Raw genomic sequence first — 121,896 nt, forward strand, 5'->3', positions numbered from 1 at the left:
CTTTTCTTTTCGCCGAAAATGATGCCTTCAACAACTATATTAACCGAGCACTACAACCAAAACACAAAAAAATCTCCCGAAAAACCGTTCGATCTGCTGCCATGAAGACTTATCTAGAGTACAAATTGAAATTAGTAAATGAATTAGCTAATCTTCCTAGTAGAGTTTCTTTAACCGCCGATGCATGGGATAGTGGGTACGGACTTCACTATTTATGTGTTACTTGTCATTGGTTAGATAATGAGTGGATGTTACAAAAACGCATCATTCATTTCAAAATGCTTGAATACCCTCATACCGGTCTTAACATTTCACATCATTTAATGGAAGCCATTGATGCATATAGTCTTAGGGATAAAACTTTCTCTGACTTTCGATAATGCAACTTCTATGACATATAGTGCGAATTTGGTCAAATCCCAATTGAACGATGTTATATTAGATGGAGATGCACTTCATGTTAGATGCATTTGTCATGTTCTTAACTTGTGTGTGAAGGATGGAACAGAAGCAATTGGTCCATTTTATCACAAAATAAGGAATGCTATTATGTCTATTAATAGCTCTAACATGAGATATCAAGAATGGAAAGGTTTTTGCAGGCAACAATGGATAAAAACCATAAAAATAGCACCGGATTGTCCAACTAGGTGGAACTCCACATATGAAATGTTGAGTCGGGCAATCGAGTACAAGGTTCATTTAACACTTTTTTATAATATGAAATTTCCACAAAATGCTTTACTAGAAGATGATTGGGCTAATTGTGAAAAATATATGCAGTTTTTACAATTACTATATGGTATGACATATTGTTTTTCTTCTGTATATAATCCTTGTGCTCATTCTTTTCTTAGCAATGCATGTTTACTTGCACAACTTTTTACGGAACACCGATCACAACATGTTTATCGTGGATATCTTCCATCCATGGAGGATAAATGGCGTAAATATTACACCAATATTCCTATGATTTATATTTTTGCTTCTATTTTAGATCCTAGACAAAAATATGATGGCACCTTTTTATTAATTGATATTTATTATAGTAACATGAATTTTAAAGATGATGTTGAAACTTTTAAGAATAAGGTGACGGATGAGTTTTTTAATTTATATAGAGTTTATGAAAGTAAATATGGAACCGTGTCTCGATTTGCCCCTTCTCAAACATCCAAAAATGTAAGTAAACGGGCCAAAGGTTTATTTGCACAAGCTGCTAACTTGATGTCTAAGTATTCAGGTACAGAATCATCATCATCTAGGAGAACACAAAGTGATGTTTCGGAGTTTCAAATGTACTTAAGTTACGACTTCATGAAAGGCATGGACAATGAAGAGAAGTTTGGCCTCGACATCCTCAATTGGTAGAAATCACAAGCCGTGAAACATCCAATTTTGTCGGCAATGGCTCGTGATATTTTTGCTATCCAAGTCTCCTCCGTTGCTTCCGAAAGAGCTTTTAGTGCGTCGGGAAGAGTTCTAAACGATAGAAGAACTTGACTAAAACCCGAAACACTTGAAATGTGTGTTTGCTTCAAGGATTGGTTGGATGCCGAAACTCGTTCTCAAGATCGTACTTATGCACAAAACGACGACGATGAAGGAACGTCGACTTCTTTTAGTTCTCATACTTCTCAATCCACTCAATTGGCGGATGAACTTGAACCTCTAGGAGACGAAGACGAAGATGAAGACGAAGGCGAAGACGAAGACGACCAATAATAATTACATGATTACATATTTACATTATACACTATTGTATTCCTTTTGTATTATCGAACTTCGTATTCCGTATAATAAATGAAGTTATTCAATATTCATACACTATTGTACGATTTTTAATTATCATTACTTATTTTGTAATTTTGTATTATTGAATTATCGTACATTCGTACCGGCTACCGTCATATAATAAAATAAGTTATTCTTCAATTTTTTGTGTTTTCGGATTATCGCACTCGTATTTTTTTTTATTATATGCATTGTTGTTTTTAATTCGTTTTTTTTTTATCATTTATTTAAAAAAAAAAAAAAAAAAAAAAAAAAAAAAAAAAAAAAAATTGAAGGATGGCACGGTTTGGCCCGCGGCCCGGCACGGCACGGCCCGCTAGGCACGTGGGCCATGCCGTGCCGTGGGCTGGGGTGTGCCAATTTCAGGCACGGCACGGCCCCCACCCCGGCACGGCCAGGCACGGCCCGCGGCGGCACGGGCGCGGCCCGCGGCGGCACGGGCACGGCCCGTGCCCATGTTTAGTAATGGGGACACCCTGGTGTATGGGCTTGCCATCCACCACAAAAGAAGTACTGGCAATCTCTCCTTATCAGGTACTCCTTAGCATGGTTAAGTAAGATGTTGATCAAATTTGCTGATGACCCCTCATCATTATGAGAAAGTCTTACAATGTCAAAACCAGCATGGAGCGAGAACAAGATAATGTCACGCGCAGAATCATCATCGATCGGTTTCCCAAGGATATCCATTTGATTGATCATATCAACAAATTCATTGACATGGTTCCTTACTGACTGACCAGGTAAGAGTTTCTTTGCCATTATCTTACCATGAATCCTGTAAGTCTCATACCTTAAACTGTCAGCCCAGGAATAGTAAATCTGAGGGATCGAGTTAACGATCTCTCTTACATTTGGATCGTTGACACCTCCACTACCCAATGCCCCCATGCCACCTCTACAGATAGCACGAAGACATTGATACAAGTTGGTCACCTCATACCGTCTGAACCTATTATACCAACAGTTTGGAATAGATTCCAGTATTAGGTACTTGACCCTTTGTGCATCCAAAACTAATTTTGCATGCATTTCAGGATCCTGACCAGGAGAAATTCGCCCTCCCACTGTCTGTAGTTTCTGAGATTTAGCCTTAAATTGAGTTTCATTGGTAAATCTGTGTTGGTCATATAAGTTATTCATCTACAAACAAAAACAAAACGAGGCAAAATTCAATAATTATGTTTAACAAATTTAAAGTACCACAAACAATATTAGTAATTATTGGTAACTTTAAAGCACTTTATTCAATTTTAAATGATCCCTATTGAATAAAATGATTCCAAGATCCTTTATTTGTGCAATAATTAACCGAACTGAGGCCCTGCCATCAACCATTACATTTTCAAGGTGAGTAAACTCTTTACTGATTACAACTCTTGTAATTCTTGGTTGAATAATTAACCATCACATGTTTAATTATTACCCTTAGCTTCAAGGTTCTAAACTGATCTTTAGGTAACCTTATTGAATATAACCAATTAAAAGTGTAGAACGTGATCTACCCCCACTTCCCCAAGATATATTATGACGCTCTGCTGAGGCCGACCCATCACAAACGATCAAGGTTTTCGTCGGGTTTTTAATTGGAAAAGCTGCATCAATATTACTGGGATCTAGATTTATTATGTTGTGATTATATAGTGAACTCTAGCGCATCATCAAGCAACATAAATAAACCTAAACATGCATAATCTACTAATGCAATAAAACATGACATAGTATGGCCCCTTAATCCTTAGAAAACTAATAAAGCAAAATGCTCCCACTTGAACCTTCATGGATATCATCCATCTTGCTCCATTGGGCCTTCACTTCATTGGCTTTTGGATCAACTGCAACCTGTAATATTATTCTATTCTATCTACTACTTAAATAAAATAAAATAAATTACAAAAATACTTAACGGTACGCAAACCGTATTTAGATTACAAAAATACATCACGATGCGCAGATCGTATTTAGAATCTATGGCCATACTAGTCTATATATAGCAATAAACAATATCATATATTATAAAGTACCATATAATAAATCACTCATCATGCTTTCCTAAACTATAACATCAAATGATCATAATAAAGGAAACATGGCTATAAATATCTCATATTTTAATTAATTAATTACTGTAATTAGATAATATCATATATTATTCATGACCAACCATAAAATATCATATATTTTAATTTAGGTATGAGATAGAATCAAATCTTATTTGAATTATGGAAGATAAATCATATTTATTTTCAATGATTATCCTAACTAATTTAGGAAATTCTATCCTAATTACTAACCAATCACATATTTTAAATCAATTATTATTATCCATAAATAATCATGGGATAATCACATTATTTAATCAACTATTATCCAAATAGAATCTTTTGCTCCATAATTATCCAAACTTAACAAAAATAACAACTTTAATTTTGTTAATTATCTTTTCAAAATTTAAACTTATCCTTTTTTTTTTTTTTAAATTTGAAATCTGATTTTATCTAAAATAAAATTAAAAAAATTTTTTTTTTTAAAAAAACCGCGTCAACCACCGTGGTGTGGCCAGCCAAAGCCAGCCACGGTGGTCGCACACCTTGCGGTGTGCGCTGCCCCTGCAGTAACGCAGGAACAGCAGCAGCAGCACACGCAACGGGGTGGTGCACTGCTGCGCTGCCCCTTTGCTGTCTGATCCCAGCCCCGCCCCTCCTTCCTGGACCACCAGCAGCAGCAGCGCCACCCAGCCGCGGTGGTTGCTGCTGTAATTTCACCCCTTTCCTTTTATTTATTTTTTTTTATTTTAATTAATTAAAACAAAACAGATTTTTGTAAAAATAAATTAAACTTTATGTGGTCCAATTAATTCCAAAACTAAATCATATTCAATTTTGAAATTAGGGTTCTTGATGAAATTAATCCCCAATTTAATTTAACACTTAAATTAAATAATTTGATCATGAAAAATTCATAATTTTAACATGTAATCAAATAGATTAAATTCCTTAAACATATTACCATCGAAATAAATCAAAATTAAACACAAAATTTCACAAATTAGGGTTTAAAATTTCGAAATTTTCGAAATTAGGGTTTAGGGGTTCGAGTTTTTCGATTTTTATGGGGCAAAACGGATCAATTCTAGGCTAATATGGAGCAAATTAAACACCTTTAATGATTCTATATTGTTAAATTGCATTTAAAATAACAATTGACCCATAATTAAATATTCTCCCTCCTAATTGAATTAAAATTGTGGATTATCAAATAATTATTACTCAATATATGTAAATGCAAGAGGCTAACTGATACCACTGCAGGAGATTATAGGTACTAAATGCGGAAATAACATGAATCATATTCACATAGCACCAAACTAAGGATCTCATGCATAACACATAAAGAAGTAAGAATTATACCTTTGAAGCGTGATTCCACGGTGATCGAGCAAGAACAATGGGGAGATAAAGAACCTCAAACGTGATTCCTCTACTTGGTCCACGGGCACAGATTAAGACCTCCACTAATGCTAGTTAGTCGCGAAAGAACCCTTCTATCGACCTTCTACGGAGATGAACGAACGATCAACTAGCCAAGAACCACCACGCAACACCACGTGGCCACTAGGGGTGGCCGGCCGTGGGTGAGAGGGGAGAGTGAGGGGCGTGCGTGTGAGAGAGAAAGGGTGAGGGCTTTTGGATGGTGGTTGGTAGATTCACAATTCACTGTATGTTAATTGTGTCTTAATCATCAACCCTAGGCATGACTATTATTTATAGATCATATCTCTAAATAATAGTCCAAGTCCAAATCCAAGCCCAATTCCTAATCCCACTCAAACTATACTTAGCCCAATCATACTTATGACTAATTAATTGCTCATGAAGCCCATTAATGGGCCTCTAACTTGCTTAACCCATTACCCTTGTGTGTGACCAATATAGGATCCATTTTAAAGGGCTTTGGACTATTTGACTAGCCCAAAGATCATCTCTCATAGTCTAGTAACAGAGGATGACGCCCCAATAGAATGAACTTATTATCTCCATAATAGTGATCCTTGATATATCTAGTAATTGCACTTATCGAAGACACAATTCCTTCATTTGAGGTATTGATGTTTCACAGAAGATTGTTCCTCTCGAAAAATCCTTGAGGTTAGGCTCAAGAATCACCCAATTCGGAGTTATATTGAAGGAGTTATGACCTCTGCAAGTTCTGCCTATTCTTTCCTACGAAAATTCAATTTTCTTTAATCCTAATCCTTTATCTTCTTCATGGTTAGTTTTCTAAAATACAAATACCTATTTCAAAGCTATAATTTTATATTAAAGTATTATTTTAAAAGAGTTTTATAATCCATGCACATTAGATTTGAGTTTATGTTGTGATAACCTTATGGTTATGTTATTTGCAAGGTGTATTCGTGATTGAACTTTGAAAGTGCGAAGTATTGATTGATATTCGGAATCAAGGTTCTTGAGGTTCTTTTTGTGTGGTTTTTTTAGCAAGGATCAAGGTACGTTAGGTGGTTAGATACCTTGAAAAAGATTGATTTGAATTAGCATGTTTGAATGATTTTTGATGATTGAATTAAATTAAATTGAATTATGATTTATGAAATAAAAGTATGTTTGAATAATTGGTTTTAATAATTAAATTTGAGTATTGATTTTATATCATGTTTTAAATAATTGAAATTATTATTCATGTTTAAAAGGTTTGATTTTGAAAGCATGTGGAATTAAATAAAAAGGAGTTTGAATTATTATTATTATTATTAAAAGTTGGAATTATTGGATTTAAAGAGGATTTATTGAATTATTATTATTAATGCTTTACAAGCATGTTGGTAATCCCACTATGCGGATTTGGTTTATTGATAAGGCCTTGGACTTTGTATGACCGGGTCTTTCCTCGAGAATAGTCTTGTAATATAAGGAGAATAGCTTGGGGGGTGTGCACAGTTGGGTGGGGAATTGGATTAAAAGAAATTGGTTCTTAATAAAGGAATTGGTTTTATTAACTATTATTTTGAATATTGAATCATTGGAATCGATTTTGGAATAATGAGTTTGAAATTTATTGGATTAATTATTAGAATTGATTTTTAAAGCATGTTTGCAAATAAATTGAGTTTACATTATCTTGCACTTATCGTACTTAGCATATTTTGCTAATCTGTATTTCTTATTTGTTTTGGTTCGCCCTGTTTACCGTAATGGTAAGCAGTGTTGACTATTTTCAGTTGGAGTCATGAATGAGCATATGAGAGTCCCGGGATTTGCTTCACCTAGTTTAGGAATGTTGGTTTTGTCTTTATTTTGAGTACTCATAATAATATTACTATTTTTATAAGTATTAATAAAAGAAAGTTGAGTTTCCGCTGCAAGTTTGTTATTGAGTTAAGTATTTTGAGTAGCCTTGCGTAATCACGCGGCGGTAATACGCCCAAGTCTATCTCTACGGTATAATTATACGTATTTTACTAGTATTTCCGTAGAGGGAGATTTGGGGGTGTTACAATTAGGTTTGTGGGTTGGTCATTGGGGTTGTTTTGGGGGTGGTTACAAAGAGATTTTCATGGCTGCGAGTGGTTCAAGGATGGTCGGAGAAAAAGGGAGGGGTGACAAGGGTGGTTATGGCTGGCAGGTTGTGATGAAGGGGGTCGGCGTTGGGTGGCTGTGGTGGGCGACAGGTGGCTGACGAGCTGGGGGAGAGAGAGAATTCTTTTTTTAAAAAAAATAAATCAGATTTTATTAATTTAATTATTTTTAAGTTTTTTTTTAATTATTTTTTTTTATTTTTTCAACCAATCACATAGTGCCACATGTTCCTTAACCTGATACAATAGATTTGATGACCGGTTAGGACTGTTTAAAGCGGATGACCGCCAAAGTTCAAATTATTTAAAAATACAATTCATAATTAGGATTATTTTGAGCAAGCAGACAAAATTTGAAATTATTTTTACCAATTTATCCTTTTCTTTTAAGGCAAAATATTGCATATTAGAAATTTAAACTAACAATATGCCTATGATATAAACTCAATCAAACCATAAAATTTACTTCCCCACCCACTATTATGTGTAATATATACTATAAATAGATGCTTCCTATTTTGTACAACAAATGTTTTTCATCCATATTTAGTAACTTTATTCTAGCAAATTGACAAAAATACCCTTACTTAAAAAATAATAACCTCAATTACATACTTGATAAAATTAATTAAAAACTAATTATACATAATAATTAATCTCATATACTACCTCCGGAACATATTAGATGCAACTTTGGAGCTCTCACGGACTCCTAGGCAAAATTTGAGTAAGATAGTCTTTGTATATTTAATTGCATGTGATTAAGGAAATTGGAGAAAGAAAATCTGGAGGGAAAAGGTGGGAACCTGTTTTGGAGAGATAAATTTTTTTTTTTTGGTGGGTTTGTCGTGGGGCCCAAATTTGGGTGGGAGTATATTTTGTGGGAATTGTTGGCTGAATTTTGGAGGGATTTACATTTCCCTCCTAAATTTCAGCCATGTTTCCCCACAAAAATTTTCCCCAAATTTAAAATTTTCAACAACTTGAATTTTTCAAGCAAAATTCAAAATTTTAACCCAACTTCATTTACCCTCCATTGTACCACATTTACTATCAAATGTCACTATAAATTCAGTCAACTACCAACAACTTCATCATAAATTTTCAGCAGTACCCAAACATAATGTCCTAATTAATACACTTTAAATTAAGTGAGTCCTCCAAAAAAAAAAAAAAAAAGAAAAAAAAAAGAAGTTTCTCCATTAACATCAGCAACATCAGAGATTTACAGTAAGTGAGCCAGCATCAAAAGGGTGATCTTCTTCCAGCCTTTTTCTTCATCAACAACCTGTCAACAACAAAGAAAAAGCATGGACAGTTCTGATTTTTTTAGCATTGATCAGATTTTAATGGAGGAAGAAATGGGGCAATCCAACAATGATCTGCACATACATTTCAGCAACGAGTATGAAGACAATAATCGAAGGAATAGACTAAAACTAGAAATAAATTTGGACACAATGGGGATCTCCCTAGAAGTGCAAAAGCCAAACTAGCAAGAGATTACGGTGTGCACAAGTCAACCATCACAAGAATTTATGCAGATTTATGCAAACAAAGAGAACAAGGGGGAGTGGTTGATGTCAGAACAAAGAAGCTTGGGAAAACAGGCCCAAAGCCAAGAGAATACTCAGCAGAATGGCTTCAATCAGTGCCTCTTCGTTTGAGGACAACTGAAAGAAGTTATGCTGGAGCTCTTAAAGTCAGCAAATCAACTGTGCATCGACTGAAAAAGAAGGGAATTCTAATAACACACACTAGCAACAATCATCCAAGACTAACAGACAACCACAAAATAGCAAGGGTCAAATGACACTGTCACACATTTTGCCCAGAGGACCATCAACATATCCAACATTCAACGATATGGATAATGTCATCCATATCGATGAGAAATGGTTTTTTTTAAACCCCGAAACGAGGAGGTTTTATCTTCTTCCTAATGAAGATAATCCCTACAGATGTGAACAATTCAGAAGGTTCAAATTGAAAGCCGTGTTCATGGCTCTTATTTGAAGGCCACATTCAAACACAAGCAGCTTTATCACTTTTGATGGAAAATACGGCATTTTCCCATTTATTATCCACCAAACAGCAAAAATAAACAGCAAAAACAGAAGTGTAGGAACTCTGGAAATCAAAGTTGTCCAGAATGTCAACAAGGATGAGATTAGGAAAATGCTACCCAAAAGGTGATTCCAACAATCATTGCAAAATGGCTAGCAAACATAAGCAAAAAATTCCAAGAGATGAAGAGTTCATGGCAACCACTACACAAAATGGGTTCAACATACAAATGGTGTACCAACCCGCTCAATCCCCCTAATCTGAATGTGTTGGATTTAGGATTATTTAACTGCATTCAGTCAATTCAATATCATTCATTTCCAAAAAACTTGAAGGAATTAATTGAAACGGTTGAGGAAGCTTATGAATCTTTTGAGCCAAAGGTTAATAAGTCGGTTTGGTTGACATTGCAAAGAACAATGGTTGAAATTCTTAAGCGTCAAGGTGGCAACAATTTCACACCACCCCACATGGCAAAAGACAGACTTGAGAATCTTGGTTTGTTACCAGATAATCTGAAGGTAAGCCCAGCTATTATAGAACATGCTAGACATTTTATCAATGACAGAATCATCACAATGGCAAGAAAGGGAGGGGCTGAAGGTGATCAGCAAGAAGTAGATGCTGACTAAGTGCAGAAAAAGGAGCAAGAAACACAGGGGCAGACTGCCACACATAACCTCATAAAGGACTTAGATAGAAGGCAAGTTTAGTAGGTTATGTGTATTTTGTTTTTTTTTTTTAGTTTAACTTTTGTGGTTTTTCAGTAAACAAGCTTCATCAAGTGGGGTGAGATTCGCCATTTTCAGTCAATAAGGAGGTGGAGAGAGAAGATGAAGGTACGATATTTCCGTCCTACAATGGCAGGAGAGAGAAAGTGGAGGTGGAGAGAGAAGATGAAGGTGGAGATGAGCAAGATGAATGAAGAACATGAACTAGATCTAGGGTTTTAATCCCAGAAAAAAAAAACTGGGGTTTGATTTTTTCTTTTTCTTTTTTTTTTTTTTTTTTTTTTTTTTTTTTTTTTTTAAGTTGGGTGATTTTAATGAGTTAGGTGTGGGAATGAATTAATTTTGGTGGGAGTACTTAAAATAAGCTACTTAGATTATGTCTTCTAATATCTTTAGTTTAGTTGTCTAAGTAATTTTTAAAGACATTTAGTAAGGGTACCATTGTAATTTCAATAAAAAGAAAGAAAGGCAAAGTTGCATCTAATGTGAACTTTTCGTTTTTGGCAAAAGTTGCATCTAATATGTTCCGGAGGTAGTAAATTTTAAAAATCCTCAAAATTTTCCACTCATCATCTACATCTCCTCAATTACGTACTTGATTTCCTCCTCCATCATCAAATTTCTTCATCTGATTCATCTTCCTATTATCTTTCTCTCTCCTTGTTCAACATATTCTCATGAATTAAAGAAAAAGACCACCCTTTAGTGTTTCAATTCCAGATAAGGTTTCGTGCACTGGATTTGTTGGTTTGTGGGTTTCGGTGGTTTGGGTTTGTGGGGGTGGTGGTTTCTTGGGAGTTACGTACATGGGCGTGGGTGTTGGTGGTTCGTGAGGTGGCGTGGGTTCGTGGCGTGGCATGGTAGGGGCTTGTGGTCTTGTGGGTAATGGTTCTGCGTCCACGGGTAGTGGTGCTTCTCCTTTGTTTAATTGTGATACTTTTTTAGTTTTTATATTGGATTATTATCCACTCTCCTGCATATACCCCCTTTATTGCACATAATAATGGGCAGAGGAAGTATAACAAATCCACCCAAATACAAACAAGGCAACATAATAATTTATCAACACTAAATTTATTGCAAATGTGCTCCTACAGTCCAGTATTTAACATATGTGCTGCTAGTCCTACAGTCCAGTATTTTTTGGGCTTTGGCACTTCACAATTATAGAATAAATAAAAATGCTCTCCTAATTCCAAAATTTTCAAAAAAATAAAAAAACCGGGAACCAATTCTAAAACTCCCAAAATTTCCCGCGAAAATCACCCCCAAAATTCAACCTTTTATCCCCCAAAATCAACCCCATAAACCATTTCACACCCCAATTCAATCAATCCCCATTTCTGATTCAGAGAGTTTTAAAGAGAGAAAATCCAAGATGAAGGTGAAACCAGTTAAGCTTAGAGAATCCCACAAAAATACCAACAACAATGGCAAACCTTCATTTTGCTCAGTTTTGTGGGACATGTATTCTACCCACATTGTTACTTCTTCCTCTTCAGATTCATCCATTTCTATCTATGAATCTCTCCTCCTTTCGAATCCGATGAAGAATCTCCGCCACCATCGAGACGGCGTCACCGCTTTAGCTCTTAGCCCTAATTCCACCTGCCTTGCTTCTGGATCTATCGATCGCACCGTCAAATTATACAAATTCCCAAGTCTGTTTTCTCTCTCCTCTTTACCTTTCTATTCTTGAATTTTTCATTTCTCTATGTTTTTGCATCTGGGTATGTTTTATTTACTTTTTTCTGGGCTCAAATTTATCTGGGTTGTTTTTATTTTTGTACTTCACTTTTTTTTTTTTTTTTTTTTTTTTTTTTTTTTTTTGTTATGCTGATTTGCAATTTGTTTTGAACTTGGACTTGGGTTGAATGGTTGATTAATAAAGGATTAGGAAGATTATTAGCTATCTTGGGTATAAGTAACATAGATCTGATGTTTTTAATTAAAAATGTGATAATTTATAAGTTATTAATTAGTGTTTCAAACACTATTCCCAAATTTGTGAGCAATTTTAGATTCATCTGATAGAGTGCATGTTGCAATTCTCACATTGGAGCTGTTTGTGATGATGTAGGCTGAATATGTCGAATCGACATTGACTAAGATTTGATTTATATTGGTTAAGGTTTACTGTTGCTTAATGAAGTAGGACAAGTGCATAAGAATTAGTATTCTTCTGTTTATGATAATAAATGATGTATTTTGAAGAAGTATAATGCAATGATGTTCAACTAGTTGGACATGACTGCATTATTACGAGGTTTCAAATTTTTTTGCATACTTGCATTAAGTTCAAAGTAAAACCAAGTTTTTTGTCTCACTGTATGGTCATCCATAGGTGTAAGTAACACATCGCCATGGTATATAATTAACTAAAATTTGTGACATACTAAGGCTATAGTAGTTTGAAAAGGTGAAAATGATTAGTTTGAATGTTTGTGTGGAAGAGGACATGATTTAAAACTAAAACTGAAACCTTATGATATTCCATATAGGTGTCTTGAGTAATTGATCCTAAAGATGTAACTGTAGTGTAGTCTAATTGTAACAGGTGTTTGCTTCCAAGTTTGCTTAATTTGTCAGGCCTTTTAACTCTTAAATAGCTTGAGAACCACTATTATTGAATTAGTTAAGCTGTATGTAAAGCATCAAGCTTCTTAATTCAGAATGTGAGCCATTTGTATAGAAATTAAATGTAGAGTTAATTACTTCTAATCTGAGTTTTATTCTAATGTCAGGTGGGGAGTTTCAGAACAATATTACTAGATTCACGTTGCCTATTCGGACACTTGCTTTTAACAAATCAGGAAGCTTGCTAGCAGCTGCTGGTGATGATGAGGGAATCAAACTAATCAACACAGTTGATGCTACAATTGCGAGAGTTCTTAAAGGGCATAAAGGACCTGTCATTAGCTTGGCTTTTGATCCTAATAATGAATACCTTGCTTCTCTTGATACAAAGGGGACGGTAATATTTTGGGAACTTCTTTCAGGAAATATGCTACATACTCTGAAAGGAGTAGCTCCTGATACAGGTTCAGATATGTCCATTACGAATGGACTTAGCTGGAGTCCTGATGGTGAATTGCTAGCTGTTCCAGGGCTCAAAAATGATGTGGTAATGTTTGATAGAGACACAGCTGAAAAGGTATCTTCGTTGAGAGGTGATCATGTGAAACCTATTTGTTTCTTGTCTTGGTCACCTAATGGAAAATATCTGGCTACATCTGGTTTAGATAACCAAGTGCTGATATGGGATTTTGCAAAGAAACAAGACATTGACAGACAGAAGTTTGATGAGAGGATTTGCCATATGGCATGGAAACCAACTGGCAATTCATTAGCTGTTATTGATGTCATGGGAAAATATGGTGTTTGGGAGTCCGTAATTCCTTCATCAATGAAATCTCCAACAGAAGATGTTCCCAACTTACAGTCGAAGAACAACAATGGAATCCTCTTTTTTGATGAGGAGGAGCAAGAGCCAAGTACATCTGCCAGTCTAAGTGATTTGGGTGAAGATGATTTTGGGGAATCAGTGCCTCAGACCAGGAAAAGATTGCGAAAATCTTCTATGTTGGAAGAAAATTTGGAAGAAGAGATTGATGAGGAATTAAATACATCTTCAAAATTTGAATCAAATAAAAGGCCTGCTAAGGCTCACGAGGAATGTTTGGATGGTGGTGATAGGAGGCCAAAATCCATGATTGCTCAAAATGGTTCAAAAATACAAGAGCCATTTCAGCCCGGTGCAACTCCTGTGCAGCCAGGAACCAAAAGCTTTCTCTGTTACAATATGCTTGGAAGCATAACTACTATGCAACATGATGGATACTCACATATAGAGGTTAAACAATCAACTATATTTTGTTTTTCTTCTCTGGTGTCTTTGTTGCTGTATGACTCACAAACTTGTACCTTTCTTTGCAGATCGATTTTCATGACACAAGTCAAGGTCCAAGAGTTCCAGCAATGACTGATTATTTTGGATTTACCATGGCTTCTCTAAATGAGAATGGAAGTGTTCTTGCAAATCCAAGGAAGGGCGACAAGAATATGAGCACTCTCATGTATCGTCCTTTTAGCAGCTGGGCAAATAATAGTGAGGTTAGCCCATTAGCTCTTTAACAATAAACAAATTAGTCATCTTTCGTTTTGATTGCCATGATTGGTAACTGCGTATTTAGTATGCTAACATTTGTTATGAAGTTTTACTTAATGCTCATCTTTGTACTTGATGGCATTAGTGGTCCATGCGGTTTGAAGATGAAGAAGTGAAAGCTGTGGCACTTGGTACTGGGTGGGTGGCTGCTGCAACTAGTGCTAATTTTCTCCGCATCTTCACTGAGGGTGGCTTGCAGGTTGGTCTATAAAACTTATCATATAAGAATCTCTTCTTAATTCACTTGTATATATAAATCAGGAATAACATAAAACATCACGGCATAAAGGATGTTTGAAGATACAACATCAAATAACTTAAATGTAATACTCAAAGCCACATAACATTTGTGCCACTCTTTGTAACATAACATGTGTGCTACTCTTTGTAATTCAGTGTATGCTTAAATTAAAAGCTGCTGAAAAGATATACTCCATTTATGCAACTAACTTAGTTCTACCTTGCTTTAGAGTTTTAGCATAAATATAATGCTATGTGCTTACTTAATGCTTTGATGATTCTTGCAGAGACACATTCTCTCCCTTGATGGTCCAGTTGTGACAGCAGCAGGCTTTAAGGACAAACTTGCCGTTGTCACTCATTCCTCTCAACCTCTTCCTTTGAATCATCAGGTAATTTATTCATACTCCAAACTATATTACTTAGCATCACAACTGTACCAAATGACACCTAACCTTTAATGCTGATTTGGTACTTCCTTTAACAGCTTATTCAAGATATATTAACTCATGTGTATGATGACATCTTGCCGCATAAATTAATGTCTATCTGATTCCTAAAATTTGTGCTTTTTTCAGATGTTAGAGTTCAGAGTATTTAACATTTGCAATGGAACCCAACCTCTTAAAGGATGCCTGCCTTTGTCACCTGGTTCAAGCTTAACATGGATTGGATTTAGTGAGGAAGGCCACCTAGCTTCTTATGATTCTAAGGTAACTCCTCTAAAGCTAGAGTTTTCTAGTGATAATTTGCTCTTTGGTGATGGTTTACTAAATTTCATAGTTATTAATGTCTAGGGCATGCTGAGAGTGTACTCTGATCAATTTGGTGGGAATTGGCTTCCTCTATTCAGGTTAATATCTTTAAGACTTTTGTTTGATTATTTGTTCTCGCTGTCCATCATAACCTAAATTTTAACAATAGTAATCTGATTTGGCAGTGCCAGCAAAGTTAAGAAGCCAGATGAAAATCACTGGGTGGTTGGTTTGAGTGCTGAGAAGTTGTTTTGCATTATTTGCAAGTCTCCTGATTTATATCCTAAGGTAAAGCTGAATTATCCCTTACAACTTAAGACACTCTAGTTCCTCTTTCTATAGCTTATGGAAATTTGTATCATTTTTTAGGTATCATCCAAACCAGTTCTCTCGCTTCTTGATCTTTCATATCCTCTTGCATCTTCTGATCTTGGAGCAGAGGCTCTTGAAAAAGAATTCATCTTCAGGAACACACGATTATTACAGGTTTGGCCTTTTCCTCCTTCATTGGTCATCCAAAGCAATGCATTGCTAGTGTTACGTGACACAGCTTTCTATTTGTTTTAGTGCAATTATCATAGGCACTTCTAATTTTTTTTTACTTGTTTCAGATTCAAAAATCAATTGAAGAAACAGAAGCTGCTGGTATGGATTGCTCACTACTTGATGATGAAGCTTTTGATATGGAAGCAGCACTTGATAGGTGCATTTTGAGGCTTATTGCATCTTGCTGCAACGGTATGATGATCTGAAGTTGATGCTTGATGAAATCCTCTCCTTTGAATGTATGCATCTTTTAAAGCAACATTATTAAACTGCCACTGTTCTCAATTTCAGGTGATAAGCTAGTACGTGCTACTGAACTTGTGAAGCTCCTGTCAATGGAAAAATCAGTTAGGGGAGCCATAAAGCTGGTTACAACTTTAAAGCTTCCGAGCTTAGCAGAAAGGTTCAATGGCATCTTGGAGGTATGCAGTGACTATTTACACTTCTCTAATTTGTGCTAAGATTTTTTTTGGAAACAAGGTTTTTTTTTTTTTTTTTCCTTTTCTTGGATATAGATCTAAATCACTAACATAAATTTGAACTGTCTTGCTTATTTCAGGAGCGATTGCTGAATGATACAACCAAAAATGTGGCGCTATCTCATACTAACTCCCATGCTGATGCCTCTACTAGAACAGACACCATTGATAAGACAAACATTACTCCAAAAAATTTAACTGAAAAGTTCATTAGCAGAAATAACACCTTGAGTAGTAGCTTGCATTCAAACTCAATAAACGAGCCATCAGAGCCCATCACTCCCTCACCCACACCTAAATTTACAGCTCCTGTATTCCCTAAGAAAGCAAAGATCCAGGAAGGAAGCAGTTTCATGATGGAACAGAAGAAGTCAGATGGTCTAACTACTGTACAGAAAGCTACAAACATTACCAAGGATATTGATAGTTTAAAAAAGCAAGAAAATGCTGAAGAGGCAACAAAGAAAGTAAGATTTTCTGGTGCCTCTAATCCATTTGCTAAATCAGGAAATGACTCTGATGTACGACCGAAAAACCCATTTGCAAAGTCATCAAGCATTCAAGAGAAATCCTCACTGTTTGATTCGATCAAGAAGATGAAGACAGTCAGCTAGGACATAGCTGCTCTGAACTTTTGTTTAAGGATATTGTATAATGTACATAAATTCAACTCTTATTGCTTGATTTGTGATCCTTTTTCGAGTTTAATAGAATATGATAATGCAAATTTCACATTGATCTCAGTAACTCAGTTGCAGAGTCTCTCTCGTGAGAGCGATGGAACAGCTGAAATTAGTTGAGTTATGCCTGTTTAATGATTTTTATCAATCATCACAAGGCTCAATAATTTGTCAAGGTACTTGTCTGAAAAAATTTGACAACCCAACCTTAATTGTTTTAGACCTACATGTACCTTCAAGGCTCAAGCATGTTAGTGGCCAATTCATGAGCCCCCCTTCACACATTTATGGGTATAATAAAGTAGAGGCTAGTCTTTAGAAGGCCACCCTAAGATCTCCTTTTGGATGATCAAAGTAAGGATAGCATATTATTACAAGTTTTGAACCAATAGAGAATCATAACGTTGTTATGCTCTATGCCTTTATATTAACCATGAAGTCATTAACATAGGTAATATTTAAAAGATAATAGAACATAAATGGATATTCAATTTGCAATGTAGGAACTAGGAAGAAATAATTGAGGATATGAAGGCTAATTAGTCTAAAATATTGTTGTTGAAATATTTAGGATGCTCTTGATTTTTGATATATATATATATATATATATATATATATATATATATATATATATATATATATATATATATATATATATATTTAAAGGATGCTTTGATTACTTTCTATTCATTTACAGAGTAATATTAACTTATTTCCTGTCAATATAAACTTGTTTAATTTTTCCTTAAAAAAAATGACACAAATTTCATTTTACTTTAATTTAAAATTAGATTTGGTTCTCTATTATTTTTCATCAACTTTTTTTTTTCTTTGACGATAACTTATCTAAACCTATCAACTCTTTAATAGAGTCAAACCTTGTTCACATTTACCGAACTGAGATGAACTGAATTGAACTGATTGGAGCTGAACTGAATTGAACTGATTGGAGCTGAACTGAATTGAATAGAGCTGAAATGAATATTTTATGATAGAAGGAAATTAGGAGCTGAATTGAATTGAACTGAACTGAACTGAACTGAATTGAACTGATTGGAACTAAACTAACTGAATTGAAATTAAGCTGAAGTGAACAAGCCCTCATTTTCCTAAAACAAGTTGAAATTTAATTAGTGAAGAGAGCATCTCAAGAAATATGCTGTACCACAATTTTAATTCTTTCTATTATTTTAATAAAGTTAATTTAAGTCTCGTTTCACTTCATCTTTAAAAATATAATATTATATAAACAAAATTTTTGTTCAATAAAAATAAATCCAGCACTGTAAAGAATAATTTCATTTCGATAAAACAATTTATAATTTTTTTTTGGTTACTGTAACAAAATTAATTTCAGTTAAGCAAATATAATTTTAGTTTAAAAAAAATATTTTCAGTTTTACAAAAAAAAAAAAAAAAAGGAAAAATGAACAAGTACTTAATATTTGCAACACTTTAATCGCAACAGGAACTACTGTCTCTGTTTTGTATTAATCGCAACACTTTCCTTTTACATCCGTTTCATATTTGCAATACTTCTATACTTCGAAAGGACCCCACCATTATTTTATATATTTTTTCTCCCATTAGTTTCACAATTATTTTATTATTTCTCTTTCTTACCAATCTCACTTACACTACTTTTTTATTATTTCTCTCTCCTACTAACAATACTTTATATTATAAAAAATAAACTTTTTGCGATTAATACAAAACGGAAGGACTATAAGATAGTATAAGATAAAAAATAAATAAAAAAAAATAAAAAAACATGTAAAATTTTAACCACACAAATCCTTAAAATACATTAAATTATGATTCCATATATTTTGTAAAGCAACCAAGTATTTTCCATATCTTTAATTTGAAATGAAGAAAATAATATTTTTTTTCAAAAATTAAAAAAAAAAATAAATAAAAAGGGAGGCTAGAATTAAAAGTCAAAATGCTGGCATACTCCAAAGCAAGAAAGATCCGGGGAACCTGCCAAACACCCCCTCCTTCAAAACTCATCCTTTTTCCATTTTTCGTAACTCTCTTTACACAATTACAGAATTACTCTCTTCCTCTCTCCTTTTCCCTCTTTCAGAGATCTCAATTCCTTCTTCAATGGCGGAAGTTTCTTTCCTCCATTTCCCTGAAGATGACCACGATTTGTTCGTTGAACACGACGTTTTCTTTGAAGAATTCTCCACCCTCGATTCCTTCCCCTATTCCTTCTCTCCTCGCCGACACGGCGGCAGCCATGAAAGAGACGATTTCTTCGCACCCAGTTCTTCCAATCGGAGTGTCGGACAATCGGGTGTTGTTGAGGGTATCATGGGAGATAGGAAAAATCAGGTAAATTTTGTTATTGATTTGTTACATGAACAAGTTGAGCAATCTCATATTGTGGGGTGTGATGATTTTGTTTCTGATGTTGTAAATGATTTGAATTTTGGAATTATTGAGGAGAATTATGATGTGGGTGTTGATGCTTTGGATTTGGAATTGCGATTAGGGTTAGGGTTAGGGTTAGAAGATGATGATGGGGATGATTGTAATTGTGGTGGGTTTGTTGTTTCTGAATGTGGGGATGAGTTTTATATTGCTAGGAGAGAGACTGGGACTAGTACTGTGAATTGGAATGATTTTGAGAATGAGAATGGTAATGATAATGATGATGAAGATGAGATTCCGAGTGGTTTGGCGAGGATTGGTGGATTAATGATGGTTGGTGTCGATTCCGATTCCGAAGAGGAGGGGAATGGAGTGTGGAGGGTTCATGTGCATTCAGAGGAAGAAGATTATGAGGTTGATGATGTGAATGATGATGAAAGTATACCACTATGTTGGGACTCACTCAATTTGGAGGAGGTTGATCAAGGTGGGGTTGCTGTCGATTTCGAGTGGGAAGAGGTGGATGATAGAGTTGATGAGAGGGAAATCTTGAGTGTTGCTGCTGATGCTGAAGAAGAAGGGTCGGGGTCTATATCAGTTTGGGCCTATTCGGGGCCTGAGGAAGACGGGGTTGGTGAAAGAGAAAGAGGGAGAGGGTTGAGGAATTCGGAATGGGAGGTGTTGCTCAATGCTAACCATATTGGGAGGAATTCTGAGATGATTGAAAATGATAATGATGCTTACTTTGATGATCATGATAACATTTTTCATGCTGCGGAGTATGAGATGATGTTCGGGCAGTTTCCAGAGAGTGAGAACGCTTACTTGAGTCGCCCCTCTGCTTCAAAGGCTGTTGTTGAGAAGCTCCCCTCGGTGATCACAACTAAAGAGGATGTGCTGAATGAGAAAGCACTTTGTGCTGTTTGTAAGGATCAGATTGAGGTTGGGGAGGAGGGAAAGCAGTTGCCTTGTTCACATCGGTATCATGGTGATTGCATCCTCCCTTGGCTTGGGATTCGAAACACTTGTCCTTTATGTCGGTATGAATTGCCTACAGATGACCCTGATTACGAGCAGAGGAGGGTCCGGAGAGCAGCTCGTGTCCAGTAAGTTTTCTAAACAAGGTGAGAAAGAACTCAATATTATAGGTTCTGCACAATGTAGATAGAAGATTTTCCTGAAAGACTGATATGTTTTGGGTATCTATAGCTGAAATTCGATTTAATTTGTATATGTTTCGTTGAAGGATTCTTTGTCGTTAGATTGTAGTATCTTGATTTTGTATGTTTATATGTGAGGTGTGAACCCCATTCATACAATTTCGATTTTACAGTGTTTGGTGTATAATTTTATCTTTGAGACTTTGAAACGGTCTCATTGAGCAATACTGTCATCCACTGACAAATTATACTACTTTTAATAAAGATATTGGAATTTTTAAAAATGCTTTCATTGATTAATTTTCTGAATTTGTGTCATTTTCCTTGTTCATAGTTCTAGCTTCTAGGACTTGTTCAAGTTTTTGAAACTATCAACCTGCGAATATTTTGCCGATCTACCTCCTAAAATACGTCATTTTCCTTGTATAAATAGAACGAAACATATCAAGCTAACTTCTTGTCACAGCCCAAGATTTATAATTCCTTATTGATTCATGCATAATGGTATTACATCTCCCGTGTGATTGTGTTGTCATTCCTCTGTTCCCTGATCTCGTCTCCTTTTCTTCTCTGCTTTGTTCCCTGCATCCCCGTCCCTCTTTCTATGTTCCATCTTCTACCCTCTTCGTTGCCATGGCTGGATTTCCTTGAAAGGGTTTAGGCCTTCAAATTTAAAAGCGGATAGGAGAATTTCAGTTGTCAAATGCCACTGCAACGACATTGCAAGCTTGCAAACCAATGAACCATTAGGCAAGCCTGCCGTGAAAGGGTTCCATGGATATGCCCCCCATAGTTCTGGGCTAATTTTGGATAAATAAAACCAACCCAGTTCATCTGGAGCTACACTTCTCAAGATTTAGGTATACTAACCCTCTCTGTTGCCTTCTGAACATTCCTGTATAACAAAACTTTAAGGTAGCATCATCCATTATCAAGTACCTTAATAAACCTAATGTAACTTCAAATTGATCACTAAACAAGCTCAATTATACTGTAATAAGTAATTTGTTGTTTGATTTTAATTATTTGTTTGACAAATTACCAACAATTCAAATTAATCACACAACCAATTCAGGACAATTTAATCACCGGAATCGCATGCAAAGATCCAAACTTTATTAATATAAAAAGATAATTTAGATAGCAAAATCAGAAAGGTTTTTAGTTTCAATTTACTACCTTCGTTTCATATTACGTGCAACATTTACCAACTAATAATAAAAATTACGTTAAAACATTACAAAATAAGTAAACTAAACTAATAAAACAAAAGCAAGGCACAGACTACAAATCAATGCCAACCTAGAGAGGTTTCTTAGAGAGATGGAGTACGCGCTGTCAAAAATGTTTAACCGTTGAGCGAAGTGTCCAGAGATCATCTTCCAATGTCAATGTAGCGTACGTTCTTCAGTTTCTCTTGCTTTGTCCTCGAAATTTCTTGATTATAGATATAAATTAGACACTATCAATTAAATTACTACAAAACGCATGAAATGGGTGAAATGGGTCACAAAACTTTATTTTACACAAGGTTTTGCCCAGAAACAACTTTGGTAATTACTCAAGGTAATCGCAAATTATAACATGCACCCTTGTGCATGTAGTTCTGTGTGAACCATTAATTAAACGATGCGTTTAATTGGGTAATTCACAAAACTTCAATGTTCTTCTTTTCCTTTCTATTTTGCGCGTCTTCCTAGCTCATCTATTTCTTTAATTAAATCTGTCCAATTTTCTGATTCTCTGTCTTCTCTTCTTCTTAATTTCCTCCATTTTCTCTCTCCTCTATTTTTCTCTCTCTCCTTTGATTGAATTCCTTCACCACTTTGTAACTCAATAAGTTAATCACTCTGCTTGTATGAATTTGTTCATCGCCATTAAAATACTGAGCACCATGGAAGGCATTCTTATACATACTTGACGAGATCAGCAATATAATGTATGTCAGATTTTTTATTACAATTGATATTAATTTCGAATTAGGTCATATTTTCTTAATGCATTTTAATGATTTTGCAATTGAAATGGATTTGATTGAGGTTTTGATGGTTTGGCAATCTAAACTACGTGTTCTTTCAATTATTAGTTGTAATTTGGTCAACTTTCTTATAATTCATTTTTACAATCAATTAAGCTTTGATCTAAGAATTGATGAGTTTTGTTTATTTTTAGTATGATTATGAATGTTCTGTTCATAATTTGGTACTTTGAACATTTTTGTTAAAATTATTAACATTTTATTCAAAGAAGAAATCTATTCTAACTCTATGAAGAAACAAGTCATAAATCAGAACTAATAAAGAAGACTTTTGAGCTATAATGATTATTCTTTTATTTTAATTGCTTAATTTTTTATGATTTTCAGTTTCATTTATAATTTAATTGTTGATTTGATGCTTTAATTTGTATTTTATGAATATAATTTGTTTATATCATGTTTTTGAACATTTTGTTCATATAATTCGCACTTTCCATTTTATTTATTATCAAAATTGTTATTAGAAGTATCGTATTATGAACACTGTTTCTATTTTTATGAACATTTAGGTTACTTTAATGAACCTTTGCATTTTACATAATTCTTTGTGTATGTATATTTGCTTTTTAAAATATAATTGTACACATAATTATGAACACTTATTTCCCGTATTTGAATTTTGTTGTTTTATTTTTGAACTCCAGTAATGGTAATTATAAACTGTGTTTGTTTATTGCAGTTAGAACGTATGAAGTTGTTTATAAGAAAAGTCTGAAGGCTGAGCAGTGTCTTCAGGTGCAGAAGTTTATGAAGGGTGTTCAGTGGTTTGTGGTTGGGGTTCAGAAGTTTTTGTAGGGTGTTCAGTGGTTTATGGTAGGGGTTCAGAAGTTTTTGTAAGGGGGTTCAGAGTTTTTTGTAGGGTGTTCAGTGGTTTGGGTTGGAGTTCAGAAGTTTGTGTAGGGTGTTCAGTGGTTTGTGGTAGGGGTTCAGAAGTTTTTGTAGGGGGTTCAGAGTTTTTTGTAGGATGTTCAGTGGTTTGTGGTTGGAGTTCAGAAGTTTTTGTAGGTTGTTCAGTGGTTTGTGGTAGGGGTTCAGAAGTTTTTGTAGGGGGTTCAAAGTTTTTGTAGGGTGTTCAGTGGTTTGTCATTGTTGTTCAGAATTTTTTGTAGGGTGTTCAGTGGTTTGTGGTTGGGGTTCAAAAGTTTTTGTAGGGTATTTAGTGGTTTGTAGTTGGGGTTTAGAGGTTTTTGTAGGGGGTTCAAAGGTTTTTGTAGGGTGTTAGTGGTTCTTGGTTGGGGTTCAGAAGTTTTTGTAGAGGGTTTAAAGGTTTTTATAGGGTGTTCAGTGGTTCGTGGTTGGGGTTCAAAAGTATTTTTAGGGTGTTCAATGGTTTGTGGTTGGGGTTCAGAATTTTTTGTAAGGAGTCTGTAGGTTGTTCAGTGGTTTGTCGTTGGGGTTCGGAAGTTTTTGTATGGGGTTCAGAGGTTTTTGTAAGGTGTTTAGTGGCTAGTGGTTGGGTTTAGAGGTTTTTGTAGGGGTTCAGAGGTTTTTGTAGGGGTTCAAAGGTTTTTGTAGGGTGTTTAGTGGTTCGTGGTTGGGATTCAAAAGTATTTTTAGGGTGTTTAGTGGTTTGTGGTTGGGGTTCAAAAGCTTTTGTAGGGGGTTTAGGTGTTTTGGTAGGGTGTTTGTGGTTGGGGTTCTGAGGTAAGGTGGTTAAAATTTTTTTGAAGGGTGTTCTGTGGTTTGTAATTGGATTTAAAAGTTTTTGTAGGGGGTTTAGAGGTTTTTGAAGGTGGTTAAAATATTTTTGAAAGGTGTTTAGTGGTTTGTAATTGGGGTTCAAAAGTTTTTGTAGGGGTTTAGAGGTTTTTGAGGTTGGTTTAGTGTTTTCTGGTGGCTTATCATAAAATTCTTGGGGCTAATCAGAAGTTTATAGGGGCTTTTGTGTTGTTTCTAGTGTTTTATAAGAAGTTTCTGGGGATGTTCAGAATTTTCTTAAAGGTATTCAGTAGTTGGTTTATAATTAAATATTAAACAACAAAAGAAGGAAATACACAACATCCAAATAAATTATTTCATACCAAAATACTTGATAAATTTATACACAAATTATTGCTTCATACAACACATATATATGGACATAAAAGACAACGTATATGAACATCAAACAGAAAATATATGAAAAAATTATGAAGGTAATGAATATGGAACGATTAACATTAGATTTGCTAATTTTATTGCACAATCCATCAAAATTGGTCAAAAAGCTCAAAAAAAAAAAAAAACACACACACACACACACAGAGCAAATATCCATTTTTTATTTTACAAAATACAAGAAACTTTATATTAAAGTGGATAGAGAAAGTAGGGTTCAATTGTTGAAAATTTTAGAGCTTCTAGTAATTTAGAGGTAAAAAAAAAAAAAAAAAAAAAAAAAAAAAAAAAAAAAAAAAAAAAAAAAAAAAGGAGAGAACCAAAATTGTCAATGAGGGAAACAAAAAATAATCTATTAAAAAAAAAAGGTTATTTGAAAGTTTTAATTTAGATTTTCTAATAAAAAGATAATATCAGAATTCAATGTGAAAAAAAAGGCTGGGCTTCTTACTAATAGGCGTGGCCTTCCTTATGTTGGGCGCGGATCCTTGTAATGGGCTGGGCGCGTATTGGGCCTGGTGCACCTATTTCTAGGTGCACCATGGTGTATGTAATACCAATTGCAAGGTAATAAGCAATACAGAGAGCATCAAGGCCGGCTAGGAGAGCTCATTGAGCGATTGCTCAGGGCCCCTTTTTGTGGGGCCTATATATCTTTTTTAATATTTTTTTTAAGAAAAAAACATTTTCTTTGATAAAACTAGTTAGATCGACACGTGCTACGCACGCGTCAACCAACTTTTAAAGTAAATAAAATTAATTTATTCTATTTTTATTGACTGAATTTGTAATTGTGTGTACAAAATTAAGATTATTTTCTTTTCATCTTCTTCAAATAAGAATATGTAAAAATAATTTATATTCCGTAAAATTAATTTTAGCTTAGTAAACAAAAGTTAATTCTATATATAAAAAAAAAGTTCAATTTAGTTAAAGTAAATTTTTAATCAGTAACAATCAATGTAGAATATTAGTAAAAATAATTTAGTTAACTAAATATTATTTCAGCTCACCATATACAGAGTATTAAGTTAAGATAATAGAGCCTTAGTAGCTATTTTTTAAAAAAATATTATAATATATTTTAATCAACTTTTTACCTTTTCCTTGTATAGTAATCCTCTATTTCCCAAATCTTTGTGTCATTACATACATGCCTTCTTTTCTTAACCATTTCCATAAAAATTACCCTAATTTCAAATAAATCATACTCTCTTCGCTTTACTTTGTTAGTCCCATATACTATTTTGGGCGTTTCAAAATGATATACCCCTATTGAATATATCCTAACATTATTATAGGGTGAATAATTTTCATAATCTGTAATAGTTAATCTAATTGGGTATTTCTTGTCAAAAATCTAATCGGGTATTTAAAGAGTCAAACAATTCTGATTGGTTAATATATGTGCTAGTAAATTGCTGACATGGCAAATTTTCCAATCAAAATTTATTATATGAGATTTAATTATAGTCAATTCCCATATATATAACAAGAAAAAACAAAACATTAATTACAAAGTTGCAATCAAAATTTTAAATTATAAGGATTCCTCTTTTTCTTATTTTTAGTGATAGATCAACAAAGTGAAGAGAGTATTCATTACGAACGTCAAGATTTTTTTGTCATTTTCCATGTAATTAATAATTTCTCTACTCTTAAGAATATTACATCTTCTTTCACTACCCTTAATTCCCCTAATATATATAAGGAATGATCACTTGTGTTGATGGGATGAAAAGAGTATGTACTCATAGAGTAATACACTTTTTTTATATATTAAGCTAACACATTACGAGTATTTTTTTAATTTTTTTTTACAATATTATGAATTAATAAAAAATTATAAAAAATTGACACACATTAAAACTAAGCTAACATAAGACAATACAACTAAGAGGATTGTAAGAAAAGCATTAAAGGTAAAAATTTGTAAATTAAAAACAGATATAGTAGCTAAAGTAGTGGCATATATTGTAAAATCGAAGGTTTTTAGACTAATATAGTTTACATACTTTACTAATACAATCTAAATAATGATTTGATTCCAAAATAAAGAAAATTAAGTATTTGATAGATGAGATGAAGAAATAATCAATGTAGGCCGGTAAAAATTATTGCATCTGTAATTGTTTTCTCAAACATTCCCTCAATTTGTGGAAAGTCACAAAGATTATAAATATTAGAAAAAAAAAAGTTGAGGGCCAAAAATACATTCCAAATATCTATGTTCCTTAATTTTCTAAAGTTGTATTCACTTTTATTATATTTTAACATAATATGCTTTTTTTTGTTTTTAATTATCTACTTCCTCATTTTGTAAGGCCATGCCACCCAAGTAAATGCTTGTACTTTTTATCTTTTCTATCTGATCTATAAAGTAAATCTACAAACATGAGTGATGTATCTCATTTTCACCTTTCCTTATTTTGATAATTTATAATAGCAATAGCTAATCTAGTATAAGCATATTCATCGTGACACACAAAATGTTAAATATTTACAAAATACTATGTATATTGTATAGTTGCCTCACACTCGTAAAATCGTATTGATTTGATTTGATAAATTAACTTGGTCAAGAGCACTTTGAAAAAGCTTCCTTTGTGTCCCTTTTTTTTCCATATAATTTTGTATAACCAACATCTTATATATATGTAGTCGAAAATTGCTATCATTACTATTGTTTATATATCTAATTAAATTATGCTTAAATTTAACATGTTTTTTAACCTTAATATATAAATATTCGTGCAATAACTGTTATTTGTTCTTTTTTGATACATGTGTTATTATATATAAAGGTTTATATAATATAGAAAATCTCTAAACAATCATGGATTTATGTATTAGCATATGTAATATTAAATTTATATATTAATTTGACTATAAAATTAATATATAAATATTAAATTTATATGTCATATATATATGTACATATACATATATATATATATATATATATATATATATATATATATATATATATATATATATATATATACATATATAAATTTATATTTATATATATGTATATGTATATATACTTCGTTGTTTTAGTTGACACGTTTTGACTTTTGCACTATTCTCATCTCACATTCTCCTTTGACTAAGTTTTGTGATTTATATGAAATGAGATTATACTCATGTAGGATCTTGTAAGATTCGTCATGATTTATATTTTTTAAATATCAACTTTTTATGATTTTTTCTTATCAGTAATTAAGAATATTATTGATTGAATTTGTGCATTGACAAACATGACTTAAAATTTAAAAAAATGTACTTCCTCCGTTTCTTTTTAGTTGACACGTTTCTTTAGTCACGTTTGCCAATGCACTTATTCAATCATTTATATCTTTGATTATTGATAAGCAAAAATTATGAAAAGTTGATATTTTGAAAGTATATAAAATGACGAATCTAAGAACATCCCACATGACTATATTTTTCATCACGTATAAAGCACAAAACACGGTCAAAGAGAGGTGTGGAATAGTGCTAAAGTCAAAACGTGTCAACTAAATAAAAACGGAGGTAGTATTAACTAAAAAGAAACGGGGGAAGTATTAATACTACCCTCTATGATTTTTTATTTGTCCTTTTTTTTAGGAAAAATTAGAAAAAATAATTCCAACTTTCATCAATTTTGGTAGAATAATCCCAACTTTGGATTATTCTGGAATAATCCGAACTTTAAGGGGTCTTATTTTTCTTCAATCCCAAATCGGTCAACCAAAGTCAATTACCTATTATATCTCCTGATTGGTACAAAAACTTTTAAAAAGAAAAACAAAACAAAAGAAAAAAAAATCAGAAAACCACCTACCATCCCCTTTCCCCACCGATGACCTAACCACCACCACAGCCTAGCCCGCCACCCCCATCGATCCACCTTAACCTCCACCACCACAGCCTAGGCCGTCGCGTCTCCCCCACCCTTTGAGTCTCCGTGTTCCCCTCCCGAAACCCCAGACAACCACCGAAATCACCAACCCCAAAACCACGCAACCCCTGTAACCCTAAACTCCGCAGCCACGAAACCCCAAAACACTCCTCCCCCACCCCGAAACCCTAGCGTCTAGGGTTTTTTATGGTGGGGGAGGAGTGTTTTGGTAGTTTTCGGGAGTGGGCTGTTGGCTATGAGGGATTTTCGAGAGTGGGGCTGGTGGCTTTTGGGGTTTTCAAGAGTATGGTCTGGTGGTTTTTGGGGTTTGACCGGTGGCGTGGGAGTTTCGGGGAGGGGATGGTGGTTTGGCTCGGAGTGGCGACTCTAGGGGTGGGGGAAGGCTGGAGGTATGGCAAGGGAGTTGGCTGGCCTGGGTAGGTTGCTGGATTGGCTGGTGGTTGGGGCTTTGGCTGCTGGTTGTTTTTTTATTTTGTTTTTAATTTGTTTTTTTTATAAATATTTTTAGCCAATTAATTTGTGACACGTGTCACTTTAACATAAAAAAAAAATCTATTCAACCGGTAACCGATATTTGGGATTGAAGAAAAAGAAGACCCCCCAAAGTTCGGATTATTTCAGAATAATTCAAAATTGGGATTATTATACCAAAATTGATGAAAGTTGGGATTATTTTTCTAATTTTTCCTTTTTTTAATGGTCATAAATTTATTACAGTTTATATAAATAAATATGATCGCCTTGTGTGGTTGACCACACACAAAACTTGTTTATAAGTCATTGCTCCCTCGGTTTCTTGGTGAGCCGTGAATGGGTCCAAAAATTAACTCGTATCTCAAAGTCTCAAATTATGATAATACGTATTTATCTAATAGAAACCTTGTTGAACAGAGAAGATTAATATCACAAGTTCTACATCATTTGCGGTCATCACTATCTACACAATTATATAAATACGCCCACACCTTACTAACAATTAAAAAAAAAGGGACACAAAAGGAATTATATCAAAAGATGCTGCTGTGCAAATGCCCTTTTCACCCAAAGCTACAATTCTCTTTTTAGTATTGTATAGATTATGTATTGTAGTACTAATCACAAGTGTAATTGCTTCTTCTTAATCTAAAGATGAATCAAAACATTAATTTAGTTAGATTAAATGATTTTTTTGGAATTCAAATGGAGGAAATGAAGAAGCACTAAAGCAGGGGTTTGGTTTATTTGCTTAATTTTCCTTTTGTTTTGTATTTTTAGATTTTCATTTTTCCTTTAATGTGAGCTTTCATTTTTCTTTTTCCTTTTCTACTTTCTCTTTTAGTTTATTTGTTTGCTTTAATTACCTAATTTCTTTTATGCTAGCTTTAATTACTTAATTTCTCTCTTTTTTTTAATTGGGTTTAAATTCTTGATTTTTTTTTAAATAAAAAATGAGGTATTGGATAATTAGCTTGTGAGGGTTTGATGGATGAATTGGCTTTAAAAAATGCTCATAGGATTGACTGTAATGAATAATTTTGGTGAACTTTATAATATAAAAATTTATGAAATACGTTTTCATAATTTAGGAGCCTTTTTTAAGATTTCGTTCCGGGCCCCCAAAATGTCCAAGACGACACTGAGAGCATCTGAGCGTGTATGTTAGGTAACACATTTTTTTCCCAAAAGGTTAAACATTTTTGCTACATTTGCATTGTGTAGTGTGTGTACAACCTTCTCAAGAGCCGGGGTGAAGGTTTGGTGTATGGTTTGAATTGAGGCCTAAACCAAATCCAAACTAAAATAATTTTTTTAAATCATAATCCAAATTAAAATAGGATCTAATCCAGTTCAAACCAATCCGAAGCTTTAAAACTCTAAAAGCTAAGGGGTTGTTAAACACTGCCATCGAATCACCAATTAATGCCCACAAATAAAATTTACTCATGAGAAGGTTTTGCGTAAAACAGACTCATGTGAGACTGGGCTCAGCAACAAAAAGGCGCAGGTATGAGAAACCCAATCAAAGCCCGCGCACCAACATTTTATAAAATCGATAATATCTAATAAAAATTATCTTATTCCCGATTAAAATAGTCTTAATGCTGATAAAAATTATCTTATTCCTGACTAACATCTTTATTTTCGTGCACAAAATAACCTTGTGATTTCGAATAATATATCATAATATTGTTTTGTTTATGATATTCTTGACAAAAATAATCGTGACTAAAATTTTCTAATTCCTGACAAATATTAAACCAATTAATATTAATCTAATACCTGACAATAAACATTTAATACCAAACAATAACATCTAATACCTGATATTTTCTCCTTCACCACTAACCCTCTTCTTCTTCCATGACTACAATATTGTCTCTCTCCTCAACCCTCAGATTTCACATCATCTCTAACAAACTCTTACATTTCATCATCAATTGACAATTCCACAATCAAATTTCCCAAAATCAAATTAATCAAATTCACCCAAAACCGCCGCGACAAAGCTGCCTCACCAAAATCCTCCTTATCTCGACCATTATCAATAGAGTTCGACCTCCCCAAACTCAACAGAGTAGCAGCACAGATCTGGTCATTCTCCAGATCATCTCGAAACTCCGTATTCGAAGCACTGATTGCCAAAGCAAATTGCATATGATCATTCTTCATCGCCGGCAAGTTGGGAGGTACAAGAGAGGAGGCGAAGAGTGGTGGAGGATCTGGCCGCCATTGATGGGCGGAAGGAGAGAGACAGTGGAAGAAGGAGAATGAAGATGGTGGACTTACGTGAATCCGTCTCACCCAAAACTTTACCTTTAGTCATATAAACAAAAATTCACTAAACAATGCACAAACATAATATCTAACCCACCCTCACTCCTCTCTAAATCACCACCACCAATCCACCACCTCCTCCTTTTACCACCCATCGCCACCTCCTTTTACCATCACCACTACCTGATTTTCGCGCAGAAATGTTGAAGAGGGATAAGTGAAAGGTCGTCGTCGATAACATCGCTAGAGGCAAGGTTTTTTTTTGTTTTAAAAAATTTTCCGATATGGGTTGAAACGCCCATTTTTTAATAACCACCTTGGCGGAAACGCCTAGATATTTCGAACCACCACTGGATGTTCGAATTTTCTAGGCGTTTGGGGTGAATCTTATTCGTGTTTTCTTCAAATGCATATAATTTGTTTTCAAAAACTGGCAACCGTGTCTCCATATACTCGACCTTTTGTATGATTCATGCCTTATTAGCTTCGATTTTCATCATCAACTACATTAATCATTTAAAATAGGAGATTTTAAAGCAACATTAGCTTCAATTACCAACAAATTAATTAATGCAATGGTATTGTAACTATCATCAAGCACTTACTTCAGGAGTCTTGTAATCTATGGGATAGGAGACAACTATATCATGTAGTCTTTTGGTGTTGTTATCATTCCAGTCATCAATCCTAGGAAGGTTGTACTTCCGAAGATCGTCTGGACCAGATTTGGAAGAGTACTCACAAAATACGGCCTGCAAATTTAAGATTATATCGATGCAATTTAGTTATACTGATTCTGTATAGACAAACCAAACAGGGATTTGATCATTGCTAATGTATCAACAGATGCACACACAAGCATTAAACACATTAATTTATGGCCAACGGAACATTATTTCAATGTCATTACTATTGGGAACTTTCTAGTAAACAAGGGTCACAAAGAAATGGAAATGAAATTATTGGAAAAATTGAGGCGTGAACGGGATCACTTTTTCAAAAGTATAATTCCGACCCTATACTATAACCGGGTATCACGGAAATTACTCAGGAGATACAACGAAGAACGATTACAATAACCGGTAGGATTATTGCAATTGGATGTATAAAAGTGTTTGTGATGTTGTGAAAATGAACAACGAATAATAATTCTCTATGCCAAATTGATAAGATAGAAATTATATTTCATCTCTCAACCTTTATTCATCATATCATATGAGGAGTTTCTCATATATATATATATATATACATGGAGTAAGATTTTTTTTTTTTTGATGGGCTCATATATATATATAAGATAGTAGTATGTAAACAATGTATTGAGTATTTTAACCGAAACAATGCATTCACTAAACAACGCATTAAGTATTGAAACTTAAACAATACATTTACTAAAGGTATAAAACTGAAACAATGCATTAAGACATGTCTTAAACAATGAATTAAGACATGCATTAAACAATGCATTTAGTCATCAACTAATACATTAAGTTATAATGTATTAAGAACTGTCATACTAATGCAAGAGAAATCGAAACTGAAATCTTATGTAGCGGTTGCAACATAATTAGTGACGAATCAACCACTTTCTTTCTTTCTCTTGATTAGTTGTATACTATTACCTTAATCATATGTTGTCTAAGTCATGACTACACCTTAATCAAATGATTCAAACTTAACATAACATGAATAATTATCAACTAAATACTCTAAATTCTCCAACAATCCTCCCCCAATTAGAGTATTTAAAAAGATTGATTGCATAAACATATCATCATCACAAAAACAATATAATGCATACATAAAAGTGTACAAAGACTTGAACTCTCACTTAATGCAATATGCAACCTAAGAATCCGTACCCATTCGATATCGTAAAACTAAAGGTGAGCATAGCAGGGTACCCTGTAAAAATCTCAGGATCCAGAACCGAAACCTATTGCAACAGGTTCCTAAAAATAGGAACCGAAACCTGTTCAACAGGTTCCTAAAAATTGGGAACCGGAACCTGCAGGTTCCGGTTCCGGAACATGGTACCCTTTCTATCAAAGTAAGCTTAATAGTTACTTGATTGTCTAGAATATTTAATACAAAATTACAAATACTTATACTACCATTAATTAAACCATTAAGAATAAGATGAAAAATGAATAAGAGGAGGGAGAGAGGTAGGTGACGGCTTTTATACAATTTTGATATAAGGCTTTTATACTTGGGCTTAAATGATAGGTTCCGGTTTCATGTACCCTATAGGAAACCTTTACTAACAGGGTACCCTATAGGTTCCGGATCCAAAATTTTATTACCCGAAACTGGAACCTGTTGCAACAGGTTCCCATTTTTATTACCCGGAACCTGATCTACAGATTCCAGTTCCGGTACCTATGGATCCAAGCAGGTTCCGGTTCCAGGTCAAGGTACCCTGAATTTTTACTCACCCCTACGTAAAACGTTTGAACCAAAAGCAATACATTTTAGATACTTGAAGATATTACACACACAAGATTAATTACTTAAACACATATTAACTTGACACTTAAGCCATGTGTCCATATCTATTCATAAATATATCGAAAGCTATGCCCATAATAACTTCTTGAAGCGGCTAAACCTCATTATTATTATTATTATTATTATTATTATTATTATTATTATTAGAACTTTTACTCTTTTTATAACATTAGAAAATGTGTTAAATAATATAAAATATTAATTTTTTACCATTAAATATTATTATTATTATCAATTAATATAATATATTAATTTTTATTATTATAACTATAAAATATTAATTATTATTATTATTATTAAATATTAATTATTATTATCTATAAATATTAGTCATTATTAATCAAAATTAATCATTTTTATTTTTATCAAATTTTAATTATTCTAATTATTAATAATTATTAGTTTTAAGCAAAGTAGAGCTGAGCAGATGAGCAGCTTTAAAAAACAGGGCCTAAGAAGATGGGAGTAAATAATTGTATTGTTTTCTTATTACGCAAAGGTAGAATTGTTTTGAATAGAATTGACAAATGTAAGATTATTCTTTTTAATTTTTCCTTAATAATACTGTATTAAAATACAATCGGCAAACTAATAGTATTGTACGATTTGGGGGTGTTTGGTATGACCGTATGACTAAGGAAAATGAAATGGAAAGAAAACAAATAAATGGGAGGAAAGGAATCATTTAACTCTACCTTTGCATTTATTTGGTTTAATCATGGAAAGAGATCACTTAAATCTATCTTCCTTTATATTTGTTTGAGGAGAGTAAGGATAGTTGTTACCTTAGGTTTTTGAAAGGTAACAAATGGATGGAAAACATTACCTTTGAGTAATGGTAATTGTTACCCAAACCTTCCAACTAAACACTTGATAACAGTAATGGTTTATTTGAATGTGTTTCCATTCAAAAAACACTCCAACCAAACATGCTATGTGTATAGGACTATGTTTTTATTCGTTAACAACCTGACATACCAAATTATTGATTCCTTCTCGGATTTTAAGTGGTACTCCGTACATTATTTCTACTTGCAAACAAATGAAATACTCGATCCAAATTGTCAATATGTAATATTTTGTAGGTGATACCCCATATTATAAAATTATCAATAATACCCCCATATTATCAATGATACCCCAGATTATCAAATTAACAAAAAATTATCAATTTTTCTAGACTTTATGTATGTACAATATCAAGTTGCTATACACCAAAGTAGCAGATTAACAAAAATTTATCGAATTTTCTAGGCTTTATATACAATATCATAGTTGCTGCAATGAATTATAATTATAACTGTGTAATTGCATGTAATGTCATGTTTGCATTAAAAGGACAACAAATTAACAATAACAAGTACTTCGCCAAAATTACTCAAAAAATTAATTGGGCATTGAAATATTTATACTATTGTCATATTTTTTTAATTGAATTGTGAGGCCTTCTGCTATTAGACTATTTGCACAGCCTAATAACCGGCCATACATGATACAAGAATTATTATACATGAGAGTGATAAGACATAATTTAAGCAAAATTTACTAGCTACTAGCAAACAAAACTATTAAAGGCATTCATGTTTCATTTTCTATTCACTGTAAATCCAAAGATTTATGTGAAGATCAAACGAGAAAGATAAAAAGCTCACACCATGCAAAATACCGGATTGAAAACCTCTATGAGCAATACTATCGTCTCATAGGGTGCTATACTGCTATCTTATTAATATAGCTAAACAAAATATTGCATGTTAGACATATGAAAAAAAGAATACAAGCTATGTACTAGGAAACACAACTATTAAAACACACATTATACAGTAACAAAGGAAAAAGCCTAGATAAAATGAAGTAATAAGACTTTGCTCTTAGAACAGATCGATATGAAGCCCTGCATCTGCAACCTTTTCAATTTCTCCCAAGCCTTTGTGCTGACCTCTTCACTCTTGTTTTCTTCCTCAATCTCCTTCCAAAAGTCTTCATAAACCAATCATGATGTCGATCAGCCACATATATCTTCCCAATGACATAGTCGATTATAAATCCACTTACACACCCCGATGATCTAATGATCCAATCAACCAGCACAATATCCTCTTCATCATTTGTTGCTTTTTGTGGTGGTGATGATGGAATGGAGTCTTTCTTGCATTTTTTAGACAATGGAGCTCCACATAATGCCAAGTTCCCAACAAAAGAGCTATTGTCAAAAGCATTAAATTGTTCTCCTTCGGGTATTGGTCCAACTAGAAGATTGTGTGAAACATTGAAGACCTCAAGAAAGTTTAACACTGTCAAGTCCCTAGGGATCACTCCTGAAAGCATGTTTTGAGAAAGGTCTAAGGACTCAAGGTCTGTAATGTTGGCTAGAGAAGATGGGATATCACCAACAAGGTTGTTGTTTGATAAATTAAGTGCCTGAAGTCCTCTAAGATTCCCAATGTCTTTAAGGATTCTACCCGTGAACTTATTGCTTGAAAAATCAATTACTCGCAATACGGTCAATATCTTTGGGTAAAAAATTTCAGTCCCCTTATTTGACAAAGTGACAACATAGTTATATATCTCATCGTATGACCATAAGTTGGAATCCGTATTATGTATTTGAAAAATAGAATTTGATGAGTTTGTTGAGTTTTCAGTTGTGACCGTCATTGCAACCCAATTTTGAACATATCTAAATGGTATGTTACCAGTAAGATGATTATAAGACAAATCAATTACACGCAAGCAATGAAAATCATGAGCAATCGAACCAGAAAATGGGGTTATCCTCTCGTGTATGTTGTTATGCCTTAAGATAAGAACTTGGAACTTGGGAAGACTTCCCAACCATGATGGAAAAGTGTCATTCAGTCGATTTCTTCCAACATCAAGTACCTCAAGAAACATACAATTGACTAAGGACTTTGGGAGCTTGCCCTCAAATTGATTTTGGCTCAAATTAATCATTTTCAATTTACATGATTTTGAGAATGTTTGAGGAATGGCACCACCAAATTTATTGCCTCGGGCATTTAAAACTTGCAAAGAACCACTAAGCTGGTGACCTATGCAGCTTGGAATCTTGCCCATAAGATTGTTTTCAGATATGTCAAGGTAGACTAAAGAAGTTGCACGACACATATGATAGATTATTTGATTATTTGAGACTTGGTAGATTAGCATTGAACTTGAAGGAGTTGGAAGTGGCCCTCGCAACTTGTTATCACTGAGATCTAGCATTTTTAAATTATTTCATGGGAGAAAATTCAAAGGTTGCTCAAAACCTGTTAAAAGGTTGTTATAAAGGTTTAAGAACAATAGATTTTCCCTAGTTGTGCTCACAAACCATTGTGGGATATTGCCCATGGTTTTGTTTCCCCGGAGAGATAGTTCTCTTAACCCGTCTTGATAACGTAAGAATTTTGGAAACTCGGTCAAGTTGCATGATTCAAGACCTAATGTGTGCAACTTCAAAGGAGATGAATTGGTGCATATATTTTGAGGAAATGTGAGGCTAACACCGCTTAAAAATAAAGTGCAACTTCAAAGGAGATGAATTGGTGCATATATTTTGAGGAAATGTGAGGCTAACACCGCTTAAAAATAAAGAAAGAAGATTTGGGAGCATGAAAAATGGGTCAAGCTTGCCAACTGTGCCCTTGAAGGACAAAGTCAATGTTTGAAGATTTATAAGGTTTGAAATCCATGGTGGGATTGGACCTTGGAATTGATTACCTTTTAGGTCTAAGATTTTCAAATGGGTTAGATTCATGAACCAACTAGGAAGTGGGCCTGTTAACAAGTTGTTTTCAAGACGCAAAATATTGAGTCTAGTAAAGTTAGAAAGAGTAGGCAGAATTTCATTTCCTAAATTCATATGGGGAAGGAGTAGTTTAGTGAGTGAATTTAGCTTAGGTAGCCAAGATTTCAATATTCCAGCAGTCCTAACATCCATCATGTTTGAAAAAGATAAACGAGTAAGGCTCGTTAGGTTCGTGATAGAGTGAGGGAGTTCACTAAAATAATTGTGAGCAAGGCCTAGTACAATGAGGTCTGTCAAGTTACCAATTGAGGAAGGAATTTTTCCTGAGAATTCACATTTATGTAGATTCAAAACAGTCAAGAAAATGAGATTTCCAAGTGAATCTGGCAACTCTCCATAAAATTGTGTTCCCCATAGATCTAAAATACGAAGAGGACTATTAGAATGAAATTCAAGAAGATATCCTCCTAATTACTTGGAGTTTTGGTAGCCGAAAAAGACTTGTTGGGAATTCACCCAATAGATTGCAGAAACCGAGGGAGAGAGCTTTTAGAGAAGTTCTGTTGCTTAAGATATGAGGTGGTAACTTGGACGATATGTCAACATGGGAAAGGTAAAGATGGGTTAAACAACTTAAATTATTAACCAACTTTTCTAGACTCAAATCATCAAATTTCAAGTTTAACCTCTCATTGACACCTGTAGGATCTCCATTACAGGAAAGATCAAGAAGAGATAAGCTTGATAGTTTTGAAATTTCTGGTGGAATTTGACCACTTAAAACTGACTCGGAAAGGTTGAGATGTTTGAGCTTGTATAGACGACCAATATGAGAGGGGATTTCAGAATAATTAAAGTTATTATAAGAAAGATCAAGCTTACGGAGATGATTAAGGCTGAAGAGTGTGCTGTTACGAGGGAAGGTGCCATAGAGGCAGCTGCTACTAAGGTTGAGACCAATCACATGACCTGTCTCCTCATTGCACTTGACACCATCCCACCTACAGCAATCACCGCTTACTGTGGTATTTTCTGAATGATGAATGTCTAATTCACCATGCCATGATTTCACCTTTGGATATCCAAAATTGACATGAGATGACTTCGAGCAATTAACAAGGAAGCTTTGCTTAAAATGAAGCAATGCAATCCTCTCTTCATCATGGCACAGTGGCTTCGATTGCTGCAAGGAAGGCTGGTTAGCATTAGCAACTACTAGAAAATAGAAGCATGTACGTAAAGCATTCAAAATCCATGGTGATATTAAGTGAGTATATATTTTGTAAATGAGTTTTTTTTTTTTTTTTTTTTTTTTTTTTTTTTTTTGAACTGGAAAATAACAGAAGAGATGAAAGTTTCTTTTATAACCAATAGATGATCACTAAGTTGAATGAATAATGGTAATGATACTTGAATCTAAGAATTACAATTGACAAGTCTAGTCAACTAACGGGGAAGATGGGGCATAGCATTTGTCACAAAAAATTGAAAACGAAACCACGTTTAGGAGAAAAGGAAAGAGCAAAACAGAAATAGACTTGGAGATGAGAATAGTAGTAGTACAAGTTGGAGCAACACAAACCAAACGTTTATTTACAAAGAATCTAGAAATGTAATCCTCTAATCTTACTTTAATCCCAACTAATATTAATATATGCAAAGAAAATAACAGCATTATCTAGGCTCTATCATTAGCTACTTTTGTAAAACATGCTTGTACTTCTCTCAGATTTAAAAATTTAATTACCTTAATCTTTGTGAAACAGTTTTTTTCTATCCATATTTAAGGTGATAAATTTCTTGTATATATTTAACAGCTTAAAAAAGTTATGGAGTCAGTTGATTAGACCCTTATGAACCTCAATGTAGAATTGTAGATCATCCCCTGCTACTCCGCTAGCTAGAGAGCAAAGAGGATAGATATTTTCTTTTTTTTTTTTTTGACGGGAAGATAGATATTGATATTAGGCATCTTTTGCTCTAAAATTAGAGCTGTCAAAAGCTGACGTGATCCAAAATATTAATCCAAACCCGATTATTAACCGATCTGTTTGAATTCGGAAAAATGGCGACCCGATATGATCCGACCTGAAACCAACCCTAGACCTGAGTTAACCTGAGTATTTGAGACCCAAACCCGAACATGAACCGACTTGGAGATAACCCGACCTGAGTATAACTCATAAATTATTGACCTGAACCGAACTCGTAACCCAAATCCGTTTTAACCCATCAAAACCCGAATTTAACCCAACTTGTTACTATCCTGACCCAAATTTAACCCGACCTGTTATTAAACCGACCCAAATTTAACCCAACTTGTTACTAACCCGACCCAAATTTTACCCGACCTATTACTAACTCGACCCGAAATTCAACTTGATCCGAAATCAACACGACTTGTTATTGACCCGACCCAAATTCAACCCGAATTGTTCCTGACCCATTTGAACTCAACCTAAACTATTATTGACTGACCCGATTTCAAATCACCTTAAATTTAATTTAGATCACCTTATTAATATTGATCAAAGTATAGTTATATAGTTATGTTGTCACTTAGCTTATTATATATATCTTATCTAAACTTAGTTGAACTAATTAGGTCGAATTTAAACTAATCTAAAATTATTTTTCTTACAATAAATGAAGAAATTGATAATGATTAAACGTGAACGTCATTACATGAATTGTTAACAAACCAACCAAAAAAAGTACCCGAACCCGATATATATGACCCGACTTGAATTCAACCCGAAACCTAGATTAATCTAATATTTGAGACCCAAACCCAAACATGACCCGACTTGGAAATGACCCAACTTAATTGTAACCCGCAATTTATTGACTTAAACCGAACCCGACACGAACCCAAGAATGGACCTGATTATAACCAGCAAATTATTGACTTGAACCGAACCAGATTCGAACCCGAAAATGACCATAACTCATTTTAACCCGTGAAAACCCGACCTATTATTCACCTGATCCAAACATAACTAGACCTTTATTGACCTGACCTAAATCTGACCCAAACCCGATAAGATGTATGACCCGACTCGAGCATGATCACCCAACCCAAACTCGATCCGCATAGGTTACGACATTAACCCAAATTAACCCGCCCCAACCCGAGTTGACCCGACCCACACTTACCCGACCCAAACCCGAAATATTTACCGAATTGACAGCTCTATCTAAAATTAGTCAACATTGTTTCCTTATAGAAATCTATGATAATAGTTTTCCACTGGCCAAAAATTTCCACAATCCTTAGCACTAATAACGCCTTCTATTCATCAAAAGAGACAAACGTTTAGAACGGGGCAAAGAATTTTCTAACAATGTGCAATCCTTGTCGATAGACAAATAGTGTTGGTTTAAATAAAATTTATGTCAAAAGATTCTATTAACAATAAATAAATAAATAAAATTTATGTTTTTATTCATCAACGTACCAAAATATTTCAAGCCTGCTAGCTGAATCGAAATTCATGAAATTTTTAATCAAGAAAGCTTTAGTAGTCATAACACTCTCATTAGTGTAGCCAGCTACTCAGCTTGTTTAATAATCAAGTCTCTATTGCAAAATTAAACTTGATTTTTGAGCATTGCATCATAGCTAAGCTAATAGTAAGAACTCCAAACCCCTTCAGTAAAATAGAGAGCGATCTTAGAAGACTACTTTGCCAAAATTATTGGGATTCAATTCTTATAGAAATCTAGGCAATTAATTAATACCGAATTTTTGCTAATGGTACATATTGAAGACACATATGTAAATAGAAACAGAATAGATAACACAAGGAGTACTTTATTTTAATTATTTGAATGTAGATAACAAAAGTACTACTCCGTAAAATAATGCTTGGAATAAGTCCAGATAAAACGTCACAGCCTCACAGGTCACAGGCCTTGCAGCACGCAGGTAATCTAGTGCAGCTGCAGCAGCTATAAACACTAGGAAACAGCAGCAATCTCATCTTATAGAATTGATAACAACTCAAACCATAGCTTTACTCACTAGAGTTAGGTGTTGATAACATAGTGCATCTCAGCGCATAGCTGCTATCATTTACAAAACATATAAGAGAGCAAAAATGTAAATTTGGCAAGCATCTGGAAAAAAGCTGACTCTATAGTGGTACATTATAATGTACCATTATGCATGTACAATGTACCATTAAAGTACAAGTTGTCTTAATAGTACTTTTTGTGTACTATTATGCATGCAATGGTACTTTTTACCATCTTATAGGTTGAATATTTTCAACTAAAATACTTACCACCTGTCACCAATTATGCATGTAGTAGTACATTTTTCCATCCTATATGTTTGTTAATAAATAGCGGCTATGCGCTAAGGAGTTAAGGTAAAATACTTACCACCTGTCACCATTGAGAATGTACCATTGAGAATGTTTGGGGAATGACACCACCAAATTTATTGGCTCGTGCATTTAAAACTTGAAAAGAACCACTAAGTTGACGACCAATGCAGCTTGGAATCTCGCCCATAAGATTGTTTTCAGATAAGTCAAGATAGACTAATTAAAGAAGTTGCACGACATATATGATTGGGAAGAACTTCATAGTATTGATTATTTGAGACTTGATAGATTAGCATGGAACTTGAAGGAGTTGGAAGTGGCCCTTGCAACTTGTTATCACTAAGATCTAGCATTTTCAAATTATTCCACGGGAGAAAATTCAAAGGTTGTGCAAAACCTTCTAAAAGGTTATTACTACCTCCGTTTCATATTATTTGCAACGATTTGACATAAAGTAGAGAGAAAAAATGTCTAATCGTTGCAAATAATATGAAACGGAGGTAGTAGAATGGTTTAGGAACAATAGATTTTCCCTAATTGTGCTCACAAACCATTGTGGGATATTGCCTATGATGTTGTTTCCTGGAAGAGATAGTTCTCTTAACTCATCTTAATAACATAAGAATTTTGGGAACTCGGTCAAGTAGCATGATTCAAGACGCAAACTTTGCAACTTCAAAAGAGATGAATTGGTAATAATAAAAATTTGGGAGCATGAAAATGGATCTAGCTTGCCAACTGTGCCCTTGAAATTCAAATTCAATAATTGAATATTAACATGTTTAGAAATCCAAGGTGGGATTGGACCTTGCAACTGATTACCTTGTAGGTCTAAGATTTCTAATTGGGTTAGATTCATGAACCAACTTGGAAGTAGGCCTTTTAACAAGTTGTTTCAAAGATTCAAAAAATCGAGTCTAGTAAAGTTAGAAAGAGTAGGCAGAATGTCATTTCTTAAATACATTTGGGGAAGGTTCAGTTTAGTAAGTGAAGTCGGCTTAGGCAGCCAAGATTTCAATATTCCAACAGTCCTAACATCCATCATGTTTGAAATGTATAAACTAGTAAGGCGTGTTAGGTTCATGATGGAGTGAGGGAGTTCTCTTAAATAATTATTAGCAAGGGCTAGTTGAGTGAGGTTTGTCAAGTTACCTATTCTGGATGGTATTTTTTCGAAGAATTTACAATTATTATATACAAAACTCTTAAGAAAACAAGATTTCCTATTCCTAGTGAATCTGGCAACTCTCCTGAAAATTTTATACCCTGTAGAACTAGATCACGAAGAGATCTATTAGAATAAAATTCAGGAAGATGTCCTTTTAAATGATTGTTAACCAATAAAATTACTTCAAGTTTTGGTAGCTGGAAAACACTTGTTGGAAATTCACCCAGTAGATTAGAAAATCCGAGAGAGATAGCTTTTAGGGAAGTTTGGTTGCTTAAGATAGGAGGTACATCAAACGATAAAGACGGATTAAACGACTTAAATTATTTACCAACTTCTCTAGACTCAAATCATTAAGTTTCACATTTAACTTCTCATTGAAAACTATAGGATCTCCATTATACGAAAGAGCAAGAAGAGATAGGCTTGACAATTTTGAAATTTTTGGTGGAATTTCATCAATTAAAACTGAATTAGAGAGATTGAGATGTGTGAGCTTGTATAGACAACCAATGTCAGAGGGGATTTGAGAATAATTAAAGTCGTTAAATGAAAGATCAAGCTCACGGAGATGACTAAGGCTGAAAAGTGTGTTGTTTTGAGGGAAGGTGCCGTAAAGGCAGCTGCTACTGAGGTCGAGACCTATCACATGACCTGTCTCCTCGTTGCACTTTACACCATCCCACCTACAACAATCACCACTTACAGTTGTATTTTTCCAATGATGAAAGTCTGAATCATCATGCCATGATTTCAACTTTGGATATCCAGAAGATGATGTAGAACAATCAAGAAGAAGGCTTCGCTTAAAATGAAGCAATGCTATCTTCTCTTGATCATGGCACAGTAGCTTCGAATGCTGCAAGGAAGGCCGGTTAGAATTAGCAAGCACGAAGAAATTGAAAACAAGTATTGAAAAAGAAAACACTAAAAGAAGCATGTATGTAAAGCATCCCAAACCCATTGTGATTTAAGTGGGTATATCTTTTTTTTATTTTTTATGGAAAAGTGTATATTTGAATTTCTGATTTCGTGAAAGAGGGCTTTTTTTTACTGGCACATAACAAAAGAGATGAGAGTGGCTTTTATAGCCATAGACGGTCACTTGGTTGAATGTATATGTGGTGATGATACTTGAAGCTAAGGATCACAAAATTCACAATCCACAAGTCTACCAACAGGGAAGACAGGGCACAACATTTGTCTTTGGAGATGACAATAGTAGCACAAGTTGGAGCAACACAAATCTCATACGTTTATCTACAAAGAATCTAGTAATGTAAAACCTCTTTATCTTTTTTTAATTTCCACTAATATAAGCAAAGAAAGTAAAGTATTATCTAGGCGTTATTATTAGCTACTTTAATACTTGTGTATGTTTCTTCATGACTTTCTTGTCATTCATGGTCTAGAAAGAACGAAAGCCAATTCATAATGCACTTTTTTTAGTTCACATCACCATCTTTTGCTTTTAGAGATCAAGTGAATGGAGAAAACTAAAGAAGAGGATTTTTAAAATAAGACCACCTTGCCATCAAAAGTGCCCCACTTTTTTAAAAATATTACTCGTAAAACATTGCTTATACAAATTTTTATTAAGAATGCCTTGTGATTGTAAGACCACCTAGTTGGTGGGTTTGGATAAAGGGTAAAGACAAACCCCAGGATAGGATCATATATTAGCTATAGCGGTCTTATAATGGTAAGATGATCTTACACAAATATTTCTTTTTAAACAAGATAGACCTCATAAAACTGCCTTATAGGTGTCTTAATTTCACCTATTTTACCTATTTCTATTAACTTCTAAAATGGTAAGTTGGTAACTTGAAGATGAGTTCCAAAAAGTTCATACTTGTGTAAGATAAGTTTTACTATCGAGCTATTCCTATCATATGGTGATACATACATCTTAGAGTAATACTTGCTTCCTTTGGTAGATATTCTTCTAAAACTTACTATTTTGGCCTATTTCCACTTCACCAAGACAAAAAAGTTCAGTTATAATAGGTCTTGTCAATTACCCACTCAATTTTTTCCCTATATTTTTTTAATTGGTCAGTCACCCTAAATGTTTTAACATGAATACATATAAAATTAATCCAAATTGAGGGATTATATAAAAAAAACAATTATATGTGAATAGTGCATATAACAATGACATTTTTTTTTTTTTTGGCAAAGTATAGGCTATTTTGGCATTGCAAGGAACAGTAAGGAGTCAAGTTTTAGGAAGTACTTTTCTACTAAATAATTTTTTTTAAAAGGAAAAAAAGAAGCCAAGTTTTATGCACTATTTACCATATTATGATTATTTTTTCAGCATTTCTCAAATTCAAATGCTGTAGATTTGCTAAAAAGTAAAAACAAACATCATCAGCTACTCTTCTTAACTGGAGTTATGCTGCCATTTGCAATGTTTGGAGACGGTTCAGCCCCTGGAGCGGGTAGTTCTACTTCAGAAGCCAAAACATGGCCAGGGTCTACAACACTCTGCGCAGGTTCTGCAAATGATCGAGTAGGAGACGACCTGCATCATGAAAAGCCATAACAAAACTATGTCATCTGTATTGAACTTCAACTTTGAATGTTGTAAATTCAAAAGAGTAGGCTTTGTGTGCACCTGCTAGCTTTTATCGTTTCATTGCCTACTTTGACTGTAAGGTCATATATGTCACCTGTACACACAAATCCACAGATAGTATATAGAATTAATAAGTTAATTGTGTTAATACTTATGTGCTTTACTAATCCTCAGCATCGTCATACATAGAAAATGTACTGTACTGATAACAAAAACCAAACAATTGTGCAATACAGAATAGAAGATGTGCCCTGCGGTCCCAGGATGTCTTGTTTTTCAACAATTAGATCCTTTCCACTTAGTCATGTATAAATGTAATCAAGTGATACTAGATTGTCTCAAATAATCTATAATACTCCTTAAGTCAAATTCACAGAATGAGATATAGACTTTCTTATCCAAAGTAACTAATAGGACCTTCACTATTAGATTCCAATTTTAAGCACCCAGAAAGCTATAAGAACATTTGAACATTCCAAGTGTATGCTTGGTATGCACCTCATGATTGATGCCAACTGAATCACAGTGCTTCCCCATGTCAATAATAAGTTAATAACAACACAATGCTATAGCAATGTCAAAAGAATGCCGAATAACAACATTTATAAAAAAAAAAAAAACTCACACAAAAGCCTATTTTACAAGTCACTTCATTGGAAATTTGGAACCTAAAATTCTAAATCCCCTGTTCCAACTTTTCCATACCATGAATGCCACTACTTTTTACGGAGTATCATATAATCTTTACTGCTAACTAATGTATTGGCTTGAACCTATACAAATGAATGGCCAATTGGCACACACACACAAGAAGTGGGAGCATGAAGATTTGGATACTTTACTGTACTCTAAAGAAAACTAAACTCCTTTCAAGATGATGTTCATGAAGCTCATGGTGCCAACACCATAACATGAAATCTCCTGTATAAGCTTTATGTGACTCAAGATGTGACTCAAGGCAGCTACAGTTGCTGGCTTGTTGCCACCGCATAGGGAAGCAGACACTATCATTGACCTCTTCTCTTCTGATTGATGGGTGGGGTAAAAAGTCTCTACACTAGAATTTCTATTTAAAAAAAAAAGCATGAAAAAGCTAGAATATCTAAAAACAACATGACCTAAATGCAACGCGATCTGAAATAAGTTAGAAAGGAAAATTTTGAGACAGAATTTACACCTTTCAGGCTTTCAAAAGAAAAATGGAGTGGCACCCTTATGGGTGATATTATGGTAGCGAATACAAAGATGCCAACTAAGATAAGCTTGCAATGGGATAGGAAGTGGAGAAGTGATAAGTAAACTAAGGCACCCACATTAAAAACTCAAATGTGAATGTAAAGAGGACTACAGAGTGGAAAATCGGGGGCAGATGAAGCAAAAAGGGAGTCAAGTGTGAAATATGTAGCATTGTCTTAGTTCAGCACTCATTAACGAAGACCCATTGCTTAATAGCATTTGGAAGCATGTAACACAAGGTAAGTCCAAATCAGATTTTACCTCTCCGTTAGGGGTCATAATGCCTTTTGGAGTAGGCTTGGAATGGTGGTTTCAAAGGATTTTCTAGATAGCACAAGTACAAAAAAATCAAATTCAATTTCTGATTCATTTGGTATTCCTAGTATAGGCTAAGCATCACAGAAAAAAAGGACTTAAGCTTACAGGAACATGTATGAAAGAGTCAGCATAGCAATTTACCTCCGTAGACATCCTTGTCGGAGAAGTATTTTGCCCTCAGGTAACTAGCATAATCTGCTTCATACTTATTATACTTTGCGATTTCATCAGCAGTGAAGCACCTGTCAATCACCCCAAACATTGATAGACTCGAGTTAATCAATGCTATAAGTATTATGCCTACCAAATACCTGATAACAGTATAACATAGAGGTTGTTGCACTACGCAATTTTATTGCCTAACTTTACACAACAGCTTAAGCAATCTAAATGAGCCGAGCTTCAACAGATTATTGCCTAACTTTACACAACAGCTTAAGCAATTTTGTTGCTACTCGTTTATTTATATTCATAAATTATTTATTTATTCACAATTGTTAATTTAATTTTGAAGTTTTTTAATAATTAAGATTTAATTCTAAGGTTTATAAATAGGATTTACTTATTATGCTAATTTAAAGATTTTCAAATGTCAAAATTACAAAGCTCATTTATTAGAGAAGCTCGTTCATGAAACGCTCGTTTATCAACTCGTTTAATAAACGAGTCGTTCACGAACCGTTCGCGAACATATAGTAATCTAAATGAGCCGAGCTTGAACAGAGTTTTGTGCTCGTTTAAAAGCTCGAGATCATGCTTGGACTCGTCTAAGTTAAATGAAGTTGAACATGAATTAGGTAGTATTCGACTCGGCTCGGCTCAATTACACCTCTATTGCTACTAAACTAATCTTACCATCACCGTGATGGTGCAACAAATACAATTTAATATCAACCAACATTATTAGAGTCAAAAAGACTAAAGCAATTAAAGATTGAGAAATTTTCGTAATGAGAGTTATCAATATCACGTCGGATTGAATCTATTTTAAATTTAAATTATACGGAGTACTAACTTTATTATATCCATACAAATTGAAATTTAAATCAGGTTATTTGAGTCGAGTTACTTTTTGACATCTGTACTCGTATAACACACCAAAAAAATCTTGCGTGGACCTTATGGTCTCACGTGCAAGCATACAACATAGGCAGCCCATTTTATTTTTCTCAGTTCACATACAAACAGCCCAGCCTCTTCCCAACAAAAAAAATAAACCCCTGTACGAAAAACTAGCAACGCTTGAGCAGCAAATTGATCAATGGAAGAAATCAATCTCAACAAATCAACTACAAATTGTTGAATTCATCAGTGGAACAACAATGCTGTCGATCTCAAAAAATTAATTCATTAATTTGATCAAACACAAATAACAATGAAGGTATCAATTAAATAATCGAATATACAATTGTATTAAAACCCTTTTTCCGACCCATTACCTCCAAATAAACTTAACAATTCAATAAAATAACCAAATAAATAAAATTTAAAAAAAAAAAAGAGAGAGAGAGAGAAATTAACTGGTGGCTGTGGGTAATGTTGGAGTTATCCTGAGATGGAGCAGTAGCACCGGTATCCATGGCTGGCGTAGTATCTTCTTTATCCTTCTGACAAAATTTCAAATAAAAAAATTAAATTAAAAAGAGGGAAAATGGGTATAAAAAAGAAGGAGAGAGAAAGAGAGTGACCTGGGGAAAAGAAGATAAAGTGGAAGAAGGAGAGAGAGAAGGATTATGATTAGGAGGATGAGTTGAAGAGCCTTGGGAGTTGGATGGAGAAATTTCAATTTCTGCTGCCATCGATTTTTGTAATTCGGTTCAATGTTTTTCGATTTTATTTAAAAAAAAATAATAATAATAATAATAATAATAATAAATGGGTTTGATCTGATGTTTTATGGGACAATTCACAGAAGTAATACTGTACCAGTTATGTAACTCGAGTCAGAGACTCAGAGGTGGAGGAAAGTGAGAAGACAGAAGGGAATACAACTTACGCAAGTACAGTCTTGCATCCCCTAAAAACAAATGTACAGTCTTAAAGTGAGTTAACAATTGAAAAACTTAATTAAAGTGAAAAACAAAATAATAAAAAATCACAATCACAGTTTAAAGTTAACTCCTGAATAGAAAAAATAAAAACAAAATTAGGCTGGTTCTTATTGACTGAATTAAACTGAACTGAACTGAACTTATTAGAATTAAACTGAACTGAACTTATTAGAATTGAAGTGAACTGAAAATAATCTGATGAGAATAGGGCCTTAGTGTATGAAAAAAATAATAACACAACACGGAAACAGCCAAATTTATCACCTTGATAATCATTGATTGTTATATTAAGTGACAAAGTATATTATATTAGGGTAAAACATGTATGGTTAGCAATTTTTGTATCATCAAAACGAACCATAACTAGGCCATGTTTAATTACCTTATTTCGTTTTATGTGTGACTTTTTAATATACACATTCAAAACAGGCCCTTAAATTTCGTAATGTAAAAAATAATGAACATAACATTTAGAAAAAGAATTTTTCACAAATTGTACAAAAAAGACGTTCGTAGGGAACTTATATATAGTACTTTATAAAGAGAAAAGGCCTTTTGGTTGATAAATTTATCTTTCCCCAAAATGTCCTATTCAATTTGCAAAAATACTATTCACTAATTTTTTTTTTTCAAATAAAAGTTCATAACTGCTATAAAAAAATAGATTAAATTATCTATTCCTTAAGGAAAAAAGGAAAAAAAAACTAAGGGCTTGTTCACTTCAGCTTAATTTCAGTTCAGTTAAACTCCAATCAATTCAGGTCAGTTCAGTTCAACTCCTAATTTCTTTCTCTCATAAAATATTCATTTCATCTCAGTTCAGCTCCTAATTTCCTTCTCTCATTAAATATTCATTTCATTTCATTTCACTTCAGCTCCAATCAGTTCACTTCAGTTCAGTAAATGTGAACAGACCCTAACTCACAAACTAAAATTATTATAAAAAAAAAATTAAATTAAAATTATCTACTTTTCATAAAGAAATAAAAAAAAATAACTACCCACAAACTATGTTTACCCTTTATTGAAAAGAACCGCGTTTAATGGTTTAATAAGTGTTTAACTTTGCTAAAAGATAACCATACATATTTTTTAGTAAAAAAGAAAAATTAATACCAATATAGTTCTCTACAAAATTTCCAATATAGTAGCATATACCACGTTCGATCATCTCTGAGTCTGTTACATAGAAGAGAAGGGAAAAAAAAATACTACCTCCGTTACAGGTTATGTGCAACGATTTGACATAAAGCAGAGAGGAAAAATGTCTATTCGTTGCACATAACTTGTAACGGAGGTAGTAAAAAAAAAATAAAAACTTAACATGTATTAACAAGAAAAAAAAAAAGAAAAAAAAAATACACCTATCTAATCTATATACGTAGTACGTACTCCATATTACGGCAAATATTTACTCTATAGTCTTGAATCTTGTATACCACTACAAAAAAAACTCAACAAGCATCGAATGTTTTTTAAGGCTAAGGTACATGAAGTGGAGTAAAATTGTTATTATTGATTTTTTTTTTTTAAAAAAAAACCAACAATAACAATATTATGAGTAAAATAGTATATATCAATCAATAACTAAGGCCTTGTTTGGTTCGCCTTAATTTTGCTTATATGAACTTATCTGATCTGGTCTGGTTTGCTCTGATCTGAATGTTAGATTTGACCAAGCTTTGACCTTAAATATACGATAATCTATATGGAAAAAATATATCAAGTGGGGTCTTGTTAGATTCGTAATAATGTGTATTTTATTAATATGTGATTTTCATAATTTTTTTCATTACGAAATTAAAGATATTTAGCGATAAAAAATTGCACATAAAACGATGATCTGATTTAGGGCCTATTCACATTTACTTAATTTCAGTTCAATTCAGTTCAACTCCAATCAGTTCAGTTCAATTCAGCTCTTAATTTCCCTCTCTCATAAAATATTCATTTCAGCTCAGTTCAGTTCAGTTCAGCTCCAATCAGTTCAGTTCAGTTCAGGTCGGCTCCAATCAGTTCAGTTCAGTTCAGGTCGGCTCCAATCAGTTCAGTTCAGCTCAGTTCAATAAATGTGAACAGACACTTAAACTTATTTTTTCTGATCTGATCTAATCTGAACTTTTTTTTTATCTGATCTGATGTGAACTTATTTTTTCTAAAATAAGTAAAAATAAGGTGAACTAAACAAGGCCTAAGACACACCAGTAATGATACGTGTCATCTCTTGGTGCGTCCTTAGGTTTTTATTTATACATTTTTTGAAAAAAAAATCTAAACAAATATACATATCCTATATATAAAGTGAAAGGGCCTTTTGGGTGAAATTTCATTATCCCCAATTTACCCCTCTCATTTCTTCTTTTTTTATTCATCCTTTTAAAGAAAATTTATTTTATTATTATTATTATTTTAAATTACCATTTTTTTTTAAAAAAGAAGTCATATGCTATTATTTGGCCTCCATCAACATAAATTTATTAATAACAATATATCCTATCCTATATATAAAATGAAAGGGCCTTTTGGGTGATAAATTTTATTATCCCCAAATTACCCCTCTTATTTCTTTTTTCTTTTTTTTTTTTTTTTTTTTTTATTAAAAAATAACTATCATCCTTTTAAAGAAAATTTATTATTATTATCATTTGGAAATTTTGTGTAGACTACCCTAAAGATAGGGTCATTTGTGAACAATTACCCATTTTTTTTATTTGTTTAGAACTACACGCAAGTTTGGAAACGTTTGGGTAACATTATCCAATAACGTTTTTAGTCCAATTAAAACGTTACTTTGGCCCAATTTTTCACTTTTGTCAATTACAATGGCCAATTAATGCTAAAAATAAGCAAAAATCCGAATTCAATTAAACCCCCAAACTTTAGAAATCAAAATCCCCAAATAATACTAAACTCATGAACCCTAAAATGAATCCTAATTAAAACCCTAATTAGGTTAATTAGGATAAATTAAAACCTTTAAACAAATTGGGGGAGTTAATTGGGTGGCAAAAGTGAAAAAAGTGGGCTTCAATAACGTCTTAAGTGGACGGAAAATATTAGTGGGTAGTGCTATCCAAACGTTTTTAAACTTGTGGATAATTATAAATAAATAAATAAATAAATGGATAGTTGTTCACAAATGACCCTATCTTTAGGGTAGTTCTACACAAAATTTCCTTATTATTTTTTTAAGTTACCATCTTTTTTTTAAAAAAAAGAAGTCATATCCTATTATTTGGCCTACATGACTTCATCAACATAAATTTATTTATAACATATACTAACTAATATATATATATATATATATATATATATATATATATATATATATATATATATATATATATATATATATATATATTATCAACAATTTTTAACTATATATTTTTTATTTTATTAGAATAAGGAGGATAACATTTTGGGGGGGGGGGGGAAAAAAAATAGAATCGAGCATGATAGATTTTATATTGTTCACGCACACATCGCGTGTGTCTCTTAGCTTGTAATAATAATGAGATAGAGTATAAGAGAAGATTTGATAATGTTTCTTTCCCAAATATTCTTAACATAATTTGTGACATACGGAGTTTTTTAAAGAAAGACACAAGATTATATATTTTTTTTCTTGATTTTTTTTAATATGTAAACATTAAAATGCAACATTTTTTTTTTAATAATATTTATGTATTTTTTCTTACAACATTATGGAACGGAGGGAGTATTTGTGTTGAGTTTATTTTGTTTTAATCAATCGACTTCGTTTTTTTTCCGTGGAATTTCGTTTTTCTTCCAATTGCTCAATTTTGTCCTTTTTTTTTTCTTTTTTTCTTCTCTTTTCAATTTGCTGAATTACTTAATTTTATATGATTCCATTTTTATATCTTTTTCTTTGTGTAATGTCGTTAATTTTTTTTTATATGTTTCGTTCTTTATTGATTATATGTTTCGTTTACATTGGTTGTGTTTGATAATCCAATCTGTGATTTTGAATGCATCAAAGGTTTCATATTGTTCTTGGTTAGTTATTTATTGCATAAGATGCAGAAGCACTTGATTAATCAGTTTGAGATTTATTGATTATATGTTTCGTTTACTATTCGTTGCTAATGTAGGATGTAACACATACTTCGTATTTGGTGGTTTTTTATGTCTAAATTGTCTATACATACTTCGTATTTGTACTTCGTAGATAATCGGTGTTGCATTATGTTTGTTAATATCCGTATACTTCGGCCTTTGTTATCTTCTGTATTGACACTCTAGTGTACAGGTGAAAAGAGTTTGCCGCTGTTAGTAATACGATCAAACTGTTAGTATATGAGCAAATTAAACGAAAAAATACTTATCTCAATGTTGTGTAGACCAATTGAAAATTGCCGCGTCGTGGTAAACCACTGACCTAAAAGACGATTCCGCGCTACCCCGGTGCAGTAGACATCAAGCGGTCGCCCTCCAGGATAAGCACGGCGCCGGAATTTGTGTGCACTCACAAACCCGACTGGAATTCAGAATACTTGCCCAAAAACCGAAGGGATATATTTTAAGAGAAGGTAAGAAGTTAAAGATGGATGGTTTTGTTGTCATATCTTTCGGAGGTGAATAAGGTTGATTTATAAGGCAATGGAGGGAGTAAAAACAACCAGCAATTAAGGGGAAAATGGTCATCAATCAAGTGGTGTAACATCCACCCATTAATCCCCAATAAGAGCTAGCTTTAATCAACATTAAAAGGGTAACGGCTAGTTTTAAGTAACAACATTAATCAGCAATAATGCCCATTAAATTAGCAATAAGAGGAAGCTAAAATTAAGGGATTCCAACAGCCATTAAATCCCAACAGTCAAAACAATAAACACCGTAACTTTCTTGGTTTTACTTCAAGAACTTCCAACACAAACTTACCCTCAAAACATGAAGGAGAAATAGATTCATATTAATTGCATTGATATTGTTCTTTTTATAATTGTGTTTTCTGTGTATGAATTAGCCACTGACAAATGAACCTTATCAATACTGAATTCCTGAATCAATTGTTGTTGTTATTCACCATTAACTATTTTTGGAGGTCCTTAATCTTAACAACTTACACACTGACAATGGAAGCTTCGAAGAGGTCAAAGCTAACAGCAGATGCCCTTAAGCAATTTCAACAAGGGGTTTCACTTGTATTCTCAGGTTGGGTTGCTCTCCAAGATGCTGTGAATGGAGGGTGGGGAGGCCTTTATTCGCGTGAAAAAGCAGTCTCTATTGAGTACTCTGTTCTCAGTTTCTTCTGCCAACCTAAGAACAATGGTAAAGATGCTATTTCATCTCATGCAATATCTCTATAATTATCTTATCTTCGATGATGATGCCATGTTTCACATTTATGTGCTTTAGCCATCATACTGAAAATCATAGCAAAGATGTTTTTTAGGTTATTTTCAGTTATAGTTGTACAAATATGTGAGTATATATGTAGTCAATAAAAGCTTTTAGAGGATATAAAAGTTCTTGATTTTGGCTTTAGTTCTAATGTAAATGCTCCTCTTTCTCAGAACCTCTATGCATTTTCGATTCAGAAGATTTGCTTTGTGATGGCATGGATTCCTTGAGTTTGATGGACTATGAAGTGGAATGTGAGGAGGTTATTTCTTGTATCAATTTGATTGTGAAGTATAACTTATATCGAACTTAAAGTTATAAGTTTATTGCTTTATGTGGTACTGGAAATAATGGCAAAGTTATAAATTATTTACTTTTTGATTTTTGATGTACCACATTTGTGATTTTATGTGCAATAGTAATGCTTAAATGGAGTACAACATTTGGTTGAGAAAAAAATAAATTTCTCCTTGAATATTTAGCATCTCTCTTTGGAAGCTCTGTTAACAAATCTACCAAATTACCATCAAATTTTCAGCAAATTTACCAAAATATTGCGTGATATACCTTTGCTCGTTTATATCGATGATCTCTTTTGTGTAGTGAATTATTAATGGAGATATGCTGTGATGTTACAGCTTTTAAAATGTTGTCTTGTTAACATATAAATACCGATTGAAAGTTGCTTATATGGTCTTAGGGTGCTTTTCCCATAACATTCACATGTAAGGCTGTATCACTGATTAAAGATAGAACTACAGCATGAATAATGAACATAGCAGTACAATTCACATGACGGTCGCACTAACCCAAAGATTGGTAAAATATCTGATTACACATACATATAGCCTCTTGCTATAAAAACGAGTACATGCAAGTTCCACTAAAATTTTGTGTCACCAGAGTAATTTTCGAATGCTTTGATGATTTACACTTTCATTTTTCATATAACTGAGTTTATGTAAGACTTTTGTTTAAAGGAGAGATGGCTGATCCTAGAGCTCATTCTGTATCGAGCTATATAATGAAGGTATTTATCTTCAACGAGAGCCTAAACAGTCCTTCAGTATACATATGGTAGGATTGCAGTTAGATGCTTCACCCAGTCATAAAGAAGATCCCATCCATCCTTGCCTGGATTCCCTCAACAGATGTTAACTTCTGAAGTAGCGCTTTTAGAGTTGTCCACCCCAACGAGAGTAACCCCTATGCCACTCGAGCTCAGCAAACTTTTCCCTTGATATGATCTCGTTGTTAAACTCAATCTTTTCATACAGCTTCCCCAAATTGAACTTCCCTATGGTCAAACACAACTGCATTATTAGGTGCAATTTATATTACAGCTAAGGAACTCGGGTCAGAGTTCAATCAGATGAGGTCACTGGTCCAGTATCAACAGTTTCATTTTACCCATAAGAAATTTTTCCAGTAAATTCTGCTGTGAAACAATCTTACAAATCAAAAGAGCTCAGAAGAAAAAATCCCAGAAATGCATTGCAGTTAGCATTCAGTTTAGGAGTATATATGTAGAGTTTAAAGCTCATCCTAAAGTAACTTCAGAAATAGAGAAAAATAAGCATGAAGAACTTAATGCAGAACATTTATTAGTCATTCACAACCTTAGCCAAAAACGAACAGCATCAAAAGTTTACAGTAGTAGCAAACATATTGAGTTGGCACTTCAATTGCTATATACAAGCACTAAAGAAACATCATGTCACCACTGATTTTCACAGTAGCTAATGCCCATGATTTAGCACTATAGTACAAGGATCACATTTGAACCCCCAACTGTATCTCTAACTTTTCAAGAACAACATTCACCATACCAGTGTCTTCAATCTTGCCAATTTGTCTTGTTTGTTAAAGCATTTAATGTTGAATGTCACGACTTATGAGAAAAAGCATAGCAGGATCAGGCAATATGTTAAGAATGGTTCACCACAACCATTTATTAGGCAATATATTAAGAAAGGTTCATCACAACCTCTTGCATCACTGTAAAAATTGCAGAAAAAGCATAGCATGAGGGCATTTGCTAACTAGTCAAAAAAGAAAACAATATGAAAGGTATGACAGATTGACAGAGAAAAAACTTTATTTCAATCTTCTGGAAAGCTACCTATATCCAATTTATGCAACGTCACAAAACTTTTTCATTAAAAAAGCCAATAATGTATATTAGATGCAGATAAACAAGCCAGACAAAGAAAACAAGACATACCTCTTACACTACGTACCTTCTCGATTAGCTGTTCTGCAGCCGTGCCTGGTACATAATTCTCTGGTACAGCCAGTCAGTCACCAATATTTATAAGCAATGCTGATAAATTGAGATAAGCAGAATAGTTTAGGTGAAATACTGAAAGGCCATTAATTATGTTCAGATGCACTTCAGCGCATTATAACAGTTTAACATACCACTTTAATTTCATATAGAAAATTAGAAATAATAGAGTACGGTACCATTCTTGTCAATTATACCAGTTCTCTGTTGTAATAATGTAGAAAAAAGATCATTATAAGGCTGCAAATAAGCTTTTGCAAACTCTGAAGTTATATCATCAGAATCTCACAGACATGATATTATGAAAGGATGAAGTTGATGCTAGGGCTGAGGTTGTTGAAACTGAGGAAGCTTACATTAGCCTTTTGAGGCAGAAGAGAGAGGCAAACTGGTTAATAGATGGTGATATAAATACTGCATATTTTGATAAATGCATTAACACTAATAACAAAATAAGATTTTGCAATGAAAGATCTTGCTGGACAGAAGCCTGATCAAATAATGATGCAAATAAAAGAATTTGATGATTTTGCCATCTATGGCTTGGGGTAACATATAAATGGATTATGCTACTTGATATGGAGAGCTTATTGAATGTGGAGCTAAACATACAATGTCTGACCACAAAAGAGAGAGGAAGCCCTTCTATTTTGTCCTCAAAAAGTTCAAGCAATGCATACTTGCATTCCAAATTGGGAAAATTTCCAGAACTTCAGAGCATCTGAAAAACATTAATATAGTAAGAATACTTGCACTATATACACCAGGTTTACAATTAATGGAATCCCATTTAATCATAATATTTGAGTGCATCATAATCTGCAGAAGACCAGATTCAGCATTTAGTAACAGCGATGAGTAGTATCTTTAAAACTCAGCATGATATTCAAACAATCAAACATAGACTTCAAATAAAGAGGGGTGAGGTACTGAGGTGGGCAGTTACCAGTTTAAGCTAAAGCAGAGCAGGAAAGCAAAGAAAATGGCGAAGTGGCTGAGGTTTGCAATGGATATTATGCCGCCGTATGATTATTTAAATCTCCATTTTTCTTCCTTTATATCTTCTTCCAAGATCTGTAGTGCATGGGAATATTGGGGTAGTAGTAGAGCTTTAAACTGGGCTAATTTAGACCAGGCCAATTTTATCAACTGTTTTTTAGCATTCCTACATATCAAACCTCGTTGACTGATTAGTGATTACCCATAAAAAGTCATTAACTACTCTAAACATGACAAAATTATTTACAAATGAGATTCTTTCAAAATTTCAGTACTCCCTCTTCTTAGCAAAATTTATGCAAGAACATCAGTCTATTTAATATCTCCATATGATAAAAATAATTACCAGAGCTGCTTGTTGTCTGTGTTTGCTTTGCTTTTGTAAAGGTGTCTAAAGATTTCCATCAAAGATGTAGCTTGCTACCCTCACTTGTCACATGGAATACGGGAACTGCAAAGAAACAAGACAATGATATAAAAAGGGTAATGAGATAAGATAATTGACAAGCTGTATGAATAAATTTTTGAGCACCTACTTGATGAGTAAAATTAACACATGGTCGAAAGATTAAATTTCAGGCCAAAGAGCATTAGTGGAGCTGAACAAACTTTCTCACAATTATGGGTCTATATGAGCCTAGCTGAGAGCCAATCATATTATTTTGTTCATGTCAAGCTCATTTTATTTAGTCACCTGAACTTAGCTTTTATTTGAGCTAATAAATCTGTCCGAAAGCCAAGTTCATTTAAGATTTAACAATTTTGAGTTAGGATCGTTTCTCTTTCATGTTAAGATCACAAAAAAAGCTTACTTTTTTCTAATGACTCTTTATGTAGCCGAACACAAACTAGTCACTGAAGAACCTGAGATTGAGCTGAGTCTTAATTCAAAACAATCCTGCTCACAAGGAAAAGATTATGTCTTTGGCTTCAAATGTGAAAGGTTTGCATACGACTATTTTACCAATAATCTCCACATGAACAACACCCATCCTTAAAATGGTGAAACCGCTTGTTATCTCTCACAACTATCTCCCTGTTAACAACCTTGGATACCAGTTTAATCGCATTATGGCAGTCACAACATATACGCAGATTCTTGCAAATTCTCACGGTCATACCATCTGCAGTTTTTAACAAGCCAAAGGAGACTGCAAGCTTCTCACTATGTCCCCTTAGAATTTGTAATTTCTCTTCTTGTCCCACATCATGCAGCACTGAACTAGTATCAGGAATGTAACCAAATTTTCTGATCTTCATCTCTAATTCAGTCCAAAATTTTTGAATCTCTTTTGATTTAGAAAGCATGTGATGACCAACGACGAAATTATAAATCTTCCCTCCAATTTCCACCCAACTACAGCCAGCATCTTTCAGAAGTCTTTTTTCTTTCATTTTCGCTCTGACACTTCTCACATCATCCCACTTGCCTGATTGTGCTAGTAAATTTGATACTAAAACATAGTTCTCTACCCTATTTGGATCAAGTTGTAGCAGTTTCTCAGCTGCTATTCTTCCTAAAACCATATCACCATGAGTTCTACAAGAACTAATCAAAGAAGTCCAAATTTTAGCATCAGCTTCCATGGGCATATTTTTCACAAGCTCCATTGCATCATACAGTTTCCCAGCACGTGCTAGCATGTCCACCACGCAAGTGTAATGCTCCAATCCGGGAATTAATCCATATAAACGATGCATTTCATAGAAATATTCCAGACCTTCTTCAATAAGCCCAGCATGGCTGCATGCCATAAGTATACTGACAAACGTTAAATGATCAGGCATGAATCCCTGTATCCGCATCTGTTCAAACAGCAGCAATGCCTCCTTTCCATGTCCATGAACTGCATATCCTGAAATCATGGCTGTCCACGATGCTGAAATTTTCTTAGTCATGGTAGCAAAGAACCTCTGAGAGAGTTCTAAGCATCCACATTTAGCATACATATCTATGATGGAACAGTTAACAAACACATCTTCTGTCAGATTGCCCTTCAAGGTAAAACAGTGTATTTCCTTTGCCAGCCTCAAGCACGAGAGCTGTGAGCATGCCCCAAGAAGACTTGTTATTGCAATCACATTGGGCCTAATTCCTTGTTTAAGCATGTGACGGAATGTGTCAAGAGCTTGCTCTGGGCATCCAGACTGTTCATATCCAGAAATCATTGCATTCCAGGAAACGGGGATTTTACTCATCATTCCATCAAATAAAGCCCTAGAAAATTGTGGTTTATTACACCGGAAGTAAAAAGAAAGCAGTGAAACACTTATAAACGGATCAGTATTTAGTCCGTTTCGAAGCACAAAGCCATGGATTTCTTTGCCAGCTGGCAAAAGACGAAGTTTGGAACAGGCTAAAAGGAGGCTAGTTAAGCTAAACCGGTCAGGATGTAAGCCTAAAGATCTCATTTCAAGGTAAAAGTCTAAAGCCTTTCTCGGATCTCCATATTGTGCATTACCATCAATTACTGCATTCCAAGAGTTCAACATCTTGGTCTCTATTTCATGAAAGACAAACTCAGCAGAACTTAAAGACTCACATTTTGCATAGGCCACAATGAACGCATTAGCCACCAACTCATCACCAAAAAATTCGCGTCTTAATGAGTAACCATGAAGTTCCTTTAAGCTCATTATCTGCGACTTGTGGGAGAATGCTGGCAACACATTCAAAATAGTGACTTCATTGACTCTAACTTCATCTCCTTCCATATGAAGTTCCCTAAGGAGATCAAATGCCTTTGAAGCATCATAATTTCTAGAAAAATTCCAGATGAGCGAATTCCATGAAACCGTGTTCTTATTTTTGTTCTCCTCAAAAAGCATTTGAGCAGCATTTGAGAGCTCACACTTGGCATACATGTCAACAAAAGCATTATTCACAGTAACCTCATGAATGAGACTCAGTTTTATAGTCAAACCATGAAGCATCTTTCCCATTTCAATATCCCCTTCCCCTGCACAACTCGGCAATACTGTCACCAACGTAGCAACATCAGGTACTAAACCGCACTCATCTTGAAGCATTCTCACAAAGACAACAATACTCTCCTTATATAACCCATTCTCTGAATAAACACGAATCAACGAATTCCACGAAACCAAATTTCTCTGGGACATATTATCAAACACCTTAACTGCATCTCCAACTAACCCAAACTTACCATACATCATAATCAATGCATTGCCCACAAACACATCCGAATCCAACCCCGATTTCGCCGCCAGCCCATGAATCGCCTCTCCAAGACCAATCCTAAAACCCAAAGCACAAGATTTAATAACACAAGGAAAAGTAAAATTATCAGGTTTCAAATCAGTGCTCGAAACCAATTCACAGAACATTAAAATAGAATCATCAAAAAGTTCATTCTTTGTATAAGCACTAATCACTGCATTCCACAAAAACAAGTTCTTCACTCTTAATTCATCAAAAACCAAACGACAATTCAAAGGAGATCCACAAACAGAATACATTGTAATAAGCCGATTGTAAAGAACAAGATCATCACTAAAATAAGATGAAACAATTCCATGAACTTTTCGCCCGATTTCAAGGTTTCTTTGTTGCCCACATGAATGAATCAATAACCCAACAACCTCAGCTAATTGAATTGGATTAAAATTGGGGTTTGTTAATTGTTCTTGTATCACACATAATGCTTGATTAAGGTTTTGGGATTGACAAAGATTGTTTACAAGTAGGGAAAAGGGGATTCTAGGGTTTGAAAATTGGGGGTTTTTGAGGGGTTTTGAGGAGGAGAGAGAAAGAGAAGCAACTGGGTTTTTGATTGAATGAAGACTGAAATTGTTTTTGTATAATTTATGGGTAATTGAATTGAAGGAAAATGGGGAATAGTAATGGTGGGATGAAGAAACAGCCATTTTTAAAGAGCTCTGTAAATGAGTAATGAAAATAGTGGTTTGCCTGTTATTTCAGTTATAGTTGGCGCGCAACCAGACAAGAAAGATAAGTTAACCAAGTTTAGTGACTGGATAGAATTTGATCTCAAGAGGTGTAGTGACTAAAGTGTACTCCTTTCGTTTCACAATAATTGATAAATTAATCGACTTGTTAAAAAATAGAGGGATCGAGGAAGTATGATCCTAATAAGTCTCAAGAAATAGGGTGTGTTAATTTCACTTTTACTTACTGTAATAACAATATTGGATTATTCATCACATCTGCATTTCCCTAAAATGATTTTATTGTCTTAAAGCATCACTACACGGCTATACCCCTGATTAAAATTCAAATGATGGGATTCCTAATTATCGTATTCTTATAATTTATTTTTCAAAGAGATTTTGACAATATTTGAAAGCTCGCATTTTGTAGATATAAGAAACACAATCACAAGGGCAATTGTATGGGATGATATCCGGGCATGACCGATATCTTGCGAAAGCACGTGACCAGATCACAAGAAGACGCCGATATGTTACAGAAAGAGGACATGTCGGCCTGCCGCAATTTAACACGTGGCAACAGAAACTCGACACTTGGCACGAAAGGTTGTGCATGGGTGAAAGCCACCTGTCAAGGTAGATTACTATAAATAAGTAGGTAAGACCTCATTAATGGGGACAATTAATGACTCTCTCTCTCTCTAATCTCTCTCTACTTTCTTTCTCTTACTTATCTTCTCTTCTCAAATACTTTCTGACTTTATCATCGGAGTGGTTATCCCCGGATCACCCCGGGGTTAGCTAACTTCTTCTCATTGTGTAGGTTCTCAGCTTGCCGATAGGGGTATCAGAATCTCAGGTCCGAGTTCCTGGAGGAGTTGGGATCAGACAGAAACAATTTGGCGCTAGAAGGAGGGAGCAGTTGATCACTTCTATTGCCTAAGAACCTCACACAAAATATATATACAACAACAATAATCATGGCCGGAAACAATTTAAACAATGGAATACCAGAAGGACAACCCCAGGTGGAGATAGTAGATGAAACCCATACCCTAGAGGGTAATCAGTTCCATATGCCGATAACCCCCCCTGCAGGAGGAAGGGAGGCAGAGGATCCTATGGCAGCATTTACTCCAGATGAATTGGAAACAGCCGCAAGGGTGATGAGTGCAATGAGCAAGAAGAGAAAGGAGGCTGAGGCAGCACGGGCTGAAAGAGAAGCTGCCCAGGCCGATAGAGGAACATCGCACCATCATCAGGAGGAACAACACAATTAGCTGGAGAACTCGTCAAGGAGACCCCGACATGAGTCGTCAGTAAGGACGCATACAACATCACGGCAAGATGAGCAATCCTCGAGCCGTGTTGCGAGTACCAGAACTCAGCAGCAAAGAAGCTCACAAGTGGCAGGTCAAGCAGTACGCACGGTAGTGCAGTTAAGGGCATCCCCATTTGCCCAGCACATCTTAGAACAACCAATGGAGAAAGTGAAAATGCCGACTTGCAGATATGATGGAAGAGGGGATCCGGCAAGATTTATAACGTCTTATGAGGGACACATGATGCTGTACACAAACTCAGATGCAGTTTGGTGTAAGGTCTTTCCGACAACTTTGATTGGGGCTGCAGCCGATTGGTTTAACAACCTTGAAGTTGGATCAGTAGATAGCTTTGAAAGACTGACTGAGATGTTTGTAGGGCAATATGTCAGTAACAGCGTGAGGCAGAAAACTTCTGGAGAATTGATGGCTGTGGAGCAGAAATCAGATGAATCTTTGAGGGATTACATCAGGAGATTTAATAATGAAGCAAACACTATTCCGAAGTTACAACAGGAGATAGCTGTGATGGCTTTGATGAATGGATTAGTTGATTCGGATTTCAAAAGGTATCTTACAAGGAAGAGTCTGCCGACATTGGCGGCAGCGTTCAGCAAAGCTCACGATTACATAAAGAGTGAGGAGCTGTTGAAGACGAGTAGCAGGCATATGGTGGTAGGAAAGGGGCAAAGTCAAAATGAGGGGACCTCGTCTGGAGGGAGCAGGCCGAGAACTCCTGCCCCGGGAAGGGGAGGAGGAAGTCGGCAAGATACCAGACCGACAAGGCTGCCAATGAGATACAGCACCTACACCCCCCTGAATACACCAAGGGCTGCAATCTACTCAGTGAATCAGAACAGAGAAGATTGGTCAAGGCCGATTCCCATGAAAGCAAGGTCGAGGGACATGAAGAAGTACTGTATGTTCCATAGGGATGTGGGGCATTATACAGAAGAGTGTACCCAATTGAAGGACAACATCGAGGAGTTGATCAGGAGAGGGCACCTAACACAATACCGGTTGAATACCGGTAGAAATCAACAACCGGCACAGGCCGTTGAGAGGCAACAGATAGAAGCAAGGCCTGAAAGAGCTCAAGGAAGAATAGTCCGACAAGGGGACGCAGGAATACCACCGTTATCTACTGGAAGAGTAGATGTGATAACGGGAGGACCGATTCACGGAGGAACGATTAGTGGGGCAAAGAAGCATTTAGCGGAGCACCGGCATCTGGTTTGTGCTTTGGATGTAGATAATCGTCCTCGGCCGGCATCAATACCACAAGTTGTGTTTACGGAAGAAGATGCACGAGGTGTAGTGTTCCCACATGACGATCCGTTAGTCTTGATAATCAAGATAAATGGTGCCGACATCAAAAGGGTGCTGGTAGATGGGGGCAGTTCAGCAAATGTTTTGTTTGTTCAAGCTTTTAATGAGATGAATATCGGGAGGCAATACCTGAAATCGGTGTCGTATCCAGTAATCGGGTTTAATGGATCAACTGTCAGGCCGGAGGGGAGCATTGTGTTGCCTGTAAGGATGGGTGATGGACCACAAGCAAGAGATGTGATGGCAGAGTTTCTGGTGGTGGATGTCAAGTCGGCGTATAACGCAATTATCGGCAGACCGATAATTCATGACATGCAGGCTGTTGTATCAACCTACCACTTGGCAATAGCCTATGTGTCAAACTTGGGAGCTGTGGAGAAGGTGTATGGAGGCCAGGTTATGTCAAAAGCCTGTTATGTCACAGCTTTAAAGAACCCCGTTGGTAGTGCCACAGTTCCATGCAACCCAACAAGGGAAGGTGAACCGACAGTGCAAGATTTGAAAATGAAAAACTTTGATGCAAGACCTGAAGAAACACCAAGGCCGTTGCCGGGCGGAGAAACCGTCCAAGTTGAATTGCAGCCAGGCGACCCCAGTAGAACAGTGAAAGTTGGGGCAGATATGGATGTGGAGACCAGATGTAACCTGATAAGTTTATTGCGCGAGAACGCCGACGTCTTTGCGTTCTCGGCCAGTGAGATGCCAGGCATACATCCTGAGGTAATGGAACATAAGCTGAATGTTGATAGAAAGTTTAGGCCGATAAGGCAGAAGAAGCGTAATTTCTCGACTGAGAAGATAGAAGCAATCCAGGCCGAGGTGAATAAGCTCTTAGCAGCAGGGTTTATAGAACCCTGTACATATCCCGAATGGTTGGCAAATGTAGTAATGGTGAGGAAGCCGACAGGGAAATGGCGAATGTGTGTGGATTTTACAGATTTGAATAAAGCTTGCCCTAAGGATTGCTACCCATTACCTCGGATAGATAGGCTGGTAGATTCGAACTCTGGTCATGCCATGCTTAGTTTTCTGGATGCATTCTCAGGATATCACCAGGTCAGCATGCATAAGGCCGACAGAAATAAAACGGCCTTTATAACGGATGTAGGTGTGTACTGTTATAAGGCAATGCCCTTTGGGCTGAAAAATGCAGGGGCAACCTATCAGAAGTTGGTGGATAAGATTTTTGAGAAACAGAAAGGGCGGAATGTTGAGGTGTATGTGGATGATACGATAGTAAAGAGTAAGAACAAAGAAGACCATATAGCCGATCTGAGGGAGACATTCGAAACCCTGAGAAAATATCAAATGAAGTTGAATCCAGAGAAGTGTGTTTTTGGGGTGAGATCAGGGAAGTTTTTAGGTTTTATGGTTAGTGAACGGGGGATAGATGCAAATCCCGATAAGGTGAATGCGGTGCTTCAAATGAAACAACCAAGAACCATCCGTGATATACAGAGGTTAACGGGCAGGATGGCAGGGCTAACAAGATTTATCAGCAAATCAGCTGATAAAGCACTCCCGTTTTTTATGGTGCTGAGAAAGAATAAGGCATTCGAGTGGGGAAAAGAACAAAGTGATGCCTTAGAAGTAGTGAGGAATCATCTTAAATCTCTTCCCACAATTGCCAGGCCTGAGAAGGGAGAAGTGTTACAATTATACATCTCAGCATCACCAAAAACAATAGCGGCCGTTTTGTTGGTAGAAAGGAAGAGACAACAACAGCCGATTTACTTTGTCAGCCATGTCTTGAATGCGGCAGAACGCAGATACCCAGTTATAGAGAAAATGGCTTTAGCTGTACTGGTAGCAGCCAGGAAGTTAAGACCTTACTTTGATGCACATCCGATAGAAGTACTCACCAATCATCCCCTAGAGAAGTCACTGCGAAAAATGGATACGTCTGGTAGACTACTGACATGGGCAGTAGAGTTATCGGAGTATGAAATAAGTTACAAGCCTAGGACGTCAATTAAGGCTCAAGCGTTATCAGATTTTATTGTTGAAACCACATACACGGATGAAGAAGAGGAGTTGGGAACATGGCAGGTATCAGTTGATGGATCAGCCGCAGCAACGGGGGCAGGGGCCGGAGTTGTGATAACGGCTCCAGATGGAAAAATATTTGAATACGCCATGAAATTTAAATTCAAGGCAACAAACAATGAGGCCGAGTATGAAGCTGCGGTAGCTGGAATGCAGCTGTCGATAGCGGCAGAGGCAAAACGGTTAGTTTTGACAACTGATTCCCAGCTGGTATCAAGCCAGTTTAGTGGGGAGTACGAAACTCGAGAGCCAGCAATGGTAAAGTATTTAGAGAAGATGAAGCAATTGGCAGCTCAGTTGCAATACTTTGAGATCAAACTGGTTCCGAGATTAAAAAATGCTCAAGCAGATGCACTGGCAAGATTGGCAAGTTCAAGCTTCAATGACTTGGAAAGAACGGTTATGGTTGAGATTTTAAAGCAGAGAAGCATAGATGAGATACCGGCGGATGTCAATTGTGTTGAAGTGGAGGATCATTGGTACGATAAAATACTGGCATACATCGTTCATGGTGTAGGGCCAACAGATAAAGGGGAGCTGAGAAGGTTACAGAAGGACAGTGTGTGGTTCGTTATGTACCAAGGGCAGTTATACAAAAGGGGGTTCTAACTGCCGTTGCAAAGGTGCATAGCGGATCTTGAATCCGCAAGATTAATAGAAGAATTGCATGAGGGAAGTTGTGGTAATCACCTTGGAGCAAGAGCTTTGTCCAGAGAGGCAATGAGAAGGGGATACTACTGGCCGACAATGATTGCAGATGCGACGGCTTATGTTAAAAAATGCGAAAAGTGTCAAAAGTTTGCTCCAATTATCAACTTGCCCCCAAATGATCTGACTCCGATGTTGAATCCAGTCCCCTTTGCCCAATGGGGAATGGATATAGTAGGCCCGTTCCCATCAGCCACAGGTGGAAGAAAATATCTGATAGTGGGAATTGATTACTTCACCAAGTGGATAGAGGCAGAACCAGTAGCGAAGATAACGGCATCGGAAGTGAAAAAGTTTATATGGAAAAGCATTTTCACGAGGTTCGGGCTGCCGATGGCGATGGTTTTTGATCATGGAACTCAATTTGACTGTAAGCCAGTCAAAGATCTCTTAATGATGTATAAGGTAAAATTTGCTTATGCAGCAGTATGCCACCCACAGTCTAACGGCCAAGCAGAAGCAGCAAATAAGCAGATAATAACGGCAATTAAGAAAAAGATCGAAGACGCAAAAGGTTTATGGGCAGATTTGATACCAGAAATATTATGGGCCAACAGGACAACAATGAGAGAAGCCACAGGTGAATCCCCTTATACTCTAGTTTTTGGAACGGAGGCAGTCATACCAGCAGAAGTCGGGTTGCCGACATTCCGAATTCAGCATTACTGTGCAGATCAAAATGATTTACTCCTACGGCAACAGTTAGATTTCTTGCCAGAGCTAAGAGAAAAAGCAGCAGTTAAGTCAGCTGTCTTTAAAGAAAGAATGTCACGGGCCTACAACAGAAAAGTATCATATAGGCCGTTAAGCAAAGGAGATCTAGTCTTACGAAGAACCGCAGCAACCGGTAAGGGAAATGAAGACGGGAAGCTGACTGCAAACTGGGAAGGGCCTTACCGAATAAGAGATGTCGTCATCCAAGGGTCATTTTATCTGGAAACCCCGGATGGGACACCTCTAAAAAATGTATGGAACTCCGCTGTATTGAAAAAATACTATGTGTAATGAACAAATCCTTATTTTTTGAAACTGATATCAAAAAAGATATCGGTAATGAATGAAGAGGTATTCAGACAATACGCATTGAAATAGGCATCCTCCATTTAACAGAACATCGTTAAGTGGGATGGACAGCTAAAAACCGCTTCCATGAAGATAACAGTTATACAACCTGATCAGTTGTATATGTTAACTCATGAGGTTGCTGGTTCAAAATATAAATACCGGCCAAATCAATTCGAGTATACGCCGACATGAGGCGTAGCTCAGAAAATGATCGCCGAGAGGGTACCTAACTGGCTAAAACAACACAGCAGTAGGTGACCAGTGTTATAATCTGAACCAGCAACAACCGTTCGCTTTCATGTTCGCAGCTCAGTGTGCATAGCTCTAGCGTGAACTATGTACACTGGGGGGCACAAGGAATGATATGGCGTTCAAATGCGTTGTGATATCCATAGTATGCTGATAAGTTCATATGCGTTGTGATATCCATAGTATGCTGATAAGTTTTTAAAATATGCTGGTAATTTTTATATGCAATTTCTCGAGCCAGGTTTTAGATCTGGTATCTTCGGAAGCTGGCGTCTTTAAAAGGTTTCTAACTGAAAGTTTTCGGATTTCAGACAAAGCATTAGGTAAGTAACTATTTTTTGCAATTTTTTATGCGTTGAAAACTAGCAAGGCGAGGCAACATGATTATCATAACCTTGTTTAAAAACAGGCAAACTAGAAAATGATAACTAAAGAGTAACACAGTTATGATAAAAGTATAGAATTTTGAAGGCAAACGGCAGACGGTAAAAATAAAAATAAGTTTACACAACAGATAAAATTAACAGCCGACAGGCATCACCACAAAAGAGGGGTATATGCCGATAAAACAGCACTGCCAAAACATGTTCATACATACAAAAACAATAAAAGAGTTACGGCTGGTAAGGCCCAATGATACAAGACCCACAAGAGGATGTCGGTGATAACTGCCCGCCCCTTTAAGATTGAGCATTCTCAGGCACTGGGGAATCCAAAATGCTGGGATTGCTGGGGCCGTCATCAACAGTTGGCGCCAGGTTATACAAGTCCTCATCAGAAAATTGCTGCGCCTCAAAGCCAGAAGGGATCTTGTAGGCTTCCTCACCGAAAGCCTTTTCAATTTTTGCCCAATCATCCTTCTTCCAACCGGCGGCGTGAGCAATACATCTCTGAGCAGCGGTCCAACCTCCATCAAAACGATCTTGGAGCTTGGAGCAGAACTCATCAGAGGCTAGATAACGGCCGACCGCTCTCCGACGGATACCAGGTTTGTCGGCTTCCATTTTTTGAACCTTTTCTTCAAGGCTCTTAATTTTAATCCTGGCATCCCGGAGATCTTTTTCAACTGAGGGAAGCCGCTCAACGACCTTGTTTTTCTCAGTGATCTAAGTCTTCAAACTTTGCACCTCTAGCTCGAGGTTGGCAACCCTCTCAGCCTTGACCTTCAGCTCCGACATCTCTTTGTCGTCTTTCTCTTTTATTTTCCTTAAGTCGTCCAAAGCTTTTTCAGCATTTTTGATGACTTCCTGCATAGCACTTTCACTGGCGGAGGCTTGATGATGCTTCTCCTGATAGTAACGATACATCTCAACCAGCTCTGTGCCAGACATGACGGCCTACAGAAATGTATATATAAGTAAAAATAGGGAAGCCGAGAACACTACATAAAAATATATATATAAAGAAATAAAGTAATAACATATATACGTACCTTCATCATGTTGTGCATGTGAATAGCAGCAAGGGGGGCAATTGGACCAGCAGGTCTGTCCATTGGCAGTGTCAAATTGCTCAACAACCGATAACCGAGATTCCCACCTTGCATTGGGTCATTGGTTATCATAGATTCGTTCCGGTCGACATCCATAGCAGGTTGCCAACGGTCGCCGGAATGGCCGGGAGGGACAGCAAACCCCTTCAGAACTTCATCTGGAAACCTTCCAGAAACACGTTCAATCCATTGATTGGACCGATAAGTCAAGGCTGGGATGCTAGAATCCGACCCAACCGTTGTAGGAGCAATTACGGTGGTTGCCTGAGGTAGACGGGGAGATTCAGCAGAAGTGAGATCTTCGACCTCAATACCCTGAATAACCTTCTTCACAACGGCCTCAGGGCTTTTAGCTTTGTTAGCAGTCGGGGTCTTTTCAGACACCGACTGGTCTTTCTTCTTCTCGGGCGCCGATTGCTCCCTTTTCTTTTCGGCTCGCCCTTCAGGTTGCCTGGGGCTGGAGATCACAATGCCGCCTCGCCGGTTGGCTAGAGGTGTTAGTTTTCTTTTCTTGGTATTTTCATCGGCCATGATCTCAGCTCTTCTCTTGGCACTAATGGCTGGAGCACGCCCGCAAACGGAAGCAAGAGTATCGTAGGGGTCGGAAGCTTTGGGGCAGCGCCTGATAACCCTTGTCCCGTCAGAAGATAGGCCGAGTTGTCTGTTATCCAACTTATCAATACCTGGTGAAAAGGAATGTAAATTCAATCAGTTAAATGCGAATATATATAAAAAAATAATAATAATAAAAGGGAAAGGAAGGTAGCACCAAACAAGTAAGCTACGCCGTTTTCATTATGAAAAAAGAAAATGAATAATTAGTGAATAAGAATAATAAAACCAAGAAGGATAAGCTATACCATGCTGGTCAGTCCAACAAAGACCGACACGAGAAAGCGGCGCGTTGCCCAGAATGTAACTCACATTCGGCACCCACACCGCAGGAATTAGACGAACCTTGCCGTCACCTTCATCATGTTCAGAGATGTCAAAGTAATTGACAGCCCTCTCTTCATGTTTCCCGAGATCTCTCTCGGGGATTGAATCAAAGTGGGGATGAGGCTTGAAAAAAGTTCTCCTCAAAGGAAAATCCTCTGGGACTGACATGAAGAAAAACTTATCCTTCCAACCTTTGCAGCTAGATAATTTAGGATGGACGGTATATTTATGAGGTAGGGTATATAAAGACCACCACCCATCTGATTGACCATCTCTCTTTAGGGTAATAAGCCGCCTGAATACATTAAGGGTTAGAGGGAAGTTCCGATATAGCATAACCCAAACTGTAGCGATAACGGCACGAATGGTTTGAGGGGTTAACTGGACCAGGCAAACGTTCCAAGCCTTTAAGATTTTAGCAACAAAGGGATGTAGAGGAAAGCGGAGGCCGAAATCCAAGTGCTTCATGTAAACAGCAACGGAACCAGCTGGACAATCCAACACTGAAGCTCCAGATGGAGGGAGAGACAACTCATACCCATCAGGTAAGTTAAAGAACTTTTTCGCACGACGACAATAGTCCTTTGTAATTGCCGTTTTCCTAAAAGCTTCACTTATCTTTTCCTTTGCTACTTTTCCGTCGCTGGCAAGAACCATAGGTTGTCGGAACTCAGCCCTATCAGTCTCAGAACTATACCCCTCGTCCAGATTCTCTTCCTGGATAACCTCAGCCGTTAAATCAACAATGTTATCCCTACTCTCATTATTTACACTGTCTTCCTGAGCGTCGTCATCTCTTAAAACTGAGTTGACGGCAGAATCATGAACAGGAGATGACGGACCTTCTTCAGGTGTCAAAGGGATATCATCCTCAAGTTCTTCTTCAGAAGAACTTACAACCTGACCTTGTCCAGGTCTTTTGCTAGATTCCGCTGCCTTGGCGGCCTCAGCTGCTTTGGCTGCTTTGGCGGCCTCAGCGGCTTCACGGGCGGCGGCTCGGGGTTGATAACTTGTACTCTTTACCCTTGGCATAGTGTTTATACCTATATTGCCAACGTTAGTGTCGTATTGATTAAAATATCGTCTCCCAGTAAAGCTGCGTAAGTGATAACGGACATTAACAGGCTCAACGTCAAGAATTTCAGTATCGGCAGGGATATCAGGGTTAGTAGGGTGAAGGGCACTTTCACGGTGGGCAATGGTCCTATGTATCATAAAAGCGCGTTTTTCTTCTTCAGAAGATAACGTCTCAAAAGGATAGTCAATATTATCAGAAAGGGAAGACGAATTACCCTGATTACTACCGGTTTCTTTGCCTAAAGATTGCCTAATTAAACGACGCCTAGCAGTACTAAGGTTAGGAAAATTCTCTTCAACACTATCTTCAGACATTTAATTGAATATAAGAAAATAAAAAAAAAGCATGAAAAATCAGGGATTAGGGTACAAAAATACCTTCGATGAAAATCGCGGATTTTACGCCTCTAACTGATAAAGAAACGACGAAGAAAGAGAAGATACGCCCGAGGAGACGGAATGCACAAACCGAACGCGAAGAAGATAAGAAAGGAAAGAACTTTGGTCGGTAACTTAAACTTTTTCGAGAAAAAAAAAACTAGGAAAAAATGCGAAGTAACGAGGAAATGGCGGAATTTTGATCTAAAGAGAAGAAACTGAAAGGCCAATTGAAGTGAAAGGCGGTTCAGAGATCTGACGGCTGTTAATTGACAAACTTTTTCAAAAAGCAGCGGCAGGATTTGTGACACGTGTAAAAATTTTCCCGCCCAAACAAACAAAAAAAAAGAGAGGAGAAGAAAAACGGTTACACTACCATAACGTCCACTTTGCACTGAGTAGACCTTGTATGTTATCAGCATACAAGGTCACTTGGGGAGGAAAACGGAGTTTTTCGCTCCCAGGTTTTTTATAATGAGTTGACCTTGTATGTTATCAGCATACAAGGTCACTTGGGGAGGAAAACGGAGTTTTTCGCTCCCAGGTTTTTAATAATAAGTTGACCTTGTATGTTATCAGCATACAAGGTCACTTGGGGAGGAAAACGGAGTTTTTCGCTCCCAAGTTTTTTATAATGAGTTGACCTTGTATGTTATCAGCATACAAGGTCACTTGGGGAGGAAAACGGAGTTTTTCGCTCCCAGGTTTTTAATAATAAGTTGACCTTGTATGTTATCAGCATACAAGGTCACTTGGGGAGGAAAACGGAGTTTTTCGCTCCCAGGTTTTTTTATAATGAGTTGATCTTGTATGTTATCAGCATACGAGGTCACTTGGGGAGGAAAACGGAGTTTTTCGCTCCCAGGTTTTTTATAATGAGTTGACCTTGTATGTTATCAGTATACAAGGTCACTTGGGGAGGAAAACGGAGTTTTTCGCTCCCAGGTTTTTTACATACAAGGTCACTTGGGGAGGAAAACGGAGTTTACAAAAGTTACCCTTTTGCGAATAATAATAACAAAGAGTACTGAAAGTAGCAAATTAAAATGACACTTCTTAGCAAAAGAACATAGAGCTTGAACATATATGAATGTGTAGAAACTAGTTTGCCTAGATACAGGCCAAGCGATTACAATGAATTTTGACAAACGACAACATTAGTAATGAAACTTTGTTAGTACACAGTACTTAACAGAGTGCAAGAAACGTTGTTGCAATAAAAATTCCAATTTAGGGAAGAGTCTGAAGAATGAGATGCGGAACCCAAAGTTTGTTTTGTTAGGTTCAGCATGCCTCCCATGATAAACTGAGCACGATGATGAATGATCATACGTCCTCACTTGGGGGGCTAATTGTATGGGATGATATCCGGGCATGACCGATATCTTGCGAAAGCACGTGACCAGATCACAAGAAGACGCCGATATGTTACAGAAAGAGGACATGTCGGCCTGCCGCAATTTAACACGTGGCAACAGAAACTCGACACTTGGCACGAAAGGTTGTGCATGGGTGAAAGCCACCTGTCAAGGTAGATTACTATAAATAAGTAGGTAAGACCTCATTAATGGGGACAATTAATGACTCTCTCTAATCTCTCTCTACTTTCTTTCTCTTACTTATCTTCTCTTCTCAAATACTTTCTGACTTTATCATCGGAGTGGTTATCCCCGGATCACCCCGGGGTTAGCTAACTTCTTCTCATTGTGTAGGTTCTCAGCTTGCCGATAGGGGTATCAGAATCTCAGGTCCGAGTTCCTGGAGGAGTTGGGATCAGACAGAAACAACAATTAAGGAATGATTTAATGTAGATTAGGAGGGTTCAATTAGATCCACAAAAATCTTATGAAAAAAAAAGAAAAGAAAATTGGAATAATATACACTGGAATAAATTTTTTGTGTAAACTACCTACACGACCAATTGGCTTGAATAGCAAAACAGGTATATTGAAATTTGAAATGGCTGAAAGGTGTAATTGACAATGTTTACGGTTCTAAACAAGATGTCATTTGTTTCGATATTCATTGTCTATTGATACTACTTCCTATGGTGGAGCACAATGTCAAATGACTTGCGAAAATGCTAAATGCTAGGTTTTGGACTTTGTCACTTTGAATAGGGCCATGGTAATAATTTTGAATGTCACAAAGCTAATTTTTTTCCCTCAAATCCACGAAAACCTTTAATCAACAAATAAAAACCTCAAATATGTATAAAACTGTTGTAAGACAATGATCTAATCTTCAAAATTTAATTTCTTTTAAATTATATATGTCAAACACATTATTGTAACCGTTTTATAACTCTATTGGGCAAATCAATGGAAATTGGACTAATACAAAACACGTTACAAATCATAATTTCAATTGTTAAATTAAAAGCCGAATTCACGACAATTAAATCCTAAACCCACCATTATCACATGAGTGTGCGTAAGCCCCAATTTTAACAACCAAACCATAAATTACTTTTTTCTCATAATCAATGCATTTCCCACAAACACATATATAGTATAAACACAAACTAATCAAACACATGCCCCCTAAGTACAAGCATTAAGTATCTCAATCAACTCTTCCTTGTTCATATCAAATCAGATCAATGCTATATTATAAATACTTGGTACCAAAGTTATTCATTTTGAATTCACAGAAATAAAAAATTTAGAGAGAGAAAATCTTGGAAAATGGGTACTCGAATGGCTGCGTTACAAGATAGCTTCGTTAATTACACACTCAATTTGATAAATCAGGTACTTATTACTCTAACTTTCTTAAAACAAACCCTTTCTCTCTCTAATTAAATCAATTAATCTCTCTTTCTCTCTCTAATTAACTTTCATAATCTCTGTTTTTTCTTGTTCTAAAAACAGGGGATTCTGAATTATGAGTTTAATAATCTACTTTTACTGCAAAATCATACAAACCCAGGATTTGTTGCTAACAAATTCAATGAATTCTGTCAATCTACTCAAGAACATCTCGATAACTTGGCTCAAATTCTGTTAGTTTTCTCTCTTTTTCGTATTAATCATTTTTAGTCTAATTAATTAATTTAATTGTTCGTTAATTAATTAACTAATTATCTTGTTTTGTTAATAATGTAGGGAACAAGAAAATGTAGACTTCTCGAATCTTGATCGAATTCTTCATGGGTTTAAGGACAGCAATTCTACGTAATTAATCTCTCTTTCTCATTTTTAATTAAAAAATGGGTTTTTAATTAATCAAGATTATGGTTGATATTCATAGTGTAATTGTTTGGTAACAAGAAATATTAATTTATTATACATTATGATCGATTTTTGTTAATGTTAACCTACACAATTCTTGAATTTAATAATTTTAGTCTTAAATACTCTGAATGTATACCATTGGTGAAAAATTCTACATTAGAGGTTATTTTGTACGTCAAGAGAGTTGTAACGATAGTGAGGTATAGTCGGGATTCAATTTCAGGTCTCATTATTTACGAAAAAGCTAACATTTTTTGTAATGCAGCATCGGTGCAGAACGTATTCTTAGTGAATGTGTTCAATTTCGAATTAATTCTCATGCGAAGGACAAAGAAGGGTATTGTTCTGCATTTTAATTACTTGGTATATTAATTAATTTTGATGAAATTAATTAAATTGTTGAATATACGATTTATTGTACGTATACAGTTGCTTAAGGTGCTTGGAACGAACGAGAATGTCATACAGCCAGTTGAAGTCCAATCTGGAAACCTTATTAGGGGTGAGTAGACCAAATTTTTCATAATCGATCACTATCATGTAATGTAATATGGTTAGACTCGAGGGGTCGGGACTATGTGACAACTAATGTTGGGTCTATGTGATAACATGACTACTATAGGTGAACTTACTTCTAATCTTGTGTTTGTAACGATTTTAAATTGTAGATGGAGAATCGAATTGTACAAGCTGGTGGGTCAATTCCTAAGCTACCAATCAATGAGGTTAAATGTATTTCCTTATATATAGTCATAATATTGGACTAATAATGTGTAAACAAATTCGCGATTTATTTAATAAAAAAGACTAATACGGAGTATATGTTTGATTAATGCTTGCAGAAAACGGGTACCAAAGTTGCTCAATATCAATTTGAATATGTTGATTACACTAGCACCTTGATGGATGAGGTATTAATTAATTACTCTAGTTCTTTCTTTCTCTAATTAAGATTTTTCTCTCTAATTAAGCTTCATAATCTTGTGTTATGTTTGTATGCAATGGAAAACAGCATATTCTGATAACGGAAATCAATCCAAAATATGAAGCTCATAATCTGAATGTTGCACTGAGAGATGTCACGAGACGACTCGATAATTTGGCTGAATTTGTGTAATGTTTCTCTCATTAATTTTATTATATAATTATCTCTTCTTTCAATACTAAATATTTCAGACTAATAACTTATTCTTCTGCTTTGAATTGATGCAGACAAGAACTAAATGACAATATGAATTTTGATTTTCATATTGACCCGGAAGTTGCAAGAACTATGAGGTTTATAAATACTACACTTGATAGTTCCAGGTGATTAAAAAGTCTTGCTCACTCTCTCTTTTGTTTTTTTAATTTGATAAAGTTGATTTTGTGTATTTGATCGTTAAATGTTTATTGTACCCAATTGACAATGTTTAAAGGATTATTAGTGAAGAACATGATCAAATTGCTAGATCAAGTTTATTATACAAAGGATTTGATTTCAAGTCTCGAGTGTCATTCCACATGTTATAGTTTGTCAAGTAGGTCGAGATTTACGGGCATAAAGGAAAACTTGTACACAAATTATACTATTTACTTAGGTTGTCAAATAATGGAAATATAGAATTAACAAATAAGTGATTAGTATAAACTAAAAATTGCTAATGATTAATTTTCTTCTTATTCTAATTTATTATATGACTAACATATATATTGTGGTTCAAATGATGCAGTGTTGGTGCAGTAGGCTGTATAACTGTACGTGGTGCATTAAAAAAAGTACGAGATTATTACAAGGAGAGGAATATGGAAAAGTATGCTTTATATGATTTTCTGCATATCAATATTAATTTGTATGTTATGTTATGTAATTCGTAGTATCAACAAATAAATTATGACGATTTGATGTACAATGTTGATCAAAAGTTATACAATTTATTATTTATAGGTGTTTAGAAAGCATGAATAAAGCAAAGAATGAATTCAACTTACTGAAGAGCAGATTGGAACCCATAATGGAGGTGAGCACAATTATTCATAATTTTCAAGTTTAGTTAAATTTGTATGTTGATTTTGTGATCAAGTCATAATTCGATAATTATTAAAATTGGTTGGGACAATGTAACAACTACGAGCTTAGTTAATGTGGTGTTTATTTTGTAGATGGAGAAAAAGATCGCAGATGCTGGTGGATCGATTCCTAAGCCTGTTGTGAAGGATACAAGAAGAATTGGAGCGTTGCATCCTAGTCATGTTTTTATCATCGGCGTTGATGTTTCGTGGAATGTTGGAGACTAAAAAGATTAGTTCATATGATTATTTGTAGTTTGTAGCTTTAATTTCGGTTACTAGGTTGTTTTTTGTTTTATTTTTGACAAATTCTAGCTTGTTACATGTATAGTCATTTGATACTTTGCTCTGTAACTAGATTTCGATCATAAAAATGTTGTTTACATATCCTTTTGGTAATGAAACAATTTGGATTTTGAATTAATCTATTTGTAAAAGGGAACCCGTGTTCAAAGATATGTAACTGGTTCTTTTTTTTTTTTTTTTTTTTTTTTGATTAGAAACTGGTTTATAATTGAACTAAGATTGTAATTTTTTTAGGTATGGTTGAAGGGTGACTAAGTTTAAGGAAAATAATGGTGATGATGAGAATGCTAATGCCATTTTTAATAGATGCTTTGCCTGCTTTTAAGCTTAGTATAAGTATAATTTTGATATAACATACTCCCTCCGTTTCAATATAATAGTCCAATATGGAATCAATCATATAAAATAAGAAAAAAAGAATATTTGTAATCTAACATTAAAGTAAAAAACAATTCATAAATAGTTTTGCAAAATATAATTTTTTTTGATTTTTTTAGAAAACCGTCAAACATAATTGCATAATTCAAGGGAATAATTTCTTTACTTAGAGTCATGTCATCAATTCACAATTAATTAATTTAACCAATCAGAATTTAATATGTATAAAATAGGAAAAAAAAAAAACTAAGTTAAAAGTGGAATACATTTAATATGAGTAGATCTTTTTAAAACGCCTAAAATATTATATGGGACTAACAAATTGAAACAGAGAGAGTAATAATTTTGATATAAGAGTATAAGTATGAGCTATATGGCAAGTTTTTTTTTCTTTGAAAGGCGAGCTATATGGCAAGTTAAATGTGTTGATTCCAACAAATAATGAAAATTTTGTAGTTATCCATTGAAATATATGTGATTGACCTAAAAAAATAATATTAAGTAAAAATAATTTCAGTTCGGTAAAAATAAGTTCAGTTCAGTAAAATTAATTGCAGTTCAGTAAAAATAATTTCAGTTCAGTAAAAATAAGTTCAGTTCAGTAAAATTCAGTTTTCTTAAAGAAGAATTATAATAGAAAATCAGTAAATTTCAGTTCAGCAAAAATAATTTCATTTCAGTAAAATTAATTTAAGTTCAGTAAAAATAATTTAAGTTCAACAAATATAATTTTGTTTCAGTAAAAATAATTTCAGTTTAGCAAAAATAAGGTGAAGAGAACGGGGCCTAAAAGTATAATTTTGATATAATATAGTAATCTTGATATAAGAGTATAACTCTAGACAAGAAACCTAATACTACTATAATTAGGGTTTCAGAACGTGTTAGTTAAACGTAAAGCTCTCTATATATTTTAATACACGGTATATTAACTATAGGTTATACACTTATACACAACACAAAACCCTTTGATTTAATTTATCACCATCAAATTCTTAATCAATGGCGGAAGAATTAGTGGATTTACCGATGGATTTGTGGACGGAGATCTTAGCAAGGCTGCCGGCGAAAAGCCTAATGAGATTCAGATGTGTTTGTAAAAGCTGGTGTTCATTGATTGATTCCTCCGATTTCATTGTTACGCATCTTCACATTTACAACAACAAACGCAAGTCTTTGATAGCCAAAAAGGGGACTGAATTTACCCTTTATAGTATCGACGCATTCAAGAAAATTGATGAAGTTTTCAACACTCAAAAGAATCATTGCAATTCATACAACACCTGTTGTGGACTGATTTTGTTACAAGAAACCAAAGATGAGTTCGTATTTTATAATCCTTGTATTCGAAAGTCGTTGGTAATTCCACCTTGTCCATTTATTTCGATGGGATATACCATATACTTTATTACCCCGGTTTCGCTTCGTCTACTAATGATCATAAGATAGTTGCTTTTGGGTATCGAAGGATTTCCGAGGTTTCGATTGCGGTTTATTAATTAAATGATCACCTTTGGAGGATCAAAGATAGGTTATTTGATGAAGCTCACATTCGAAGATATGGGTGTACTTATAATTCCAGGAGTGCTACCCACTGGTTAGGATTTGATCAGGATTATTCTAAACCACCCGAATCACGGATTCATCTTGAATCGTTCGATTATGATTCCGAGGAATTTAGCATTACGGATTTCCCTGATGCTCTTAAACAAAAAGATAGCCATAAATTTCTGTTCATCCTCGGTGAGTCAATTGCTGTTTTTAGTGCGTGTTCAATGCGAATCTGCATATGGGTTTTGGTCAAGGATGGCGGAGATAGATCATGGCGATTGTGGTATACCGGAGATTCAAATCTAGAGGCTTATCGGTTTCTTACAAGTAGTTTTTTTATGGAGATTTTCAATGCTGAGAAGAATACATTTTTGGTACTTAAAAAGGGTAAAATGTATTCATATAATTTTAGAAGTCATCAGATACAACCTTTGGAAAATTATACTGATCATAACAGTAAATCTTTTGAAGTTTATGTGGAGAGCTTAGTATTGCACAAACGAAGCCAAGGGAAGATTTGGACATCCTAACCGTGAGACTGATGAATGTAGAAAAGTACAATTATTATACATTAATTCCGGGTGTATATGAAAGGTGTCCGTGAATTTATTTATTTATTTTTTTTCCCTTTTCCTACGTACTCTGTCTCAGTTTTAATTTGTACTCGTACATGAATTACTTTTTGACTTTTTGTATAATACATTCAAGGATATACCCATTCAAAGAAAGATTATCTACCTACCAATATGTATAAACATTTTATTTTTAAAATACATAAATTAAAAATTATTACTATTACATAAATTTCAACTCTTGGAGAGTCGCATTTATAATTTAATGATAGTTTTAACTGTATGCTTATATAGGAATCAATGTAAATTTACTAGAATTGCAAATGTAAACCTTAAGAGAACAAAGAAGCTATTCATGTGAGATACAACGTAGATCCAATCATATGATTTAGATTGTCTTAGGGTGCTAATTTTTCCCATAACATACACATTCTCCATAAACAGATAGATACAAGAGTTCAGTATCACAGTATAGAAGTACAATATGATTAATAAACACAGCAGTACAAGTCACATGACAGTTGTGGTAAAAGAATGCAACACAATGAAAAATATCGTATTACCCTCTTGCTATAAAACAATACAAGCAAGTTCCAGTAAAAATTTCTATCACAAGTGCAATTTACAGAAGCTGTGGTGTATCTAACATTGGATTGCTATGGCAGGTAGCTTTACACTTTTTTTTTTTCTTCATATAAATGATTTCATGTAACACTTTTGTCTAAAGAAGAGATAGTTGATCCTAGAGCTCAGTCAGAATCGAGTTTTAATATGAGCCTAAATAGTCCTTCAGTATATTTATGATAGGATTTGCATTCGATGCTTCGCCCAGTTTCTCAAAGATGATCCCATCCATTCTTGCCTGGATTCCCTCCATAGATGTCAACTCCTCAAGTAGTACTTTTAGAGTTCTGTCCACCCCAACAATAGTACCCCCTATGCCACTCAAAATCTCCGGCAACGAAGGGGATGGTCTCGACACTTCAACCAGTGTCACCTGCATTATTACCAGCATAAACAATAAGATGGGCACAGAAAAAACAGTTCTTCCTATTTTGAATGGTGATTGTCTCACCCAACAACAAAAATAAAGAGTGTCATATCATGAAGAACTTTTAGAGACGGAGTAATTGGTATTTGGAAGCACATTATCATTTGGTAGCACTTAATTACAAAAATACTTGCTTCGTGCTTTAAAAAAGTATCCCTTTTTTTCTGTTGCTGTTTTGGGGGGAGGAGGAGGGGGTTGGGGAGGCTAAAGTCCCAAATTTAAACACTTATAAACAAGTTTCAAGCATTTGTTTTCCTTGAATTACGAAACTTGTACTACTTGTTTCAATAAGCAGGGTGGCTATGTGGTTGAGCTACAAATAGGACTGGTGGTCTGCCAAGCTTACAAGCCTTACTTCCCAAGAGTACGGCCACATGGCCACATCTTTGACAAAAATATCTTCCTCCCTAAAATTTGAGTGAAATTTAACTAGGGCACTAGCCATGGTCCATAAAGATGTGGTCTTTCAATAAATGCAGCGTTAATCGATAATACATAGGCATTATCCCAACAAGGCATCAATTCACAAGGCATCAATAAAGCATACCTGTCGCACAAGTGAGAATTTATGGTTTCACGGAGATGGCAATAACTAAGAGCTATGATAGAAATTTTAAATGCAAAAAGCAAGATTTAGCTAATTATAAAGTATAATACAGTAAACAAAAATACAGCACAAAAGAAAGAAAGGGGGAGTAAAGATAACACCAAACATTAGAGAAGTATGAGCCATAAAATAGAAAGGAAATACCGGTTGCTCTTGGGGAATGTTAGCCTTTTGCTTTGCTATGGCAACTGCACGGCCCATTCCACCTAAAGCATCAACAAGTCCTCGAGAAGCAGCATCATTTCCAGTCCAGACTCTTCCTTGTGCATTTTCTTCCATCTTATCTACCTATACATAAATGAAAAAAATCAATCAATAATCTGTATTGATAGTGTAAAATCCAAATAGCTCATGTTAAATTTAAAAAAAAAAAGAAAGAAAGATAGAAAAGGTTAGTAGTAGAAAAATTACAGGCATTGATCTTGAATAGGCTGCTTTATCTCGAAATTGTGTATAAGCATGCTGGGCAGACTTTGCAAAAAGCTCTGCTTCTTCTGGCCTATAACAAATTTACTTTTAGAATGAGCAACAAATCAAATTTGTTTCTAAGATTGTAGCTATCAGTGAAAGTTTGCTCTTTGATGCCAAATGAGCGAAGATCTAAAAATTAATTTACTTACCAAATAAATGACTAAAACTTCCAACATTTCATTAAAAAAAATCACTTTTGAGATCCCAACAATCACTTCAATTGCCAAGATTTTTTTTTTGTTTTGTTTTTTTTAAAATTTTTTACGAAATCTTGTCATTCATCAGATAATAGATCCCAAAGTACAAACATTTTTTTTTTTTTTTGGGGAATTATCTGCAAGCACTTATGTGACAGATTGCACCACGTTCTTCCATACAAAACATATATCTTGTATATGCTCATATCAAGCTGTAAATTAAAACCTGTCATTATTCTAGCAAGTACTTGTGTAGCATTGTCATCTGCTTGACCTACATTAAGAAGGATGTAGAGCACAAAGGACAAGCTAGTTCCTACTTCCTAGTGATCTGCAGACGTAGTTCATTTTAGGAAACCTTAACCAAGCATGCAAGACAAGAGCTTTCACCTGAAAGATCGCTGCTCTGCCGCAGTGAGCTCAGCAAACTTTCCCCTTGATATAATCTCCTTATTGAATCCAATCTTTTCATACAGCTTTCCCAAATTGAACTTCCCTATAGTAAAACAAAACTACATTATTAGGTGCATTTCGTGTTACAGCTAAGAACACATTTCTTCAACATGAACATTTGATTCTAGCATCTACCAACCATCACATTTCTTCAATCAATGCATAGGACTTTAGGTCAGAGTACAAACAAACATTCAAACGACGTTGAGTATCAACATGAACATTTGATTTGACCCATAAGATATGTTCACTGCTGTGAAACAACTATACAAATCAATACGCCTCTGGAAAAAACCCCAGCAATTTGTTGCAGTTAGTATTTTGATCAGGAGCAAATAGATACAGTTCAAAACCCATCCTTCACGCTTCAGCAACATCAGGAAATAGAGAAGTATAAGCATGAAGAACTTAATGCAAAACATAAATTTATCACTCACAAGCCTAGCCAATGAATTGCCAAATGGTTATTAATCATTATAGCCTTTTCAGCTTAAAAAATGCACAATATTAGATGATAGAAATGTTGCACAACTTATATTGGATCCATGACATTAAATCTCGGCTGCATTGTGAAGGACTTTGAGCTTGCCAAAACCGAAATATTAGGCTGCAATAGCTGCATTTCACCCGCATTGCCTGCGAAAATGGTTACGAGACCATTACCACGATCGCGACCACATCCGAGATTTAAAGCCATGATTGGATCTGGATTCTATATATTATTAGCAAAGGCAGAAGAAGAAATTAAAGAGTGAGACTTGGTATTATAAATTATCCCATCTTGGCATAGAATACTCTGGTTCAGACCCACGAGACCCACCTTTCCAAGAAGGTAAAGATTATGCCCTTTCTTTGCGAAGCAAGAAGAGGAAGGTCAATACCAGAAGAAAAGAAAGGTTAGATCAGCAGTACAATTATAAAATGTGATGGTCATCAACCTCTGAACTCCCAAAAATTTTGTACCAATTCTATGCAACTTACAATGTGTCATTTACTATTTAGGACTGTTCCACATACTATGTCAAGACACTAAGGAATTGCTTCCTCCTATTTCAGATATATCTCTAAGAAATCAGCTGCAACAAGTGCAGTTTTGAAGGGAGTAACTTGCGGTGGATCCCAAGCGCATAGAGGATTTACTTAAGCCTACTGAGTATTGCTATTGATGAGACAATTGATACAGGAATCAGTTACTGAAGCCTATTGATGGGACAAGTGATACAAAAATCTAACCTGTGACAACTCCAATTGAACCAGTCAAAGTAAGATTTTCTGCAACTATAGTCGCTGCTCCCATCGCCATGTAATATCCCCCACTAGCTGCAACATCACCCATAGATGCAATAACAGGTTTTTCGGCTGCCAAAAGTCTAATCTCCCGCCACATCCTGAACATATTTACAAGTGATTATGCAGTAATGCCATGTAAAACTGTGATCATATCAGTATTTATTATTTTCTGGGCCTTTTTTCACATGAAAATTCATTCATGATAGAGGTCATAATATTGTTAAAAGACTGCAGTGTCAAAGCAGTATGTCGCAGTTGTTACATCACACTTCACTACTATCTACTTATCTAGAAGACTAGAAATGAATTCACAAACCAAATCATCATCTTCGACGTCATAATTTTAATAGTTTTGGAATCTATTTTTTAGATTATACTTGAAACTTTACATATTGTCATTGTGAAACTCCGTCCATGAGTTCCATCTAAATAGAAACTTGCACATTTTTCAACTATTTAGATATTTTCATATTGTCATTCAATGAAAACAAATTCAACCCCTAACTCTATTTTTCAACATTATAAGGAACCATATAAAGCATGCCAATGTCTTCAATCTACCAACTTGATTTGTGTGTTGAAACAATAAATGTTGAATGTCATTTTCCCTTGTTCTCTACATGCAAAAAATAAACAAATAAAATAGCACGATGCCAACTTCCTAGGTGATATGCTAAGATATATTCATCACTTCATCTGGCATCACAGTACAATATGCAGCAAGAGATTTGTCCATGAGGCCAACTATGCATACATTAACTGGAAATTGCAGTAACCTAACCCTGGCTTCCTACGTTGCACAGACTTGGCATGTCCGACACGGGTACTTGCAGTGAAAAGAAGAGGCTGATTAACATAGCTGCCTTCTAGTGTGATACATATGGGTAATTAAGAATCCAAGATTAACAAAAAAAAAAAAAAAAAAAAAAAAAAAAAAAAAAAAAAAAAAAACAAATATACTGTATGTAAGAATAGGATACACTTACAGATCTGAAGCAAGAGCATCACCTCCAGGACTGTCAATTCGAATTATTGCAGCTTTGTATCTTTTGGATTCTGGACAGAAATTCCAACATTAATACAAACAAACAAACTGGTCAATCTTGAGAAAAAAAAATTAACAATTACTTCATAGAAATATAGAGGACATCAACACACTACTAATGATACAACTAATCTTAAAGACATGTTAGGCTATATTCAGTCCATCACTGGCACTGCTTCCTGGACATTAGCTAACTTATCAATAAGGGAAAAACTATACAAGGTATGACAGATTGATAGATGAAAGCTTAATTTTTATCTTCTGGAACGCTACCTATATCTGATTTATGAAACAATTACAAAAGTAAACCCATTGAAGAAAGTCAATAATGCCTGATGTAGACAAATCAGACAAAGAAAATAAGGCATACCTCTTACACTACGTATTTTCTCGATTAGCTGTTCTGCAACTATGCCTGATGTAGACGAACTTAAAGGGCCACGAACACGACTGATGCTTCCAGAGGCTCTAATGATTGCAATCCTCTCTTTTCCTCCAGATAATCCCAGGGTCCATTTTTTCACTCCAGAGTATCGCCTGTAAAAGGCAGGGTTGTCATAGACTTTATTCCAAATTTCCTACATATGACTTGAGAGAGATCACTGGAAAATGTAGAGGTCTAATCTCCCCATTTGCCTTTCACAATATTTGACTTTCTTAAGACAATAATAATTCATAAAAAGTAAAAACCACTTAAATTCCAGAAAAGCCATGCTTCATAGAGAACGAAGAATAACATTTGATATCCTTATAGCATACCAGCACCAAATTCACATAATCCTCTGGTACAGCCAATAAGCCAACAATAATTATAAGTAACACTGATAAATTGAGATAAGCAGAATAATTTTGGTGAAATGCCATTCAGTATGTTTGGATGCCCTTAAGTCTATTCTAACAGTTTAATTTCTGAATTAAACACCTAAATTTCATATAGAAATAGCAAAATATTGTACCAATTCTTTGTAGTAATTTCACAAATAAATGATGGTAAAGTGACAATAAAATCTTGGATTTGGCTGACTGAAATCCCTACATGTTTGATGTTGATGATAGATACAAGACTAATGAGTAATTTCATTTGCATATAAAACTGGGTACTGATGTCTTTTTATTGAAAACGCTAGTCTATGCCCATAACTCAGCTACCCTCAGAGAGGTATTATGCAATAGCTCAATAGTACTGCTCATAATATGAGTGATGCTTGGTTATGTGGTGGTGATTTTAATTGTATAATGTATGTTAATGAAAGAATTAGTTGCACTACTGTTACAGAACTCTTACACAATGAAGAAGGGATACAATTTCTTAAATGATCAATTCCTTCTCAACAATGGACTAAGACCCTGTTCTTTTGGATTGACTGAGTCTGAATGGAGGGACTAAACTAAAGTGTAATACTGAGAGGAAACTGGTTAAAATAAGATTTAACTGGAAAGCTGAAAAAATATTTTTTTATAAGAACATGGACCAAGTGGGTATGGAAGAGGTTAAGCATTCCAAAACATAAAATCACTTTCAGGTCGGTATGGCTTCAAAACTTCAAAGATTGAACACTAAGGTCAGCCTAGCAATTATAGCATCTGTGATGATCTTTGTCCTCTTTGTGGCGTATGTTTGGAGACTAAGGTACATCTGTTATACCAGTGGCAGTTTAGTTAAAGATACTTGCATCTTTTGCTTGAATTGACTCATAGGAACTGGAGGGGAAATAATCTATGCAAATTATAAATCTAAGTTAGCTGAAGCTTCAAAGGGACAATTTTTTAAGGAAATTTTATAATGCTATTATAGCAGCAAGTGTGTAATGTATTTGGAAGGTAAGAATTGGATCTGTGGGAGAATTGTGTACGAAGACCTAAGCAGGTAAACAGAGGCTTGATCAATATAAATAGCTTGAGATCAGATGTGCCTTTATGTTATCCTTCCTAGTAATCTAAGTAATTAACTAGGCAAGATAAACAGTGGCTTAATCAGGTAAATAGCTTGTGCTGATACTAGCTAGTGTTGTATTTGTTTAGATAGAGAAGGGAAGTCCATGTCATACCCCACCCCCCAACCCCCCCCCCCCCCCCCCCCCCCAAAAAAAAAAAAAAACCATATTTGGGTCTTTGGAAATTAATTAAACTCCACATAAAACTAGATTTAGCGCCTACCCATTACTCCTACAGTGGAAAGATAGAGATAAATTCTGAAATGAAAATCTAATCTAATGTTATCTAATTTCTTGGCTTTAGAATCAATTATGTACTATAGAAGTTATTAAATCATCGAGGATAATTTCCATGTATGAGAAATTGAGAACACTCCTTTTCTAAGTTTTTTAAGGAATCATTTTATTTTTAAAACCGTAACCATTCAAAATCATATTCTAGGACATAAAAAATGAGCCCAATTTCACCTACTTACAAGCTCGTAATCACTTCCATCCATGTCACAAGTAAAATCCACAGAGATATTTTGTATTAAGTGTGACACATATGTATATGTATGACATTTTTCTTCTTTATACAAAAATAAATACTACGTAATAAACAAATATATACCTGTAATCAACCATGGGGAGTTTCTTTTCCTTCTCAATCCCCAATCTTTCTTTCAACATCGAAACAACCTACATAAACATGACTAAGTGTGTCATTTGTGGTAATGAAAGCAAAAGATGATTGGCATGTAGCTGGAAATGAAGTGTTATGATGGATGATAAGCTATTATTATGAACTAGAAAAAGATTTGTTATTTCATGAACTCCAAAGTCTAAAGAAAAAGGTCTCTAATAAGCAGTGGTTTCATACCTCATCATCGTAATTAATATTTGTTATCCATCCCTCCTCTTTAAGCCTTTCAATTTTGTATACTCCTTCATTGATGAACTTCTCAACATCATCTTTGTTTTTTCCTGTACAGAAGTTCCAGTACAGAAACTGTAAAGCATTTTTTGTCATGTCAGCCCATGATTAAGATGGCTTTTATAATCAAGTGTAAGCAGACAATGGCAAATCACCTTTAGCAGCCGAAATTTTGTCAAGCCAATTTCCATAGATATTATCAAGCAATGTAGTCAACATCTCTCGATTTTCTTCAGATATAGATTTGCGTGTAAGCTGGTCTCCAGCACTTTTAAACTTCCCAATCCTCTCAACCTGTGGTTCAATACCTACTTTCTCAAAGATACCTGAATGCAGAGATTAAATTGTCAATGCTAAACAGTGCATGATTGCATGACAATAAATAATCCTAGCTATATTCATGGAAAAAAAAAAAATCCACAAAGAAGAGCCATAGGTACAAATTGATTGAAACAAGAACTGTAACAATATAATTTTCTTTAGCAAAAGGTTTATACTCAACATGCACACAATCATATATGAATTCTACTAGAGAAAGATGTTCCCAAGAGAGTATTAATTGCAAATCAAGAGCACAAAAAGTAAGCAATGCCAAACAAAACATACCTCCAAGAAATGATGCTTGAACAGCCAAACCATACAGCCGAAAATAAGCGCTTGGAGGTGCATATACCTCTTCACAGGCAGAAGCTAGATAATACTCTTTCTCTCCACATGTTGGAAGATACCCCACGACAAACTTTCCTGCAAAAGCAACAATCACATAAATGTGGAAGGTCTTTAAAGGTAAGAGGATGAAGATCAGCACAAAGTTAGCACGAGATCCATGGCAGGTCTTTCTTTACAGGCTGCAGTCACATAAATGTGGAAGGTCTTTAAAGGTAAAAGAATGAAGATCAGCACAAAGTTGGCACGAGATCCATGGAAGGTCTTTACAGGCTCCAGTCACATAAGTGTGGAAAGTCTTTAAAGGTCTTTACAGTCTGCAGTTAGCACAAAGTTAGCACGAGATCCATGGAAGGTCTTTACAGGCTGCAGTGCCGCTGCTAGCCATCCTAGGCTCTAGGAGCAACCAAACAAGTCCTTTAATCGTTCAACCAGCTTCATCCTCTTTATTATATACGGATGTGACATTCACATTCCATTTTCGTGGAATTGGTACTTAAGCCAAATAAATACCAGTCATTCCTTAACTTTCATAGAACAAGTCCTTTTATAATTCGCAAAGTAATAAACTAAGGCCAAATTTCTCTTATCTTTCTAAACTTTATCAAGAAACACCTAGCAAGCTCAAGTGGACACCTAATGCATTGTGCTAATTGCTATCCATTGTTAGTTGTAATAAACAATCAGCATCGAAAAACAAAGAATTATAGTATTATACACACAAACACAAAGAACGTGACCCAATATGCTCACCTGACTTCCGGAAATCCAAAATATGCCTCCGAATTTCCTCAACTTTACCCCATCCACAATTCAAAGATTCAATATGAAGATAAACCCCAGAAATCCTAGGATCATAAGCTGCCTTTATAAAATTCTCACATATTTGTGGCAGAGACAACCCTTGCGAAAACCGAGATTTCAGTTGATCAGAAATCTGAACTTCAAAAAACACACACAAATATCATTACAAGAATCTGAAAATCAACACATTAAGTAAGACTTTGCGCATTACATTTTTGTTTTAAACATATAATTGATCATGCAATAACTCGAGACATTGCTCGAGCCCAAAAACTAGTTAAGCATTTAATAATCATTAAACAACACTATATGATTGCGTGATTTTGTCATTCATTCCGAAATTAAAATAAAGGAAATCTGGAGAAAATAATAAATAATTAAAAGATGGGGAAATAAACCTGGCCACGCAATTTGATGGTGAAAACACTGCCCTTCTTAACCCGTTGCCAAGGAAAAGCAATGAGCATACGACATTTAACAACAAAACTCTTCCAAGCGCCAAATTCTTTGAATTCAAATTCACCACTAGGAAAAACTTCCTCAGAGTTAGGAGCGCCATTAACAGAATCTTCATCAAGCTTTTCTTCAACCTTAACCTTTGAATCAGAATCGGAATCGAAAGCGTTAGTGGAGAAATTGAAATTGCGGCGACGAAGAATCGGAGCGAGGTGAAAGCAGAAGGAGAGAGAGGTGTTGGAGGAGAGAGAAAAGGAGGAAGAAGGAGGAGGAGGAGAGAGAAAGTGGGAGGGAGAGAAGATGATGGGGGAAGAGAGAGGAAGTGGAGGTGGAGGAGAGAGAGTGGAGAGAAGGTGGAAGCTATGGCGGTGGATTGAGTGGAAGCGAGGAGATGAATGAAGGAGTTTCGCCATTGTTGTAGCAGAGCAGAGCTTGTGAAGTGAAGTGAGGTGTTTGATTTCTGGTATTGGAAGTTTGGTATTTGAATGAGTGGGGAGGATGAAAGAGGATGATGAGTTCAGGAAGGTTACATATTCCTCCACGTCGACACTCTTACATCAAGGAAATTAAAACTTCGGTTTTTTTTTTTTTTTTTTTTAAGGTAAAATGAAAGATTCTACTACAACAGTATCTCTAATAAAGTCGGTCTAGCTTTGCAGATCAATAATTTTAATAGAGGGGAGATAAGGAATCCTTCTACTCCCAAGTAAATGCAGTTGTGCTCTCACACTCGTTACTAGTTAACACTGTATATAAATAATTAAACATACTTCATATACTACTTATATTAAAAATTCTATCACCTGACCTGATTCGATCCGACTAGGTTTTAAAGTAACCGATTCAGATTTCGACCTTTACAATTTCTTACAGTATATATCAAAGTAGGATTACTTTTGTTCACTTCAATTGAGTAACATGTGGAATATCATACTTATGTTAATGAATATTCCGTATTTGTATGATCTATATGAATACAGTGCGTCTTTTTTTTTCGGTATTAATTTGAAGTGTAGTATACACAAACTCCTTGCTTAGGAGTAGAGATCAATGACTTGTCACAATTGAAAAGAATGTAATTTTCTTAATGAAATTTAATTTTCTTGATGAAATTCATTTTATACCAATGCGTTGGGAAGGACTCTAAAATTGTTTTAACAAGTTAAAGCTGCATTAATCTAGGTAAAAGCTTAAAAGCACCTCATTTTCTTTCTTCTCTCTCCTCCCTCATGAGAATTTTGTTTTTTTAGGGTTCTGATTATAATTGGGAAGGTGATTTGGATTCATGGGTTTAGGGTTGTCATCAACTCTACGATCAAAACATCAGCGCAAATTGCGAAGGTCTCTACTTGAAAAGATGCAAAGACAACTAAAATTATTTTGCGTCAAGATTGAAGCAGTAGAGCATGAGCTATGCCAAATATGCAAATTAGTTATGATTGTGATCGGAAAAATTGTGCAAATTTCTCTAAATTTGTGGTTCACAAATCTTTATTATTATAGATGTCATATGGCTATTTATTAATGATATTATTTCTTTCGTAAAAAATAAAAACAAAAAAATAAAATCTAGGCAAAAGCTTCAATAATTTCCATCTTAAAATTGTGAACGATTGAACATGTATATTTATTGTTCTTCTCTTAAGGATTCAATAGCACTTTAATTTCTCTCCATCAACTGATGAATATTGTTGGATAGAACTGCTTTACAAACTCCTTAACATTTTCGTTGAGCTGATGGCCCTGATGCATTACAGCAACAAGTTTCCCTTCTCTGCTTTCCATCATAGCTGAAGCTGCTATCAGTACATGATCACCTTCAACTTCCAAATCAAACAAGATAATGAAGAGAGATCATCCATTTCAAACACTCTATAAGGATGATGCTTCAGTAATGACAGAACCATAACATGCTTGAAATTTTCTTGAAGACACCAACAAATACAACGATCCAGTAATCTTGCATCATCAACTCTCTTCTATTTAATCCACTTCGAGATGACACCATATACATTCACTTTATCACATTGGCTTAATCCACTTAGTTTGTTATGAAGCAATGGCAAGAACAGTAGTCTTTTGTCCCTTCTTTCCCTGGTCACTAATATTCTGAAGATATCAGTCACTATTGGCATTAAGCGCACGGATGTGACAAATCATAAGGGCCTCCTTCCTGTAAAAGTGATTTACTGCCTATGAATGAGAACTCTTCTTAGAAACAAAATGTAAGACACCACGCATAAAAACAAGAGCTTAAAGCAAATAAAGTTTCAAAATACTACCTCCGTTTCTCTTAAATCTACTTAATTTGACTTTTTACGCTTGTCGTGCAAACTTTGACCACTAATATCTTTAATTATCAATAAGTAAAAGTCATAAAAAGTTGAGAAGTGATCTGGGAGGATTAAGTGATTTTTAGGTGAGATAAGTTTGCAGTGAGGATTAAGTGATCTGGGAGGTATTATTACAGTAATATTATTATGAGAAGAAACCAAGTCCAAAGTTTGCAGCTTACTGAAGGTTTCCCCTTATGCAGTTGGTTGTTTATAATATATACAGGGAAGCTATGTTATAAATGGCTGATATATTGATATGGTTCCTTTTTGACTGCCCTACCTTTGACGTAAATATGACAAGCTATTCAATAGATGTAACTAGTAAGCAATATATAATAGCCTACAACGGAGATTGGGATGTTATTCAGCTAAGCTATACAAAGATCTATGATGTGCAAGCTAAGAATCCATTTTACAGCAGCCCTTACTCCATTGTACCATTACACCACCAACACTCTCCACACAATTTTAATAAATGCAACATACCCAAAAAGGCCTCTGACCCATGACATTCAACAAAAGCATGTTAGATAACATCCCAGAAGCCTGTTTCCTAGAGAAGTATACAACAAAGAGGTCTAAGGCACAGCAACTTACGATAGTGTTCCACAGTTATTCAAGTTTCAACATATGGCAGACTGGCTGCATTGTGATAAATAAGCACGTGTTATGGATTTACAGCATTCTTAAATCTTGGAGAATGGGAAGTAGAAGCAGCTAAAAGGTAGCTAATCACCTAGACATTGAAAGACCATGATCAAGAAAGGGGGACAAATTGGAATGAGCGAATGACGAAGAAAGATGGATCATTTCCCTAATCAATCCCAGCTATTCATAGTATGGATACTATGGAATCAATAGCTTCACTCAAGCATAAGCCTCATCATCAAAACTGATCTCATTTTTCAATCAACTCACTGTTCACACTCTAGGAAACCAAAAATAAACCACTAAGGACCCTTCATCACTACTGGATTTCAGTTCGGATTACAGAAATGAAATTAGTTATACTTAAACTAATCAGGTTTACTTTACCGATAATTTACGAGCCCTAATTATTCATACCCAGAAATCAAAATTCACAAAGAAATCAACACCATCAAACTTCCCACAAAAACCCCACAATTTCTAATATCCTAAATCCACAAAATCATCATCAATTTCAACAAACTATAACAAAATTCAAATCCAAAATTAAAATTTTAACACTATATCAAACCATTGAAATTACTACTACCAAAAAAAAAGGGAAAAAAATTACCTCAACATCAAATTTAAGTTTCCGAAATCTTATCCAACAAAGCCTGAGCAAGATTAGCAAACCCATCAACCTGAGAATACTTCCCAATCAAATCCACAACATTATCCTTCTCTTTCAAATCAACCAAATCAACTAAATAATACAACCCCGCAATCGCATACTTGACCGTATTCCTCACCGGACTCGAAAGACACTCAATCAACGCCGCAACACCGCCGCAATCACAAACAATCTTAGCATTTTGTGGGTCAGCGACGGCGTTGCAGATCCCACCGACGGAAAACTCAATGAGACGTTCATTAGGCTCAGTTAAGCAGTCGATGAAAAGCTCTAAGACGTTGAGTTCTCGAAGAATGGCGTAGTTGTAAGGGTCGTATGAGAAGTTGGCGAGATTAGCGACGATTTTTTCTTTGGAATCGTTGGAAATGGTGGGGTTTTGGAATTGGGTGATGAGTTGTTGAAGGTGTTGTTGTCTTGGTGTGCCGTATTTGCCTGTTCTCTCTGCTTGCCGTTTGTCGTTGGTGAACATTCTTTGTGATTGTTTGATTTGTTTCGTTCAGTTCAGGTTGGTTTTTCAGGGAGGTTTAAGATTTGGGCTGGCTAGATTTGGCTTGAGGGTAAAGGGTTCATGTTCAGGTTTGAGTTTAGGTTGAGGTTCAATTTTAAGGTTCGTTTTATAATCCTATACCTTTATTTAGGATTATTTTAGAACCAATAATTTTACTTAAAATTTGTTTTATTTTCATTGGATTAAGGCCCCATTCTCTTCACCTTATTTTTGCTGGACTAAAATTATTTTTTACTGAATTGAAATTAATTTTATTGAATTGAAATTATTTTTACTGATTTTCTATTATATTTCTTCTTTAGGTTTATTGATTTTTGCTGAACTGAAATTATTTTTACTGAACTGAAATTATTTTTGCAGAACTGCAATTATTTTTACTAAATATTATTTTTATAAGGTGAAGTGAACATGGCCTAATAAGTTTAAGGTTCTTTTTCAAAAAAAGAAAAAAAACAAAAATTCTTATTACTCAATTTTAATATCTTAGAAGAGTATTTTTTTTTTTTTTAAGGAAATCTCAAAAGAGTATTCTAACAAGATTTTTAAAAGCTCGTTTTGAGAGAGCTCAAACACTAATAATTCTTATTAAGCTTAGTTTGATCAAAATAAAACTAGACTTAGATTGTTTGCAGCCCTATCTTAATAATCCTATTGTTTTAGCATGGCGGTGTGCTTAGTAACTAGTAAACCTTGTTTGTGCAAATTAAGCCTATGTCAAAATAAAATAAATGACATTTATATCAATTGAATTTCAGGTTGCGCGGATCTTTAAATCATAAAATCTACTCGCTCCAACACCCGTGATGAGTACAATTTTTATCCCCATCATCACCCTTCACCCCTCAATATAATCTTCTTCCATCCCCACCTAATTGGGGCAACAATCATGGAATATAGTTTCTTGGCTCTTCTGCTCTGAATTCTGCAAATACACAATTCTCCCATGGAAAAAGTGCACTAGGATAAGTAATCAGATACTGGTACATTGTACAAAGAAGAAAACATCAATTTATCATGAGCTGAGGCAAATTCACAGCTCCTAATACTAGTTTGAGTGATATTGTCCAAGCAATACCTTTTATATAAGCTTCAGTATACTGTAACAGACTATAGTACTAGTAAAACAGTACATAACGTTTACGAATGACATTGAATCTACTACACAAAAACATCTATCGCCAAAAAAATTATCTATATAAATACTAACTTATACGGAGTATTAGACAAAGTAAGATAAGAGCAATTGATAACCCTTTGTCAAACACAGAATTTACTAAGCTGTAATGCGTCTAATGACCAGAATAATTTGTATAAAAGAAAAACATTCAAGATACACCTGTGCATACAAGTTTGAGTTTGACGGCCGCCAATAGATGTTTGGAGCTAATCAGAGTACTTGGATATCAACTTGTCAACATGAATGATGATATCATCAATGCGTGGTCGAACAGCAGCTTGAGGCTGAAGCATCCATGTCACAAACTGGTGAAGTGTATCAGGATATGGCGGCTTTGGTCCGGCTGGCCATTTTATCTGAACATTTACAATGGCCAATTGTAGGCTTCCACCAGATTCTCCCAACGCATACTCAAAGGGCGAGACACCATACCTGCAAATAGCAGCATAGGTGAGGTGACAAATGATGTTTCCTTTTGCTGAACATATTATCATTCAAAATCCATTTACTTGGTTCTTCAGAAATATTCAAATAGTCAGATTTCTCTCTCATTTTCCCACTTTTAATTGGGTTATTCCTACATTGTAATTGTAAAGGTACTCCGTTTACTCTCTGAAAAAATCATAAACACAATGAAATCTAGCGGAAACTTGATGCAACAGGATCAAGAAGCAAACTTTACTCCATAAAATTAACAGAAACCAGACAGCAAGTTGCAATATGGTAATCAAAGTAAAGATATTGATGAATGAGTCACATAAGGATCTTCACAGAGAAGGCCAAAACTGTGTGTTAAATATGGTACTTACATTATTGCGTACAAAGTGCATCCTAGTGACCATATATCAGTTCTTTCATCGATATTGCACTGACTTGGACAATCCCACAACTCAGGAGCACGAAAAGGGGCAGAACAGTGTTCAGCTGCCCATTCCTGCAAAATGTATCCCAATTTTTTAAGTACAATCAAGAACAGGATTATAAGTGCAGAGAACCTAGTCCTAGTCCAACCACATCTCAGCCCTTATCATAACCCTAATGTATACGGACAATTACGCTACATAAGATGATGTTTATAAACCTAGCTATAATGATTATATAGATGAAAATTTTTTATCACCAGATCCAATCAGAAAGGGAATTCCACCAATACTAGACAGCAAAATACTAGCAACCCTGCCTCTCATGCATGCATAATAGATTATACAACGGAGAAACAAGTGCCCCTGATACTTTAATAAGTACGGGAAACTATGAGGTTTCATACTCAGAAGGAGGACAATACAAGGTATGCAACATTTATGAAACTACTTTGTTGGGGACATAATGGAAGATGCAAAAGAACTAGAAGAGAGATTAATTTCCTGATAATTTGTTGCCACAAGGAGGTAAATCTAGTAGATAACTCCACTCTTTAAAAAGCTCTTCTCTTATGTTTCAAATGTTTGAAAACTCAATAGCTTATGCTGTTACACAGCACAAAATGCACATATTAAGACTATTTAAGGCAAGCATGCACTTGGTCAAGGGTCTACTCTAAATAGCCTAACTCCAGATAGTTGTATAGGTTAGTTTGGCTTCTTGCTTTAGCTTGATGTCATGATCTACTACTTTCCATTTGTAACATATCATACAAGCACCTTTAGATTGGGCTACTATGATTACTAATATTCCCAAATAAAACAATAATGCACATTTACTAGACAGCTCCAAAGGTTAATTGATTAAATGGAAACATTGACATCAAAAAACCATCCCACTTCAGCCTAAAGCCAGGACCCAGGAGGTGCTCGAAAATTTTAATTTATAAAGTTACAACTCATGGAATAATATGAAGAACAATACAACGGTCAAGTTCAAAGAAATACAGATAGTTGCCAAAGCAAGAAGACAAAAGATGATTTAGTGATGTAATTTAGGCTTCAGTTATCCTATAAATTCAACTTTGGAAAATTAAAGAAGGTTAGGTCATTAGAGCAATGATCCTCTAGATGTGATTAAAAAGCTTTAAAGTGTCACAAGACAAGGTAAAAAATTAACTAGAGGTCTCATTCAACATCAGCTACTTATGAGAAATATGAACTAAATAAACATATACATGAAATAAAAACTGATAGAAGAACAGGGAATGAAAATGATTGATGAAAAAAAGGAAGCACCTGAAGCTGCAAAGCTTCTGCACGTGACTGAATTTGCTTTCGAGCAGGACGGGCACTTCCGAAGTCCATCAATATAGCCCGAGGTGCCTGACCCTTTCTGTGTGTGATTAAAATATTCCCAGGTTTGACATCATTATGTGCATATGGAGGATCAAAATGATGCATGTGCTTCAGTCCTGCACAAAGCTGAGAAACATGTACTTCAATAAAATTACAAACCTATGCACAGCACAATATGTCGTTTGGGTCATAAAATCTATAGTTTTGCAAGTTCGGTAATTAGAAAATGAGGAAAAGGTGATTAGGGTTTATTAGCACAGTTTGTAACTAATACTTCATTACTTTTTCCATTTCATTTTAGTTGACATGTTTCTTTAGTCATGTTTGCCAATGCAAAAGTTCAATCACAAAATCTTTAATGATAATAAGTAAAACTTATAAAAAGTTGATATTTTGAAAAAAATAATAATAAATAAAAAAATTAAGAGGAATCTAACAAGACCCCACATGACTGTATTTTCTTAACTATAAACCATAAATGGTAGTCAAAGTAGAGTTTGTGGATAGTGCAAAAGCAAAAACATATCATCTAAAAAAACAAAGGCTGTACAAAGTAAGAAAGCCAAAATCTCTAGCATCGATGCTCATGCTGAATCTCAAGAAAAAGGCTATTTACTATTTAAACTATCACTTGCATCATAATAAGAAAATTATAAAGAACGAGAAATCACGAGAACATCAGAAACCACAAGTTCTCCCTAGAACAGAGGATCTTCAGGCAACTGCTATAATATGCTCAGAAAGTTGTTAATCAATGCAATTCTACTTCACCTGACGAAATATTTGGAGGACATCCACAGTCGAAAAGAACTCCTTATTAGCTTTCATCGCAGTTGAATTGTCCAGCAAAGTTCCATCCAAATGTACTGGGAATAACAGGTACGCTTCATGATTCCAAGATTGTTCTTGAGTGGCCTAATCAATGCAAACAAATAGTTAAAGATAATTGTAGATAGAATATACAGATGCACAATCTGCAAAACTGAGAGAACATCACAATGCTACAAGATTGAAACCATGATCAGCAACTTTACTATACAGCAACCAAGGGTAAGAACAGAAAGCTGATGAAAATGCAATTGTTTGCACATTGAAAAAGAATATAAAGCTCCAAAAATTCCACATGGGCCTGTTTCTTTACCCTTGAACTTCATTTTCATTGGATAGACATAATATCTCACAAGTTACTCATTTAGAAATTATCAAGGAAACAGAACAGTCCCTACAATTAAACCTATAATAGTTTAATAAACAAGCAATCCCACTCATGGCATTAAAAAAAAAATAATAAATTTAAAAAAAAAAAAAAATCACGTCTTAAGTTTGAATTCTCAAGCATATCAACATGCACTAGCCAAAGATAGAGACGTCCTTTTTAATTTATGAAAAAAAACACTAGAAACGAACATCAACATTGATCCACATATGGATTGTTACTTTCTCAACCCTAAAACACTTCACAGTTTGTTACAGGAGAAACCTGTCACCATAGTCCGGGAAATGAATCTTGAAATTCTTGATTTATTAGTTCCCATAATCAAAACAGAAACATTACAAGAAGTTCAAAACTCAGACCATCACGACCTAAAATTTAGAAAAAAAAAAAAAAAGTAAAACCATGAATTGAGATGCGATTATAGATGTAAATTTTGACAGAAAAAAATGGAGTTGAAGAGGATAGAGAGTGTTTATCCTATGACTATATAAAATTTTCCAGGCCCAACTGCTCCTACCAAGGAAGGAATGAGTATAAGATAAGATCATCAAATGATGTTAAAAGAAGCCAGAAAATTGAATCTATCAATGAGCCAATGTTTTCTCCTCTTAAATCCCATATAACAGACATTAAATCTTAGGGCAATAGATCACAAACCTATTTACGACATGATAGTAACTCTCTTTAATTCTATTTTTGAGCAAACAACCGCACCAAAAAGATAAAGATAGACTGAGAGAAGGAGGGGGTCGTAAGATAGCACCTCTCAGACAATCGGAATTTAATTAGTTTCCTTCAGAGACAAACAAGTAATACTAAAATAGCACAACAAAACTTGGATTGAGCACTTACCATGCATAATTGCATAGAAGAAAGATAAGACTAAAATAACTGTCCTAGAGTAATGAAAGTGGCATCCCTGAGGCATCTCTATAAAGGTTGCAATTGGCAAAGGATTAATTGATCTCACACAAAATCCATTTCTAAAATAATGTACATAAATATAATTTCTACCCAAACAACAGTCCTACTTAGCTCAGTAGATATGATGAATTCCCCAACTCTATCCCGATCTCCAAACAAAATTAAAACAGCTTCCAGGAAGTATAGAAGAAGCCTTACACTAAATTTATACTTGATTGTGGTTTTAAAATACTTTATTTATTTATATACATGCATACATGCTATCAAGTTTCAAGTTTCAACACCTTGTATTCCAGATTGATAGCATATACGAAGTATAAAGCTCAAGGGAGGAGAAAAAAGAAGGACCTAAACGCAGTTGATTACCTTGACTTTGATGATAGCATGATCAAGAAGGGGAAGCAGATTGGGATGTGTGAACAAGGACGAAACACGGATCTCCTCCCTCACCAAGTCCAGCTGCTCATTGTTTTGAATCAATACTTTCTTCATAGCATAAGTCCCATCATCTAAAACAAAGTTCATTTCCAATTTACATCACATATTAACAAATCGAAATCAAACGGACAAAAAATTACAAATCATCACAATTTCAATACAACTCTTACATTGTTAACCATATTAAGATCAAAATTCCTCATAAGTCATAAACCCACAAATCAAAATTCAAATCAATCAAAAAATCAGCAAATTACCCCCAAAATCACATAATTCATACAATATCAACCTCACACAATCCCTTAATTAAAGTCTCGGGGTGGTACCTATGAGATGGGTTTGAATCGAATCTTGTCTACATCATTGCCCTTCGTAACTCTCTTTACAATCACACAATTGACACAAACAAAATCAGTCACACTCACAATCTCCAAAACCCCATTTCAAAAAAATAAGATCACCATACAAAATCAGTCACACGCACAATCTCCAAAACCCCATTTCAGAAGATCACAATTACACATGCAAACAATTGAAAATTGAGTAGATTGAAAGAAACCTGAGAGAAAAGAAGGATCTTTAAGCTTATTAGAAAGACCCCCAGAAGCAGCAGAAGCGTCGGTAACAACTTCTTTGACCAAAAATACATAAGCAAAGCCACCTTCACCAAGCTGTCTTACGATCTTGAATCTATTTTCATTGATCCAAACATCTCCACCTCCATTAACAGCATCATATAGTGCATTTAGACCAGAAAATGAACATCCCATTTTGATTTTCTTGACTCTTTTGCAGTTTCAGTTGAGATCACACTTTCTCTCTCCTCTCCTAAACCTCACTCTGACAAATATATGACAATGTACAGATTGGGTTTGGAGTTAATTTCTGCAAATTTTGATCTAATTCATGGGGTATAATACGGAGTATTGATTGTTTAATTAGTAGGAAATATGAATAATTGAATATTATTATTGGAAAATGATGGTAGATGTAATAAGTTCCAAGATCTACGCATAAACCATGTGTGTGAAATGGGTTAAACGATGCACGATTACTACACCCATTCTCCTGACTAATGAGTCCCACTAACCCGGCAAGTTAGGGGTCAACGAATCGAGTTTCAAGTGTCAACCAAATTATCCATTTTATATTCGGGTGTATAATGTACTCAATTTGACATAATAGTAATAAGATGAAATTAAACATGTATTGAATGATGGATCATTTTATTACACATTTTTTATCTTAGAAATGGTATGGGATATTATACCGACATTATAGTTAACCTAGCCCTTAAACCAATTTTGGTGCAAACGCGAGGCTAGGCCCCACAAGACATGTAGAGTTGTAGACAAATAGATAACCACCATGATTAAAATAACTTTACTATATCGATGTATCTTCTTATTGATTTATTATCAGAATACATATAGATAACCACGTTTATTCAGGTAGACATTTATCACCCACTTGTTAAGTATTGTGGGGCACCTTGACTTAACACATCCTTATAGGTATTCAATAATACTCACCACATCATATTCCTCATGTATGATTTTGTTACGCTTATAAACACCTTAATTATAATTTTGAATTTTATGCCATTAAAGTGAGTTTTCTCGAACAACAATCGGAATAGTTAACTTATATTGACTTTGCAAGTATTAGGTCGAATCAAAGACACTTATCCGCTTTAAGCACAAGTTTTATAATTTATACCAGAACATAAACCATAAGCAATGCTTGAAATTTTAGCCTAGTAGTCAAGATTATGGGTGAAGGACACAAGTTTCTCTAAGTGATAACTAAAATCGAAAACTATCACAACATGTTGGGTAATTAAGATCCAAAAGCGAAATTGTTGGGCATTGGTTTTGGTTAAGGTTCCTTTTCATTTTATAAAATTCAGTAAATTGTTGTTAATATATTTAGAAAAAATAATCATTTGTAGAGTGTGTTTACTACGGTACTACTTGATAATCATTTTTAGATTAAGAGCACTTCGCATTGTTTCACTTTTAATGTATGACACTAAATGTTAGTGATTAAAAACAAAGATACTTCTTTAATTTCCATACATAATGCATGTATCAGATGCACATAGTAGTAATAGGACTAAAAAAAAAAAAGCTAGCCCTAGTATAAATCAGCCAGATTCATCCTAAGATGATCGCCTTATACAACGGATATTGTTTGCTTGCTGTTATTAATAGGAGAAACAACCTGAAGCCAAGTTGAAGAGGTAAACAAAATAACAGGGTAATACAAGGCTCTTTACTCCTGCTCAACTTTACTTCATAGCTGGCTGCTGTTGGGTAATGCAATGTATATTACCGCCTGCTAAAACAATTTCTCTAGCGCCTTCGATTTTTACTACCTGTAGAAACCCGTTGTCCTAGTTAGTTTTCTTCGAAAGACAACTGCATTAGAAGTCTACATATAGAAAGTTCATAATTACGTTGAACACAATCCTCGTGCAAAATCAGCATTTTAATATGTGATCATCTTTAGCAAACTCAAATGATTAATCGAAGCAGACGTCATGCAAGAATACAATTTTATTGGCCATAGCACCTCAGAGAGAGGTGAAAGGAGCCAGGGAAACGGCAAATACAGAGTAGTCTATACTCAACCGATCGAGACATAAAGAGAGAGGGAGGAGGAAGCTATAAGTCTAGCATTTGATTGTCCCTTAGCATCTCATATTAGCTTTTGCTTCAAAAACAAAGGCCTTCCAAAGATGTTACTTCATCCATTATCTTTTTGGAGAGGGATGAATAAGGTGGAGACTATTTTTAAATGGAAGCAGACAATAAAAGATGAAGGACGCAAACACAAATTCCAATGACCTTTAATCTATTCTTCTTCCAGAGGGTAGTGGTATCTCGAACATGTCAAGAAGATAAAAAAAAATGTAACATAATTTTTCACATGAATCTGGCTTTGTTACCTGCATACCTCGACCACAAGGCATCGGACACATCTACTAAAATTACTCTTAAACTCAATTAACACACTTTGAGTGGCAAGAGAAAATCTGAACAAACAAAAAGACAGAACGGAGTAGGAGGGAGCATGTGTGAGAAGGAAAATATAGACAAAGAACAGACGAATATTGGATAATGAAGCAGAGATACATGGACTTTCCATGCATATTTACCTCGTAATCTGGAAAGGCTTCTGATAAAACACGAACAGCTTCATTGTCCCACTTCTTATCTCCAAATTGAGGAGTTATAATCCCTCCATTGGCAATGTAGAAATTCACATAAGATGCAGCAAGTCTAGTACCAGGCTCTCTTGGTTTTGCCTCACCATCCTAACACATTAGACAAGCAAATTCAATTAAAGTACAAGAGAAAGTACAATCATCAAAACTTCATATTGTAGAAGTCAGCACATGTACATGTGTATACACGCTGAACCCTTTGGGTTAGCTCTCTATCCACTAGGATGAAATTACGATTATGCATTCGGGCCTTGATTGATAGTTACCAATCATAAGATCAAGAAAAACAGAAAGCAATGTAATTCAACCAGCCCAACCACAGTTTATGCAAAAGAACCAAGCGCAAATATAAGGGGATATCATCATTTGCAGTCACTTTCCAAACAATGAATTCATATTTATGTAGGTAGGCTCACTATAAGCAAGGGACAGAAGTCCTAGCTTGGTGTGATGGGATTCAAATGCCTGCAACAAGGCATTATGGAAACAGGTCGACTAATTGACAATGAATAATCGTACTACACGGTGGAACAATTAGGGAAGAAAAAAAAAATCAAGTCATCCAAAACAGGAAATCATCAACGTCTTTATTGTTAAAGAAAGACCAATCACATTTAACATCTGACAGAAATCCAAAGTCACAAGTTATTTTCAAGCGAAAAGCTGTAACTTCATAATTTTTAGCACTACACAATACACATTAAGTGTTTTCTAAACAGAATGGAATGAAGCGCATAAAAGGATGACCAAGAAACAGAGTTAGGAACTTGTCTACATAAGAACCCAATCTACTCACCTGGATGATACCTGCTGATTCCTCGTCTGTCATATACAACGGACCAGGGATATGAAGTTTCACTACTTCTAATTTTCTACCGTTGGCATCTGTGGTATTGGAGAGAACTGACAAGGCTTCAAGGGCTCGTTCATAATGTGGATCTGATTCATCATCTGTCCAGGATAATAGCACCACCCCAGGCTTCACAAAGCAGCACATGTTATCTATATGACCATTAGTATCATCATCGCCTGCACAAAAATTGTAACTAGTAAGATTCAGCAGTTAAATACCTTCATAAGACATGAAGAAATCCACGCAAACCGCCCTCAACTCACAACAAAGGGTGCTTATCATATCAGCATATACCACCTTCACATGGAAGATAATAGAAAGATGTCAAAAAATTAAATCTGTAAGTAGCTAAATAAGTGGGTTTTGTTAGAAAAGTTAACCTCTCAATATTACATGATTATGGTCATGGTGTCAACGTATACAAAATTCATCCCTCCATTTGATGAAAGAAAAAAACCTTCACCACAAGAAGCCAAGACTACTTTTTGTGATTCCTTCCCCCAACACATGAACATAAACAACAAACAAGAGTATAAAAGAGAAGGGCACAGAAAGGTTTTTCAACATTCCCAAAGGTCTAGACAAGAATAGAAGATTAAATGTGACGACAACTGAGTATTATTCTATAATGTGCACGTAAAAATTTGAACAGAGAATGATATTTTATCATCAATTATTAAATCGTCTGCCACAACCTTTCAAAAAGTCTAGAATCTATATAAACCTCAAATGACAAATGAAAACTTTACTAAATTCTGAAGACCATGGTGGCATGAAATCCCAAAATATAGAAATAAAAATATGTAATACTGTAGCACGTAATACATCTAAAAAAAAATACATTACCATGTAATCCTTGTGGAAGCCAGATAATCTTCCGGACCCCGAGGTATTCCTTAAGATTATCCTCTATCTGCTCTTTACTCATGTGAGGGTTTCTGTTTTTGTTTAGGAGGCATTCCTCAGTGGTGAGGCAAGTTCCTGATAGGAAAAGAGATTTAAAGAATGCAAAATATAAGCACTGTGAACACATTACAAATGAAATTCCAGTGGGAAAAAAGGAATTAGGATCCCCCTAAAAAAAAAGGAAAGAAAAACATGGATTGTAATACATGACTCACAAGTTATACTCTAACTGACATTGTCGAATGAATCTAAAACAATGGTAAATGAAACGATAAAATGTAAGAACTCTTGAAACAATGACTCACAAATATTGATACATATCATACTCAATAGTCAATAGATCAATTCCTTACCAACCCCCATCCGAAATTCCAAATCCCCTAAAAAGAAACACAAGAGGACAAAACTAGAAGAGTGCAGCTAAAAGGCTTCTCCCCTCTTAACAACTTTTTTCTTTTTCTTTTTTTTCTTCCTTTTTTTTTTTTGTTTTTGGGGGGGAGAGGGGGGGGGGTGTTTACCTTCCCCATCAACATGGATGCTGCCGCCTTCTAAGACCATAGAATGAGGAAATCTTGGCAATTTCTCAATCTCTAAAATCTGCCAGAAATAGCAAAAATAAGAAAAGCATTTAGATGAATAATGGTGAGCATATATGCACAATGGTGAACATCATCAGGGATCCTGCCATAGTGACATTACTGACATACAAACTAACCTTCCTTGAAACAAGGATGTCATGACTCCAATCCGTATAACAGCCATCATCAACTCCTATAAGATATTACAAAAACAACCAAACTCAGGATAACATGTTGTCTAAAGTTATAAAATCAATATATCTGTTAACCAACCCGAAAAAGGGGAGGAAAAAAAAAAAGCCTACTACTTTGAAATAGCAATCCCTTCTATGTCAATTCACACCCTAAGGATACAAATTACAAAGCCACAACTCCCAGTGTTATTAAGACAGAAGAGTACAATAGTTGAAAATTACACTATCACAGATCCACAGAAGCTGGCAAATGCTAAAGCATAAACTTATTGCGCATTTGCATCGTAACACTAAGCTAAACATGTATTAGAAAAAAATAGAATTTAGAAGCTTATAGTATCTGCTTTAGAATCATTATAGCACTTACCGCCCCAACTGTTGAAATTCCAATCAATTCCAGCTAAACTTTTCAATGAACCGCCTGAACTTGATACATTCTTCCTTACTACAAACTGAATCAATATAAATATAAACTAAATTCAATGCTCAAATATAAAAGGAATTGTAAATACAAGAAAAATCAAGGGCCTGAACGAAAAAAGAAAAACGCTGAAAGGCAAGATGAAAAAACTCACAGTAGGTCCTGAATCACGAAACCAGGAATCATTCATACTCATTTCTACAACCCTGACATTGGGAGGTAATTGACTCCTTGCATTTGTCCACTGTAGAGTTCATACAGAATGGCTTTCAATGGCAATGCAAAAAAGCATCAACTATTATATTCGTAATAAAGGCATAACTTGAATAAAAAACACCATCTAACCTGAGCAGGGCTAGCACATACAGTGACTGGCTCAAATTTTGATATTGCAGTTGCTACTTTTGCAAATACGTTCTGAGCAGGGACTGCATTATCTCGCCAATTATCTGGCCGTTCCTATTAAAGCCAACATCCATAACAATTACATTATCAATGAGCTCAGAAATGAACAACAAGCTGGTAGTTATTTCAACATTGAAAAATGTGCTTTACTAGCACAAAATCAACACCATTCACCCGTAGTGTTACAATAAAAACAAAGTTTTCCAATTGAAACTAAACCTGATAGCAACATCCATTTCTGACTTCACACAAAAATTGATTACATGAGCTATTCAGTAAGATTATTCAATTCAGTCCACTACAATTCAACTTCATTTTTTTTATTTTTAATTTGATAACTTAGGCCGTGTTCTTTTGGGCTTCTGGGCAGAGCAGAGCAGATTTCAGCAGAGCAGAGCAGAGCAAAGCAGAGCAGAGCAGATTTCATTAATATTAATATTATTATTTTTGCTAATATTATTATAATTACTAATATTATTATTACTATTATTATTATTATTATTATTATTACTATTATTATTATTATTATTATTATTATTATTTTTACTATTATTATTATTATTATTATTATTATTACTATTATTATTATTATTATTATTATTATTATTATTATTATTATTATTATTACTACAATTATTATTATTACTACTACTACTACTACTACTACTACTATTATAATCATTAAATTTTATTATTAAATATTAATTATAATTAATAATATTTATATTATTAAATATTAATTATATTATTATTATTAATATTATTATTATTATCAAATATTAATTATGTTATTATTAATACTATTATTATTAAATATTAATTATATTATTATTAATATTATTATTATTAAATATTAATATTTAATAATATTATTATTATTAAATATTAATATTTAATAATATTATTATTATTAAATATTATATATTATTATTATTAAATATTAATTATATATTATTATTATTATTAAATATTAATTATATATTATTATTATTAAATATTTATTATTATTATTATTAAATATTATTTATATATTATTATTATTAAATATTAATTATATATTATTATTATTAAATATTTATTATTATTATTAAATATTATTTATATATTATTATTATTAAATATTAATTATATATTATTATTATTAAATATTTATTATTATTATTAAATATTATTTATTTATTATTATTATTAAATATTTATTATTATTATCATTAAGTATTAATTATTTATTATTATTATTATTATTATTAAATATACATTATTATTATAATAATTCAATATTAAGTATTAATTTTAAGCAGAGCAGAGCAGAGCAAAGCAGAGCAGAGCAGCTCTAAAGAACGGGGCCTTAGTCAGCACCAATATACTAACTAGACGAGCTTATACATCAAGAAGCAACAGATTAATTAACTTATTATAAAATGCATAGTTACGCAAATGAGATCATATACTTGGGAGCATGATGCTAACAAAAGAAGAGTAAATAAACCGGAAACGAAAAGTAGTATAGGAATAGTAAGGAAAGCAAAGAGTTTCTTTACCGGCCATCCTAACCAACAATGGGAATGGGGTTCCCATTCAGCAGGCATCCAGTACCCATTTTCTGCTGGAGTACCTATTTCCTCCATCTTTATCTTTTACTGAATGAAAAAAAAAAAAAAAAAAATCTTTCTTACTTTCTCATAACAAAAGCACTTCCTTCAAAGTTGTAACACTTGCGGAAAAAGCTAGAAAAGCATGAATGGAATATTAAGAGAATAATATATGCAGTCAAGCCACTAGCCCGCTACTGGACATATTATAAGTTACTCCCTCCGTCCCATTATATAGTTCTTGTTTGTGTTTTTTCACGGTATTTAAGAAATAGGAGGAGAATGTGGATGAACTACATTAATAAAAGTAAAAAGTACAATCATAAACAGTTAGAGAGCGAAAGTGGAAAAAATGTATAAGGCATGTGCAAAATTCAAGGGTAAATTAAGAAGTTTTATGAATAAAGTTAAAAAAAAGTAAGAGTATAATGTTCTTTGCATACTATAAAAAAATAGAAACATGAACAACATTTTAGATGAACTATATTATGGAACGAAGGGAGTGTAACAATAATAGCAACAAAAAAACACTAGTCATGAAATAATTTAGAGTCGACTAACGTAAGGGCCTGTTCTCTTAATATTATTTTCACTTCAGTTCTTAATTTCTCTCTCGTAAAATATTCAGTTCAATTCAGTTTAGCTCCAATAAGTCCAGTTAAGTTCAGTTCAGTAAATCAAAACAGACCCTAAATCGTCATAGGAAAAAGAAAGAAAAACTATAAAAAAAAAAATTGTCTACCCCTTTTCCTCACCAACCTAAGTACGGACTACCCAAGTTAGGAGCACAACTACCACCCATTTACTAGCTAAGCTATATTTAAAGCTTTGTTTGGTCCACTCAAACAACCCCTTTATCACGCTAACGCCAATGGAGGAGGTTCCGCCGTTGTCAGTGACAGTGCTTCACCGGGAAACAATTTGCTGTAATTTTAATTGATTTCTAATTTTTGGTTTTTCAATTAATTACTGGGTTTTTGCTGAATTTGAAACTTTGCATTATCAATAAATTAATACTCGTATAATAGTTTAATACTAGAAAAAAACAAAATCTGATTGAGAAGTGGATTTACAACAAAAATCATAAAAACATAAGAAGAAATAAACAATTGATAAAATTGAATTAGAATTAACGAGTAAGTAACTTACAGAGTGGAGTATCTTTCTTTGAAGCTTAAAATAATATAGAGATTTGCGAACGGAGAGGCGGACGCACGGAGGAGAGGCTGAGATTGAGTCGTGGAGGGAGACTGCCGTATAAAAGGCAGAGGACGAACAAACTCCACTCACTGCATTATTATTTTATTTTACAAAGCAAAATATCCAAGGAAGTAAGTAACAACTTTACAAAGCAAAATACAAGTATATATAACATTATTATTTTATTTTTAAACCAGATTATTATACTACATTTATATTCATTTCTGACCGTTTCCTCAAAAAAAAAAAAAAACTCATTTCTGACCGAATCTACTGCTATCAGACAAATAAACAACAAAAAGAATGGAATCTCTTTTATCGTTATTAACAGAGCTAATCTTTAATTTTACAGTATGACTTTTTTTCATTATTTCTTTTTCATTTAAATAATCAAATCTTTATCTCATTTAGTTTAACGCACTTTTTTTTTTTTTTTTTTAATCACACACTAAAACACTGATCGGATAACCTCTAATTGAGTGAGTAATTCCTAATTGAACAACTAACTCCGACTTAACCGTGTTGTCAACCTTAGTGTTGCGAATTGTGATTATTACAAACGAAAAGAGTAAATGATTATAAACAACCACCATTACATTAGCAACCAAATTTGACGCAAAATCAGAATAAAATTTGCAACCAAATTTGACGCAAAATCAGAATAAAATTTTCTCAATTAAGAATATCTCAATATTGTAAAAAATGAAGATAACAAAATTGGAGAAACATAAACGGCCATTGTAAAAAGTTAAAAGCTCCTTAAATATGAAAGCGTAGGCTGGGGTGGCCGTAGCCCGTAGGTGGTCAACAATTAAAAGAATCTAACCCACGCCTCTGTATTTAGGTTTTTTTTATTTTTTTTTTTGGAGTAAGCTGAATCCAATTATTAATCAGAAGTGGGTTCCTTCATGTAATGAGTAAATAATTGTACTACCTCCGTTACAGGTAATGTGCAACGATGAGACATTTTCCTTCTCTGTTTTATGTCAAATCGTTGCACATAACCTGTAACGAAGGTAGTATATCTCTGCTTGCTTGCTCGGGATAAACGCACATAAAAACGGCAACTAGCATACTCTTACCACATTAAAATAATACAGAGAGAAGTTTTGGGTCATTGATTATATTACTACAAAAAAGAGTACAAAAACAATCCTAAGCATTTCTCAGATCATCTTTCTATTCAAGCAAAAGGGTTATTCAAAACATAGATGATGTCAATTCACGAATCTCTGATGAAACTTGTTCAGATTCTGACTTCAATTTTTCTTGATCTTCCTGGCTTAGCTCCCCCTTTGATGGCTTGTTTAGCACCAAAACACAGCAGGTTGGTCGCTTAGTAGCCCCGGCGCTTGCAAGATCCTGGAAATAGAAAAATACATTAGAAAGGACATACTTTTGCAAAACTATAATTATATGACAGAGTAGCTGCTCATTGGGGAAATCAAAAGACTGATATTGCCAGCCTAAGAAGATTAATTTTGAATTTTGAATTTTGAACCCCAAAGAAAATCCTCATATTATACGTCCATACTATGATTGGCACCGGCAAAAGAGCGTATTCAGATTGGATAAACAAAAATGTCTTTATTTTCACTCACAAGTGTATTTGGGGAGGGGGAGGCTATTCTTATGCATAAAACAGAGTGATAAGATAGAGCTATAAGTGATATAACAACATAAAATAAAATCAAAAATAGAAACAACATGTCACAAAAAAAGGCCCAATCCTTAAATTGGAATATCACAATTAAGGGCATGCAAACACAGGGAAGCAGGGTTGGCATTGCAGGAAGCAGGAAACTGGTATGATTTTACTGAAAATACAATAGCAAAGAATGCAAAGGAATTGTTACGTGCCAAATGAGTGAAAGGGCATCAAAAATCAATAATTAAGATTAGTCAGCCTCAAATCAAAAGTATGCAAGATGGAAATTGACTTTGTTCACTATCATTCCTACCAAACAATTACTTTTCCTTCTGCTCTTTTGCCCCTTTCTCGCTCTCCTAAGACCCTGTTTTGCAACCTCAATTTTCCAACAGAAGCCACTCAAAGCATATACACATTGCGTGATATGAAAGAAGCAACTAGGTGTGCAGCATATAATAGCTTTATTCCCTAAATGCATGTTATTTTAATTATCAAGTACATACAGATGCAATGATGATAATAACAAGGATTGTATTAAAGCAAATATGAAAACCAAAAACGCATCCAGAGGGGCAAGCCAGGCAACAAACAAGTAAACAACAAAACAATAGCGAGTAAAATAAGGGAAAGTTAGACAAAGAGCATACTTATGCAACATTAAGAAAGATAACATATACTTCAGTAAATTAAATAACAAACCAGGGTCTACTACAACTTACTTCTTTCGAAGGAACATATACGTAAGGAATTTCGGATTCTTCGCATAAGATTGGAACATGAGTGATGACATCAATTGGGGATATGTTTCCAGCAATCACACAAATTCTGCATCCACCCAATTAAAAAAGTTAAAACTACCATAGTGAGGAGTTGAGGACTGTTTAGCCCAAAGAAAATTGAGACATTATCATTAAAATGATGGCCAAAACAAGAAGAAAATCACAAACTTCCGGCAATAACAAGCCAAGCAAGCATTCTTGGACTAGAATCTGATAAATGAAGTATATAATAGCTAACAGAGTTACTGTCATTTGACCCTTCACACCTGTTTGGTTGGGATCACCACATTACAAAAAGTTTATCCATCAATGAAAAGTGAGAAGACATACACTCAATAGTTGCTTAAGATTTTACATGTAGCCAAAATAAGAATTCAAAAACAATATGGGGAAGTTTTACAATGTTTTCTGACATTCAAACTCCGGAAATTTGATCAAGATGACAGAGGGAGAATATAAACATACTAATAACCAATTCCTAGCAACATTACTCAAGAAAAAACCCCAAATCACACTGTATAAACCACCTTCAACAACTTCAAATACAAAATATTTGCCACTGTAACAAACACCAAAATTTTCAATCGGTATTGCCCAGCCACCCACCCACATCAAATGTGTAACCGGCTCTTTTCCAATCCTTATAAAATGCACAATCCACAAAATGTCATCGTTCCCCTAATCAACAAAAACCAGCACACAATTGATAATTGCTGTGTACATGACAATAACAACCCAATAACTTCAAAATCAATTCGAAAGCCAACAGTTGAGCTTCCACCACAGCAGTACAGCACATGAACTATCAACAAAAATGTAAATTTAACAAATACCTAAACCACCATATTCAAGCATAAAGTATACTAATTCCTACCTAATCAATTAATTAACATCAATATTATACATAATTATACATAATTACAAAGTAAAACATTGGAAATAAATTACTTAGTCATATAATTAAGCAACAATATACCCTTTATGACCGCGTCTGATACTCTTAACAACTTCTTTCACCCCTCTCTTCAAACATTTGTGCTCAGCAGCTGAAACCATTTAACAACACCAACAACAACAAATTAAAATTAATGCTTCAAAAGAAAATAATATCAACAAAAAAACTTAGAAAAACAAAAAAAAAAAAAAAATTGCGAGAAACGTTGAATAATACCTCGGCGAATAAGTTTGTAGGTGCGTTTGCAGAGCTTTTTGCCGGCAAGAGGTTTAGCAATGGGAGCGAGAGCTATGGCCTTCTTCTTCTCCTTGTGAGCTGACTTCTCAGTTTCACTATCGCTTCCCATTTTCTCTCTCCTCTCGCTCGATTGATAGTGCTGTTGCAGAGATGGCGGAAGAAAATTAGGGTTTAGGGTTTATGTGATTTGGGGGGATGAAAAGAAGGGGGTTATAGAAGGTGGAAGACAAAGGTTTTAGGAGGCTGGCTTTTGTTTAGTTGGGCTCGGGATCTATTCATAGGCCTAGAATTAGCCTGCTATTGTGTTATGTTTTTAAGGCCCGATCGGTAATTAGCGGGTAGCTGGTTATTAAAAGCCGATTGTGTTAATTGTTTTGACTAGCACTTTAGCAGGTTGTATTGGCGAATTGTAAAAATTACTCCGTACTTGATAGCATGTATAAGTATTTGTTTTACGGTTATCTAACGTATGTTTATGGGCACATGTTAAATTACAAAATTAAGGGATTTTCTAACGTTTGTCCACTTTATTTTATTACTTGAATGTGTTAAAAGAACAAGCAAAGACATTGTTGTTTGGGTGAAAAGGAGGTGTAACCGTGTTAACTCCAAGATAAGATTGTAAACGTGATATGTAAACGTGTTTTATAATGCTTTTAATATGTGGTATAACTATATACTTCGTACATATCATTCACTACGTCTATTTCTGATCAAAAAGTATTTTGGCGAGAAAAAATTACACCATCAAGAGACACTTTTTTTAAGAAAATGTGTTTCTATATATATTAACAAGACTAACAACCATGATAGTCGATTTTAATGAATTTGCATTATAATAGAAAAAAATTCAACAAACAAACTTGGAAGCCATTAAACTAATTAGTTTGGTCCGTAACCATAAGGTCAGTCGTGGATTAAGTGGTTTTGGATTAGGTAATTTCATTTTATTTTATTTTATTTATAAGGTGATTCATAGTTATAGGTCAATTGGATGAGCTAAGGACACTTTCATTATCGCGTATTTCAATTATTTTTTTTACTTTATTATATCAATTTAATAATAATTTGCATAATCCAATACCATTGCATATAAGTACTCTTTAGTTTGAAAGTAGACCATTTTTCTTAAAACAAGTTTGTAATCGCCTTTATTGATACCTAGTAAATAAAATGATGTCAATTCAAAAAGTTACATAATAATCCATAAAAATTAAAAACTCAACCTACAAAAGTATTATACAAAAAGGGTTCCTCAATTTAACGTTATTTCAAGAGTGGTGAGAAACCAAACTAAGCTCGGTCTAGTAGTAAGATTGTCACCTTCCAACCTTGAAGTTGGGGGTTCAATCCCCACTAGAGACACTTTGAGGGTGGAGATCCCTTACCCTCCTCCCTCATTCTAAAAATGTCTGACCCGCAAATACCGGACCAAAAAAACGGATCATTAAAATTTGTAGGTCATCACAAGTTTAACTCATTTAACCAAATTAATTTCAATTCTTTTTAAGCTTCGACCGCTTTGAATCTAATGTCCTAATTCTGAGTTCAACATCCATTATTAAAACAATTCCAAATTGGGTTAATTTTTTCAATCTCTTACATCCCCTCTCCCCTCTCCCCTCTCATTGAGTCATTGAGAATTTTCCATTCCCACCAACCCAATATTACAAACGTCCCCCCTAAAAAAACTACCTAACCACTCTTTTACACTCTTTTCACAGTCTTACCAACCAAACCAAGCATATTCTTCATCAACCACCTTCTCTCCTCTCCGACGAACATTCCAAAGCCAACAACCCACATTCTCTCTCTAAAAATGTCAATCTCTCTCCTCCCAAAACCCTTCCTCTCCACCCCTCTTCCTTCCTCCACCACCACCACAACCACCGCCGTCTCACGCCCTTTACTCTCCTTCTCCGTCAAAGCCTCTGCCGCATCAACCACCACCACTCCGTCGCCGGCGAAGCTCACCAAAGCTCACTCCGTTGACTCGGTTAAAGCGCGTCAGATCATCGACAGTCGCGGTAATCCTACCGTCGAAGTCGACCTTTTCACCGGCGATGGCCGCCTCTACCGCTCCGCTGTTCCGAGTGGCGCTTCAACTGGGATCTATGAAGCTCTTGAGCTTCGTGATGGTGACAAATCTGTGTATGGTGGTAAAGGTGTTCTTCATGCTGTCAATAATATTAATCAGATTTTGGCGTCCAAACTTGTTGGTGTTGATGTTAGGTGAAAATTTCTCTCTCTATTTTTCATTTTTTGATCGAAGTTTTAATAATCGTATAATTTTTTGAATAATACTTCGTATGTTGTTATTTGTGTGATTTGATGATGATTTATGGCGTGGTTGACTGAGTTGATGTTTACTGTTGAATTGTCACTGTTTATTATCGTATTTGATTATGTTTAGGTGAAATTTTCTCTCTCTATTTTTTCATATTTTGATCGAAGTTTTAATAGTCGTATAATTTGTTGAATAATACTTCGTATGTTGTTATTTGTGTGATTTGATGATGATTTATGGTATGGTTGACTGAGTTGATGTTGACTGTTGAAATGTCACTGTTTATGATCATATTCCATTATGTTTATGAAAATTGCATTGTGTTGGACCGCTTGATAGTGAAATTGATTGCCTGCAAGTACTTTTACAGCCGGTTTGGTAGACGGTAATAACTAATAAATGGTGGTGATGGTAATAAAATCAAAACGGAAAAAAATTGAATAGGAGAGCATAGAAGTATAGACGTATAGTATTGCTAAGTATTTCCACGGCTCATTTTGTAGACGGTAATATCTAATAGCCTAATAGGTCAGTATTGTTTATGAAAAATTGCATCGTGTTGGACCGCTTGATAATGAAATTGATACGGAGCAGCCCGTTTGGTAGGAGGTAATGGTAATAAAATAAAAATAGTAAAAAAAAATGGATAGGAGAGAGCATTAAGTACAAATATATATTGCTAGGTACTTTTATGGCCTGTTTGGTTGGCGGTACTGAATCTAATGACGATGGATTTATAGGGTAATTAGTGTTTTATGCCAATGTCCATGATATTACTGAATAGTGAATAGGAGTAGACTTAAGGAAATTACTAATGACATTATGTTAGTATATTGCTAATTAGTTTATCAAATGTGATGGTAGACTGGTAGTGGTACCTACAATCTGTTAATGAATAATTACAAGGGAAAGTGGAGGGAAGTGTAGAAGTGCTAGTAGTATTTCATGCTCTTTTTGTGTGATTTTTAGTGAATGGTTTGGCTCTTTATGGTTGTTTTGTTGCAATGCTCTTCATATGCTAATATTAAGAGGATTTGAGAAGTGTAATTAACTCTACGAAAAATGTTTCTCTCTCTTTTTTTTTTTGGCGAGGTTCAACAATGTACTTTATATTTGTATTGATAGAAATTATAATTCATTACTGCCCTTTACTCTGCTAGGGATCAAGCTAATGTTGACGCCCTCATGTTGGAGATTGATGGAACTCAAAACAAGTCAAAGTTAGGAGCTAATGCCATACTGGGTGTATCTCTGAGTGTTTGTAGAGCTGGTGCTGGGGCAAAGAATATGCCCTTGTACAAGCATATACAGGAAATATCAGGAACCAAGGAGCTTGTTATGCCTGTTCCGGCATTTAATGTGATAAATGGAGGAAGCCATGCAGGAAATAACTTGGCCATGCAAGAATTTATGATATTACCACTTGGTGCATCATCATTTACAGAAGCACTTCGTATGGGAAGTGAAGGTCAGCAATTTTGCCCTTGTTCAACATTGAACTTTAAATTTTAAATTTAAGTACCATTTTAGTGGATAATAATTTTACAGAGTAACTCCTACAATCAAACATTGGGTTCAGTGCCTGATAATTGATAATGATATACTACTTGATTGTTTAGGCACTATGTTTTACGCCTCTATTGGCTGCTTGATGTCATCATCATCCTTCTATAGTTCTATTGTGTCCGGTTGATTTCACTTGGCTTATTCATGTCAGCCTGATGCCTGTTTTGCTTCTGAGGCTTCTATTGTGAAATTATAATTACTTTAAGACACTGGTCGGCAACAGTTTGAATTTTTGTACTTGAAAACTTAAAAAAACATATCTATTGCAGTGTATCATATACTGAAGGGGATTATCAAAGCGAAGTATGGACAGGATGCTTGTAATGTAGGAGATGAAGGTGGTTTTGCACCAAATGTTCAAGATAATCGTGAGGGACTGATCTTGCTTATGGAAGCAATTGAAAAGGCTGGTTACACTGGCAAAGTAAGAGGGCATTTTCTAGTGCTAGTCTTTAAGCTCTTTTTTATACACTAGTTCTTTTTGGGAGGTGTACTTATGAGTGAACTGTGATTATGCAGATCAAAATTGGGATGGATGTTGCAGCTTCTGAGTTTTACACCAAGGATGGGAAATATGATTTGGATTTCAAGAAACAGCCAAATGAGGGATCTCATGTGCATACAGCTCAAGGTCTTTGTGACCTCTACAAAGAATTTGTCAGAGATTTTCCTATTGTTTCTATTGAAGATCCATTTGACCAAGATGACTGGAATTCATGGGCTTCACTACAATCTTCAGTAGACATTCAACTGGTTGGTGATGATTTGCTGGTGACTAATCCAACGAGAATAGCTGAAGGGATTAAGAAAAAGGCTTGCAATGCTCTGCTGTTAAAGGTAACCTTCTATTTTCCTTTTATACTATCTTCTTAGTCTGTCGGGAAAGGGTGTCATGAAAAAGTTCATGACATCAATCAATCTAAACCTTAATCCATGATACTTCTTTATCAATGCAAATTTCATTATGGACATCTAGGAATGTAAAAGGAATCTTTTGAATGGTAAATAGTTGACTATAAAGTAGCTGGTGGTTGTGAGCTTGTGATTGACCCATTGTATTTTTGACAACAATGCTCATTTGCTTGGCAATAAGCTGATTGTGCTAGTTATATGGAAAGTGAAAGTGTAACAAATTATAGTCATGGGAAAGTTATACTCCCTTCAACACAATTTTGTTTGCCTACTTGTAGTTTGAGGAAACGTTGTTGCTTATGAAACGTTATCTTAATAAAAATGTAGATATGATGGGACTATGGGAGATAGAGGGGTATTATCTTATTCAAAGTGGAGAAGATGAGAGGTAAGTGTTGGGTCAAGGCCAAGGGTAGAGGAGAGAAGTAATAAAACAATAGTGGATCTTTGCAAAAAAAAAAAAAAAAAAAAGGAATAGGCAAATTTTCTTGGGACAGAGGAAAAAAGGAAAATAGGCAAACTAGATTGCAACAGAGGGAGTAAAATTAAACTCTTGCCAAATTATGTTTAAACATGAAGAATTTGAACGATTCACCCCCCCCCCCCAACTCACTGTCTCACACACACATTTTGGTTGCATCCATGAGTATGGAGATGAGAGCAGAACAATGGCAAAAAATATTTTGCATCTTGTGCGAACTTGTTGAGTATGGTTAAGGGTAGATTATGGAGGGATAAAAAAAATTATCAGTAATTATGTGAAAAAACAGTTAGCTACAAAAGGCCTATATTCAAACAGTAAAGCAAACATCATATCTTTTAGTATTTCCATCAACCGTGACATGCAAAGGATGAAAAATTATGTGATTATTTTGTTGGTAAGCATTATCCTTGACCCATTCGTGTATTTGTTTAGTACATGCTCCCAAACTCATAAGATAAAAAAATAAATAAATAAAATAAAATAAAATAAAATAAAAAATAAAAAAAAACTTTCTTTTCAACAATTGGAGGATATTAAGATAAAAAAAACATGACATTTTCTGTCTACCTTCTACAAGTAAATGCTCCTAGTATTCTTCTCCTACAATTTGCACTCATTGGGATACCTCAAATGATCTTATTTTATGATGAATTTTAGGTTAACCAAATTGGTACCGTAACTGAATCCATTCAAGCTGCCTTGGACTCAAAAGCTGCTGGATGGGGTGTCATGGTCAGCCACCGCAGTGGTGAGACTGAGGACAATTTTATTGCAGATCTTTCTGTTGGCTTGGCTAGTGGACAGGTAATAGCTCTTTCACCTGCAGCACCTTTTTTTTTAATACCACTGTAACGATTTTCCCTGTCCATAAAGTTAGAAATTAATTCTTTGTATTATGCTTTTCAGATCAAGACAGGTGCTCCTTGCCGCAGTGAGAGGTTAGCCAAATACAACCAGGTACTTCCTCATTCTGTTGGGACCCCTGCTTTTCTTCTTCTGTTTTTCTGTATGGTTGACATAATAACCAATTAACCACCAGGTTTTCCGAAATGACTATTGTTATTTGTTACCAAGGTTTTCCCATGTGTCATTCACTCATTCTGGGTTATGTTTGGCTTAAAGGAAACCATATTTTTAAGGATACAATTTCCCTTTTGTCTGTTTGGTTTGTAAAATTAGTGATATTAAATTCTTTGGTTGAATTACGAGGGTGGAAAAGATTTTCCTTGTTAATGTAAGGAATGCCACAGTTTCTTTTCTATCCCTCACTTCCCTTCCACCTCCCCTTTTCTCGTCTCAATTTTCCTTTTCCCATTTTCTTTTCTCTATATTTTGGCAAGCTAGTGAACAAAGGAAACTGTAGTTTGAAATCTGAAAATCTTCAAAATGTTTTGCCTTTGTCCCAATTTTACATTAGCTCAGCGATTTAGTACAACACCCTGTACCTTCAAAATGTTATGAGGAGTTTGCTAGCCTAATGTGTGTGAGTTGAAATTTTACTATTGTTTGTTGATTGTATTGCATTTGTATGCAGCTTCTGCGCATTGAAGAGGAGCTTGGAAATGTACGCTATGCTGGTGAAGCTTTTAGGTCACCATAGAGATTGAGATTTCCCCCCAAGAATTTTTTATTGAATAACCCTGGCGTTAAACATGAAAACAAGAAGCGTGCAGACTGGAGAATCCAATTGTATAACTCCGTATCAAGGATGTAAACTGCATAGTCCAGAGTGGGCAAGCCAAGTATTATAGGATAGAGTTTACGATCTACAGTGTGTTACCAATTACCATGCTTCATGTTTACTCTACCACTGTAATATTTCCACTTTGGTAGAGTTTGATTTCAGTTGCGGAGACATTTATCCTATTGCATACAATTTTGTCTCACAAGAGAGCAATGTTGCTGAGTATTGCATGTACTGTTTATTGGCAAGATGGAGTTTATAATGCATTATGGTTAATAAATTTCTAGATCTCTGACGCAGATGATTTCATTTTATGGTTGCTAATTTAATCCCTCACCAGAATTAAGGAGAAACTATTGAAAAACTTGAAACCTTGCATCCTAGAAAATACTATGTACTTCGTATGATTTTGATAAAAAACCTATAAACTATTACGATTTGATGTAGAGTTGAGATTAATAAAAGATTAAAATGATGAGCTACAATTCTCTTTGATCTAGCTCTCAATTTAAAGTGATGAATCTAGATTGTGACACCAATCTTGAAAGGAGTACATACATTATTGAATAAATAAAATATTAATTTATATTGGATTTTAATTGAGGAAATACCTGGTTGTAATTGGTAAATCAGGAAGCATATAAGACATTTCCCTTATATATTTGGGGGTAAGGTTGTACTTTCTTCCTCCTCCATTATAGCTCACTACACTTTCTTTCTCCTTTCTTCCTCCTCCATCATTCCATCATAGCACACCATCACCACCTAAGGTGGTTAAAATTGCTTCCACTAAGAAGATGCTACCCCTAAGGGGCTAAGGGGTTGATATAACCCTAATTTACACCCTTTTGTTACTAGGGTATCTTTTTGTTACTGTCGTGAAGCAACGTTGGAGTGGTTGTTGAGGAAGGAGGGGGAAGAAGGGAAGAAGAAGAGGGCGCGTGAAGAGGATGATAGTGGTGGTTCGTGGTTGACCGGCGAAATGACAGGAGGTAGACGAAGATGGTGGTGGTTCGTCATTCCTGAATCGTGATGCTAGATCTAAGTTTTTTGAAACCGTTTTGTGTGAGACTGGACTCACGTGAGACCGGGCTCTTAATCAAAAGGGCGCGGGCCTGAGAAACCCGACCAAAGCCCACGCGCCATTTTATAAAATGTGTGAATTTTTTTTATCATTTATCATTTTCCTTAAATTTCGAGTGCCGTCATTTTCTCTCAGAATTTCGAACGCATTCATTTCGCGAAACTAAGAACGCCTTCATTTACTCAAATTTCAGAGCATTTAAATCTTCAAATTCCAGAAAATTCAAATCACAAAGATGGAAAAATCAAAC

General features: G+C 34.8%; 11 protein-coding genes and 2 pseudogenes across 27 annotated transcripts; 5 read left to right on the forward strand and 8 right to left on the reverse strand.

The window, feature by feature from the left end:
* Positions 1–11,522: 11,522 nt before the first annotated feature.
* Positions 11,523–17,103, forward strand: LOC145568541 (protein ENHANCER OF LHP1 1-like). Its single transcript, XM_081627962.1, has 12 exons — positions 11,523–11,849; positions 12,933–14,041; positions 14,125–14,301; positions 14,442–14,555; positions 14,884–14,988; positions 15,175–15,309; positions 15,394–15,449; positions 15,537–15,639; positions 15,721–15,837; positions 15,963–16,089; positions 16,189–16,319; positions 16,457–17,103. Exons 1-12 carry the CDS (start codon positions 11,567–11,569, stop codon positions 16,988–16,990), a joined length of 2,991 nt encoding a protein of 996 aa, XP_081484088.1. The 5' UTR covers positions 11,523–11,566; the 3' UTR covers positions 16,991–17,103.
* Positions 17,104–19,082: 1,979 nt separating this feature from the next.
* LOC145567373 (uncharacterized) lies at positions 19,083–20,782 on the forward strand. The gene has a single exon (XM_081626638.1). It carries the CDS (start codon positions 19,166–19,168, stop codon positions 20,543–20,545), a length of 1,380 nt encoding a protein of 459 aa, XP_081482764.1. The 5' UTR covers positions 19,083–19,165; the 3' UTR covers positions 20,546–20,782.
* A 14,790-nt stretch (positions 20,783–35,572) lies between these two features.
* On the reverse strand, positions 35,573–44,116 carry LOC145566263 (receptor-like protein 6; annotated as a pseudogene).
* A 1,257-nt stretch (positions 44,117–45,373) lies between these two features.
* Positions 45,374–49,579, reverse strand: LOC145568542 (uncharacterized). 2 transcript variants are annotated; one of them, XM_081627965.1, is made up of 5 exons: positions 48,979–49,579; positions 48,812–48,894; positions 47,432–47,532; positions 45,776–45,830; positions 45,374–45,682 (listed from the first exon to the last, which is right to left on the reverse strand). In XM_081627965.1, the coding sequence occupies exons 1-5, from the start codon at positions 49,087–49,089 to the stop codon at positions 45,529–45,531; spliced, it is 504 nt and encodes a 167-aa protein (XP_081484091.1). In that variant the 5' UTR covers positions 49,090–49,579; the 3' UTR covers positions 45,374–45,528. The 2 variants fall into 2 exon arrangements, with proteins under 2 accessions (XP_081484091.1, XP_081484090.1); XM_081627964.1 differs by having other exon boundaries at positions 48,812–48,897.
* A 4,858-nt stretch (positions 49,580–54,437) lies between these two features.
* On the forward strand, positions 54,438–57,486 carry LOC145566265 (uncharacterized). Its single transcript, XM_081625735.1, has 3 exons — positions 54,438–54,633; positions 54,879–54,967; positions 57,301–57,486. The coding sequence occupies exons 1-3, from the start codon at positions 54,438–54,440 to the stop codon at positions 57,484–57,486; spliced, it is 471 nt and encodes a 156-aa protein (XP_081481861.1).
* LOC145567375 (pentatricopeptide repeat-containing protein At1g18485 pseudogene) lies at positions 55,551–61,884 on the reverse strand (annotated as a pseudogene). Of its 14 annotated transcripts, none has more exons than XR_014095585.1 (5): positions 58,804–61,884; positions 58,338–58,442; positions 57,605–57,713; positions 56,930–56,989; positions 55,551–56,002 (listed from the first exon to the last, which is right to left on the reverse strand). The product of XR_014095585.1 is annotated as a pentatricopeptide repeat-containing protein At1g18485 pseudogene, transcript variant X14 (transcript). The 14 variants fall into 14 exon arrangements; XR_014095584.1 differs by having other exon boundaries at positions 56,930–57,028; XR_014095580.1 differs by having other exon boundaries at positions 57,939–58,442.
* Positions 61,885–79,479: 17,595 nt separating this feature from the next.
* LOC145566266 (putative F-box protein At3g16210) lies at positions 79,480–80,558 on the forward strand. The gene is made up of 2 exons (XM_081625736.1): positions 79,480–79,799; positions 80,060–80,558. Exons 1-2 carry the CDS (start codon positions 79,480–79,482, stop codon positions 80,556–80,558), a joined length of 819 nt encoding a protein of 272 aa, XP_081481862.1.
* Positions 80,559–81,057: 499 nt separating this feature from the next.
* On the reverse strand, positions 81,058–90,903 carry LOC145567377 (serine protease SPPA, chloroplastic-like). The gene is made up of 13 exons (XM_081626640.1): positions 90,433–90,903; positions 89,984–90,167; positions 89,171–89,308; positions 88,720–88,890; positions 88,511–88,614; positions 88,262–88,329; positions 86,085–86,251; positions 85,656–85,725; positions 84,613–84,767; positions 83,317–83,422; positions 82,670–82,757; positions 82,403–82,546; positions 81,058–81,597 (listed from the first exon to the last, which is right to left on the reverse strand). Exons 1-13 carry the CDS (start codon positions 90,901–90,903, stop codon positions 81,367–81,369), a joined length of 2,097 nt encoding a protein of 698 aa, XP_081482766.1. The 3' UTR covers positions 81,058–81,366.
* A 1,157-nt stretch (positions 90,904–92,060) lies between these two features.
* On the reverse strand, positions 92,061–94,694 carry LOC145568543 (uncharacterized). 2 transcript variants are annotated; one of them, XM_081627967.1, is made up of 2 exons: positions 94,088–94,694; positions 92,061–92,683 (listed from the first exon to the last, which is right to left on the reverse strand). In XM_081627967.1, the coding sequence occupies exon 1, from the start codon at positions 94,614–94,616 to the stop codon at positions 94,101–94,103; it is 516 nt and encodes a 171-aa protein (XP_081484093.1). In that variant the 5' UTR covers positions 94,617–94,694; the 3' UTR covers positions 92,061–92,683; positions 94,088–94,100. The 2 variants fall into 2 exon arrangements, with proteins under 2 accessions (XP_081484093.1, XP_081484092.1); XM_081627966.1 differs by having other exon boundaries at positions 92,061–92,663; positions 94,088–94,689.
* Positions 94,695–95,704: 1,010 nt separating this feature from the next.
* On the reverse strand, positions 95,705–101,571 carry LOC145568544 (uncharacterized). The gene is made up of 6 exons (XM_081627968.1): positions 101,189–101,571; positions 100,558–100,700; positions 98,823–98,966; positions 97,992–98,177; positions 96,642–96,766; positions 95,705–96,264 (listed from the first exon to the last, which is right to left on the reverse strand). Exons 1-6 carry the CDS (start codon positions 101,397–101,399, stop codon positions 96,039–96,041), a joined length of 1,035 nt encoding a protein of 344 aa, XP_081484094.1. The 5' UTR covers positions 101,400–101,571; the 3' UTR covers positions 95,705–96,038.
* Positions 101,572–102,667: 1,096 nt separating this feature from the next.
* Positions 102,668–110,144, reverse strand: LOC145568545 (agmatine deiminase-like). The gene is made up of 11 exons (XM_081627969.1): positions 109,957–110,144; positions 108,757–108,855; positions 107,156–107,269; positions 106,965–107,054; positions 106,757–106,841; positions 106,333–106,388; positions 106,136–106,214; positions 105,558–105,692; positions 104,655–104,887; positions 103,790–103,948; positions 102,668–103,006 (listed from the first exon to the last, which is right to left on the reverse strand). The coding sequence occupies exons 2-11, from the start codon at positions 108,841–108,843 to the stop codon at positions 102,920–102,922; spliced, it is 1,125 nt and encodes a 374-aa protein (XP_081484095.1). The 5' UTR covers positions 108,844–108,855; positions 109,957–110,144; the 3' UTR covers positions 102,668–102,919.
* Positions 110,145–111,062: 918 nt separating this feature from the next.
* Positions 111,063–113,799, reverse strand: LOC145568546 (H/ACA ribonucleoprotein complex subunit 2-like protein). Its single transcript, XM_081627970.1, has 4 exons — positions 113,609–113,799; positions 113,414–113,483; positions 112,378–112,483; positions 111,063–111,369 (listed from the first exon to the last, which is right to left on the reverse strand). Exons 1-4 carry the CDS (start codon positions 113,736–113,738, stop codon positions 111,208–111,210), a joined length of 468 nt encoding a protein of 155 aa, XP_081484096.1. The 5' UTR covers positions 113,739–113,799; the 3' UTR covers positions 111,063–111,207.
* Positions 113,800–115,296: 1,497 nt separating this feature from the next.
* Positions 115,297–120,812, forward strand: LOC145568547 (enolase 1, chloroplastic-like). The gene is made up of 7 exons (XM_081627971.1): positions 115,297–115,861; positions 117,077–117,384; positions 117,752–117,906; positions 118,002–118,319; positions 119,536–119,682; positions 119,785–119,835; positions 120,413–120,812. Exons 1-7 carry the CDS (start codon positions 115,449–115,451, stop codon positions 120,476–120,478), a joined length of 1,458 nt encoding a protein of 485 aa, XP_081484097.1. The 5' UTR covers positions 115,297–115,448; the 3' UTR covers positions 120,479–120,812.
* Positions 120,813–121,896: the final 1,084 nt, after the last annotated feature.

Source organism: Chenopodium album, chromosome 11 (genome assembly GCF_948465745.1).
Source record: "Chenopodium album chromosome 11, dcCheAlbu1.1, whole genome shotgun sequence".
NCBI classification, from domain to species: Eukaryota; Viridiplantae; Streptophyta; class Magnoliopsida; order Caryophyllales; family Amaranthaceae; genus Chenopodium; species Chenopodium album.

What these genes read in the sequence shown, in the direction of transcription:
- LOC145568541 (XM_081627962.1), top strand. Translation starts at nt 11,567, where the DNA reads ATGAAGGTGAAACCAGTTAAGCTTAGAGAATCCCACAAAAATACCAAC. An exon ending in CAAATTATACAAATTCCCAA is followed by an intron (nt 11,850 to 12,932) that starts GTCTGTTTTCTC and finishes TTCTAATGTCAG; the next exon opens with GTGGGGAGTTTCAGAACAAT. An exon ending in CTCCTGATTTATATCCTAAG is followed by an intron (nt 15,640 to 15,720) that starts GTAAAGCTGAAT and finishes ATCATTTTTTAG; the next exon opens with GTATCATCCAAACCAGTTCT.
- LOC145567373 (XM_081626638.1), top strand. Translation starts at nt 19,166, where the DNA reads ATGGCGGAAGTTTCTTTCCTCCATTTCCCTGAAGATGACCACGATTTG.
- LOC145568542 (XM_081627964.1), bottom strand. Translation starts at nt 49,089, where the DNA reads ATGGCAGCAGAAATTGAAATTTCTCCATCCAACTCCCAAGGCTCTTCA. An exon ending in AACATTACCCACAGCCACCA is followed by an intron (nt 47,533 to 48,811) that starts GTTAATTTCTCT and finishes GGTGATTGACAG; the next exon opens with GTGCTTCACTGCTGATGAAA. An exon ending in GAAACGATAAAAGCTAGCAG is followed by an intron (nt 45,683 to 45,775) that starts GTGCACACAAAG and finishes TTCATGATGCAG; the next exon opens with GTCGTCTCCTACTCGATCAT.
- LOC145566265 (XM_081625735.1), top strand. Translation starts at nt 54,438, where the DNA reads ATGGAAGCTTCGAAGAGGTCAAAGCTAACAGCAGATGCCCTTAAGCAA. An exon ending in CTGCCAACCTAAGAACAATG is followed by an intron (nt 54,634 to 54,878) that starts GTAAAGATGCTA and finishes CCTCTTTCTCAG; the next exon opens with AACCTCTATGCATTTTCGAT. An exon ending in ATGAAGTGGAATGTGAGGAG is followed by an intron (nt 54,968 to 57,300) that starts GTTATTTCTTGT and finishes ATATTATGAAAG; the next exon opens with GATGAAGTTGATGCTAGGGC.
- LOC145566266 (XM_081625736.1), top strand. Translation starts at nt 79,480, where the DNA reads ATGGCGGAAGAATTAGTGGATTTACCGATGGATTTGTGGACGGAGATC. An exon ending in TTACAAGAAACCAAAGATGA is followed by an intron (nt 79,800 to 80,059) that starts GTTCGTATTTTA and finishes TTATAATTCCAG; the next exon opens with GAGTGCTACCCACTGGTTAG.
- LOC145567377 (XM_081626640.1), bottom strand. Translation starts at nt 90,903, where the DNA reads ATGGCGAAACTCCTTCATTCATCTCCTCGCTTCCACTCAATCCACCGC. An exon ending in CCATCAAATTGCGTGGCCAG is followed by an intron (nt 90,168 to 90,432) that starts GTTTATTTCCCC and finishes TTTGAAGTTCAG; the next exon opens with ATTTCTGATCAACTGAAATC. An exon ending in ACATTCCCCAAGAGCAACCG is followed by an intron (nt 81,598 to 82,402) that starts GTATTTCCTTTC and finishes GTAATAATGCAG; the next exon opens with GTGACACTGGTTGAAGTGTC.
- LOC145568543 (XM_081627967.1), bottom strand. Translation starts at nt 94,616, where the DNA reads ATGTTCACCAACGACAAACGGCAAGCAGAGAGAACAGGCAAATACGGC.
- LOC145568544 (XM_081627968.1), bottom strand. Translation starts at nt 101,399, where the DNA reads ATGGGATGTTCATTTTCTGGTCTAAATGCACTATATGATGCTGTTAAT. An exon ending in CAGAAGCTTTGCAGCTTCAG is followed by an intron (nt 96,767 to 97,991) that starts GTGCTTCCTTTT and finishes TACATTTTGCAG; the next exon opens with GAATGGGCAGCTGAACACTG. An exon ending in TGCACTTTGTACGCAATAAT is followed by an intron (nt 96,265 to 96,641) that starts GTAAGTACCATA and finishes TGCTATTTGCAG; the next exon opens with GTATGGTGTCTCGCCCTTTG.
- LOC145568545 (XM_081627969.1), bottom strand. Translation starts at nt 108,843, where the DNA reads ATGGAGGAAATAGGTACTCCAGCAGAAAATGGGTACTGGATGCCTGCT. An exon ending in ACATCCTTGTTTCAAGGAAG is followed by an intron (nt 106,215 to 106,332) that starts GTTAGTTTGTAT and finishes TATTTCTGGCAG; the next exon opens with ATTTTAGAGATTGAGAAATT. An exon ending in CATCCATGTTGATGGGGAAG is followed by an intron (nt 105,693 to 106,135) that starts GTAAACACCCCC and finishes TTTTCCTATCAG; the next exon opens with GAACTTGCCTCACCACTGAG.
- LOC145568546 (XM_081627970.1), bottom strand. Translation starts at nt 113,738, where the DNA reads ATGGGAAGCGATAGTGAAACTGAGAAGTCAGCTCACAAGGAGAAGAAG. An exon ending in CTACAAACTTATTCGCCGAG is followed by an intron (nt 113,484 to 113,608) that starts GTATTATTCAAC and finishes AAATGGTTTCAG; the next exon opens with CTGCTGAGCACAAATGTTTG. An exon ending in ATCAGACGCGGTCATAAAGG is followed by an intron (nt 112,484 to 113,413) that starts GTATATTGTTGC and finishes GGGTGGATGCAG; the next exon opens with AATTTGTGTGATTGCTGGAA.
- LOC145568547 (XM_081627971.1), top strand. Translation starts at nt 115,449, where the DNA reads ATGTCAATCTCTCTCCTCCCAAAACCCTTCCTCTCCACCCCTCTTCCT. An exon ending in ACTTCGTATGGGAAGTGAAG is followed by an intron (nt 117,385 to 117,751) that starts GTCAGCAATTTT and finishes TATCTATTGCAG; the next exon opens with TGTATCATATACTGAAGGGG. An exon ending in AGGCTGGTTACACTGGCAAA is followed by an intron (nt 117,907 to 118,001) that starts GTAAGAGGGCAT and finishes GTGATTATGCAG; the next exon opens with ATCAAAATTGGGATGGATGT.